General features: G+C 48.8%; 2 protein-coding genes and 1 long non-coding RNA gene across 25 annotated transcripts in view; 2 read left to right on the top strand and 1 right to left on the bottom strand.

The window, feature by feature from the left end:
* Positions 1–34,393: 34,393 nt before the first annotated feature.
* Positions 34,394–71,856, bottom strand: KATNAL1 (katanin catalytic subunit A1 like 1). Of its 7 annotated transcripts, XM_080560677.1 has the most exons (12): positions 64,775–64,904; positions 61,681–61,815; positions 60,745–61,600; positions 56,543–56,703; positions 54,377–54,545; positions 47,488–47,615; positions 46,878–46,983; positions 41,676–41,834; positions 40,674–40,800; positions 39,575–39,709; positions 37,136–37,262; positions 34,394–35,682 (listed from the first exon to the last, which is right to left on the bottom strand). In XM_080560677.1, the coding sequence occupies exons 4-12, from the start codon at positions 56,632–56,634 to the stop codon at positions 35,484–35,486; spliced, it is 1,242 nt and encodes a 413-aa protein (XP_080416803.1). In that variant the 5' UTR covers positions 56,635–56,703; positions 60,745–61,600; positions 61,681–61,815; positions 64,775–64,904; the 3' UTR covers positions 34,394–35,483. The 7 variants fall into 7 exon arrangements, with proteins under 7 accessions (XP_080416803.1, XP_080416798.1, XP_080416799.1 ...); XM_080560672.1 differs by lacking the exons at positions 60,745–61,600; positions 61,681–61,815 and adding an exon at positions 71,760–71,856 and having other exon boundaries at positions 64,775–64,950; XM_080560673.1 differs by lacking the exons at positions 60,745–61,600; positions 61,681–61,815 and adding an exon at positions 70,706–71,404 and having other exon boundaries at positions 64,775–64,950.
* LOC308179904 (uncharacterized protein) lies at positions 71,485–128,268 on the top strand. Of its 17 annotated transcripts, none has more exons than XR_013940660.1 (12): positions 71,485–71,774; positions 75,182–75,263; positions 91,573–91,728; positions 93,966–94,094; positions 99,737–99,803; positions 105,291–105,418; positions 111,596–111,684; positions 113,871–114,022; positions 120,003–120,115; positions 121,738–122,526; positions 124,138–124,238; positions 126,343–128,268. XR_013940660.1 is itself a non-coding variant. In XM_080560732.1 (12 exons), exons 8-12 carry the CDS (start codon positions 89,158–89,160, stop codon positions 106,499–106,501), a joined length of 930 nt encoding a protein of 309 aa, XP_080416858.1. In that variant the 5' UTR covers positions 71,485–71,774; positions 72,520–74,797; positions 75,182–75,263; positions 77,022–77,159; positions 82,142–82,657; positions 84,112–85,947; positions 86,093–88,326; positions 89,104–89,157; the 3' UTR covers positions 106,502–107,243. The 17 variants fall into 17 exon arrangements, 1 of the variants encoding a protein (XP_080416858.1); XR_013940661.1 differs by lacking the exon at positions 105,291–105,418 and adding an exon at positions 101,654–101,817 and having other exon boundaries at positions 93,966–94,225; XR_013940663.1 differs by having other exon boundaries at positions 93,966–94,225; positions 126,343–128,267.
* Positions 128,269–136,749: 8,481 nt separating this feature from the next.
* Positions 136,750–141,843, top strand: part of LOC308179833 — an 8,803-nt gene continuing 3,709 nt past the window's right edge. Inside the window, exons 1-2 of the long non-coding RNA XR_013940612.1 lie at positions 136,750–139,580; positions 139,616–141,843. The exon at positions 139,616–141,843 is cut by the window's right edge and continues 3,709 nt beyond it. This is a non-coding gene — a long non-coding RNA (uncharacterized lncRNA). The remainder of the gene's footprint in view (positions 139,581–139,615) is intronic.

Genomic DNA, 141,843 nt, shown 5'->3' with positions numbered 1-141,843 from the left:
CACTTGTAAAAATATGTGAAAATTGACTTTGTTGGCCTGATTTGTCTCCTCATGGAAATGTACCCAGCAAGTTATTCTAGATCTTCTGCAGGATCAACTCTGTTCAGCTATTGCAAGTATTTCCTTTGGTATAAATATGGGCATGCTTATTTCCAGGTGTAGTGTCTTTTTCTCCCCCTGTTGTAGTTCGATCTGCTTTTTATCTTGTACTCTTTTGGAGAAAGTGTTGAGGCACTACTTAGGTTTCTGGTGAGCCTCTCAGATCACCATGTTCCTGATGTCTCAAGAGGAACCAGATCGAGTTCAGACTAGGGGACGAGGTGACGGGCACCTGCAGCCCAGCTAGCTGTGGAGAAGCTAAGGGATGAAGAGCAGTTGTTAGCTTTGGCACTGGGTATGGTGTGAAGGGGATCACCTCTTATGGAAACACAGTTTGACAACCTTATCTACTGAGAAGGAGTTAAAATAGCCTCTTTTTTGTTATACAGAGATCTCTTCTGATTACTAGTGGGGAAAAAAAAATGATTGCAGGTGAGAAGTCTCTTGGGCTGAATGAAAGAGCAGCAGGTAGAAGTGGGAAAATGTGATTGTTTGAGAGAATTGTCTCAGAAAGAGGCTCGTGAGAGGAGAGGAAAGGGAGTTTAGAAAGAATCAGTGGCTGTGGGGTTTTGTTTGTTTGTCTGTTTGTTTTTAACAGATAAGATCTGTGCCTGATCTACAGCAGCTACGCTCAGAGGGAACTGTGTGAGACCTTCTCCAGTTTCTACTTCTGCTCCTACACCATCTGTGGTGAGAGCTCCTGGGAGAGTTTTACTTCATGTTAGGTGAGTCTGGGACCATCAGTGGTCACTGGACCCTGGGCAGGGGGGTTTCTGGAGGAGCAGACAGAAACCCCGTGCCCAGGACAAGTGCCTGGTAGGCCAAAGTAAGCAGCTGTGCTCTCACTTTTTACACCGAGATGTTTGTGGGAATGTGGATCAGATATCTGGGACTCATATTCAGTCAAGTAAGGATTAAATTCGGCTAGCTTATCTGTTTCAAGGTAACCTTGAGGAAAGGTCGTTTTATTATATTTTATTGAGTGATAGTCAAGAACAGGTTTTTGGTATAATACTTCTGGAACAGCAGCATTCTGTAAATTTTCACATTTGACCAAGTCCTTGCATTATGTTAAATCTGTATTATGCCATTGAACAGAAGAGAGTAAGACTAGATTTCCACTGTAAATTTAGTCAGGATGAGAGCCTTGTCTGCTGATGAGTGTCTTAACTCAACTCAAGAAACTGTGAGGGCACTAGATTTGCGGACAGTGCTGAGTCTCCCTCAAAGGCTGGGCACCTTGACCCCTCTCAGCTTGAGCATCTGAAAACAGAGTGACCTCGGCTGGGATTCACTTTGTGCACCATTACCCCTCCATATGGCAGGCATCTCCTTTTTAAGCAGTTCTGTGCCCGTCCACAGCCAGTTCAGAAAAATGGACATGGAGAGAGCATTGGCTCTCCCGACCTCTACAGGTGTCAGCTTTCAAATGGCCCAAGCTAAATGAACCCAGCCCCAGAAGAGACTGGCAGACAAGCAGCTGGAGTGCAGCCCTGCGGAGAGGGATCTGGGGGTTTTGGTTGATGGTAAGCTCGATGTGAGCCAGCAGTGTGCCCTGGCAGCCAGGAGGGCCAACCGTACCCTGGGGTGCATCAGGCCCAGCACTGCCAGCCGGGCGAGGGAAGGGCTTGTCCTGCTCTGCTCTGCGCTGTGCGGCCTCACCTCGAGTACTGTGTGCAGTTCTGGGTGCCACAATATAAGAAGGACATAAAACTGTTAGAAAGCATCCAAAGGAGGACGACAAAGATGCTGAAGGGTCCAGAGGGGAAGACATATGAGTAGCGGCTGAGGCCCCTTGGTGTGTCCAGCCCAGAGCAGAGCAGGCTGAGGGGAGGCCTCATGGCGGCCTGCAGCTCCCTCACGAGGGGAGCGGAGGGGCAGGCGCTGAGCTCTGCTCTCTGGGGACAGCGACAGGACCCGAGGGGACGGCATGGAGCTGGGACAGGGGAGGGTCAGGCTGGGTGTTAGGGAAAGGTTCTGCACCCAGAGGGTGGTCGGGCACTGGGACAGGCTCCCCAGGGCAGTGGTCATGGCACCGAGCCTGCTGGAGTTCAAGAAGTGTTTGGACAACGCTCTCAGACATGGAGTTTGGTTTTTGGGTGGTCCTGTGTGGAGCTGGGAGTTGGAATTTATGGTCTTTGTAGGCCCCTTCCAAACTGGGATCTTCTAAGACCCTGTAATTCCGTCACAGTGACTGTCAGAGGCTCTATAGGAAGCCTACAGACCTACAGACAACAGATACAAGAAGTAAGAAGAAAGAAACGTGACAAAATACTGCATACACCTGGCCTTGGCTTAGTTCAGCCGTCACCCTGTTGATGTCAGCACGGCCCTGTTGGCCTGCCAGTGTTGGATTCAGAGGGTCCCACGAGCAAGTTGCACTTAATATTTGCTAAACAACCTGGCCAGGAATGCAGGAGCTGTAGGCAGGAGCACTTGGAGATGAAGTGCCTCTTAATGTGTTTTCCTGTTTAAACAGAGCCATGCACTCACAAAGCACAGCCAAGGCAAGAAGCAACAGCCCTTGGCAAGCAAACCTACCTGCAGCATGCTCCTCACGCGTGTTTGCTCAGTGGGTTTGAGAAGTGTACCAAGCATATTGACATTGCAATGCTGTGTTCATCTTGTGTTGTCTGCAACTGGAGGCGAGGATGACAATCTAATCACTGGACCCAGAGCTACTCAAACCCACGACTTAATTTTTTCTTTGCAAATAGCTGGCACTCAGAGGAACTAGATTAATCTCTGGGCAAATTTAGAATGAAATTGAATTGTGGCAGAAATCAAAGCTCCAATCACAAAACAAACCGAGGCAGAAGTACCTGGGGGAGAGGAAGGACCTTAAGTGGCTCAAAAGCCCTGGCTGCATGCAGAGAGGTATCACCAGCACGGCCCAGGAGAGGCACCATTTTCAATGGGCAAACCCCAGACAGCATCCGGATGTCAGTGCGGAGGCAACATTTCGTCCACAGGCTGAAGAGTCCTTCCAACACCTCCATTTTCATCCTGCTTTCGAGAGAAATCCAGGCACCAGCAGGGTGGCCAACCGCCAGCATTTCACCATCTCCTTCCCATCATGAAGTTGACTTAAAATCCTGAAAAAATAGCGTACTCAGGATCCTGTGCTGGGACACAGCAGTCACACCCCTTTCACAGCCTTCTCGGAGTCTGATCTTCAGGGCTTGGGGTTTCAGGCTTTCTCCCTCCACATCTAAGAGAGAAAGAAGAAGCTGGAAAGAAAAATTGTGATGCTGCTAAGGCTGCACAACTGCAGTGTCCCAGTCATTAGCAAAAACTTCAAATGCTAGAATTCAAAAGGAAAAAAAATCAGATTGACAACTTTGTATTAAAAGCACTAAATACATTTTTTTTACTCTTATTATTCTATTTCTCTGTATGTGACCATACTTGTGATGACAAATCCTGCCACTTAGATAAGGCACCGGGCTTTGAAGCCAGGACTTGAATTAGGTTCTGGGTTGGTTTTTTTTTTTGGAGGGAACTCCGCCTGTTTGGTTTGCTTCTTCCCACATTAAAAAGAAATATCCTCAAACCAGCAAAGCTCTGCTCTTCCCTCAGTTCTCTTTCAATTCCAGCTCATTTTGGCTCAGTGCCTCTTTATGTCACCCAACGCATCGCCCACAAAGAAGAGAAAAAGAGAAATCCATTCAATTAAAAAAATAAAATAAAGTGAAATGTGCTTTGGAGGGTAGGTGTCAGAGCCAAGCTCACCCCATGGCTCTTAGGGATTTGTTAACCTTGAGGATTATTAACAGAAAATTCATTTCCTGTTCCTACATAGATTTCATCTGCAATTTGTTGAGTTGTGTAGGGTTTTTTTTAATTTTCTGAAAATGTTTCCTCTTCTCTGCGTACACTGAGAAAATTCCCATTACATCTCCCAAGAAAAAGTAATATCTCAATTAAAAGATAAGATGCAGTGCTTCTTCCCCTCTCAGCGTAGAGTGAAATGTGCGGCCCCACAGTGGGGCCACTCCTTCCAAAACACACATCTTCTTCAGGGCTTTGTAAAAGGGGGGGGTGGCACTGTGTGCAATGTGTGGGTGTTTTTGCTTCTTTCTGGGAAATAATTTACAGGCAGAAAAGGAAAAAAGAAAAAATATAAATAAAAAAATATATAAATCTTCCCTTTTGGTGTTCATCCCCGCAAAAGTGAAGGCTGTGCATGGTTTTACCAGACTAAGGCAGGAAAAAGGCTTTACAATGCTCCACCACTCGCACGGCACCATTGTTCCCATCACAACTTGTGGGGAAATTTGGGGCAGATGGCCCCCATCTCAGGATGCCGCTCTCCATCCAGCATGAGGCCCCCCTGGCTGCTCTGGAGCACATCATTTTTGCTAAGTCTGATAAAATTTGAGGACAGTGTATACATATGGGCATTTTTCCAAAGCTGCCTCCTTCGGCGTGCAGCAAATTAAATTCAGTGTCAGCCCTTGGTCTGCTTCCCTCAGGGTTCTTTGAAAGCCCCAGCTTTTATGTCATGCCTCAAACTTGTAGCGGTTTACTGTAAAACTTAACAAGCTTGATTTCATAGGTTTTCTTTTTGTTTCCCCAACACTCTGTCTCAGAGCAGTCTTTGCCATGTCCCAGAAGGGTCTGTTTTGAGCAAAAATATGGCAATGTGACATATGCACACAAAACTGGCTGAGGTGAAAGTGGAGGGAGGCTGGTCATTCCACCTTCCAGGCCTTTTCCACTGCTTTGGAAATCTCCACCAAAGCCCACCACCGACATGCCGTGAGGTTCCCCTGGCCATCCAGGGCTGCAGAAGATCTCCTGAGGACATGGGGCCACCTGGGGCAGCTCTGCACCTCCCCTGGGAAAGCATCCTCCCATATATTCACTGTGTGAATGGCCGAAGTGCCGTTGCAGGTGATCTTCCCAATGAGGGGAAGTTCGTTTAAGCTTGGAGAGGAGCCAGAGCTCATCTCTGTGTCCGGCGACCGCTCTGCCTCAACTGGAGCTGTGCAGAAAAGCACAAAGAAAGTCAGAAACAATGATGGAGTCAGGGGCTGCAGGTGAAGGAGGGGGATACTGCTGGCTCTCACATGTCCACAACTCTCTCCTCACACAGATCAATAAAAAAGATGTAGAGGAAAATAAAGGAGAGAAAAAAACAGTGTTCTCCACTGAATGCTTCATGGAACACCAGCTCCTGGCTGCATTTCCTTGCACCAGCCCTTGCTGAACTTCCTCCTCCTATTCAGTTCCTTCGACCAAGGCTTCATTTTCCATTATTTCCTGATATTTTAATGCAGTAGCGCAAGGTGAAGCTCTGTGTAGAGAGGCACAGGCCGTGAGGGACCAGGGCAGAGAGGATGCTGAGTGCCCCATCCGCAGGCACTGATTCACAAGCAGACAAAAAGTCTGGGGAAGGCTGAGAAGCTGATGACAGGCTTTCCCACGATGACCCTTGTGCATTTTTGCTTCCCCAGTGAGGGCAGGCCTTTATTTTCTCCATTCTCTCACATCAGCATCACTGCTCGCTTTCTCACAGCCTCATGGCACGGATCCAGCCTGGAGCTGCCTGCCCCTGCCCCGTGCCCCCATCCTCTCCGCTGGGCACTGCGTGTCCGTAGGTGATGCACGACCATCGCACGTGTTTGGCCTCTGTGCATCCCGAGTGAGAAAACCGGCACAACAGACCTGTGCACAACAGTATCTCACAGCATCAAGTCGGCATCAGCCCAGAACTTATCCCCCCAAAAAATCAAGACACGACCATGGATTGGTCCAGGGCCCGAAAATTGGGAAGTGCTCCTGAAGGCAGTCTGGGAAGAGGGCAGGAGCATCCCCACGGTGACACAGGACATCTCTTCCAGCCATGGCCATGGTGAGACCTGGCTCTCGGTGCAGCCGTGGCCCAGCCACCCATGCCCCAAGCAGCTCTGGCTCCAGCTTTTATCTTTATGAGAGGGATTGTGCTAATTTTATAGGCTGTCGAGACTGATGTTTCTCTGACAGCAAAAATAGTACCATTAAAAATGGATCAAGCATGTGACTCCGAACTTGAAGTGGGCTGCCTATAAAATTTTGGATTTACGCTTTAATCTGGCCAGGCTGGTTTATAAAGGAGCTCCGTTTCAGATTCCTGCTTTAATCTCTTTGCACAGCCAGATCTGAATGATTACAAATGCTTTTCTGACGGGCTCTTTGTTTGCACCCTCTCTCCCGCATCCCTTAAAATCACAAAGTGAGTTTTTCGATACCCTCTTAGTCACCTAAAAACACAATTCACACTGAAATTCAATATTTGCAGTTTAAGAAAGAGCTGTGACACATAGTAATTAAAGCTTTATTAAAAATCCTTTATTTTTCCAAGGAAAATTGCATTCCTCTAGTAATATTTATGAATAAGCTCTAACCATCACCAAAGGAAAGTGCTTATTATTATCTAGGCATGCTTAATATCATCTGTGCGTGCTCAGGCTCAGGTATACGCACACATACACACACACAATGAACAGCAGCAGACCATGGCACATGCAGTCGTGACTGCACCAAGACTCTGCACACATACCCAAACAAAACTCTGAGTTTTTATTCCCAGAGGTGTGCTCGTCCATACCCCTCAGAGCTCCTGTCTGACACTCCTTACATCGGACCTTTTCCTAAACTGTTGTGCCCAGCACCAGGTGTCATGGCTTTGTCTGAAAGTGAGGTGTGGTTGTAAAGCTTGGGCTTTTTGAGAGTCTGGCCAGCTGGAAGAAGGTTCAAGCATCACCGCAGCACACATTTCAGCACATTGCGCAAACAGCCAGAGTCTGCCAGATCCTGGCTGGGGTGTCCGGAGTCCTCTCTGGCCAGTAACACGTCCTACTGGAGGAGAATCAGAAAAAGGATGTGCCAGAGAAACCTTGCTTGAACCCTCCAGCCCAAAGTCATTTCGACATCTTGTGAGGCTGGATTTTGAAGCCAAGATCTGGTGTTGAGAAGGGGCTGATGGTTGCTCCCTACCTTAACCTTAAATCCAGTAACGTGCCAAAGAACAAAGCACAAGCACAGGTAAAGTGTCAGCAACGACTCTTAGCAAATACCTGCTGATGAGCAATTTAATTGGAGCTCAATTACACGCTCCAGAAGCCTGGTTCCCTGGGATGCAATTACCCAAATTTCCCCCTCCAAAGGCGCTCCACCTCCCGGCTCGCACGGACACCCCGGGCCGGGCACGGTGCCCACCGTGGAGCTCGGGTGCCCCCAAGCATCACGCCTGCTCGCAGGGCTCAGCCTCCTGGACCCGCCGCCCGCTGACGTTAATGCGAGCTGGCTGGGCCCCGAAGCTACTGCAATTATATTTGGCAGAGACTTTATCTGCCATGTCCGGTTTGTATTTAGGACGGGTTGTGCAACGTGTTCCCATGCTGCTGGGCATGCACTCATTTCCTTTGACATTGATGGCAGGACTCACATGAGTGAGGACCTGCTAAGGTGAGCAGAGCTCTGCTTCTGGTTCCACACCGCAGCCCGCTGTGGGGAGGAGAAAACTTTGAGAGAAGCTGGGAGGTGTGGCAAAGGGCTTCCTCTTCTTGGGGGTTTCCCTCTCAACGGGGTCTCACGTTTCGACATCATGGCCAGGCACAGCCCTGTGCTGGTGCAGCCCCATTTTGGGAGGGCATCTTAAAAACCACAGGTGGATGGTTCTGGCTGTGCAGGAAGCTTTAAGCACTGAACACTTCAGCATTTTCTGAAATGCTTCTGATATGGTTTTTGGCAAAACGTTTCAGCAGCTATTTCCTTGCCGTACAATGATTTGTGCCCTGATCTCGCTCTTTCAAAGCAAAAGAAGCAGGCACATTGTAAATACAACTGCAGCAAGAATAATACCAGCATAATTGGTTAAAAAAGGGTAGTGTTTGGGCATACACCATGAGCAAGCAGTCGGTATTATTGGAGGTGAATAAGGCCTTACATTGCTTTTATCCACACGCTACAGGAAGAACCGAATTGATATACTTACAGATCATGTCACAGCAAGCTATAGAGCACAAACAGTATTTGCTGTGAAAGTACGTGGAAGAAACATTTCTGCTGTTACAAGGTCGTGCATTTTGGGGGCGGAGAGGTGGTGCTTGGTAAGAGCAGGGTCTGCTCTCCCCTCTGCTCTGTGTCACCAGGAGCCTTGCGAGGCCCCAGCTGAGCAAAAGCCTTCTCCACCTTCTCTCCATCACCGGTTCCGTTCTCTGTAAGCACGCCCAAGGCCACTTGCAGCGCCACATCCAAAACCACCGGCTTGACAGCCACAGGTTCGCAGCCCAGCTCCTCAGAAAAGCAGGTCTAGCTCCACAATTAGCCTTATTTAGTGCGAAAGAAAAGAAAGAGAGGGAAAAAAAAAAACCAAAAGCTATCAGTTGCTGAAGTCAGATTTACGTGTCCCCGATTTCTATGGCAACTGTCTGCAGTCCAGCAGTGACACTGATACATCCACAAGCCCTCGTATCAGCATCGACCAAACACCAGCAGCCACGATGGATATGTCTGGCCACCCCGAGAGCATGGGATGGGAAAGAAGGGTTTCCAGCAGTGCCAGAGCAATGCCAGGTAATGGGTCCAACAGTGTTTTTTTCACTTAAGTCTTAGGAGATCCTTGGTGCAACTGCAAACTGAAGTTTCTTGATACCTCCGGTGAATATTTCTCCATACCTTTCCCTGAGGCTGAATATCTTTAATAGCTTATGTCCTCTTCCTTCTTTCTCATTTCCCAAGTCATCCTCTTCATCTTATTCTAAGTAAATGCAGTCTTTAGGCTTCCTGAAAAGCCAAATATTGAAGCAGCTCTACCAGAAATGGCTTTTTCCCTCCAAACTCTGTGGCTAGCACATCACTGTTTGTTAGGAGCTTTGCTGAGGAGACGAGGGCTGGCCACACGTGGGTCACCTTCGGCACGAGCCTACTCGGTGGCTGAAGTACAAAACCCAAGGCCTGGGCTGGACTTTGAAGCTAGCCCCAGATTAAATTATTCTGTGATCTACAGTTTCATTATTCACATGAAAAAAATTACTGCAAAAGCACAAAGAAGAGTAAATGTGTTGCTTCTCTTTCATTTTTGACGGCAATAAAAAGTAAAGCAGCAGTCTTGACTACAGCTCTGAAATGATTCAGTCTGATGAGTCTGCTGCTGGTTTTGCCTGGGAATAACAAAAACTGCAAAATATAGCTGAGTGTTGTTTATTTTAAACCTAACACAAAATTTTCCCTTTTTTTTTACTTAAGAGTTTCCAAGCTCACACACGCAGCTCCTGCCTCCCTCGCTGCACCCATACCAAATTTGCTTTGCCGTACGGAAGCAGAGCCCGTGCAGGAGCTTCTAAAAACCCATTTCCCAGCAGGAGGCTGTGTTTATTCTAGATAAGCTCCTTGTCCCATGGGGCTGTGGCATTTCTGATTCGCTGGAGGAGATCCCAGAGCCCCGTCTGCCTTCCTGCAAGCCGAGGGAATCCTCTCCATCCCACCAGCAGTGGTTTTCCCCACCCCCAGGCGCGGCGGCAGCCACGCCTGGTGTGTGCCATCTGCATGCTGCTCGCATCAGGCTTTTGAGCTGGGAAGGTCGGAGACGCTCAGCTGGTGGTAAGGAGCCCGCCGCTCTCTCTCAACATGGAGCTCTAAAAATACTGCAGACTGTGAGATGCTCGGGACCACATTTTAGGTGTTATAACTGGCGTTCCTAATTGTTTCACCAGGGCTGAGGGTTTCATCAGCACCTGCTGCGACTGTCCCACAGACCAGCTGCCAGCTTCTGCAGCCCCCCAGTGATGCCGGGCACTGAACCTCCTGAAGGGAAGCAGAGAAAGCTGAACGGGGAGCCCGGGCATCTCTTGTGAGTGATGCTGGGGAGCCCACGGGGTGTGACAGGGCTGGTGTAAAAGGGGCGACTCGGGTCTGCCAGGGTGCATCTCCCACGGGATGCCTGAAACTAATCCTTCAGGTATGGCCCTTCTCCATCGCAGGAAGGGAGTCGCTCTCCTGATGTGGCCATCAGCGGTGACGAGAGATTAGGAAGGAAGAGAGCTATCACGGCGACAAGCCGTGTTCATGTGACATCCTGCAGCGCAGATCCAGATAAGGATGCTGCCTCAGTCAGGCAAAAATAGCAACGAGATTGCCTGGCCGGGTCGCAGCACCATCCCAGGTTTGGATGGGTCGCTGTGAGGGCAATTCCAGAAGGATGTCTGTGCCCCGTCCCCATGCTGTGGGCATGGTGCCAGCTCCAGGAGCATTGTCACAGCCACGCGCTGCTCTGCGAGCTGGGCAGGGCTCCTGGGGGGGGATGCTGGAGGGCACAGAAGGACCAAGGGACCCACCGAGGGGACATCTCCCCGAGGAATGGGTCCAGCAACCCATGTTGAAATGGATACGGCCGAGCAGGAGCCCGTGAGTCACAGCAGGGCGGGGAGTGAAGGGTTTCAGCATCTCATCCCTGTAAAGGGGTCACCTCAGACGATGCCTCCTGCACGATGAAGACAAGGAAACCCTGCTGGTGTCCTCACCCCCAGGATGCGCCCATGGGGGCCCTGGGAGCCGCCGGAGGAGCTGTGGGATGCTGCGGGCAGGACCACGGGGTTCGCCTCCAGCCTCTGCGTGAGGGGGATGCGCAGCCAAAGGGAGACAGTTCCCGCACACTCCTTTTCTTTCCCTTTTCCTATTTTTACCCCTGCCAAATCGAGAACAAAGCCAGCACCAAGGGAACGCAGCCCACATCTCTCCAAAGCGATGCGCTGGGGAGAAACCTGTGCAGGATCTACACACCGTGAGGGATACATCTATATCTGTTTATATACCTAAATCTGTATCGACCTGTGCCTGGGAGGTCTCCGTGTGGCACTGGCAGCCCCCAGGAGGAGCCGACCAGCTCCAGCCCAGCCCCTGGCCCCAGCAGCCTGGGCACAGGGACGTGCCTTTGCTCACAGGAGAGCACCGAGTCCCGCTGGCAGGCAGCTCTCCAAAATCCCATTGCAATCGAAAAACCCTCTCAGCCCGCCCACTTGCTCTGTCTGAGCATTGCCTCAGCATCTTACGAGACTTTATTGATCATTAGGCAGGTAATGAGGAGTGAAATTGTCCACCTCTCCCCCTCCCGCACCTGCCTTTCACAGAGTACGCGCGGGGAGCCGACATAATATTTTCATTTATTACCCACTTGTCTCGGACACGTACACTAAGTGATTACGGCACACACAACAACAGCAATCAGAAGAAGCTATATAGTATAGCAAACCTGCAATCTACTTCTTTTTTTTTAGCTGCAGAGTTGTGTTTTAAGCTGGGTGTTATACAGCTTACTCACCGCCTTATTTTAAAACCTAAGGAGAGCAGAGGAGCCCCGTGACTCACCCTGACACACCGCTCCTCCCTCCTGGCCCCAGCTCCCAGTTCAGCTGCCCCCCGGGAGATGATGTGAGACCAGATTCAGGGCACAGAAGTTAATTATTGAGTGCAAGCAAACGTCCGAGCTCAGTAAAACACCAGTGCGTACGGAAAGTGGCAGGAGAAGGAAGGTGCACAGGTACGCATGGCTAAGGCTCAGGGACTTGTTTCTGCAGGCAAAAGGGAAACGTGCTGGGTATCCAGATCCTGGGCCCCCCACGGGAAGCAACAGCAGGAAAAAATTGGATTTATGGAGACCGGTGTTGTGGCTGACGCTGAGATGGGCTCAAAGTAAGATGCCATCTTCCTTCACCAGATCTTGTGTGCAGATCAAAGGACGGGACACCAAGCAGTCTTTTTTGGGTCAAAGATGAAGAGGCTCCACGGCTGGATAACCAGGCTGGGAGCAGAGTCACCGAGGGCTGAAGGGAGGAAGGTAAATTTCGGTCCGCTCGCAGCTGAAAGATTTATCGCTCTGCCTGGCAGCGATGCCCACAGAGAGGGATGATGCACTAGCTCTGGCGAGATGCCTGCCTGCCTGAAGCACAAACTGCACCCCACTCATCCTTCCTGGGTTGTTCCAGATTCACCCGAGGAACCTGCCAGCGAGAAATGAGTTTGCTGCCCAGTGCACCTGCTGAGGTCATTTTTTTTTTTTCCCAGGTGATTTGGCTGCACAGTCCTGGAAGCAAAACCAGCTCTGGGAGTCAGCATCACCCCCTCTGCAGGGCTCACCCGCAGCACATCCCGGAGGGTGCAGGGCACCCACAGCACAGTCTCCGTTTGGAGTGACCCAGGGGACACCGGGACCCTCAGGCATTTTTAATTTCCTGGTTTTGGAAGAGGGCTATCAGCCTTTCCTGACCTTCTCATGCTGAGCAGATGTTTCTGCTCTATCGTTCATGCACCGCAGAGGCTTCAGGTGATGGCCGCCACTGTTTCTTTTAGGTTTTTGGACTCCGGTGCACAGCAGCAGCTCCTGGCTGAGCTAGCCTCTTTAATTAGTTATTAAAACGGAGGCGCTTTCTTCCTCACATCTCCTACCATTCTGGAACGGGTCCACTACAAGTAGACACAACTCAGATTAGCATCTATTACTAGGCTGTGAATAGAGGGAAGAGGCTGGCAAGCCAGACTCTCTCCTTGGAGCCCGCCAGGCATCTGACTTGTGCTAGCATCCACTTTTGGGAGAGTACGGCTGCCGTGTCACTGCACGGTCCCTGTCACCCCAGCATCCCCCGACTCCATCCATTTGGGGCGAGGGCTGTGGCACCCCGGCTGTGAAGGCCTGAGTACGTGCCGGAGGTTGGTGGCAGGGTTTTCACGTCCTCACCATGGCTGGGGAGCAGGGCTGGGGAGCAGGGTGAGTCAGGAGAGTGCTGGGGACGATGTCTCTGGTCCAAATTGGGAAAGAGATGGAAACATCTGGGGGCAGCTGCACCACGCTGTGCAGGGGCAGGCCCCAAAACACCCCCCCTCACCCCCCAAAAAATGGGATTTCAGCATTAGCTTTTCCAAAGCCCCTGGGAAAAGCTGAAAGTTTGCTGCTAAAAAAGAGAAAACTGTCGAGGGGGATGTTTTCTGGTCAGATAGGAGCATTTGTTACCGCTAAGCAAATAAGAAACGCCTCAGGGCTACGCAGAGCACTCGTGACCGCCTGCTTTTAGATATTTGCATGGGTGGCCGAGAGCAGAGACGATCCCAGCAAGCTGCCACGCCTCTGTGGAAGCCAAATGTGCCTCTTATCTGATCTAACTCAGGGCTACGTCCCGCTACGCCGGATGCAGGTCGTGGCACTTTGCATCCCCGGCAGAAGGCGCTGTGCGAGGTTTCCTCCTGGAGGCTGGACGTGGTGCTTGGGGACATGAGTTAGCGGGTGGCATTGGTGGCAGGGGGATGGTTGGACCAGATGGTCTTGGAGGGCTTTTCCAACCTTAATGATGCTATGGTTCTCCTCATCCCCTGTCCCTCTTGTTGGCGTGCTTTGTGCCAAGAAAGAGGAGCCGTGTCCTGGCCAGGCAGGGCTGGGGTGGGCGCAGGGTGCAGGTGTGAGTGCATCCCTGTAGAAAAAGCTTCCCACAGAAGCAGCAGAAGCTCTTTCTCAGCTGGTGATTTCAGAATAGAAGGAGGGCCGGGCTGCTCCTGCAGCGTTTCCGAGGCGTTTGGCCCTGGGGACAACCCGCAGCTGCTCCTGAGAGCGGGGACAGCAGCACCAGCTGCGGCTGCTTCCCCTTTCAGCCCCTGCTCAGACCCGGGGCAGGAAAATCCCTCTAGATTTCATTTCTTGTTTTGATCATCGTTTTGTTTATATTGCAGTTTCCAAGGCTGGCACTGCCCCGGGGTCACCTCCCACCATCACCTCTCTGTTTTCTCACACTGCCATGCAGCCTCGCAGGCTGGCCAAAGCAAAGACCATGGAGGGGATAACTTCATGAAGCACGGCAGCCCCTGACAAGTCCAGCACGGGACACTTGGAGCATCCACGAGCTGTTCATAACACCTGAATTCACCTTTCGTACATTTAAGGCCAGGTGAGATGGCTTCCCATGGCACCCTCTCCCCAGCTCCCGGGGTTTGAGGTCCATCACCCCAAGACTTCTGCCGTCCTGATGTGGGCGATTGCCATCCCAGCTGGTCTCAGGGCAGCCCCAGCAACACCTCGACGTCTGCAAATAGAGAACAGTGCCACTCTTCCTGATGGAGCTGCACCCACACGTGAGAACCGGCCCAGCAAAAGGGTCCTCCAACGCTTCAATGGCAGCTGACTGAGGGAGGCTGCGGTGGATGCTGTGCATCGAGAGGCCACAGCATTTCTGATTGTCTGTGAGGACCCCTCATGTTGGATTAATGTGTTGTTGAACATTTACAGGCTGACATGTGAGTGGGAGACCCTTACCAGAAGATGGTCAGCTGGAGCCCCTGGGTGACGGCAGCTCCTCCAGTCCGATCCAAGTGTAGGCAGGTATCAGCGAGGTTTTCTTTCATTTCCACTCACCTGACCCCATCATAAATAAATTCCACATTTGTCCTGTATATATTTATACCCCTTAACTGCTCTTAAGGGTCTTCTCAAGGCTACTGAGAGACATGAGAGCACTCCGCCCCTAAAGGCACGGGGAGCTTTTGAACCAAGGGGGGTTCACCCAACGTCTCCAGCACCTCAATATGATTCTCAGTACGTGTGCTGGGTGCGTTAGCCAGGAAAACCTCACACCAGGCAGCGGGGTGGTGGGGACGCTCTGGTCATGCAGCAGGACCTGGTGGCGATGGCAGCAGAGGGGCAGCTTGTGTCCCAGCCTGCCCCACAGGATCTCCACCCAGGATCATATCGGGGTCCCCATCCAGGCACTCAATAACAGGTCTGAGGCTCTGGTAAATAAGGTCCACCGGCTTTCAGCAGGGCATCGCCCATTACCTTCGGGAAAGCTGCGTCCCCGCCACCTGCCTGCGGCCGTCTTCCCTCGGCAAGCAAAGTGGCTGTGCAGCAGGACTCCCGTCACCGGGCTGGGAGCTGTCATCACGCAGCCTGTAATCGTCCTGCCAAACTGACGGGCTGCTGAGGCGTGCCACGAAATCACCACCACGGGAGAGCCGGAGGCAGGGCAGAAGCCGCGGTGTTCCTCCCTGCTTCGGAGGGGCCGACGGAGGTGAGCACCACTGCTCGGGTGATGGGGGTCACCCGTAGCCTTTGCCCCCAGCAGGGGGATGGCTTCATTGGTGGCTGCCGATCACTCAGGTCCCACGGTGACAGCATTAAAGAAGCACCCGGGAGGAAAATAATCAATATGACACCTGATCAGGGGTCTCGTGGGATGCCCACGATCAAGCCACACACTGAGGGCAGACAGCAAAAGCGGGAGGTGGGTGCGAGAAGGAGGTGAAGGTCCCAGACACAGCCCCGGGGTGGCTGGGGAGGGGACACCAGGCTGGTGTCTCCTGCCACCTCCCTGCTGCAGGACGTCCTCGCCCGGCCCCGGTGCGTCACGGCGCGATTAGAGGCTGCCGAAACGTGTCAGCGCGGGGTGGGTGGGGACGGGGCTCCGCTCGCTGCTGGCATTTTTCTCATTTTTGGCAGCCTGAGTAATTTCAGACTCATTCGGTGTCTCCTTGTGCTCCGCCACTTGGGTTTGCTCTTTGTCATTATTACTATAATTGCATTTATGATTTTTTTTTTTGATTAAATATCAAATAGTAAATACCCACGTTCAGTCATCACAGTAAGAAACGCTCAGATTTTCTCTCCTGTCTCCAGCCTGCCCCGGAGCACCCAGCACAGGACTCGGGACCTGGGAGCAACATGTGAAATCAGGAAACGAAAATCAGAGCATCGCCTCTGGACAAGCCCAGAGCAAGCCCCAGGAGCCACCGTTTTAGGTCCTCGTCGCTTCCCTCCCTGTAGTCACCTCCTGCTTGTGCCTCCACCTACAGGAGGCATGAATATTCCCTGTGATGTTTACTTCTGCAGTCTCTCATCTCTTAGGCATTTTAGGATGCTCAAAATTATCTTCAGATGCACTGAGATACGAGAGCACCCCCAGCAGCAACATCCACCAAGGCACCTGCAGTTTTCCTTGGCCAGGGCCAGGATTTATCCCCTCGGACACGTTACAATTCCTCATCCTGGGTAAGGATGGCACCTCGACTCGGGAAGTTATTCGTGCCCACCGGTGATGCCAGCGATGGTCACAGCTGCTGGGTCTGCTTAAACCAAAGCCGGGGGCACACGTGTAGGTTAGTGCCACGGCTCAGCCACGGGTTGCGTGCCCCATCTGTGACCACAGCATGCCCGTGGGCATCACGAGCTGGCAATGTGGGCAGGGGACACGAGGCAGGGATGGAGGAAGGAAGGAAGTCATTAAGGACAGGACAGGAGGTGTCCCGTCAACATCGCTGCTGCTGCTGGGCGGAGGTTGCCCTGCAAACGATGAGCACGGGGGACGTCGTGTGCTCGTGAGCTGTCCCACAGCCCCGGGCAGGCAAAGCCCTCCGGTGCTGCTTCATTTTTGGTCGGTTCCCATTCCTTGAAACTGCTGGGATGGCAGAGCCAGGGCTCTCAGAGTGCCTGCCTGTCCCCATGGCAGGAGGGGGCATCTTCGGCCAGCCAAGGAGGAATTCACAACGCGTGGCTGCAACCTGCCACGGAGGAGAAACCTGCCCTGAAAAATGCTGGGGGACTCCAGGGTGTCCGACACTGACAGCACTGAGGAAGGACTGAACCAAACGGGCCTGGTTTGGACGGACGTGATGCCTGCGCTCTTGAGGAGTGCCGTGAGGCCGCTTTACACCTCGCTGCAGCCACCACGCATGGGACCTGGGGAGGACCATGCGTGATCGTCCCCGCCAACGCGCGGGCGGCAGAAATAGCAACTCGCCCACGAGAAGGTGCTCACTCATTTCATTACACCCCGGGGTTTTCATCACCCCGGTCGGGCCAGTCGCAGCCTGACTAATGGGAGGCCAGGCCTATATTTACTGCAATTCATATAAATCAGGAGAGACCTCGTGGAAGACAGACAACCGGCCTAATTGCTCCGGGGACAAATTCCTTCTGACACAAACACACACATCCGATAACATCAATTACCTGGCAAACAGACTGATTCAAGTGTTGTGGGTGTTTCCAGAGGTGATAAACACGACGGGAGGAGGCTGGAAACACGCTGGCAAAGGCAAGGACCTGTAAGGCTCTGCGTCCGTCAGGGGGCACACACTCAGGTGCAACAAAGACGCCGGAAGGGCATGTTCACATGTCCCTGCACAGCACAGGCCCAAAGAAGCTTCCAGCATCTCAGAAATCTCAGACCTCTGTTTAAAAAATTAAAAAGAAAAGAAAAAAATCAAAGCTAGGCTGTGCTAGAGCACACTGCCATGTCAAAATCTCCTGCGATAGCAGGGAATACATTGAATAAAAGACATTTCAGAGTGCTTGGAGCCCCCTCCGCCTCTTCAAAGCCTCTCCAGCCCCATCCCAGTCTCTGTCCGTACCCCATCCCATCCGTAACCCATCTCCATCCCCATACCCTCCCCATGTGCCAGAGCTGGCCTGGGCTTGGGGCCCCACACCGTGGCCCCGCAGCCATTAGATGTAATTGTGCTATGTTTTTTTTTTTCCTGTGGTTTTCCAGTTCAGAGCATCTGAAATAACAAGAGGGCTGTGTCATTGCCTGCCAGCACTGCCTTCTCACAGCATGGCACCGCAGGTGAGTTCTGTGTGCCTTGGGGTGCAATAAAAGGGCTTGATGGCAGAGGGGCCACTGGGGTACAGCACCGGGGGACCATTGAGCCAGACACAACGCAGCAAATAAAGGCTTGTTGGAGAGGCTCAGGGGGCAAATCTCTCCCCTTGGTGCTCCCTTTGTCCTCAAAGAGAGTTTGTTGGCTTGGCAGTGAGGGTGGAAACCAGCGCTGGAGCCACGTGGGCCATCGTGGCAGGCAAGCCAAGCAAATTGTTAGTGCAGAGGAGCAAGCGTTGGCATCCTCCTGAAAGCAAACTCCTTCAACTTTTGTTTGGACTCACATTAGTCCCAGGGGCTCTTCAAAGTTGTTATTACTGTTAGCTTCCAGCTCTTGCTTCCACCACAGAAGTGAGGACATCTCCAGCCCCCAGAGCGATGCAGGGTGGCTCGGGCCAGGCTGGTGCCACCAACCCGCAGGTCGGGCTAGATGTGGGACCGGGTCCTGAGCTCACCCCCAAAACGTGTGAAATGATAGAAAAATGCTTAGTGTTGTGGAAAACGAGGAGCCAGCTCCCACCACCACAGAGCCTTAGGATGTTTCACTGCTGGTGCCACCAGCACAGGGTGGCCCCGAGTCCCCCCCAGTGTTCCTGCACCTGGCTGGCCGTTCCCCACCCTGCGCTATTGGGAATTGCTCTTTGAGTGCACTTTGCGCTAAGGTCAGGATGAACTGGGGCCAGCTGGATACTAGCCCTCTTTTAGGGGTTTATTAGGGTTTTTTAGGGGTTTATTTTGGGGGTCATACCAACACCAAGCCTCTGCAGACCTTCCCAGCAGCCATCCCGTCGAGCGTCTCACTCGCTGCAGGTAGGAAGGGGGAAGGGTGAAAGGAGGAGGAGGAGCCAAGCAGGAATTCGTAGCACTGCAAACTAGGCTAAAAGGAGGGGAAAAATTAAACAAAGTGATTGGGAAGCAGTAACTACAGGGGTCCTAAAGGAATCCTTGGGAAAAAAAAAAGAGGACGGAGCCTCTGTTACAGCAGAAAGTAGGACTGAGCTCTCCGAAAGCACTTCCGTGGCTGTGAGAGCTGGATGCCAAAACGAATACATCATCGCCCACACTCCCACACTCAGAAACGCTGCAGCAAACCACAACACCATGAGGCGCATCCGTAACTGAGGGACGGACGGGCTCGAGCTGGGAAGGACCTAGGGTCTTCGCCTTTTCCTCGGACCTGAAAATCCTACGGCCAGCCCCAGGTGAAATGCAGAAACTGAGAGGCGGGCGTGTGGAGCTAATTGGTCCTGATTGGAAAGAACTAAAAATAAATCCTGGGGGAAGACCTCGGCAGACAGACGGCGCGTCCCAAGGGGATGCTGACTCAGCCAGCAGCAGCACGACGCAGCCCCACGGGGCGGCGAGACTGTCCTGAGCAGAAACCTCATCGTGGCTCCTGGGCCATTCCTGCTAACCTGCCTCCTATTTACTGCCCCCGGGGCTTCGGCAAGGAACGTTAGGGCTGAAATGCAGAAAGGAGAAATGCGGGCTGGATGTCTGAAAAAAATCTCCCTGACACGGCAAGACACGCCAAGCGTGTCCGAGGGGAGATTTTCCGACACCATCAGTCTGGATTGAAACTCCCTGGGGGCTGTCTCCCTCCCTGCCAGGCATCTGGGGGCTCCTGGTACCTGCAGATGGGGGCAGCAGGGGTGCACAATTCCCCCTGAGCATCCTCTGGGCAGCGATGCTCATGATGAGCAGGGGGAGATGGACTTTCAGCCCCCAGATGCGCTGAGCGGAGAGGCGCAGGCCACGTGCAGCGGTGGCCGTGCTGGAGCAATGAAACTCAGGCACGTGCCCACCCAGCACAAACTAACCAAAAAATGAGAAAATTAAAATAACAGCACCACAGACCCAGCCCTGGTGGTGAACAGCACATCCCTTCCCATTCTCCTGTCCCCAGGGCTGTCCTCTCCGGCACCCAGCATGAGAAGCACCCAGCGCAGGCACCCAGGCTGGCGCCGCAATTAGAAGCTGCCATGTGCCGTCTGTCCTCTAATTTCCTACACTGGCGCAGGCGCCCGTGTGGGTAATTAGGCACACAGTGGGCTCTGCAGCATTACGCGGCGCCGCTAGCGTGAGCAAAGAGCCAAAAGAGAGAGGCTTTTGCAAGAGGGCAGCTGGGGGAAAAAGTCGGCGTGGTTAGAAAGCGTGGCACGAGGTGTGCCAGGGCTCCCCGTGGGGGGCTGGTGGGAGATCACTGCCAACATCCACCTTTATGGACAAGAGAGCGATAAAAAAATTTGTGATGATGGCATCCTTGTTTGCTTGTCCATCGCTTCTGCTATCGCAGTGTAGCCGTCCTGGTGGGAATGGTGCCAGAGGCAGGGCTATCTCCGAGACGAGGAGCGTAGCCACCAGGAGGGCTGGTTTCCAAAATGCATGCTAGCACAGCAGCACTCGCTGCCAGTTTGGGTGGATGTACACCCACGTGGATATACATCCTTCAGGAAGTCAGTTTTAATCCCCCGGGTACCTGTAAGCCAGGGAGGGCTGGAGGGCTGGAGGTGAGGGGCGCAGATCTCCGGCTCTCAGGAGGACAGCCCTGCGTTGAAGCCTTCAAGCACGTGCCCAGCTTCAGCGATGGGCTCAGGTCCCAGCAAATCCCAAACACAGGATCATGATCACGCCAAGCCCCGTGCAGGCTCCTGCCTCGTCTCTGCCGCTGGGAACCCACCCCAGAGGCTATAGCAGGAGCTGCTAGGGGCTCATTGGGCAGGTGGTGGCACTAAGTCTTTCTTCTCAAAAGGTTTCTGTCCCGAAGAGCTGCCGCTTGTGGGCTCTGTGCTGGTTGACCCTGGGCGAAACACCAACCTGAGCTATGGCTTCCTCCACCCAAAACAGTGCTTGTGTTCCCCAGAGCAAAACCATCCCAACAAACTCTTCCCATTCCCTTAAACAACACCAAAGTATTCCTGAAACTTGCGGCTGTCCAACCAAACAGCTGTCAATCACAAAGGATTAGAAAGCAGGGTGGGGACAGCTCGGTTTCAAATCATTGGTTTTGTCCCAAGAGGAGCAATGGGAATAAAGTTTTTATTCCCGTTAACACCCCCAGGCTGCCCCCCAGGACCCCCAATTTTTGCTGCTGATGCTCTGCGGGCGGCTCCAGGTGTGGCATTGAGTGGGACAAGAGGAAAGCAGGGTAGGGTGGGTGTGACAAGCAAAAGGACAACCCCAGATGGAGCTGGGACTTCTTCCTCGAGCTTTTTTGGTCATAAGGAACGGAAGGCCAGGTCTTGGGGGCCCAGCATCCAAGTGATGTGTATGAGCAGTCAGGATCCCACACAACGTCTCAGCTGGCTGCCTTGCACGGGGACCGCAGGAGCTGACCACGCTGCTGTCATGTGGTGACACCACTGACCTGTAGCTGTTGTTGTCCTGCTGCATGGAGCCCCCACGCCCCAAAATTGCTAACAGGGATGCAGAGTAAGGATCAGGGAACTTATGCCTTCTCCTTCCTTTTCTGGTCACCTGAAATGCCACATTGCCTGCTAAATGCACCAGCGTGCGACCACCACTCCTCCTTTATGACAAAAGAGATTTGCTTTAAAAGCTACTATTTAAATTCATTTTTAAAATTTTATTCGAGGGATTTATTGCCGATTAAATCACCCCTCAGCCAGCTCTCCCTTGCCAGCAGCAGAAAAGCCCTGGGGGTGACACAGGACCACCAGCAGGACCACCCAAAAGCAGAAGCAGCATCTGGGGACACCCGAGCCAAGCCCCTCCGTCCTCTCCGTGCCATCCAGGTGCAGCAGTGCTTACAGCTCTGATTTAATTTCCTCCTTCATCATACAGCAGTGGTGAGCCTGGGGAAGCTCCAGGCAGCCAAAACACCATTTCTGCACGCTTCCACGAGAAGATGCCGCAACGCAGGGAAGACCGGCTCATTTCCAGAAAGCCCTGTTGGCCGCAGAGGAGCGTGCCCATGCCGGCCCCTTTATATCCTAAATAATAAACAGGCGGGCAGCTGTACGGAGCAGAGACAGCAGAGGGCAGCTCCACCCTGCCTAACGCACGAAATATTGTGTGCAAGCAGCTGCTGTTTGCACGCTGCATGAGAAGGTGAGGCGGACAATTTTGCAGCCAGAAAAGAGCAGGGATGATGCTCCTCATCCCATCCATCCATCCATCCATCCATCCATCCATCCATCCATCCATCCATCCATCCATCCATCCATCCATCCATCCATCCATCCAGAAGTGCTGGGGTCTGTCACATCACTGGGGCTGCGACAGGCTCCCTGCGTGGTCCTGTCTGCTGCTGGGGGCTTAATGTGGCCCTGGGGATGTCCTCCTGAAGCCCTGCATCCACACGAGCAGGTGATGGGGCTGCAGGGATGCTGGCCTTGTCCTGGCCCTGCTGGGTACGGGCTGAGGTCTGCGTGGATAAAGTCTGTGCTGCTCATGCTAAAAATGACCTTTATATCTATATAAATCACCTATATGTACAAAAATCAGCAATAAGCACTCTCTACCTTCCCTTGTGCACTGGGTCCGACCCCCCAGGCAGAGCAGGCTGCCCTATCCCCCCTACACCTCACTGGGCTGAAGCGAAGAAGTGGGATAAAGTAAAATCCGGGACGTGCGTTTCTGTAGCAGTTCCTGAGGTTTGGAAGATGGTGAAACCCGAGGGCTTTCACCGTGGTGTCGCAGGAGGTCTCTGCACATCTCCAGTGGCAGCCCATGTGCCGAGCAGTTGTGGGTGCACTGAGGACCCTCCCGCTGAGCTCAGCTGGGGCATCCTCAGCCCCCCCTTCCTCGTCCTCTGGACGAGGGCAGCGTGTGGGGTGGTCCCACCAGGACTCACTTGGCAATGCCAAGCTGTGGGTGCACGGCCGCCGTGACCCGCACCAGGACCCAGCATCATCCCATCCACCTGACTTCCCTTCCAGCGACTCCTCCAGCTCTTCTCTTCATGCCACGAAGCCCCAAGTTGGAGACCTTCCCATTTTTATAGGGGCTTTATGCACAGGTCCTTAAGCTCCTTCCCCCCGAGCCGCAGCTCGCTCTCGGTTATACGCCTCCAGCAGAAGGTGGGCAGAGGAAGTTTTTTAGCTCTCAAGTGTACAACGAGCGCTCAATAAACAGAAATCGTTTCCCAGACATGAAAACGCGGCGGTGGAGTCACCGGTGCCCCAGGGCTGTTTGCTCGACTGTGCAATTGGCAGTGCATGGATCCGGCTTTGTGGTGCACGCCGCGGGGTTCTGCTCGAGCACTTCTCCTGCCTGTCTGCTCGGCTCTGAAATAACCACGAGGTACAGCCTGCTGCTGGGGGCATGTCTCAAAGGGGGCAGCCCCAGCTCAGCCCTTCTTGGACGGGAGAACGAGAAGACCTGCCGGGGAGGGAGGATCTTGCAGTCTCCCTCTTTTCCCTTCGTCCGTCCATTTTGGCTGCTCTTCCCCGGTGACTGCAGCAGCAGCAGGGGCCTGATCCTGCCGGGTTTGAAGGCAAAGCATTGCTCCTTACCTCGTGCGAGGGCACAGCCCTGCTCCTTCCAGCAGCCCCTCTCAGCACCCGTGATGCTGGGGTAAATCCTGCACCCAGCTCTACAAATATACGTTATCATTCTTCATGGTTGTCTGACATCGTATTTTACAAAAGCAAGTGAAAACACGCTCATGATGGACCAAAAATTGGAATTTCCTGTCAGATACCCTGTCAACAACATCCCCGCTCACACCGCAGGCGTGGCAGGCAGCATTCCCTGGGCTGGGCCTCAGGGCTCCCCTGCGCCTGTCCAGGCCGACCACAACTTCCCCATCCCTCCCTGGGGAGGCTCTGGAGTTATTACGGGACAAGGACCCTTCCCGGTAGGCACCCCAAGTGTAGCCACGCTATTTGGGACTGACACGGCCTGGCTGGGTGGGTGCCAGCACCCTGCTGAGCCCCGTGTTCAGGTTCCCATCACCCACAGCTCACCTCCAGCCCCTTCAGGCCCACCTCTTGCTTTTGTGTGCCACCTGAGACAGCAGGAGCATCAGGGTGGATGTCACCAGGGAATCTTGGCAGGGAAAACGTGGTTATTTGGGGTGTAATTCTGGTGTGCTGGCGCAGCTGTGGGGCAAGCATTGCCCCCCACCCCTGAGCCATGCCTGGCCAGCAGGTCACACCTCCTTCCTTCTTCCCTCCCTCCGCTCCGTGCCCTGATAGCCCATCTCGTTTGAAACCTCATCACCTTCATTTAAGAGGTTATTTTGTGAGGAAGAGCAACCTGTGCTGAAGCTATGCATGACAGGAAGTGTCACCTTTTTACTCTTTAAGAAGTGCTGTTACTGCTAGGAAAACATGCACCCTGCCCCTAACCTTTGCCCACTCAGAAAACCCATCCTGCCTATCGGGGTCACCGAGGACAGCCAAGAAATGAGGGGCCAGGCCTCAGCTCCTGTACGGCCCCAGTGCTTCGTGCCCCGTTATGAGCAGGATGTGTCGGGAGGAAGGAGGGGAGGAACCCCGACCAGCCGCTGTACGCCGTGGGGTTGCGAGATATCATCAGGAAGACATCGGGGCTCGTGGATAATATCTGGCTTCTTGAGCCTGGCAATTAAATGCTGAGCTCCTCATCTAATTTCCTACCACATTAAGCACAGAGAACGACAACTTAGTCTTTTATGATTGCTCCCAGGGGAAGCCGAGCCATTGCAGCAGCCTGCAAGATCTGCAGCGAAGGCTGGAGGTTGCTCCCGCGTCGCCAACAACCTTGCTGGGAGAGCCCAAAATCCAGCAGCACCCACAATTTGGAGCCACCAGGCTTGCGCCTGCACCCTACCAGCCAGCTCCCTGGCCTCATCCACGTGGGGTGGACTGCCCCTGAGATGCCAAACCCTAAATGATGGCGTTTTTTATGGCCATGGGAGAAGGAAATGGTTGTATCTTTAAGAATTACAACAACAGAAAGGCCCTTTGCTAATAGGCAAAAATCATTAAAAATAATAATAATAATTAAAAAAAAGTGTAGGTATTTTCTTCCAGGGCTTTTCTTCCACCTCCCTGGTGAGCTCCTTTTGGCCATCCATCTCTCCTTGCTCTCTCCGACCCTTTGCTTCCCACCCCAGAGCAAAGCCTCCCACCTCTCTGCAGCCTCCTCCTCACCCTACAGCTCTCACAAGAGATTCAGGGCTTTCCTCTTCGTCTTTCTCCTTCAATCTCATTTCTGCAGCTATCAAGTGATGCTTAATGCGAATGTCCTCATAGGTCAAGTCACTTCAGACGCTGAGCCGCCGGAGCTGAGAAAAGCAACAGGTTGCTGTGAAGTCTGCTCAGTTTCTATGGCAGCACCGAGAGAGATTTTCCACAAGGCTCCGCTTTTGAGATGCTGCCTCCGGAGCCGATCCCAGGCCCCGGCAGCGAGCAGTCCCTGTCTGACCCGGGGCATCAGGAGCCGCCAGACCCATGGAGGTGCTGCTGATGGAGCTGGATGGGTCGGGAACGGAGCAGGGGCCACAGGGCTGAAGGGCTATCGGGCAGCAATTCGGGGCAGCAAGTGAAGGAATAGGAAAACTTGGTGAGGGCGGACTGGTAGGTGAACCAGATGAACCAGCACTTGTGCTCCTTCAAGCGGTCTCGTCACCAGAGGACACTGTCTCAACCCCTGAGACCTAACAAGAAAAAAACTGTTTTTACAAAGAGGTGAGATGCTGAACAAGCAACCAAAGGTTTTATCCTACATGACATTACGCTAGGCTGAAAGGGCATAATCAGATACTTAAAGAACAGGGAGGCCTTTGCCTTGCAAGGGTGGAACAAAATCTACACGTTAAATTTGATTTCATGTTTCTTATGGACAACCTCAAGCCCACTTTTCCACTAGTGGTGTTTTGCAGTGAATGAGAGCCTGTGGGTGTCAGTGCTAGGAGCGCTGGGTGAGACAGCGGGGCTTTGTCCATACACTCATAGGGATCCTCCAAGATCTTGTTTTGAGTTTTCCACAAATACAAAACCATATCCAGCAGGTTTATGCTGACAGAACACATTTTTTTTAGCCGTAGCCCAATATTCATGGCTTTATTCTCAGCTCAATTGCACTGATAAGCCAGATTAGTTGTTTTCTTGACCAAAATACATGTTGTCTTTGGGAACTCTTCCCCAAGTTTGTGCTCTTCTCTCTCTGAAGAGCAGGGAAGGCCTTTCTGAAGTCTCATGAGGCTGCCCCCAGAAGATGTGCCATGGTAGATGTGCTTGCAGAAGGGGCAGGAGCCTCCTCTAGCACAGGAGGTAGGACCGGCAAACAAAACGATGGACACCATTTTGGGGAGAGGTCAGAGCATCGGGGAGGTGCCTGCAGTCAGAAAGATCACGGCTGCAGATTACTTCAAACACGTCAGAGAATCACAGAATAGCAGGTTGGAAAGGACCTCTGGACGTGGCGCGGTCCCTTTCCAGCTCAAAGCAGGCCCAGTTTCAGCAAACTGGTCAGGGCCGTGATGACTTTGAAAGCATCCAAGGGCAGAGACACTTCTGTGGGCAACTCATGCCAGTGTCTGACTGCCCTTGTGGTGCCAGCACAATCTGAAGTTTCCTGTGCTGCCTCATCCTTTCACCACACACCTCCAGGAGGGGTCTGGCTTCATCTTCCCTGTTACCTCCCCTTGGGTTGCTGTAGGCAAAATTAGCTATCTCCTTTGCCCTCTCTTCCTCTCTTTCCTTGAACACCCCCAGGGACGGTGACTCCACCACCTCCCTGGGCAACCCGTCCCAGTGCCCGACTGCTCTTTTTGGGAAGAAATGTCTCTGCCAGGCAGTGCAGGAGCACCCCAACCCCGCAGCACTCCCCAGCCCACCCGGCACATCCCACCCTGTGGTGCTGAGCCTGCCCGCCGCAGAGGTGTCCAGAGCAAACAGCCAGGGCACCGGCCTCTACCAGGCTCTGAAGTGGAAGAAAGTGTTTTCTCAGCATTTTATTTCAACTAACGCGGTCAGGCTAGTCTCACGCTGTGCTATTAATGCCGCCCCGGTTTGTAATTCTGCTTTCACGTCGGCTCCATTTTTCTCTTTTAATGCCGCTATCTAGCCTCGCGGGTCTCAAACGTGGGACCTATTTTTCCGGCTGCTGTAGCAGAAAGAACTAATTTGGTCCTTCTGTGTATAAGCAAGAGGACTGTGAAGAGGAATAGCGGGTGATTTTATCTCCGTGTACGTCCTTGGTCAGGCTGACACCATCCTGCTGAGGTGCCCATATTTTAAGGAGGACATCACAAAATTGGAGCGGGTGAAGAAAAGAGCCATAAAAAAACGGCTTGAGAGCTGAGGAAAACCACTTACAGGGGAGACTTCTGGAGGTCAGCCTCTGTAACTCGTCAGAAAGAAACCCGAGGAGTGATTTGATGATGTGCGTAAGTACATGTGAGGAGAGGAAATACGGGATGCTAAGGGGCACCAAAAAGTTTGTCCGAGAAAGGCACACGGCGAGGCAGTAATAGGCAGCCAATGCTCAGAGCTGAATTAGGAATCAGACTCACTTTTTAATCACAGGGGTGTTCACTCTCGGAGCAAAATTGCAAAGTGAATGATGGGTTGGAGGTGAGTTTGGGTGCTAGTGCTGCACGTCGGGACAGAGGTCCCGGGGGAATCACAGTGAGCTTGCCCAGATACAGCCTGGGAAGGCACGGGAGTTTGGGGAAGGGTACTGCCCATCAGTTCACATCTTCAGTTTGGGAGAAGGCAACAAAATGTTGCAGTGCCCAAATCATCACAGAGATCATCAGGAGCAGGTCTGGAAGACGACATAGCACACCCGCAGCTAATATATGTCTGCAGGCAGCACTACGGGTGCTGAAATTGCATCCAGCCCCAAACGCCGGAGCTGCCCCAAGCACAATCTGAAAGTGCTGAGCATGTAGAGCAACTTCTCACCCTTAAAACTTCCTCAAGTGCTTACGAATCTCAAAAGCAGCTAGACTATTTTCTTCCCCTGATGATTTCTTGCTCCTGAAGGACGTGTTTTTGCAGACGGGCACAGTCGGGAGGACGCTATTAGCTTTAGGAGTCAAGTGGTCTTCAAGAATTCAGAGCCCAGTGCAGCTCTGAAACCTTTCCAGCTGAGCTCTCGTGCTCTGCAGCCTCTGTGTCGGGAAAGAAGTGTCAATACCTATGAACATGGCACATCCCGAGGAACCCTAAATCAAAGGGGTTATAAGCTCTGCGAACACGGCCTTAAAAACGGGATCTGTCCATAAACCGCGTGGTTTTGTTTCGTCCCCAGCAGCTCACTCGGCAGCCCGGGTGTCCCTGCTGGCGGCCAGCTTTAATTTCCACCTTGGACTTGCTGAAGAGCGGGGCAGAAAGCCAAAAGGCTGGGATTTGTCGTGCATCAGGGGCTGCCAGTGGGTTAGCCACAGGGCGCTTTCCTCCAGGGTTAACGGAGAACTGCTCACAGCTTTCCATCCCGCGGACATCCAGCTCCAGCAAAGCACAGGGGAGAGGAGGGGTGGGAACAGGCAGCCTGGCAATAAATAAGTCTGGGAGAATGAACCATCTGCTTACTGCTGGCCACAAAACGTGTCCAGCGATCTCCCGAATCAGCATCAAAGCTCTGGTCAGGGACCAAAACCCAGCGGGCTGCAGGGAGATGTGAGGGGACAACCATTGCTCTGCAGCAGCTGGGGGATTTCTTGTTGAATCAGCATGCCCCAGGTGGAGGTCACAACTATTCATCTTGAGTGGCTCTGAGTCCTTCTGCAACCCAAATCTGGGGACTAGTTTCACCACGAGCTAGCAGAACTCACCGGCTGTAAGAAACAAAGGTTCAACCACCAAAGCCATATAAACCGTGAACCCCTTGCAAAGCAGTCGTCTTCCTTTTAGCACATTTGGAGCTCACAACGTTTCCAGTCACCTTCCCCAGGAGGAGATCGAGCTTGTCCCCAGCCTGAAGGACGGGGAGACCTGGCTGTTCTTATTTGCTTGATTACAACATGCCACCGTGGCAACCTCATTTTTCCTTGCCTTGCTGGGTCATTTGCCACGTGTGGCTTACTGTGCACCCTCCTCGTGACTTGTGTTAGAGAAAAACCCAAGCAGGTGCAGTTGGAAAGAAAGGCTGCTGAAGAGAATCTGTCTTACAAAAAAGGGCTGAAAGGGCTCGTGCTAACAAAGCACAAGGTGTCGCTTTACGTGGCGACTCTATAAATACATCCACGGATGTAGGGTAAGTGTAAGCGTCAGGGAGCAGAACTCTTCGTTACGGCATTAGCACAAGATCAGCTGGATACAAGTCAAGCAGGAACAGATTCAGACTGGAAACCAGCAGCAAGTTTCCAAACCACCCGAGAACGCCAAGCCTCTGGATGTGCCACACAGCTGGAGGAGGGTCACTGGCAGTGGCGGGCTCCACTCCACCTTCAAATTGGGTAAGGATTTGGATCCGGGGAGGGGAGCTGACCTGGCAGTGCCTGCACCCTCCGGGCAGCACGAGGATCGCTCGGCTCCTCCTGGTCCCCCCGGCACCACGGCAGAAATGTCTCATTAGGTACAGCAGAGGAATAGATATGCATGCTCAGGGCCCTTCCTACACGGGCATAAATTAAAGAAAGGCAAATATTTGTTTTAAACGGCTGTGCCATATGCTGATGAAATGCTAATCTGCGCAGAAAAGACGCAGTGTAAATAAACTCCCCAGAAGCACCTTGCATTCGCCGAGCTTCGTCTGTCTCAGCAAACTAACAAGAAAATAAACCCGACCGCATCCATCATCCTCCCTTCCGTAGGAAATTCAGGCGAGCTTCGGATGATGTGGGCCAGCGCCTTCAACGCTATCACCTGCCACCCCTGGGAGCAGCACAGCCTGTTCGTAAGGTGCCTGCAGGAGGGACTGAAGAAAAAGAAACTTACTGGGTTCAGCTCACAATATCTTCAGCCTCGGTAGGAAAAACACTAGGGTGCTGCAAATCAAAAGCAACTGGAAAACGCTACTGTGCCATTTAGGAACTGGGAGTCAGAGGGATGGTTTTGGCCCCATGGCCTCAGGTGAGTCACTTCAGCTCTACCTCCTTCCCCAGCACATCTCCCTGCGAGCATTACAGCATCTCTTCTTGTGCACTGGAGCGGTACCCAGCACTACAGAGCCGCAGCACCCTACAGAAACAACTCCTGCCCCGGCACACCCAAAAGCCTGAAGACATTTTGAGGTGGGAAGCGAGCCATTAGGATTTCGAATCCCTTCCCATGCAAGGCAGGTTTTGCCGTGGCTGTAAGAAGCCTGCCCCGGAGGTTGGCAGGTTTTTAAGCAGCAAGGCGGGCGATGCAACCCGTCAGCAGCGTCTGCAGTCGGCTTCCTTTGTTCACCGAGGGCGACTTCCATCCCCTCACGCACGTCCTCCTCCCTGCGAAGGATGCAGAGACCCCCCGCTTTCATCGACATGCACATTGCAGCGCTGTCGGCAGCTCCTTAAGGTTATTCCCTTTTCTTTGGGGCTATATTTATAAACCCAGCGCGGAGTTGCTATGGTTTCTGTTACCGTCAGTCCCATTGGTATTCAGAGCGTTTCCTCTCACCTTCCCCACGCCGGTGACCTTTCCTTCAGGAGGAAGAGCTCTCGTACCATCGGCCCGCTCGGTGAGACGGCACGCAACGCGCCGTGCGAGAACACCCACCGCCGAGCAGGAGAGCGCTCCGTGGAACCAATTCATCTGCAAAACGCCGGCTGCGAGGCGGATAAACAATGGTAATTATTTCCAAACAAATTGGAACCAGAAAGCGCAACCCGGCAGCCTAGCTGCCAGACAACAAGGGAAGCCACAAAAAGAAGAAATCTCAGCCCCTAACATCTCGGATACTCCGCTATCTCCCTTTAGGCAAATGTTTTTCTACCTTTCTTGTTCTCCCAAGCTCAAAAACTTCTTACATCCATGACAGCTTCTTTTACACCAGTCAAACAACTTATGCAAGGGGCTGCTCACAAATGGGAGCTACGGAGATGTGATCCACTGGTGAGAACTTCTCTCTTTGTCAGACCGATATTCTATTTTAAGAAACTTTGCACAATTCTCCGCTAGTTGCTGTACAGCAGGACAGCCAGGCAGGATACACGATGTTTTCCTCCCCAAATAACCGCGCTGGGGATGGTCTCAACAGCTCCAGGTGCCAACCAGATCATTGCATCCCCAAAGCCCAAACATGGAGCAAAAACCCCATGGCTTCCCCTTAACTCAAAGAAAAACGCTCCTCCTACTGCAGTCACAAATGCAGAAAAGCCAGAAAAATGGAGCCTGCCCATAACACAACCCTAACCCTGCCCGTGCAGTAGGGATGGGAACGTCCCAGCACTTTGCCTCTTCATAGCGAAACTTTTCTAGTGGCACTTTCTTAGCTGTTGTCACCCGCCTGGGTGGCTTTATACTGCCCGTTTCTTCCCTCAGAGGGCACTGAGGCTGCTCCCACCTGGCACACCAGCGACACCGGCGCGTCCCTCTCGGTTCCCTCGGCTCACAGCTTCCCCCCTGGCACCACCGTGTCACCCGTGTTTTCATCGCGTTCTTATCTGTAACTGCGGATCGGAAAAAAATCTCAGTCCGTGAGCTGATTCAGGAGAGTCTGTTCCAAAAACAGACATTTTTTTTCACCCTTTCCTCTGCTGCTTTTACCTGCTCACGTCCGGATTGTGGGGCTCACTCTTTACTCACTTGATGTATGCTGTAAAGAAGTCCTACAAGCCCTTTAATCTTCTCCCTGATCAGAACAAGCCAGCGCACCTTTCCTATTGTGCAGTCTTCTTTTAAAGCCGAGCGAGCTGAACTTTCTATGCAAAGATTTGACCTCTCCCCAAATCCCTTGATCAGCAATTTCCCCTGCTCGCTCTTTCATGTCGGAGGCATTATGAAACGCTGGAAACTACACATGCTTCCATGAGGAAGTTAGCGAGAAAATTCAAATAATCGACTCGGCCCCAAGAGACGTGGGGTCTCTTTCCAGCTCTGCAAGCTCTTTCCTAACAGGAGTTTGGCTTTTGAAAGCCTTCTGGTGAGCGAGCAGCTGATGATAGTTTCTCTAGAGCCTGGTTAGACGTTCAGCCCAGGGGCAAGCCATAAAAAAAAAACCTGCCCAGCTCTGTGAGGTCTGAATCAGGTGCTAACACCGAACATCTGCTGGGGCCTCTGCTCTCCTCTCCCCCCTCCTTCCACGTGCTGGACGCTGGAACATTTACCATTTTATAGCCCGGGGCAATGAAAGGCCAATTTAAGAGGGAAAGCATTGCTGACAGTGTTATCCAAAAAAGACCAGGCTCTGCTGTAACTGCTCTCCGCCCAGGACCTTGGTGAATCCAACACCACTGGGACACGCTGAAAAAATCCGCCTTTGGAAACAGTCAGAGACAGGCAGACTCTCCACGTACATTTATTACTCCATACAACCAAACGGCACGTTGTACAGAAATTAACAGTGCCACCCAAGCGGGCGTTTCACAGATGTTTTGAAGGAGACGCGTAAACACAGCTTTGAAACGTGTTTTTCTGTAAGGTAAAGCCCAAGCCACCGAAGCACCACGCGCGTATAGCCACATACACACATCCACGCGTGTGCGTACGCAGCCCCACACACCAACAGGCTGAAGGAACGGTTGCAGCAGGCTGCGATATGCTAGTAAGCTGCTCTCTGATGAATCAAACAGCCCTAAGCAAGGGCTTCCCCCAGAGGGATGGGTGTTGGACTCATGTAGGGTCTTGCCTTGCTACCGCTGTTGGCCCGGCCTTCCTTCCCTGTTCCTCCTTGCTCCCTTTTTGAGACAATCACCCAGCCTCTAAAGGTGGGTGCACCACTGAGACCTGGTGGAGACGTAAGGGTCAGCATACACGGTCTGACACCTACGCTGAGGTCTCGGCCAGGCAGGGGTGGTCTCTGTCTGATCAGCGCCTGATCTAGAGGGGCTCAACTCATGGGTGCAATGCTTGGGCACAGCCAGCGTATGGATAAAGAGCTATGGCCTGGAAACTCTCCTTTCTGCAGAAGTATAAGATGAATGGGCCTGTACAGAAAAGAAAAACACATTTGGAGCAGAAATCAGGACCTTTAGAGAAAGGCTGCAGCACCTGAATAATTGCCACTAGAGGGAACGTCCAGCGTAATGGATTTTGGTTACAATGCAAGGGGATAGCTTAACACCGTAGGGTAGGAGGTTCACCAAAAACGCAAGGAAGGACATTTTTGCTAAACGTTGTGCTTTCAGCAGCACCAAGGGCCCTGCTGCTTGCAGTATGAAGCTGAGAAAAGGGGTAGTTGCACCTTGCTAAGCAAAACACTGCTGAATCCAGCACTGCTCCCGGGCAGCCGAACGGTGTGGGTTATTGGCATCCACGTCTCTTCCCTTCTAGTGCTTGCCTGTGCAGAATAAGCTCCTCGGGCAGCAGTGGTCTGAGACTAGCGAGAGCCTCTGAAGTGCTAATCTGGCACCGGCCACAGAAGAGTCATAGCTTTACCCATTTCTACTGCAGTAAAAGAAAAAAAAAAAAAAAGAAAGAAAGCAAAGCAAAACAGCCGCAGCACACAGCTTTCAGAAGGAAGAACTGACAGGCTGTGGCAAGGCTTTTAAAGCTTTCTCTCTGTAAAGATCCAGTTACTCCCTGGGAGGAACAGCCTGGCACTGGGAGGAATTTATCCTAAAATTATAGAGTCGACACGGCTCTGTGCTTGCTCATCTTCCAGTGCAGAGAGAGCTTCTCCTTCCAGAGCCCGTGAAGCCCAAGGGCTGTTGGTGCAAAGTGGGCAGCCAGGAGGAAAGGGGAGCTTTAATTCTGCCTGGAGGTGAAGAGGGAAAAGCCGATGTTCTCCCTGCACTGACCTCCCTGGCCAAGAGGGTGACTCCAAGATGCGCTGTCCTTGGGCAGACGTGAACAGCAGCTGCGTCTCAGCCAGCCCGGGGGCCACAGAAGGTGGATTTCTGGGGTGCCACATGGAAATGTGCCTCTAAAGCCCCAGCTGACTTTTACGTCAAATGGAAGATTGACAAACTCCAAGGTGTTTCCCCATGGAAATTAGTGGGGCCCTTGAAAATGACAGGATCAGCCCGAGGTGTGGTCTTTACACAGAAAGGAAGAGAGAAGGAACGCTGGCAGACAAACGGAGATGGTAACACGACCACAAATGTTGCTCACGCAGTCAGACAGATGCTGCAGAGTTGTCAAGCACGTATCCTGACAGCCCCTGCTACTGAACAGGAGGCGTGCTCAACAACCATTTGCCTTCGTGGTTCACGTGTCATGCCCTGAGAGACCACTGTGCCGGATTATGGACATTATTTGCAACTTCCAGAACTAGCAAAAAGGAGCAGTAGGGACACACTTCCATCCAACAGGGGGTGAGCAACTGTGAATGCTTGGCCTAATTAAGAGATCCATGTCTTACTCCAGCTCCCCACATCTGGCAGTGCCACCTGACGTCTCAGCAGAAAGCCAGAGGGCACAGTAACCCCCTGAACTGCACAGCAACTCAGATCCAACACAGTGCTTGGCATCCAGCTCACAAAATCACCACGAATCTCAGAGCTTGCATATTCCTCTGTAAATTTGACCTATCCTTCTCATTCCTTCCAAGGGAAACCTTCACGCGTCAGACTTGCAGCCCAGGTCTGTGAAAAGCGTGACAATTACGCTCCAGAGAGGACTTCTCATGCTAGGGTTTGTAACCCAACCCTTCTCATCCTTGCACTTGGGAAGGGAAGAAACAGATAAGAACATAAAGGAGATTGTACAGGTTATTTTCTCCCTAAATCAATTGCATTTATACATTTGTAAGAAATCTTCATTAAAAAAACAAAACAAAACAAAACATTAACAGTTTAACAGTTCTGCAATATAAACAAGTGCAAATTCCATCGCCTAGTAAAGCTAGGAAAGAGTTCAGGCCTAACTGGAAGAATTGGAAGTCCACAGTCATGTATTTTTAGGACAGCCTTGATATTAGTGTCTTTACTGTATTAAAGTCCTACTTAAATAACAACAATAACAATAATACTAATATCTAGAAAGCAAAGTACAGGATTCTACATAAGCATAAAAGTGCACGATATAACTTAAGTCAAAGTGCCTACTGGTCAAACGGGTACAAGTTACGTTCAGAGATCAAGTATGGGCTGAAAGCAGCCGAGGCCCTTTCCTTTTCCTCTCATTTCCATCAGGAGAAGTCAAAAAAAGTAACATCAGTCCAGTCTGAAGTCACATCGATGCCAAACGGGTGTATGAGAGAGGCGAGCCCCCGTCTTGATGGCAAACCGATCCTCGTTTCCTCTGCGTAAATGCCAATTAATCCACAGGCTTTGCTCTGGAAATCTGTGCGGAGAACAGCAGCAAGGAACAGCAGCTTCGATGCCACGTCCAGGGGAGGCAGAGTCGGCGGCTCAACAGAAACGTAGCACTTCGAGCAGGGGGTACAGCGAGCCCTCGTTAGCTCCTCCGGAGTCACGTCCCCCAGCTGATTTACTGATTCTAGCCATGAAAGACGACTATTAGAAGGTAAACAACGCTGCTCGTCATTGGGAAAATGAAAAGGTTATTCTCAGAAGTATTTTTTTCCCTTCCTGTTTGTCTGATTTTACTATTTCAGACATAAAATATATATATATATATTTTACAGTATCAGCTCGTTATTGTGTTCGCTCCCTTTAAAGGCAAATGGAGTTTAAAAGATCTTGTCACCAGAAGGGGGGCAGCACGGGTGGGGGGGAGGCAGACCTTTTATTAAACCTTTAAAAAAAAGATTTCTAACTCATTTTGCAAGTGAAAACAACAAAAGCCATAAAACTCTAGCAACGGAGAGCTGTCGGTGAGATTAAGCAGATCCAAACTCCGCCATCCATTTTTCATACTTCTCCAGGTCCGCAGCAGAAACAGATTTGGAGATTTTCTTCAGAGCCAGCTCAAAGTCCCCCTTGGTAACCGGCATCTGAAGTTCCTCTTTAGAAAGAGCCCGGATCTCTTCTGGAGTTAAGCCGTTAATACGCCGTCTCATTGCCATTAGAGAGGCATCCCTGGAAATACAGGACAAGGTTTGGGAGCTAATTGCTAGCAGCACGTGCCGTAAGCCTATGAATTTCGATTGTGCTCTCTTGCTAGCAACCACTGGCAGGAACACTGAAGAGAGCATTTATTTACCACGGAAGATGCAGTTCGCGTCTTTGTTAGCATCCGCGTTCCCGGATCCCGACATCAATCCAACATAAAGAACGCACTGGCACCAAAACCCATTTAAGCATATGGCAAATGCGCAGAGCTAATTAAAACTATAAAACTGAAAGCCTTTTACAATGATTCATAGAGACGAGATTCTACATCTTCAGCGCAGGGAAGGGCACGGTGGGAGAGGAACTGCACCCAAGGAGATCTATTTACCCTTTTCTTTTTCAAAAGCACTCTGGATCTTGCAGACCCCTCTTTAAGATTTAAGATTTTCCCCTTCTCCCCACCATACAGCCCCAAAGGACAGCCAGCGAGCGTCGTGCTAATGCCACGTGGCCCTGCGGGGCTGAGGCCATCGGTGCCCGTGGCTTCTCGTGCTCTTCCTGCTCCTCCACTCCTCCCAGCTCTGATTCTTGCCAGCGTGGCCCACCGCCATGGAGAACACCGCTCATTTCTCACGCCACGGCCCACCTGCAGCTTGAAATTACCTTTTCTCTTTCCCCATTTTTTTTCCCAGCAGGGGATAACACAGGCCTCGGGGGGGAACAGGTAATTTAACTATTGCACTGTGTGACACACACCGAGTTTCCAAAACCACGGAGTCATTTCAGTTTCAGCAAAGAAGCAAGGGAAAAAAAATAATCCCAAGCCGTGTTCTTAAAGGATCGGTTTCTTTTGGCAGGGACCCTATCTCTGTAAGGGATGGACAGCTCCTACTGGTAAGTTTAATCAAATACCTGTCCTCCCAGAAAAGCCTCATTTGTCAAGAATTGACACAAGTTGTGCAAACGGGATGGAAATGAATTCAATGCTAATGGTATACACTACCTGTTATACTTTGCACCTATAAAATTCCAGCAGAAATCAAGACACTGCTGTGCTGGGGCTGTCCAAACATACACCATTGGGAAGCCCCAAAGAATGCGAAAAATTCTAGGAAAAATTCTTTTCCACTGCACAATTACAGAATTCTAGCTCTTAAACTCACAGGATTTAAGAAAAGAATCCAACCCAGTTTTGCGCTGCATTAATAAACATCAGTAAATGCAGACAAGGGTAACACAAGATTTGCTCAATTTTTTTCCTCTTCAGATCTAAGCAAACTTGATCGCATCTCATGCAAAACACCGCGGTTTTTAGAGTGCTCCACATGACAGCAATGCTCATTTTCAGTAAATAGATTTGGGCCCCAAAAGTAGTCACTGTTAGCTCGGCTTCAGCTGTTGTGGGTATTGCCTTTTATCACATAATGCAAATGATGACCTGCCAGGCAATTTTATTTTCAAATTAAGGGGAAGGAGATACCTGCAGACATTAGTGATGTCAGCACCAGAATAACCTTCAATCTTCTCAGCAATTTCTTCGAGGCTGATATCAGGATCCAGTTCTACTTCCCGAAGATTAATCTTAAGCAGATCTGCTCTGCCTTTTGCTACAACATAAAAAATATTTGTTTGAAGCCTTGCAAGAGTAACATTAAAAAAAAAAAGAAGATACGAGCACAACTTAGATTTTTCAAACAAACAAAAGGCTTTAATATAAGGAAAGGAAAAAGACAGAACAAATCATAAATCTTAGCAAAGTGCACAATCAAATACAGCAGAGTATATGTTTTAAAATTGGATATTAAAACAGCATACTCTAGAGACGTTTTCCAAAGACATACATCATTAAAAATGCCTGTTATGTCTCAGGTGACAAAGCGTTTGGTGACACGCTACCCAAAGGCACTAAAGCACAAGGCTACAAACGTCTGCTGCTTCTCACATCCCTTTGGATTCACTCTCTGCTCGAGTGTTTGATTGCATATTAGTCACACAGTTTCATTAAAAACACAACGAGGATTCTATTAACAGAGCTTTAAACAACACCAAAGCCCTAACAATAGGCTGAACTTTAAGCATGTGTTTAAGCACTTTACCCAGTTGGGACCCAAGAAAGCTGCTGAAGCCTGATAGAAAACAGATACATTAAGAGGGTAAATACATTAATGTATTTACAATCCAAATGTCCTGGCATCCCACTTTCAGACCTGGGTGCAGCGTACATACAGTGATAACCAGCTGTGTAAATGAGTACTTACGCAGCCAATTAACCATTTTGCTTGGGGAGAGCACACAGGCATGTGTGCATTTGGGTACATACGCTAAAGAGCCCAGGCTTCTAACAGGGAATTCGCATTTGACAGCTTGGGCCTCGGTGTTTCTCTGCGTAATGGTGGTAAAGGAGGGACAAATGCTTTCCTGGCTTTCGCTGTGCGGAAACACAAAGCAGCTCGGCACCTCCACATCCACAGTGACCATTTTTTATGGCTTTGAAATGAGGACAGCCATGGCAGAGGAAGTAGCACTAGGAAAAGCTGAAAGTCTGAAGGAAATATCCACACGTTTTTATTCACTGATGCCACAAATTAAAATAAATAAATAAATAAAAGCAGAGGGGAATCAGAAAGCTCATCCAAGGCTGCTGGCTTGGAGCGCTTTGCAGAACTGTCAAGAATACAGGCAGGTATCAATCAGACAGCTGGCACTGGATATAAAATGGGGATTTACTATTTACAGAGCGCAGTGTACACACGGCGTGCCTGGATCAGAGAATATTCTTCTAATTTTTCTACCGGGATGAGCAAGCCCCTGCAGTATTCCAAAAATGAAACACTGTAGAATATATACTTGTGTCAAATTGTACAATATAGAAGCGTATATATGACGTATCTCTTTTTTTTCCAATTAAATTGCCTGACCACATCGAATGCCACAAGGCAGTTATAAATGCATCATTTAGACTTGCACGGAACTGCTCAACTTTCTTATACACAGAATAAACGCAACGGCACAGAAGACCGGAAATAAAACACGAGCCCATCTTGTATGTTGTCCAGGGTGTAATCTACTGTGTCAAAAAACAATCTTGTTTAATTAGAAACAGGAGCAGGAGCTGATAGGATTTTAAACTAATTGGTCATAAAGACAGGCATCCCGTTAGTAGCTGTTGCTGCCTGTAACCTGCACAGACAAGCTGTAGACCTATTAAGTGTCCTTATACCTGCTAAACTCAATCACAACTGCTGTCACCACACACACAGCATCTTGTTATCTTGAGTGCTCATGCAGGGAGACGAGGCGCCCGCTGCACCGCGCAGAAACAAAGCTACGCAAACTTCAAGCGAGAGGGATCTCAAAATTAATAGGACAGCTGAATGACAGCTAGAAAAGACAAGACAAGCTGAGCCGTCTCGGGGCAGGAAAGCAATCAGCCCGCTGCATTCGGAGTGACTCGAAGCCTAGTCGTAAGGCAAGCAAGCGGTGATTTACAGTGAACTAAGCCTGTAAGTGAAAATTCATGGAGTCACTTCTTTGTATTCATCCGCAAGGGCACGGGTGCATTCGCAGTATTTCTTAACATGTCCAAAGGGTGCCTTTGATGATCACTCAAGGACTGACTGTTAAACATTTAAAATAATTCCAGGCTCATTAAAATGAACTCTCTTTCAAAATGTAAGAACCCAGCAATGGGCTTGCAAAGCAATGCAGCAGCTCTTTGTTTTTAAGCCCCCAAGCAAGGGCTTTTTTTTTTTTTCTCACTCTTTTTAAAAATAAAGCAATCCTACCAAACGATTAACTCCTGAATTTCACAGCTCATCACAAAAACATCATAATTCCTCCCAAATCCAACAGTCCCGGAGCAGTCCTAAGGTAGGCTTGTAAAGGCCATTTTAAAGTAAAATGCTTGTACCAAACATACCTGTGGGTAGAGGTATATAAATCCTCTTTTCCAGTCTCCTTCGGAGAGCTTCATCGATATCCCAGGGAAAATTAGTAGCAGCTAACACCATAACCATCTTGGAGGGGTCGTCGTTTTCCAGGGCACCACCTACCCCTGCAAGCACAATGGTTGAGAGAAATTTCTCTTGAGATGCTTGCTAAGAAACATTGCACGAATGTTGCAAAAGCTCAAACAAAGCTCAGCAACTGCTCCTTATGCTCCTAGAGCCACTTTCCAGACTTTCCATGGCTTAGATGTGGCATCATCACTGTCACAGAGAGGGGAACAGTTCATTCTTTTGCTGAGTCAAGAAAGGGCTTTCTTTGCCAGTGCTAATAACACTGTATGTGTGAAATAATGTGTGTGTTAATAAATGTATGTGTTAACTAATATATGCATGCAGCGCTGTTAGCCCCACCAAAAATGCTCTCTCTGTCAAATCTGGCCACAGAAGTAAGAAAATCACTCCCTGGCCTCCCAAATGAGGACTGCAAAGAAATGATGACTTTGAGGCAAAAAGCTGTTTATGCAGGGTGAATATTTGAGGCAATTATAAATGGTGGTTCAACAGCAACTGCAGTACAGAGGTGATTATGAAAGCACTACGCCACAAAATGTTCCTCGGGTGGTGGGGCCTCGGTGCACAGAACTGGTACTAAATGTGACTAAAAGGGTAATATTAGCTGCCACTACAGCACACAGCAAAATGAGATCTGATCACTGGGGCCCTGAGCAGGAGATTCGAGGAAAGAAGGGAAATTTGTTTAAATTGCATCAAAAATGAAGGCCTGCTTTAAACTTCACAAATTTCCATTATCTGCTTCTCCTAGAGCAAGGTGTCTCTTAAAAATGAGTTCTCAATTTTCCATCAAAATTGGTATCTTAGCAAGAAATAAAGCAGAGCACCTTTCTGAGTTATCTGCCTTCAAACACTCAGAAAATGTACTCCTCCCAATTTGTCTTATTTTCCCCCCACCCACAAAGCTAGGTTTTCCAGATGGTTCAAGTTTTTTACATTCCCATCTGTAACGAAACAGCACCCCGGCCCCAAAATTAAAGCTAAGCCTGTAATCCTTACCGTCCATTTGCACCAGCAACTCCGACTTGACTCTGCGACTCGCCTCGTGCTCGTCAGACGTGCCTCTGCGACTGCAGATGGAATCTATTTCATCAATGAAGATTGTTGTTGGAGCGTAAAACCTCGCCTTTATTCAAATGGAAACACCGCTATTAAGACTTGTGCAGCAAGCACAGGCCCTCGTCTGACCACGACACAGTTCAGCCTAAAATACCGCATAGATGTCTTCCCCGCTTGCCACAAGAAAAATAATTCAAAATCTTTGATTTACAAACTGCTTAAGTTTATACACTTCAAATTGTGCCCCTCGAGTCAGAGGTCTTTCAGTGTTGGTTGGTTTTCCTCAGATACCAGTCTTGAAAAGGGGAAAAGGAACACAAGCACTGTACATACAGGCAGTTTTTAATGTCCAGGTTTTTGTGCTGGTGAGGACAAGGCACAGGGGACAGAAAGGAACCTAGTCTACCCCAAAATAGAGAGGTTTCAACTGAGAGCGTGCTAGAAGCGAAATGAAGATCCCAGCGAGGTGAATGACCCTGCAGTGTAGGTCCACATGGGCATGTCTTTCACACAGCCCACATGACGGGCTGTGCTCAAAAATTCACTGAGAAGCTCGTGCCCATCACTCAGAACAGAAACAGATCTAAAATATGTATTGCTCCTAGAATAACAGCTCCCAATCCCTTCTAATTTCAAATTACTTCCTATTACTACGGGTTTGGTATCCCATAACTAAATAACTGAATTTCTGTCAAGATCACCACCCTACTTTTAGCCTGGAAAAAGCTCTCCTGAACACGGGTGACGAACCCTTTCCTTCCTAATCCTCAGTGACATATCTGAACAAGATGGATACAAACAGATTGTCTTTTCCTGCCTGGTTGAGGGGGGTCTCGGAGCAGTGAACTCCATACTTTCAGAGCGCTACAGAAGGGGCAGGGAGCCGAGACGGAGGCCCCTTCTCACCTTAGAGCTCCCCAGACCACGTCATCGAGGACGTACCATTTCAAACAAGAGGCGGACTAGCTTCTCAGACTCGCCCCTGTACTTAGATGTCAGCGTGGAGGAAGACACGTTGAAGAACGTCGTTCCACATTCTGTAGCAACAGCTTTCGCTAGCATTGTTTTGCCAGTGCCGGGAGGGCCAACCATCAGCACACCCTGAAAGGTGAAAACAAAGGGAATGAACAACAAATGAAGGAAATTTGCACTATATTCCTCTATACTATACCTCAATATAATCCAAAATCTGTATTTTAATTGCTTAATGACAATTGTAATCAGCGGAAAACAAAAGAACCCCGTATAATGAGAACAACATGGAAGCGTTCTGCAATTTACTTGCCTTACCACTTCACCCGAGTCAGAATCATAACAGGCAACAGCTGCTGCTGCAGCTCTCACCTGGGAGGCAGGTGACAGATTTACAGCCTTGCTCTGAAACAGACAGAGCCTGGACTCGAACTTGGGCCCTTCCCGTCTCACAAGTGGCTGCACACGTGGATGAAGAGAGTGAAGTCATCATCTTTTTGGAACAAAGGCTCCTTCGTGAAGAAAGTTGCACAGAAACCAAAATACTTTTGCAGAAAGTAGAGCATTTTTCTACAGAACAACATTTTGCCAACAAATCCTAACCAAGTGTGTGTATGAATCTGGTTGATTTTTACAAGTCAGTGTGCTGAAGAGCACTCAGTGAACACAAGGACGTGTCGTACTGTTTAATCTCCCCATCTAAGTAGTTCTGTGGCCGTCAGGTTGGGCAGAGAACAGATTGAGAGCAGCCCTGTGGAGAAGGACTTGGGGGTACTGGCGGATGAAAAATTGGACACGAGCTGGCAGCGTGCACTTGCCGTGCAAGAGAGCCACCCGTATCCTGGGCTGCATCAAAAGCAGCATGGCCAGCAGGTGAGGGAGGGCATTGTCCCCCTCTGCTCTGCTCTGGTGAGACCCCACCTGGAGCCCTGCGTTCAGCTCTGGGGCCCCCAGCACAAGGGCAGAGACCTGTTAGAGCGAGTCCAGAGGAGGGCCAAGAGGATGGTCAGAGGGCTGGAGCACCTCTCCTATGGGGACAGGCTGAGGGAGTTGGGGTTGTTCAGCCTGGAGAGGACAACAGGACAAGGGGTAATGGTTTTAAACTGAAAGAGGATAGGTTTAGATGAGATATTTGGAAGAAATTCTTTGGTCAGAGGGTGGTGAGGCCCTGGCACAGGCTGCCCAGAGGAGCTGTGGATGCCCCATCCCTGGAGGTGCTCAAGGCCAGGCTGGATGGGGCTCTGGGCAACCTGGTCTGGTGGGAGGTGTCCCTGCCCATGGCAGGGGGTTGGAGCTGGGTGGGCTTTAAGCTCTCTTCCAACCCAAACCATTCTGGGATTCCATGATTGTCTCAGCACTATACAAGCAGGTTTTTAGCTGGATACAATGCTCTCAGGACCCATGTTAAGACTGTAGCACGGGGACTGGTTAACCACCCTGACTATAAAGCAAAGACAGGCTCTTTAAGTGAGCCACGACAAAAACAATACAGGTTTCTGAAGACAGGTGACCCTTCCACCATGAGGTTACCGCTCACTCTCAGCACTAAATCGGGATAACGTTTTTAAATAGTCATCTTCATGAATCATCTTTCCAACCCTTTCAGCACCAGAGCTGGGGCAACACATTGTTCCACCCCCTCACGGCACTAGAAAAGGACACTGGCATTTTGAGCATGCTCTGAAAAAGCGGTGCTCCAGCAGCTTTTTTTTCCCCCCAACTGCAAGGTCTGATTACATGCTAACAAGAGTTTCCTAAAGCAAAGTTGCGGTGTGTTGCAGGGGTAATGAAATTAGCTGGAATTAGAATTGCACATCATAATGTGCTTTGCAATTAATATCTTACATAAAACGCCACAGCAATAAAGTATCTGTTAAACGCAAGCCACGGAGCAAATTAGATTTCATCTGTTCCCCACAAAAAATTTACCTCAAAAAGCACAAAGAATGACATGGAAGAGATCTATAAAAACAAATCAACCGGGAATGCAATTATTCAAAAACGCACTATTCAAAAGCAATCGCCTCTCTGTATTCCATTTTCCATTAACTCTTAATACCTTTATTGCCATTTAACACTTAGCTAATGCAAGCTCAACATACATTCATCGGGAAATTAAGTCAGAAATGTTCATACTTCCCCCGTACAGCTGACGGCCCAATGTCACTCTTCAGGCTGCTCAAGGTTCCCTAAATTCCAGGGCAGCGAGCATGAAAAGTAAATTGACTTTTTTTCTCTCCCCATGAACACTCAGACATGTACGGATTTGAGTTGCTGCAGAGTCACACTGACGTTATGATAATATTGCAAGTACAAGCCTGGAGCGCCTGGGTGAAAATTACTCAGCCTGTAACGGGCAGGTCAGAGATGCCTTACCGGCCTCTCGGAGTTTCAAAACGTGCTTATTTAATATTTTAAAACAAGCATCGCCTCACTTCAAATCGCACTCGACCTGTGTTCGATGAACTGCACTTACTGCAGGACCTAGTGACACAAGGGGCTAACATCATTTCTTTGGGGTGTAGTTTTAGTCCTCCATCACTCCGGAAGGTCAAATTCCAGCTTCAGCTACACACCCTGCTCACTGCTGAACCCAAAGCTCATCGCTTCGTACCTCCTGCGCAAGTACTACAGCGAGCATTACCTAGCACAGGATACTGGTGGCATTATCTATGTGCCTGACACAGGTGCAAAGCCAGGGGAACACCATGTTCTACAGGGATTTAAAAAAAAAAAAAAAAGAAAAAAGTCAGTAATAAAAGAAAAAAATCAGAGAAACCTTGAATACTCAGGAAAACAAGGTGTTCACGGCTGCAAAGAGAAACACATCGGATCAAGTTGCTCTTTCTCTTTGCAACTAGGAGGGGCTGCCACTTACTCACTAGTTAAAATCCTTGATGAACACAAAGGCTTCTTTATTCCTCCTCTAAGGCTCTGTTAATCCACAGTATTCCAATAAGAAGCTGAAACACACCACGGGGAGTAAGTGTTTTGATGAAATCACTGCGGGGTTACTTCTTGTTGTTGTAACAATCACTAGCAGAGCAGTGGGAAGCACAGAGAGCCACCGGGCCTTCTTGGAACAAAACAGTTCAGAGGAAAAGAAAAGAGCAAGCCTTTGGACCCTCAGAAACCCATGGCTGCAAGCACACAGCCCAGTGCTGAATCAGGAAGGCAGCTCTGGCTCCTTCATGCAAGGCACTGTCCTGAGCATGAATGCAGGGGCAAACTGCGAGGGCTGCCGTGGGAATTGTTCTCAGGAGCGTCTGAACATCCAAAAACAGATCTGGCTGCCTCTTCCCTGAGTTATTGTCCTGAATGCCCAGGCTCAACAAACGCCTGCTGCTCCACTGATTACCGCGAGAAACAGCCTTCCCTTCAGAACTTCTCATCCTTGTAGCACAGTCAGAGGTCAACAGTAGGGAAAATACATGCTGTTCTACGTGAAAAATAAATTCAGGAGAGTTACAGCTTCACGAGCCCCCAGGGAAAAGGCTAACAATGAAGACTCTTCATGGACTCGTCAGAAATCAATCTGCATTTCAGGCTGAAGGGAGGAAATAATCTTAGCGTTTTTTTCCACGTCTGCAACCACCTAGCTTTCAGAAGTGATACTGGCCAGCAAGAAAGGATAATCTCATGCAAAGAGAAAGAGACTGCAACTCAGAAGATGAGGTTGTTGTTTCTCTATCCGCTGCCACGATATTTGGAGAGACAAGGCCATTGGCACTCTTTACATTCCCTGCAGCCTGTTGAGATACCTGCCTTAAAAGACAGATGGCCACTGCATGCTCTAGGCATGTTAATAGGTGGAAAAGCAGCACAGCAGCTCTTCAATCCCATAAAAAGTTTCTGAAGGCTGGACGGGTGGTGCCCCAGTAGCCTAAGAAGGAATGGATCAAATTCCTCTGTGCCAAGAGGAAGGGAGAGAGATTCAATAGACATTAAAATCTCTCTACACTTGTGACCCACAATATCTAGGCTTCATCCAGCTTGCTTAACCTCGAGCACACTGGCACTGACCACAAACACACTGAACCCCAAAGGCCACGCAGCTCAGGCCCAGAAGGTGTGCTGACCTAGGCTGGGACTCTCTCCCTACAACTAAAACCTCCGTGAGCTTCCCGCAGGCAGCAACCCCACAGCTCCTGCTGCTGCCTCCCACCCTTCCACCCTCCCCTCTTTGCTGCCTGCAGACACAAGCCCCAGGAATGACACGTCTTCCACTCGTCAGTTGCTGCAGCACTTTGTTCCATAAATAAACAGCGCCGGGGGATCTCGGGGTGGCGCAGGCTGGAGGAGGACAGCTTTGGAGGCCAGTCCTAAATGTGAGAGAAGTATGAGGACCAAACAGGAAAAGATGGGGCAAGCGTTAGTAACGTGAGGTCTGATGTATGCTGCTGAGCCAGTGTACTAAAAAACTACTCATGGACACAGCATTCCCTACACATGCCATTTCTTTGGAGACTCCGGATGGCAGACAACTTGCAACAGAGCCTCTTCTCCTCAGTTTATCACCAAATGCTTCCCTGTAACCAGAAGGCCCCTGTGTTGTGACTAGTTATTCCCCAAACAAGTGTCAATCCATCCCACGACAAAAGCAAGATAATTTTATTTTTTGGCTACAGTAACACCCACCAACCTCCTCGCTCCTCTTCATTGTTAGGCCTGAGCAAGGCCCAAGCTGGGCTCATCTCCGGTCCATCAGGAGCCCAGCCCAGCCCCATATCCTTGCTGTTGCCTGCAGTTTGCAGTCAGCGTGAGAGAGAGCTGGCATATGCAGAATAAAACAGTCCAACAACTGCTTTCCTCGGTGAAATGCTGAAGAGCAGCCATTCTATTAGGCAGAGATTTCCATTACGCGTTTCTGCTTCTCTCAGGGTACCCTATATGCTTGCTAATGTGTACAGGCTGACATACAGAAAGTATTAACATCAAGAAGCAATCACGGAGTAAACACAAGAGAATTATTTAGTGTAAAACCCGCATCCATTTCCAGCTGTTTATTTCAGCACATTTTACTTGAATCGTTACGAGAGGATTTCACGAACAAATTCCTGAACTTTCCTGTTTGGCATTTTAGCCATCTACTGCAGCCATCCACACATGCTAAAACAGCAGACGTACGTAACTACAGCTTGCCATTTACCCAGACACCAAATAAATCCCCACCTTCCAAGGTCTTCTGATCCCTTTGAAGAAATCAGGCATCCACATCGGAAGAACGACAGCTTCTCTTAATAACTTCTTGGCTTCTTCCAAATCTGCTATGTCATCCCTGTGCAAGAAGAAATTTTTATGAGATTCCCGTACAGCAATATTCCTCCTGCTTTTACATAAGGACAAACAAAAGCTTTCCACTCGGTGCCATCCCTTTTTAGCATGCCAGTGTATGCCTCGTGAGAGCACTCCTATAATCCCACGACCTAAAACTAAATGCGTTTGTGAAAGGTAGGCAAAAAATGATTTTTGACTCAAGTTACTCTGAGCTGCTTAATTAAAACTTGTTTTGGATAATGTGAGCACCAAAGCAGTATCTTTAGAGATCTCTGGAGTATGCCTTTATTTCGGCAGCACTTGCAATGGATGCGCTGCACCGTAATACCAGTTAGCAGCAAAAGCCTGACTGTAATCAAATTAATAAACTGTTAAAACCAAAAGATCTTGCTTTGCTCATTTGTAGAAGACTGTGATGGCTCCCTGTTTTAAAGGCTTAAGAGAAGAATAATTCCTCCCCTCTGCCATGCTGGCAAAACCACTGCAATTGAGAAAATCCTCATACCAATGAATGCTCGGATTCCTGGACACAATATCCCTTTCAAGAGCTTCAACCAAGTCTTTGTCGTAACCTGCTCCATCAAATTTTGGAATTTCCCCATCACCAACACCTTCCTGGGGTATTTTCTTTCCCTGGAAGTGAAAGTCACACAGGCTCGTAAGGACATTTTTCTTTGCACATACCCTTTACCGTTAAAACATTGCAATAATGTCTGGTTTAGCCTCCGCTCGAGCCACACGGAGACATGAAGCTTTAGTGCAGTACCACGATGGGCAGCAAAACCGATGTTTTCATACCCTGCACGCCACGAAGAGTCCCCAAACACCCGTGGTTGCTGCCACCACAGCTGCACAATGCTTTCTCCAGGGATGCAGCTCACGGTGACAAACCCATGCCAGACCTCATTACCTGCCGCGGTGGGTGGGTTGGTTGGTTAAATCAGTGAACCCGACTCTCTTACCAGTGCTAAACCACTCTTTAGACAACTGACAAACTTCTTGGCTGGCCAAATGCACGAATGTAACTTGTGTAAGAACAGAGACGGCGCTGGGCTTCATGCCGCACTGCAGCCTGGCTGAAGACCGGACCATTTGAAGCCTGTTTGGAAGATGCTACCGCTGCTGCTCCCCCTGCCTGAGCTCAGCCAGGGGCACCCCACCACGACAGAAGAAACACAAAGCTCTTACACCCGATGTCTTTGACAGAGGAAAACCGAGAAGGGTCTCTCCCGGTGTTTAAATAAAGCCTTCTTGCCCAGCAATTTCTCCTGCAAGCTATGCATTTCCTTTCTCTCATTCACAAGCGAGCTCCGTAAAGAGTTAAAAGCTTGCAAAAAGGTCATATTTATTTAAGGACAGCACTGAAAGCCCTAAGCAAGCTCCCCAGTCACCCAGACGTCTTTGAACTCCAGTCATTTCTGCAGCAAGCTGCAACCCATTCAGAGGCCAAGCCCAGCCTTGCCTCTGCCCCCAGCAGCCCCCAGTTTCTGGTTTAATGCCCCCACAACGCCGGCGAGCTTACGGGGTCGAAGCAATATTTTCGCTTTGAAGCATCACAGCTCGTGCTCCTCCTTCTCTTGGGCCTCTGACGACAGCAAGCACTTCGACGGCAGCGTTGGGCCGCGCCTGAAAAGCAGCTGCGCTGTTTTACCCACGGGGGCCGAGCAAGGAGCTGCTTTAGGACTCTCTAACTCAGCCTCTAAATGCCATCAGCGAGCAAGTTAAAGAATCCCAGCTGGCGGCAAAAGAGCAGCCTCAGCGAAGGCCTGAGAGGCAGCTGGAGACACACAAAAAACCTCACAGTGGAGAAAGGAAAAGGTAGCGACTGCACCCCTCCTGCCTGCCGTTTGCCCACGAGGCCGGTGAGGGAGCAGTTTATCTCCCCCCTGTTTTTATTTCTTCCTTCCAAGCGAACGCGGTGTTGTTCAGTGCTCCCAGCTCAGGGTTTCTGCAATGGAAATCAAGCTGAGGGTTGTAGTTAGACAAAAAGGTGGTGTCAAAAACGTAATGGCCTGGCGTAGAAAGGAAAGGGGGAAAAAAAGCCCTGTGGAGTTCGGACGGTTTCAGAAGAGAGAAAATGGAATCCAAATGTAACTATAAAAAATTTAACTATAAAAAAAATCACAGTAAAGCAAAAGGTATTTGCTGTCTGTTTGTTAGAATTTCTCTCATATCCCTCTATAAGGAACTGACTGTCCTAGTGGAAGAATTTCCCTGTGCATCGGCATCCAAAGCGCATCGGCTGCGTTGCTTTTTCAGGGTGAAACTGAGCAAGGGCAGCTCAGAAGGCAGGGCGAGCTGCTCAGCTGCTGCGCCTGGTGGAGGAGGCTGGAGCAGCTCGAACCCGTGGCCCTGAGGCAGGGCTGCCTGCTGGAGAAAAGGGGGGAAAGAAAAAGGGATGAACAAGTAAATCAGCCCAGGTGATGGTGGGCTCTTAGTGTGATATAGCTGAAAGAGGGCCCAGCCCTGGCCCAGGGACTCTTCTCCTGCCTCCTGGGGGACAGCAAGAGGGGACGCCACCGGGAGATGCACTGTCAGTGTCATGCTGCTGCCATTTTGCTGAAATTCAGCGTTTGGGGGGTTTAGTCCTGGAATTAAACCGAGATTTAAAGAATTTAGAGGCCCACGCATAATAAGATTATTAGGGTTGGTCCCAAATTGGCCCAATATTCAGTCCTCTGTCAGCAGGTGAGTGGAGACCCGAAAGAAAGGAAAGCGTGTCGCCTGGGCGCAGGCAGCAGGACTGAGTGACATGTTCTCGTAGTGAGTAAGCACAATTTCCCCAGCCATATCCTCGTCTCTTTCCCAGCTTTAAGTAAGGCTGCAGTGATGGCTTCTCTCTCGGGATGCCTGTCCGCAGACAGAGGCGTACAGGACTGCAAGAGACCGCTCCCACCCAGCCCCCTGGCAATCACATCACCCAAACCTTCTCCTCAGCCAAGTCCTGACCTCAGCGCAGTCAGAAATCCACCAGGAAGGGTCATCAGACTGGAATAAATATCTCATTTCCAACCTCTCTCTGCCCTTGCGCTAGGTTTGTGCATTGCTTGCAGCAGCCGTCTCTTTGCTGTGCCCACCACCCCGCTGTGCTTGCAGCACGCCTGTGCTCTGCCCTCATTTACCAACCCCTTCTCTCTCCCCTCTTGCAACACGAGCACATCTTTGCGGAGCACGGCTGCTGAAATGCACACAGAACAGCCCCACCAGTGCCACCTGTAAGAGCATCAGTATCTCTCCTCTCATCCAGCTGGGCTGAGGACTTCACTCTCGCTCCCATCACACCGCTGCCTTGCAGTCAACCTCCAGCAGATCATTCACGTAGGATAACCATGGGGCTGCGATGACCAGAACGGGGTACGAAGACACCTTTTCTTCCTGCAGGCTCTTCCCACCACGCAGAGGCAGCAACGACTGCCAGATGCCCTCCGCACCCCGTGCTGCCAAAGCTGAAGGTGGCACCTCACTCGGGCAGCCAGCCCTTCCCATCACCGCCAGGGAAACGGTGACGTGCCAAAGTTGGACACGATGATTTCTACTGATACATCCCAGCCTGTCTTCTCCACAGCTGCTGAGCTCCCGTCTTCCAGAAGAAATTGTCCTTACTGTCCCTGAGGGCATGGCCTGCCACTCCGCACCGCTCACCACCGTCCCATTTCCACGACATCCAACTCCTCCTGGCTCGTCCTCCTCCACTGGTGATGGTGCTTCCTAGCTCAGCGACATCAGCAAATTTAATCAGCACTTTTGTGCCGAGGTCATTAACTTAAGGGTAAAATATGAGTCCTGGTCTTGAGGAAATCCACAGGTAATTTGCCAGTTGACTGATATTTTTGGTTTAAACTCTCCTTGCTGCTTAATTCCTCCCCAGCTCTTCTTCTCCACCATACGCCCTCTAGATTAACTAATTAATTCCCATGTGGCACCCCGGTAGATGAATTTCTTTCTCTAAGACATTAACTCAAACTCTGAGTTCTTTCTTTCACAGAAAGTGCTAGTAAAGGCAATACCTGTGCTCAAGCCATTCATTTGCCCTCCGTTCTGCATTTGTTCCACAACTTTGCGTACTGTTTAGATAAAATTAACAACTCCAGTTGCCTGGACCGCTTTTCCTCGTCCCTTCTAAATACAGGCATGGTCAACACAGCTCACCATTCCCCTGAGACAAGAGCAGACCCAGGACGTTTGACTGGAAACCCCTGCTCCCAGCCCTGCCATCTCGCCTACCAGTTCTTTCAGCGTTCTGGGATGGAGATTAAAAAGCCTTCCAGTCCCAGTTCATGGAGGTCTGTACTTCCACCTACGTGCAGCTACCTCATCTCACATCTTCTTTTCCATAATCTGCCTTGCCTATATGCTTCTGATGTTGCATGTTGGAATAATCAAGCAAAAAACCTCTTTTATGGTATTTTAAAATCACATCTTGATCAATTTTAATATTCACTTCACTGACAGAGCAGCACAGCCCTTCGCTATTTCGTATCCTTTGCAGCAACCATCCTTGCTCACTGAGGATCAAAAATAATCTAAAGACCACTCCTAAAAGCATTCGGGTATGGTATTATGCAATTTCTAAAAGACAGACAAGGTAACATTCGTGCCACCTCTTTAAGCTGAACTATCGAACAGAAGCTACGACTCTTGGAAATGATGCAGCAGAAGGTACCTTGAGAACCAGCCTAACAATTTCCCATGGAAATAAGAAGAAAGCAACACTTGAAAGCAGTTATTTTTAGAAAAAGGGATGTGTAAATGTAAGAGCTTAGTGGATAAACACCATCCGTGTGGGTTTCAGTTCAAAATTATTTTACAGAGCACTCCAAAAGGCCATTTTACAGGCATAGTCAGGTTAAAACTCCTAATAGCAGGATGGATACAGCCAGAATGAAAAGATGATATGGCCTGGGAAGGAAAAACAGTGATAAAAGGCTTCACACACATAGGCAAAATACTCTTAAATATACATACTATAGCTGCTTCAAAAATATTAGAAATAAATATGCATATCGCATGGTAATATAGCCAGGAAAGGGTACAACCTATTGTGCTGCAGCGAACATCTTAGGAAATGCTTTAACTGTTGTTTTTAACTGAACATAAAGTGTTAATGAACTTTTTGATTCAACATCCAGGGTGACCTCATTGCAGCTTTTCAATACTTAATATTATAAAAAAGATGGAGAGCAACTTTTTGCTCAGACAGACAATGACAGGACAAGGGGGAATGGTTTTAAATTAAAAGAGGGGAGAGGTAGATGAGATGTTAGGAGGAAATTCTTCCCTCAGAGGGTGGTGAGGCCCTGGGCCAGGCTGCCCAGAGAAGCTGTGGATGCCCCATCCCTGGAGGTGCTCAAGGCCAGGCTGGATGGGGCTTTGGGCAACCTGGTGTGGTGGGAGGTGTCCCTGCACATGGCAGGGGGTTGGAACTGGGTGGGCTTTAAGGTCCCTTCCAACCCAAGCTGTTCTACGATTTTACGAACAATACTAGGCCACAGATGGAAGTTTCTGTTAGCTTTACTCCAGAATGAAAGCCTGCAACAGTTGCAAACCGAGAAAGGATAAATCTGAAAGGGAAGTTAAACCTTTCATGCCTGTGTGTAAAATACGGGAAGTTGCTTTAACTTCTTTCACTTCCCTTGCCTGGCTATTTACTCTTTCATTCAAAATTTTCTTCAAAGGAAAACCATGGGTTCCTTACATAAATCACCAAACAACACAGGAGAAGTTGTAACCTGGTGTGATTTTTGCAAATATACCTCAGACAAAGAAAGTAAAATGACCACCAGGTAGCTAGAAAAATGCAAAAAGAAGAACATTTTTTGAGTAAACATTAGTAGCTATTTTCCTTCTGCCACCTAGTGACCGATTTATTCAGATGAGGGTAGCATTTAAAACATACCATGTTAAGCAGACCTTCGTGACTTCCTCTGTCTGACAGCAGCAGTGTCGCTAATCGTGTTATTCCCAGAGGTATGTATTGTACAAGTCATGGTGGTGTGGGCTCCTTATAGTAAACCCTGGTAATACTCTTCCCAGGAAAGCTGCGAGAGCCCAGTTCACCCTCATTAGAGCCGAGGCTCTGGAGGCCGCCTCACATGAACACAGCTGGTGAACCTGTCACAAACAACGCCTCCAAGCCCCTGTGTAGCTGGCATAACTGTAAACAAGTTCGCAGACCCTTACAAGCTTTTCGGAGCTTGTAGGACATACCCTTGTTATTTTAAATCTTACTGATCCAGAGGCGAGAGATTTCTAAAACGATTACACTTGAACCGTGCAGTCACTCGGTGGCACTGCTGAAGATGTGTGTGGCCCTACCTGCTAGCTGTAACAAGGGCTGATACTACTCAATGCTTTTCTTGAGTATCAGAAAAGCAATTCATGATGGAAAGAGCGCATCTTCTGAGTTTTTCCTGCACTGAGACACAACCTGTAATAGAAGGGCCACAAAGAGACTAACTGAAGTCATCTGGAGGGAAACTGGACTAAATATTTTCTTTTTTGTCTGCCTAGATCCATACAATGCTGACTGTGTGCCCCGTAGGAAGGGGCTTCTTGTATCGCTGTCTGTCAGGAAGGGAAAGCCACTACAGCACACTCTGGACTTGAATCACGTATACCACAGATTCCTCGTGTTCCCAGCACTGACTCCACAGCTGAATTTAAAAATGCAAGCGTCTCAGAAAGCAGTTTGCGCACGCAGGCATTTTTCTCAGCCACAAAACAGTCCTTCCTATATATCAGTTGATTTGACATCATTATTTGACAGTGAGTCACTGTTTCTGCTTTTCTATCACTTCAGCACTGCTTCTTTGTCACGGGCCCACAGAGGAAAGAATCCCCAACTTACTCCAATTCACTGAATTGTTATTTTTTTTCTTAAAAAAAAAAAAAAAAAAAAAGACAAAGCCTTTCCAAGAAGCATCTTCCTAAACACCATAATAATAACAAAAGCTTTTTCATAAACAAAAGAAAATTAAAGTTGCTCAGGGTTTGCTTTCATTGCATCTCCTTCACACCAATTTCAAATATGTAATTTCAGACAATTTGGCACACATTTGCATACCACTTACAAAACCCTACTAGACTTCCATGCACACCCAATTTTACTTTGGCATGGCAGCAGCGACAGCACTGTGGAACTCTTTTTGTAATGACTGAAGTCTACAGAAGGGCTCTGGTCTCACTTCTGTACTTTTTATGCGGAAATCTTTACACACGACATGAATTGGACCCCTTTTTTTTTAAAAAGGGGGGAGAAGGGACTTTACCCTGACAGATTAGAGTCAGGATTATTGTGGTTTCTTTTCCTTTTTTAAAATTTGTATTTAATAAGTGGAAGTATGAATGCTTCCTTAGCCACCTGTGCGTGGCAGCTCCTTCCCCCCACGCCTTACCTTGTCATCCCTCCCTCTAGCCCTCGGCTCCCTGTCGCGGCTGCCTGCGGACTTGTCGCTCCTCGAGGCCGGGTGCGCTCTGCCCGCGGGCCCCCGGGGCTGCAGGCCTGGGGAGTCCTTCCTCAAGGGCTTTGCTTCTCGGTTGGGACGTTTTATCTGAGGCGGGGCCCTAACGATTAAAATAAATAAATAAATAAATAAATAAAAATGCTAGAAACAGAGTAAAGAGAGCAGTGTTAAGGAGGAAGGATTCTAGTAGCTTGTTAATGGCATTTAGTGAATTAACACCAAAGCTGACAAGCCCCTGTGTCTTAGCTCTTGATATCTGAAAATCCTGCAACCTATTTCTGTCTAACACTTAAAGACAGAAAAAAAGACAAAACACAAATTTTCAACAGCAGGGAAAAAAAAAAAAGAAAATTACCAATATTATTTATCAGCCAAAACTATTGTACAAATCTTACAAAAAACCTGTATGCTTGCAACAAGAGAGGAAACAACTTGGTAAAAGAGATGGAATTACAGTTTCCTCTGACTCTTAAATCACAAGAATATACCAGGCTACATTTATATGCACAAGTCCTACACAGCCAGAAGACGCTGCTAGCAAAAAAAAATAAATGCTGGCTAATAACTCTGACAGGCTCCAAAACAGAAAGAGAGAATTTAAAAAAAAAAAATCCTCCTACCTCCAATTTAATTCCCCTGAAAATGTCAAAACGTAGAAATTGCCCAGAAAGCAAAAGCAAGCAGAGCCAAACTGCAAGCACCTGTACTTGCGTGCATCACCCACAATATCAAAGGGAACTCAGCAGTGGCATGAGGAGGCAGAATTTGTTTTTATGACGAGGTGTCACAGTCATTTTGCTCTAGGGATCAAACTTGAACCAGAAAACTGAAATACGTGGCCAGAAATGTCACCCAACTTTAATTAGTGTTCCCTCCTGAATCTTCTACTTCGTCTTGCTCTGAGTAACTCAAAATTTGCTAACTGCAAAAAACATTTTCGTGGAACATGACTTAAAAGGAGTACGTATGGATACGCAGTCTTGCATAAAACTGCTGCATTTTGCTTTGTATACATTTTCACCAAGCTTAACAGCACACGAGAGTGGTTAGTTTTCCTTACTTATTTGCACAAAATTTAAATTTCAGCTTAAAAATGCAGATGAACTATTCGGCCCTTACCTCTACAACAGACACGAGAAGGAATACATCTTGTACTTCCCATGGCATTACCACAAAATTCTGATAATCATTTCTACCACTCACTAAAGGAATCAACGTTAATATTAATTTTACATTTACATTTTTTTTTTTTGGAAAAGTGAAGAACAGCTTGTTTGACAATCATACAGCACATGAATTTACACATAAACTTGGCATTTCCTTCTGCTAACCCAGATCTTTCACTTTCCTTTTTTTCCTTTGAATATACGAGTACACAAACATCAAAATTCTTCGTTATTAAAATACTAGAAGAATGTTGGCATGTTAACCTTTATTCTTGTATTTAAATTAGATTTGTTTTGGTTTTCTTCTTCCAACAACCTGTGTCAAGTTCTATTAGGGTAAAAACAGGAATTTCACAAAACACACATGCAATTTGATTTAAGACAACTATTAGTTAGCTAAAGTTACTTTTAGAGTGGTTACAAAAGGAAAACCAGCATGTATAGCAGAACATGGTTAGCTAACCAAACTAACCAGTTGATTAAATAAAGGTGATATTATCCCTAACTAGGGAGCAGTTTCTAACCACTCTGTCCTTCCAGCTCCTTCAGTTCCAGCTCCTTACAGAGTCCTCAGCCATCAACGAATTCAACTGCTTAAATAAATTGAAGTGGAAAAGTTTTCTCTCTGCATATGACAAAGGCAACTGTCACCAAAAGCTCACTGAGCTCTCCAGCAGACTCTAGCTCCAGGACTTATTTAGTCCCTCCCACCAGAATAAAAGCCTGACTTTCTTTAGAACTCCGGTAATAAATCTGACTGTAATTTATTTACATTTTTCCCCCAACGGATTAAATTTAAGCTTTATTAGAAGTGACTAGTGTATAAACGAAATGTGATTTTCGTGTTACAAATACAATCAGAATGAAGAAAGAACTTGAAATTAAGGCAAACCAGTTTTATTCCATCCACCCTGCCTGAGCCTCTCATTACCTGTGTTCAGCTGGAACAGGAGGGGGCCAAACAGCGGGGTCTCTGTAAGGCTCATCTTGACAGGATACAGGGATATCTGCAGGTCTGTCCATTTTAAAGCTCTCTAAAGTGTTGACAATGCTCTTAACTTGCTCATATTCTTCAACTAATTCTTGTCGGACCTTCAGAAATAGATAATTTAACAATAGTTACAATTCCAACTTCTTTTTCAAACCACAGAAAGCAGTTCAAAACACGCACTGCCCTCAAAAGCTGAACGCTTCCACTCACCAACCCCAGCCCTACCAGGCTGACGACACCATCAAAAATGGAACCTGCTGGGTTCATCTTCCTGCTTGTGAGTGTCACGACCAGACTTGGAGATGTGACTTTTAATGCGGGGACCACTGCTCCGTAACATGTTATTGCCCAGATTTACACGTGCATGTTGACACATATGCACACACACACGTGGTTTTGTAGTGTAAGGGCCCCACTGGCAGATCTTTAACATTTGGCATAAAAGAAGCACTATCTCTAAGGTCCTAGTTATAAAACTGAGTCTGTAAAATAAAAATGCTATAAAATTAACTGTGATGTGCACAGAACTACCATACAATCAAAGCACAAGACCATTCTTTTTTTGGATTAGAAAGATTAGAAGACAAAAACGGGATCGCTAATGCCCTATAGCATCAGTTCAAATGATAAGTAAAGCACGCGAGGCAAGAACAAGAGGAAATTATGTCTCAAAGAAATCTGGTTGCAGAATTCTGCAGCTGAATTACATACTTGACTTTTCCATTGCCACTTAGAACTACCGCAGTAACTTCAAAATTACTTACTCAATATTGGTTCACTTCAAGTTTTCTGTCCATAAAGCCTGGGAAAAATAAAATCTGAAGATATTTCACAAGCTTTAAGTGATACGGCTTGTTACAAGACGAAGTTTTCTATGTTAAGGTCACCAGTTCTTAGCACACAACAGCAGCCAAAAAAAAGGCACCGTGCACCCTTGCTCAGAAACACAAGCTCTCGGTGCATTAGTTTAAGGTGTACTTGGATTCACCTGAGTGCACTTGTACAGCGTTTTACCCATCTTCTACCTATCGTTCAGTGATGCTTTCCATCCTGTGGGATCAACCTCCGCGCTTACTTCATTTCCACCTGCTCAAGGGTCGTAACATCCAGATGTCACCTCTTCACTGAAGGGCTGGTGCGCAGCTAAAACCAACCGAGCTGAGGCCACAACCGAGTGAGGCCACAACTAGCATACCCTGTAGGGCTGAACCTAATGCCAGGAGCAGAAGTCAACCTGTGAGACAGCCAAGGAAAGACACAGACACCCAGCTGTGCTCACGTCGTGCGTCCACATGATAAAGAGCTGGGAAAAACACTGCCTGGGAATGCTACACCGAGGCTTTGCTCTGTGGCAAACAGAGGAAGGCAACCGAGGACATCATCAACAGATGTCAACGATGTTGCCCAAAACCCAGACAATCTTTGCTGTGCGTATCCTGAGCAGATTCCAAGAGGAGAGGAGAAAGGAGGTCTGCACGGCCAGCCTGCCTCCTGAGGTTATAAACATAACAGCAGCAAATCAGGAAACTACTACTGAGCAGCATCACGCTTCATCAACATTGTTCCTGGTGGTGGTTACTGATGAAATGATGTGGCCACTAACCTGAGATCTTCTCTTCTCCATGCGTGCTTAGAAAGGAACCACAATGGGCAAGTGCAGGCGGCTGTGTCTTGTCAGCACATGTGTGCCTGATTTTCACCTGCTTATCCCATTTCTCCCTTACACTCTCATGCCCCCCTCAGGACTGTCAGAACGGCACCTTTCCTCACCCACCCCACTCTCCCTATTTAAAAGGGCAGCAGTGGCCCTCCACTTTCGCTGGGAAAGCTTCAAGACGCAAAGTGCTGTGTCACATAACCACTTGCTGGTGTATAAAAGAATGAACAAAGCGCACTCAGAAACAAGCACACATCACCTCCTCCTGGAAGTTACCGTTCTCCTAAAATACTACCAGGTACCTCCTGTGGTGATGCCTCATTCTGCTCTGTAATATTTTCCAGGAACTTCCCCCCACAAAGAACAAATTAGGACATTTTAGCAGTACAAAGAAATTCTTTGCTAGACAAAAACTTCAGCCCTGCTTAAGAAGAAGAATATATATGACTATCCCCAGCCAGATACCAGCAAGGACAGAGGCAAAAATGAAGGGTTAACCCTTGAGGTCCTGCTCAGCTCTTGCAACACCACACTTACTTCACCAGGATTTCTCCCTGCGTCTGTACCAAAGGTACCCAAGGGCATGGCAGAGCAGCCTTCTTGCTCATTCCCGATGGGACATCTGCGTCTTTCCAAAGATGCAGGACACCCAGCTCAGGCAGGGTTGTTCCACCAACGACAGTCAATGCTCGACGTGCCCCGCTACCCTGCTTTACTCCCTCTGCTTTCCCCTCACACAACCAGCACGCAGCCCCCGGAGCAAGAACTTGCTGCTGGCTTACAAACGTGATTGATTACTGCCTCGGTTCCCTCCGACTGCCTGACACGCATCCCTCCTGTCCAAAAATAAATCCAGCCAAACAGCTGCAGCGAGGTGCAGAGGTACAGATGCTGCAGCAGCCCTCTAGGGCACCGCTCCAGGAGACAGCCGCCGCCTCCTCCGGTGCTCCAGGAACACCGACGGGATTCCTCCTATCGGCCTTCCAACACGTGCAGAAAAAGTTGGTGGAAAAGTAGCAGGAAACAACTTGCCACCACTGAGGACCGGTGCACCGGAGCAGGAAGGAGGTGGTATCTGAAAATGCAGAGAAAGTGAGCTTTTGGTGCCTTGGAAGCTGAAAATTTAACAGCTGGCCGTTTGTTACCGAGACCTGAGCAGCCCGAACTCTGAATTACACAGCCCGTCACTGACTTGGTACCTGGCAAGGCAACTAAAAACCCTCAGCGTACTCAAACAACGTGACCACAAAGGAAAAACAGTTGACAAATTCCCAGAGGCCTTAGAGAGACCGAGTCAGATGAAACAGGTGCAGAGAGAGCTTCTTGCAGCTGGCAAACGAACAGCCCAGACCCAAGGCGAGAAGGGCTGGGCTGTAATTACAGAGGTGACTGAGCACAGCCTCTGAGTGATGAGCACGACTCTGCAGCAGCCTCAGAAAGCTGCAAACAGGGAAATCACTGGGCTGGGCTCACCCAGTCTCTTTGCTCCTTCCCTCCGGTGTAAGGGCTCCCAGACAGCTTCAGCTCAGGTTCCAGAGAACCCCCTGAAAATTTTACATTATTCACGTTAAAGTAGTTTTAGGAGAAAGCATGTGCTGAGTTAACAGCTCACCACTGCCAAGTAGGAAAGGTCTCGCTCTCCTTACTTCTTCTACCTAACCACGCTCTACTGGAACTCCTCTGGATTCAATTCTGGAAGAAAACTACCCTAGAAGAGTAATAAATAAGTATATATGTAAATAAAGGAGAGCTTTGTGAGGTTAGCAAGCTGCACTGGCTCACTACCCTGTGACCAGATGAACACCAGGACAGAGAACGACAGTGTGCAGAGGAGGGAGAGGAGCTGGTGATGCAGGAGGGAAGGCTAGGTGGGAAGAGCTTGGCCTCTGGGCACCAAGCAGAAAGCACATACGGGTATAAAACGGAGCTGGGTTCAGTCCTCCTTGTGATAGTTCCAAAAAAAAAAAACCACCCCGAAAAAAAAACAAACAAAAAAAACCACCACATTTCAGAGTTCCTCCGTATTTCAAAATCTTGCAACTCCAGTAACCTTTGGGATCGACAGCTTTTCTTCATTATATTACAGCCTGTACTTCTACACAACTTTCCACAACATGGGTATTTTATACTCTGGTAAATGCACACACAACACGTGGGGTTATTTTTAACTGCATCGTGCTGGAACTAAGCTAATCAAGTTTCTACAAAAGCGTTTTCCAAACCTGAAATTACTGCCTGCAATTAGCGTTAGTTGTTCAACAATCCCCATCCAAAAAAAAAAAAAGAAAGTAATTTCCCCAACCATACTGTCTGATCCCACAAAGTACAGCTCCGGCATTCGCAGATCTTCACCAGCTGCCTGCTGAATATATCCCTTAATTACTCATGAAGAAATCTGTGAAGTGCTAATAAAATGGGCAAGAGGCAGAAACAGCATAAGCACAGACTGACCAAAACGGGCTGACGATTAAAAACAAAAATTAACCTTTATTCTTTGAGCAAGGCCACAGCGCACCTCATCACCTCCTCCAGCAACCGTGGATGGAAAGGGCGTGTTGTCGGCTGCTCAGAGCTCTCCAAGAGAATCCCTGAATTTCTGCCTCAGCTCCGGCTCCAGCAGCACACAGTTACAACACGCAGCAGGTTTTGCTCAACAGCCTCTGGCCTCCTTGTAAGACGGCGCTCTCTCCCGGGGGCACGCTCAGCTGTCGTTCTGCAGCTGCCGAACTGTCACCGAAGCAGCTCCTTCCTGCAAGCCAGCTGTCTAGTAAAAAGACCACAACAGCCAAGAAACTCTCTCGGAGTAAGCAGGGGGAATGTCAGAACTAGTAAAGCTCACGACGGTGGTCAGGAGAGGAAATCTAGCTTTTATTGTTGGTAAGCATAGAGAGAGATGAGTTGCTTTTGATTTTAAACGGGGCTACTCTCAGCCAATTTTTTTAACCTCAAGCCCTTTGAATTTTCCAAAGGGTTTGAGGAATTCTCGTATCGTCACATTGCTGCTTTGGCGGGCCGCGCACTGACCTCCAGGATGCATCTTTTGTCCTTTTGAAATTCTGCAGACTGTCCCAGACTAATCATCTCTCTCCCCTGCTCAGCACTGGTTCTGATGCCTGGGACGCAGCATTGCTCCAAGTGGAGCTGCACCATTCAGTCGTTCCCAGCGGAGCAGATGATACGCGTCCACATTCCTTCTCCTCCTAATTATCCTCTCCGTGCCAAGCACATGAACTCCTGGAAACCATGGTGCCCAGTTTCAAAGCCGAAGCTGTCTGTGCTGTGTGGAATACAAGCTACCAAATACTCGGATTGTGGCACTGAGTTATTCTGTCCAGACCAACCTGTAGGAATATGAAAACGATGACACCCAGGCAAATAGAGGTGGATCAAGAGTGCTTGGGAGTCTGACCCCAAATCCTACCTAGTTCTGGTTCACCTCTGCTCTACATCCCTCAGAAAACCGCTGGCAAAATCCTCTGTAGCACACAAAGCAATGAGCCAGGTTCACACAGCACGAGGGAGCTGCCCAGGATGGAGCACCCCTACGGAGAAGTGACTGTATGGGGAGAACAGCGCTTCAGATCGGGGTATGAGTTGGTCAGCTGCAGTGGCACGGCTGTAACTGCCCTTTGAGGTGTGTTACCTTTACAGACATTCCTATTTTAGGAGGGAACGTGTACGCAAACACCTGAAACTGAGTTCCCGACCTGAGAAGTGAAAAGAAAAAACACCCTGTTCACAACCACACAGGAAAAAAAGGGCATGCTCCACGCTGCCAGCTTTCTTCAGCGTCCATCTCCCAGGAATCCTTCAGGGGGTTCAAGGAGGAAGGCAGACTGGGAACATGCATACAGACAGCAGATCCCAAAGAAGAACTGGTTTAAGTAATAATCTTTTCTTCTCCTTTAAGCACTTACCTACGTGCACATTCACGCCATGGACCACTCCCAACAGTTAAAGCTCTACCTACCTAGAGAATGCCAAACTCCACCTCCAGCAGGTTCCAGTGGCATTATCCTCCTCAGGTTCACCAGAGGATGAAGAAACCAAAGTGACTAAAGAACAGGTTTGTTCCATATTCCAAGTGAGACAGAATTTAAGGTAAAAACCCATCAGCATTCATCCCCTTAACCACAACCTAAGGTTGCTTTGCTTCTGGTGCTACTTACAAGAGGACGCAAGGGCAGGAGAATATTCTAATTTTGTGCATTATTGGGTTAGACCTTAATTTTGATAAATCTATGTGTACAAATTCTGGTGATGTAAATTTTTCTTTTACTTTTCTCGTAAGAGGCAGTGTGTCTGACAGGTACTGCTGACTGGAAGTTTGGAGGCAGCCACCAGTGGAGCTGGAAAGCAGCGTTAACATCCAGATCATCAGCGTCCCTCTTACTCTGTCTCAGTGAGTGAGAAGGCACTGCAATTATTTATCTAGGGTGGGTTAGAAAGCACGTCTACCCCTCCAGGTCCCAGCAGAAAAGGGGCAGCTATGGAAAAGCTGGCGATTCCAGGGTTATCATTTGCTCCCAGGGCTGCAGGTAGTCCCATCAATTAATGACAAGGCAGACAGCCTGGGGATGAAGAACAATACATTTTTTTCCACCCCATGCTTCTTATTCTTTGGTATTTGTCCCTGAGCCAAGGGTAGCACAAGTAATGGCAAAGCTATACTCTGACCAAGCTTATCTACCATCGCTGCGTTAGGAAGCTTCAGAACCAGCACGAGCACACAGCATGCCAGGCACTACCCCACCTGCTGCTGATCTTCCTGGGGATAGCTCTCTCTATAGTGTAAGGGACACTGTTTTTATATAAAATGGGGTAATTTCTGAGATGGTGCCAATTTCAGATCCTCTGCTAAGGAACCAGCTGCCTTCCCCAAGGAGTAACCCTGCGGACTGTGTTACTGGCCCCTTTTAACACGAGGCTTGTATGCAGTGTACAGCATCCAGTCCACGGAGCACAGGCTTCTCTGAAGCAGTTGAAACAACACAATGTCACGAGACTTGAAGTAATCTTCACGAGACAAGAGCTGTTAAAAGCTTAATGGAAGAATCGATGTAATCAGAGGAAACACGAAATACTAGAAGTGAAGACAATGCAGAGATACAGCTGCAGAACAAGGAACAAACTCGTGCTCTACCTTCATGTCAGCTACAACCTCAGCAGGAACTAAGGACGTGAACATCTCTCTGTACCAGAATGGCCAGGGGCGAGGAGGAGCTTGAATCCATACACCTGAATGCGAACATCTCCTATCGAACCTTCAGCTTGTCACAGCATCAGGACAGCTAGGCACTATCACTGCTGCCTGTCCGCACACGTACTTTGCAGGCAACATCTTAATAAGCAAACAGACTTTTACGGTTTCATGATAAAGACCTATGAGTAGAACGTGATTAGAAAATGATTGCCAACAGTTTTACTGTCGGTATTCAAAAAATGTCAGACACTAAAAAGCACAAAATCATGACCAAAGCACCTGCTGCAATAAACATAAAAATTTGCTTCCATTTTAAGTGACCTTAGTTAAACACTAATATTTGGAAAAACACTCCTTGAAATCTTCTCTTCACCCACTGCAGAATTTTATCTTCTGTAGAGGGATATGTTCTTCTTTCAAAAAATAACTTTTACACAATATGATATTTTCTTTCCTGGAACATACCTTTACATGTTTATCCTCTGAATATTAGTATTATTATTATTTCAGATGGAGTGCATTTTCTACAATGAAAAATATACACATGTAGAAGGATGATGTATGTGATACATGATCCAGACTAAGAGTATTACTTGGGGTTTTAGAAACCTGATCCAAATTTGCACATTGTAGAGTCATAGCTACCTGCTGCTCAGACAACCGCTCTGCTGATGCTAACCCATTCACAGAGTCATAGAATACACCAGGTTGGAAGGGACCGACAAGGATCATCAAGTCCAACTCCTGGCTCCACACAGAACCATGTAAAAATCAGACCATGTGTCTGAGAGCGTTGTCCAAATGCTGCTCGAACTCTGGCAGCTTGGTGCTGTGACCACTGCCCTGGGGAGCCCGTCCCAGTGCCCGACCACCCTCTGGGTGCAGAACCTTTCCCTAACCCCCAGCCTGACCCTCCCCTGTCCCAGCTCCATGCCGTTCCCTCGGGTCCTGTCGCTGTCCCCAGAGAGCAGAGCTCATTCACTCACATCTTAAGTTTACTGCACAAAAGATAAAACAGCAAAGAGAAGTCTTCAGCGAAACAGTTTTGTCAAAGAAAGCAATCACACACAAACAGACCAGTGATTAGCCAAACATCACAAGTGAAAGCAAAAAGATGTTCAATGAGAACAAAATGATTCCTTTTAAGTACACCAAAAGAAATATTTCCCCACAAATATCAACCAAATATTGTGAAGAAAATGTTAAAAACTTGGTTGAAATGTACATCCTCTACAGCACAGAAGTTTTGGGATGTACAGTGGACTTTTCAAATACCAGGTAAGAGTGTCCAGGCAGCCTTATTTCACCTTACCTGTTGCCATTTGCCCTTTATCGCTGGATCTCGGATCGACTGGCAATGTCTCTGGATCTGTTGGATTACACCCTGGTAGTATACCATAGAGGAGTCATAATTCCCAAGGAGCGCGTATTCTCTTCCCTTTTTGGCATTATCGCAGATCTCAGCTAAATTCATCTTCGCTCAGAAGTCTAAAAAAGAACACAATCATCAGAAAAATCGCAGACTGTAGAATAATACAGACCACGAAACTCCGGTTTTGTTATTTCTCACATAGCTGAATGGTGTCTTTTATTTTTTTTCTTTACCAGTCATTTAGCTCTTGGAGTACCTCCTTACCAAATTAAGGTTAGAAGTCATACGTCACGATTCTTTTACAGTGATTAAAAAACAAACACACAAAAAGACTGTACAGCTTCTTCATCGCCTTTGGTCCCAATCCTGTTAAATTAACGTAAGAAAATTAAATGCCCTGCCCACGCTGAACTTCAAGGACTTAACCAGCCAAACTTCCACTCGCAGATCACCACAATATATTAGCCCATGAATCACAGATCACACGAGGCATTAAATTGCTTTTTAAGCTGGTGGATCATATACGTGCCTAAACGCCCCGAGCAGCACCAGGGAAGCCTGCGCTTAGCTCTTTCAAGAGCCCTCACCCTAATGAGACTACAATGCAGTTGAGTGGCAGCTCCGCTACAGGCAAAGCTGAGAACCTCCTTCTGCTTAAATACTCTTGCAAAGTACTCCAACGTCCACGTGTTGACTTGCACCTTTTCATTAAATTTAACGTGTCACTTGGGGGTTTATGGCAGTTCAAGGCTTCTTAAAACAGCAATTCTCAAAGCACCACCTTCCCCTAGTCCCCAGAACAATTTAAGGTTAATATTTTTACTAGCTTTTTCACATATAAGCAGCAAATCACAGCACAACTTGAAGGCAAACCCGTAGTCCAACTTCTCCAGGTTGGAAGAAGGCAGAATTAAACCACGCGCTCTCAGGCAAGGTGTGCTGGACAGAGCGGTTTGTATCTCAGGTTCAGGATGCAAGCGATGCCTGCCCCTTCAGTTTACCTGAATCCCACACAACCCAACACCCAGCGCCTTCCCACCCAAAACGGCATCAGCTCCTGTGCCACGACTCAGAACATGGGGTTCCTCCACATTCACCCAGATGGAAACCTGCGGAAATCCGAAATGAACCTCAGGTTCATAGCTCTGCAAGGCGAAGCCGCCGAAGGCTGCCACCCGTCCCCAGACCCAGGGCCATCTCTGCTTCCCCTTGCTGAAGACCGTCCCGGCAAGAACCCGCTGCTTGCCCGTAAGGAAAACACTCCTCAGACCCGCGGATGTTTTCCATTTCTAAGGAACCGCTGCATTCAATTCCTAGAAATCCACAATATTACGAAAAGAACACGTAGCTCCTTCAGCAGGCTGTTGGCTCTGCTCAGGACAGCCGGTTCCCACCTTGCTGTGTGGGTTTAATTCCCTGCGGCCCTAAGAAGGCTGACCCTCACGTCTGGATCCGCAATCCTGCTCGCAGGAGGAGATGGCCCCATCATTTTGGTGGGAGCTGGGCCACCCTACAGGCACTCGGGAGAGTGGTTGGAAAGCAGGAGCTAGAAAAGCTGTAAAGCAGGAGGTAGACAATTTTACATTTGGAAGGAAACGCCAGAACAATGTCCCGTTTCCTCCAGCAGCTCCGAGTTTGGGGGCTTCTGCCCTCGTGCTTGTGATGCAGAAGCTCAAGCAAGAGCTCGGTGCCCGGTGCACGACACCACAGGGTTCCCACACACCCACAGCACCGAAGCTTGGAGCTTACGGGGAAGTCACTGGATGTACACACGTGCTCCTGAAGACAGGAGAACGCCCATCAACGCCTCCAGAGGCAGAGTGACTAGCTGAATCTCTGGGATTCAGGCACTTTGGTTCTACCCATCACCTTTTCTAGGCACCAGAGCAGATGCTATAGCCCTGAGGTGTCTCTAACATCACCCCTATATACCTGAAACACGTTGGAAACGGCAGCTGTGGAGCTCAGTCCTCAAGCAGCACTCAGGCAGCGCTGAGGAGCTAGTGCAAAAAGACTGCCTCTGTTAAACTAATGGCCCCAAAATAGTTTAAACGAGTTCCAAACCTCTTACACCCATCAGCTACGGCACTCTCAGTTCAGAATAGCCAGCTTCCAAAGCAAGTCAGAACAAATATATCCAAAATTAAGGGGAAAAAGAGTTCTTTTGGGGAAGGCACTTTCCCGGATGGTTTTCTGAACAACCCCCTGCTGCAGCGCCAGGGGTGGGAGGAGGTAACGAGATTTAGGTATGGATTTTTTCCATGCTATATATGTATTTTTTATTATCTGTTCTACATCATAGTATGGAGTTCATACATTGTATACACCGAAGAAAGCAGAAATAGAAAATGCATAGTTTGTGGTTTTTGCTTTGTTTTTAAATATTTGTTTTTCGCAGCCACGTATTTTAAGAAGATGCACAGCGAGGGACGAGCGTTGTCAGGCACCCTCCGACCAACTCACACGTTCCTCGTGACACCAGCTCTCCGCCCGACCGCGGCGTGGCTCCGTCCTGCACCAGACCGTGACAGCTCCACGGCACGCCAAGGTGCCCTCCGAGATCCCTCAGCTCACGGATCATCGGCGAGGAGAGGCGTTACAGGCGGTCACGTCGGCGGAGCGGCCACACGCAGGGTCTTAGCCCACTCGTTAAAAACCCTGCAGCAGCAAGGCTAAAAGGCCGCGGGGGACATTAACCGCTGTGCTTTGGAGCATAAGCCCGGCTGATCCATCCCTAGCCGGGGTCAGGAGAGAGTTTTTCTCACGACTGAGCGAGATCCAAAATTTGGTCTGTAACACAGCCGGTCTTTAACTCAACTCACGTCCTTCTCTCACCAAAATACACCCAAGCAGACCAAAAATTTTCCGCAGCTCCCCGAGACTTGTGGCCACACGGCCTCACGTCGTTGCAGCTGAACTGCCCGACTGGGCAGCTGAACATCTGGAAAAGCCCGGGCAGCCACGGATGAAGAGCTGTTACTAATTCTGCTTTTCGTTTTCAGCACATCAGCCACACAGCGTGGTGCTGGGCGTCCCGAAACCCAACGTGAGAGCACCACCTTGCTGGCATCCAGCACCACCGCTGCGCTCCTTCCCCAGCAGGGGCAGCCCTCAGCACCGGGACGTTTTTCACGTGGAGCAAAGCAAGGAAGGCAGCTCCGTGTTAAGAGGTTTCGATTTTTGGACTTACCCACCTTTCACCTGCACCCATTTCCATCGCCAGAGTCTAAGGAGTGAACTGGTGGTTGCTCCTTTCTTCTTCCTGCTTGGAAGCTTTTCCTTGCGGTTAATCTAAAGCTGCCCTTCTTAGTTTAAGGCCACACTGTTCTTCTAAGTCAGCTCCGACCAGTTGCAAACATACTCCTCTCCTTCAATCACAATTTCATTGAACACAGCCCAACAATCTTATTTTCCATCTTCCCCTTCAAGGTCAAAATTGGTTAAAATAGAGACACGGAACAGTGTGACAACAGGGCCTTACCTGGAGAGGCATAACCTGCAATGATGTCAGAGGAGGAAGAAACATTTTCACCACATCACCCGCAACCCCCCCACCAGAAGCCTGCAGAAGCGTATTTCTATCAGACTGTATTTCTTCATGTGCCTGATTTGTTCTAATTGAGTTTTAAGGATGTTGCTCAAAGACGCAATTCCAAAAGAGATTAAATAAACCTTGCCTGTTCTATTAGAAAGATCACCGCCTTCATTTTGCATGTGGGCGCAGAACCGCTGGTCTTCCCTTCCCATAACTGACCAGCCCTGCTCAGAAGCAATCCCTGATGCCGCAGACAATTATCAGGCGTTACGATGGCACGCCAAAACCAACATTTTAACCCATCACTGTCCGACGAAGCACAAACAAACAGCAGGGCTTGCCAAATCCCGCAGCTGAATTATTTTTTTCTTTCTCCAGTAACTTGGCTTTGCTTAAATTTGCTCCGTGGCCCTGGATGGGGACTAATGATTCTAACCTCACAGCATCCCAACTTCTTTTCGGTTTATATATATATATATGTATGTATGTATGTGGTTCTTTTTGTTTTATATATATATATATATGTATATATATATACCTGTGGTTCAGTTCCAGCAGGTCTGGATTTAAAGGGTGATTCAAGGAGCCATTTAAATAGAGATAAAAAGTGTGCTCTAAGATTTTTTTATGTTCTTTTTTTTTTTTCCTTTTGCTGTGCACGTCAGCAGTGGCAGGTACGGACACAAACACGGCAGCGGCAGCAGCGCTGGGGGCTGCAGCAGTAATGCCATCAGAGCGTTCCCTCCTCCTCAGACGTGTCACTTTGAAGAGCACACACCGAATAAAGTGTGTGCACACCCCGGTCCAGGAATCCCGGCACTGAGGGGACTGTTTTCTGTCAACCAGTGTTCGGCTTCTTTGCACTGAAGCTCTGTTGTGAAATAGAGTTAACAGGGAAATGTGCATGGGAACGGGAGGAAAACGCACGCACGTGGGTGTCAAACAATGTGTGTGTGGATTCTTCTGAGAGCTAACTTAAAATATAAAGGGGAAAAAAATTTTCAAATGAAGTAAAAACAACCACCACAAGTTAATGGAAATCACAAATATACAACAAACCACTGAGCAAGCTGGTCAGTGCTTCAGAGATAACATGCTATTGCACTGAACAGCGAGCATCCTGCAGAACGAAATGACCATGTGCAAAGCCCCTGAACTACAGTTTTCTGAAGAACTAGAAAGAGAAGCACCAGAGACTGCTGTGCTGCTCCTAAGACTGACTTCAAACTATATTCTCCTCCCAGGCACCTTACGTGCCAACTTCAGGTATGCCCACAGCCACATCTGCACTACTTCAGGTGATGAGATGCTCATCACCCAGGCTACGTAACAGAAATGAAAATGGCGAATACAAGCTCTGTGGGGCACTCAAGTGGACATAACTCCACACACACGTGGGTTACCTTGTGAGAAGATGACCATCTTCCTTACTGTCATGGCCCCGCTGGCCCACGCGCCTCTCTTCCCTATGGCACGCTCTCCTGGGCTTCTGGCATTAGCGCCACACCAAACCCAAACCAGCATCAAGCGTCCATGCGGTACCAACCCTGAGGTGGTGGATCCCTTCCCCGACAGGATGCAGGGCTAAGATAACCTGAAGGCTTTTATAGGGCCTGTCCAGAGCTCAGCCCAACTCAGTAATCCCTCTGGCTCCTCGCGGAGCCACCTGCATCTCTGCACAACACACACATAAGCGCTTCTGGCGGAGCAAACGTGCCACCAAAGACTCCCAAGATGGGTCTGTGCAGAGCCAGCTCGGGTTCAAAGCGTTTATTAGGTCAGGCTCTGAGCCAGGGAAGTTAAACTGCTTCTGCACCTGGCCCTGGATACGGCACATCCATGTTCCCACACCGCTGCGGCTCCTCAGCCCTGCCAGCCCGCAGCCAGCTCCGCTCACATTCAGTTCTGGTGCTGCTACATTCCTAGCGCAGCCGATCTGCAAACCAGATAAACTTTCCATGAATAATTGCAGGTTTAATGGACTCGCATGTGTTTATAACCCTGACTCATAAGGTCAGAATTTAGGCCTGGATGCTTTTCCTCCTTTTGAATTCCCATTTGAATGCTGGAGAATTGGCTCCTTAGGACTATGACTGCATATCTTTTGGAATTTTGCTTTTTAAAAATTCTTTTGAAGAACGTATTCGTTAAGTAGAAGAATTTTGAAGAATGTATTCTATGGATGTATTCTTTAAGATGTGTATTTATACACATCCTGCTGTTAGTGCTACAGCCTTCAAGTCATTGGATTCCTCAGCTCATCACCAACAGAATGAGTTGTTTTGCAATTATTTACGTAGAAAGCCACAGATAAAGGCCTATTGTTATTTCCCCACCTTCCAGTTACTTTTCAATCTTGAGATTGTGACTGGCTCAGGGCAGGATCCGTTCCTTCACAAGCAGCTCAAAAGCCAAATCTCTGTGAGCAGAACGCTTCTGTGGGAGCATGCTGCTGCAGAGGCGGTCACTTCTGCAGTACAGCAAGTGCCAAGAGCTGCTGAGAACGTGTCTGACATTGGGGAAAGGGGAGAAGGGGAAGGGGAAGGAGGGAAACACCTTCAGCTGCAATAAAAATCAAGCACCCACTGGACAGAATCCCATCTCTGAGCCAGTTAATGCTGCATATACGTGTGAAACTGTACGGAACTGGAAGAGACGCCCAGTGTTAATACCCAAAGGAGTACTACTGCAGCGACGCTTGCACGACACCGCTCTGCAGGAGAACTAAAAAAAACAAACCACTTCCACACAGCATGCCTGCGATAAACATACATATTTTAAATATCCCCTCGAACGGGAGCTGCGGTTTTATTTCCCTGCCCCTCCCCACGCCTGTTGCAGACCAGAAGGACAACACCAAACCCATCACCAGGGGTAACGGGGGGGGGGGGGGGGCAGGAAACACGCAAAAAAAAACAAGAGGCACGACAAAACCCCGCAATTTTAACAAATAACGAAGAGCCTGAGGGCGTTAATACCCCCTCACGGACCCTCCTAGCCCCAAATTCCTCTCTTCTAGCCCCCAAACCCCCTCCTCTGGCCCCCAAAAACCTTCCCCAAGCCTCCTACCCCTCCATCCCCTCACAGGGGGCTCGCCCCCCCCCCCCCGGCCCCTCACATCCCTCTCAGCGGGGGCAAAGCAGCTGCGCCCATCCCCGCGCATGCCCGCTGGGACTTGTAGTCCCCGCCCGCCTCCTCCGCCCTCAGCGCCCAGCGCGCGGCGGCGGCCGCGGGACTACATTTCCCAGCAGGCTCCGCGGGAAGCTGCCCCCCACCTCCCTATACACCCCCCCCCCCCCCAGTTTCTTCCCTCAGCGGTGCCGCGGGGCCGAGCCGCCCCGGGCGGCGCCTTGAGGGACCGCCGAGGGGCCGCCGGGGCCCCGCCGTTACCTCGGGAGCAGCGGGGTGCGTGGCCGGGCGCCGGCGGAGCGGGGAGGGGGGCGCGGCCCCTTCGGCTCGGCCACACCGGGGGGAAACGGGAGGGGGGGGGGGAGGATGGGCGACGGGCGGTTGCCATGGCGGCGGGGGAGGGGGGCGGGGCTTCCCGCAGGGGGCGGGGCCTCGCCTCACCGGGGCGGGGCCTCGCCTCAGGGGCGGCGGGCGGGCTCGGGGCTGGCTAGAGGGCGGCAGGAGCCGGCCCCTGGGGCGGGGGAAGGCTGAGGGGGCATATTGCCTTTATCCCCCGTATACCCCTTATGGGGGGATTTGGGGTCGTGGTGAGGTGTTTTCGGCCAGCTGGAAGCAAATAAGGAGCCCTCCCGGCTGCTGGAGGGTGGCTGGGGGTGTTGTGTACATCCCCCCCCCACCCGCTGAGAGCCGTTTTTGCGGTCGTTTTTGTGTGGTGATGGAGGAATAAAATTTGGGATTTGCCTGCTCTGGCACCAAAGGTGCACCTGGTGAGGGTGGAAAGCAGACGGGCTGACCCAGGTTGTGGTGTCTGAGGGTGAACATAACCTTACGTTTCTGAGCACCCACCGCACAGCCCCTGCGAGCAGCCTCTGAGCGAGGCAGTGCCCGTACAAACCTCTCCCAGGGCACAAACCCCTCCGAGGGTGAAGCTTCGCTGTTAACGCAAACCAGCCCCTGCCACCAGAAAGGACAGACCTGCCCGCCTCTCATCTTGGCCGGGCTTTCCTGTTTATTTACACAGCAATAACGCTGCTGTTGCCATCTGGCGAGGCGTGCCTGGGCTCCAATGCGGCCGAAAGCCCGTTATGCCCCTCGCAGAAAAGAGCTGCTTTTCAGCGGGGTCAAGCTCCTGACCCTACAGAGCCGCGCCAGGCACGAGGAAGACGAAGATGCGGAGGCAGAAGGAGCCCGTTCGGATCACGGCCGCCCCGAGCTGCCTTTCTGCGTGCAGCTGCTCACTGCCGCAGCTCCCTCGTGACAGCTCCGAGAGCGTCCCACTAACCGTGATCTGGTGATAGCTCCCAACGGCGGCATGTGATTTCTCTGGAAAAATGTAAATTGTTATCTTAAGGTAGCAGCCTGAGGTTGCGTCTCGCAGTAAGAGCCTCAGAAATGTTAGCTGACACGAGTGAAAAGAGCAGGGACTGAAGCTAATGCTCAGGACGCCTCTTAAACAATACAGCATGTGTGGATGTGTCACTCATATATGTACATATCTTGCTTCCCTCAAAATCATGTGGAGATTCTTATGCCTTTGTGAGTATTTTAGAACTGGAGCCAAAATCGTGATGAATTCATAACAGCTGCAGCTCTGGCCTCCCCTTTTTCCAGATTTCTTCAAACTTGCCTGCCCATGACTCCAATTCCTGCTGTTTTTTCACATACCCAAAAGCGTGGATGCTGTGCAGACCTTACAGAGCTCAACGCTTTTTGAAGGGGAAGCAGATCATAAGCAGCCTGCCCCCCTGTACCACCGTAAATATCCATTCCCACAAGGCTCTATACCTCTGATCCCATTAGACGACACATAAACTGCTTTGTCTGAGGATCGTATCCCTCAACTGGGAAACTGTGACACAGAGAAGGTTGGGTAGTTAGTCATAACCTCTCTCTGTTGTTTCTTTTATTTTTTTTCCCTTCAACTTTTTCAGTAATACTTGAATCAAGTTGGGCTGCTTCCTAGTGACATCGGGTACCCTTGCTCCCACTGATTTCCCTCTGAAAAGTAGTTGCTGAATGCCGTAGCAATACCTGAGTCACTCTGGTTGGACCCCTCAGAGGGAAAGTTTGTTTTGGGAAGCATTGGTCTGTGTATTTTGCCAAGATTTGCTAAGCATTGGGACAGCAGGAAGGGAACCACATCTCCAAGCTCCCACCCCTGCACATTAGCTGTACTTCGGGATCATAGGATAATTGAGACTGGAAGGGGCCTCAGGAGGTCGTCTAGTCCAGCCTCCTACTCTTTTTCGTGATCGAGCTTGTAGCCATACTGCTGCGTGGTCTTTGGTACAAGAAATGACGAAAGGAGGGGGAAGGATTAACAGGCCATCGAGAATTCATAAATTTGTTAATAAAGTAAAAGAATGGTAATCATGAGGGTGATATTTCATAGCTTTTACTACTGCCATGATCAGACAAACTCCAGCATATTTGGCTGGAGAGACCCAAGAAATATTGCTCCCCCGACCCTCTGTTCTGCCTCCTTACTGAAGGTTCCTGCCCCCACAACAGTCCCTGGAATGGAAACCACTAATGTTTCTAATCCATTTTAATACAAAATATGGCATTGAACTCATCCTTATCAGCAATTTAAGCTAATTCGCTGGACCTTGTATCGAAACAGCTGGGACTCGTGCACGTATTTCATTTCAGCAACTCTGCTGTCAGGCAGTAATCTCAGGCAGAGGGAAGGTACAAAATTTCTGTGCGGGGGTGACACTCCAAACCACTGAAACTTCTTCTACTATGAGTGTGTTTTCATGGCTTGCGTCCTTTTATTTTTCGATAGAGGCCGTCTACCTAGCAGTTCTGGGTAAGACATGATGTCGGTGGGTGTCAGCAGCTGTGGCTAGATGGGCTCCAGCTGTGCTGGTGGAGAAGGGCATTACTCACAGCCAAGCCCCAGAGACTTATCATGCCCCTTTCAGCGATCTGCAAATCTGCCAGCTGAGCTGATTGCATGCCCTCTCTCTCTGATTTATTCTAGTCAGTTCAATCAGAAGCTGATATAAATTAATGTAGCTCTTTTGCTGCAAATGTTTGATTTGGTTCAAAAGTGTCTCTTGAGCTAGAGTAATGGCAGACTCTGTCAGATCAGTTTAGAGCTATCCACGCTTAGGGTCTGTGTCAGATTAGCAAAACTGGTTTCTACATTGATTTGGTTATTGTTACATAAATTCTGTAGACTGTGTCTAACTCGGATGGCTGGTACAGGCATTTAGGACAAAGTTGCAGGGATCTTCATTTGTAACCTTCTCCCACGCACAAAGTCCTGCAGGAGGAGGTTGAAAGCCTACGAGGTATCTATGAATTATCAACTGCCCTTTGCTTTTGCCTTTCCTTCCCCTCACAATTATATTTAACTAGACAACCAGCATTATTATGCCTTCATAATATTGTTTAATGCTCACGTGCAAATATAACTCTACCAAAGGTCTTACAGGTTGCATTGAGAAATGCTGTAATAATGGGAGGTAAAAAAATGTAGGGAAGCAATAAGGAAAAGAGGGAGCATGTAACATATTCATGGACGTTAACCTTCTAAGGGAAGTTATGTACAACTCAGTAAAGGCACCAGTGGACACCCTCTGTTAATTTCCATGCACACATAGTAATTCTTCTGCCTATGTGTTTTTATTGTATGATATTTATCAGAATGACGCATCCACCAATTTCTCTTCTAGGCAAGAATGTCAGAGCCTGAACCTCCAGAATCTGTGATGGAGTGGCAACACAGAAGGATATAGCCAACATCTTTCACGCAAGGTACGTCTCAAATGCTATGGATTGTTAACAAAGAACAGTTCAAGGGAAAGCAGTTCATTTTCAAATGAGACTTCAATTTAGCCAGAAAATGAGAGTAGACATGGCCACAGTTTATTGTATTTAACTGGTGACATGTGGACGTCTGCCTTGTAGACTTGTGCATCTGAATTAGCCTTCTGCTTGTTTTTTTCATGGTGGAGAGAGAGGGAGGTACTTCCCTCTTTGACCAAGGTGGACTGTGTCCTGACTGTGTTTAATATTTTTTCCAGTGCTATTGAAGAGCTTAGCCAATCACCATAAATGTGGGTGTTTGCAACTGTAGATGCATAAAGTTAGATGAGAGGAGTACTACCTAAGGTGTTTGTTGCATCATTAGAGCCACAGAGAGAGAAAGATGTCATGATAGTTATGACTAGGTTGATTAAAATGATGAAGAACGAGCCAGTGACAAATTAATGAAAAGTACGGGTAGAAAAAATGTACATCTCTGAGATGGGTTGAAATAAGCTCGCAGTAAGTTGGAAAAAAAAAAACAAAAAACAAAAAAAAAAACAGTAATTCTGCTTGGAGTCTTTGGACAGAAATTGAAAGAATTATCAGAAATTAGGATACTGAGTTTCTTTTCTGTGTATACTTAATATGCAGACGCATTTTGCATCTGCTACAGTATTAGTCTTTGGAGAAGGATTAAGAAAGCAGTTTACAGAGGTCAAAAAGAGAGTAAGGCTTGGACAGAAACCTCAGAGAAAGTGGAGCCAGGCCCACGAAGCTGCATGTCAGCAATTGTTACCTGAAAACTGAGGGCAGGAAAAGAAAAATCCGGTCACGTCATCCCAGCCCTGTGACAGGTCACCAGACAGTGTAAGGTGGCAGAGTTGTGCCAATTTCATCCGTGTGCGAGGGTTGACAACTAAGAATAAATCTATGATGCACAATTAAGGAAAAAAATATTTGGTAATATAATTCTTCTGTGGTGGGGTGTGGATTTTAGACTGGTTTGCTAAAGGTACGACATTTTGGAGTTGCACACAGTCTGTCCCACTGCAGTGATTTTGACCCTTGTTGGCCAATTTCTACTACATTTGAGAAAAGGGTGGAAGCCTTAACGATAACTGAGTTCCTTTTAGTTTTCAGTAAGTGGCCTGGTAGAAAGCATGGGCTCAGCTGGTGCCTCTGCTGAGCACAAGGTAGGCAGGACGTAGCTGTTAAATATTTCATCTGGCAACAAGCTGCCCAGTCAGCGTGCATAAAGTGACCGACCGCTCCGCGCTGACTGCTGCTTGCAGCACCCACTTCTGTGCACGGTTGTGGTGTTACGCATGACCTGCAGGCAGCTGTTTTACTGAAGTACGAGGGCTGAGGGGAGACGATCACAGAACCATAGGATGCTAACCTGCCGTAGTGTTAACTCAGACACAGGCATAAATTTAAGTCATGCTGGTATGTATTATTCTCCTTCCCCTGGAAATATGTCTCTGACTTAAACGTGGAAGTTTCAAATAAGGGAGTGGTTGGGCAGCTTTTTATCACGCACTGCTCAGATGTGGAAACCAGTAGAATAAACAAAGCATGGTCTAATACGTATTAGTGCCTTGTCCAGCATCTTCCGTTTCTTAGGCATTTTAGATCCAGTTCTGCAGTGTGGGGTTTTAGAAGACGAATTGGCTTTAACAGTCCATTCCTGTAAACATGTTCATCTAGAGTAGGAGATAGCTACGTCCAAAAAGTGTCCTTTAAAGTATCAGAAGTCCTTTTTAGGATTGTCTTGAACAGTCCTTTGAACAGTGGTGTGAGCAATGGCAGTGAAGGTGGTTATGTACAGAGAAAAATACACTGAAAATTTGTGTTCTGGCGTGTGCCTAAGAATCAAGAATGTGCAAGTCAGGAGTGCAAGAGGTAAGCAAACCAATGCCCATGAATCAAAAACAACTTTTGTCATTTATCCGTAACTTCTTACTTCCAGCAAGTAACGTGTAAAAAGTTCTGAGTGGATAGGAGCAATGTACTAAATGGCAAAATGTAATTACCAGAACGTAATTAGCCAAAATCATCCATGAAAACTTCTAAAAAGTGCTCAAGGAGAACAAAAAAATGAATAAGATATGCTGGTGATCATTTCAATAATCACTTTGTCCCTTTCTGGTCCTCTAATGTGATTGCTATAGGGAACATGCCGTGGTTTCCATGTGAACGACTTAATCTGGTTTGTATTTTGAGAGTAAAATTGGGAATCTTTTTTTAACTTTAAAATTTGGACTGCGTGTGGAAGATGTGCATTTCTTAACTTTGTTCGTTTGTCTAACAAATGAGAAACATTATTGTGTCAGCGGAGGGTCAGTGGCGCAAAGACAGTATCTTGTAAAAGAACAGACATCGTTATCATAGCTTCGGTTAAACATATTTCAAATTATTATAACATCCCATTCACATTCTCGGGGGAAATATTCACTGCATACGTTTAAACATCTAACTTACATGCCTAAATTAGGAGGCTTGTCTCCCTAGATGCCTTGCATAGTTGAAGGAGTGAGAGAGGCTCCTCCAGGGAGCAATTCAGACTATGTTAGCGAGGCTTCTGCTCTGAATTATCATCTGGAGGAGCCTCTTCAACTTTGAGAGCTGTTCTGTGCTATTCTTTGCATCTTTTCCTTGGCAACAAAACCAAGTTAGCTGATCTCCACCCCTCAACACTTGTTCTTGCTTTCGCTTATCACTCTGTTGCTTGTGCTGGTACGGCTGTTTGTGCAGCGGCACTGCTGGATAGGCTGGTGAAATCAGCTGGATTAAAAGGCACCCTGAGAAAGAAGTCGTTGCTTTTCACCCAGACCACATCTCTGATCTGGTGCGTTGTACGATCTTGTAAACAGTTAAACCTACATAGCCGAGGCAGCAAGGAGCTTCAGCAAGAGGCAGCAATTAATCAAGCTCTGGGACCTGTCTGCCAAGCGTCCTACCAAGAAAAAGATCTATTCAGCTTCAGGATTTAAGGAAAGGAGACTACGTCCTTTATCAAAGCATGTCTGTTTGTATATGTGATTTTTATACCATTCGTGTTTCACAAATATCCTGGAGGTCTGTTATAGTTTGCATCACTGTGTGAAAGAGATAAGCTAACCTTATGTCTGTGTTATTCACGTAACAATGGCCATCATTTACAACCAGAGTAGCTTACAGGATTTACAAATGTACCATGAAAAGGTCTGCTGAAGTTTAGAAATTAACGTAAAAGCACGGGGTAGCCGCTAACACAGAGCAACTGCAGTCAGGGTTGAGTAGCAGAAGTTACCTGTCCTTCAGCCAAGAGCTGCTGACGTTTCGTCAGAGACACACTCAATGCAATTTACCTAAATTTAATGATTTACAGTGCAGATACCTGCACACAAGCTAGCCGCCTTAGATTCCTTTCAAGATCGCTGGAAAACCTGACCTTTTGGGTGGTGCTTCAAACAACCTCTGCTAGATACCTGCTGTATGACGAAAACGAAGCAGTTCTGTAAGGCCGTGACTGCGGAGAGAGGCAGGCTGCCTTTGTCAGACGTGAAATAGCGGCGTTGGGCCAGCTGAATCCCACCCACTGGTCCTCGTACACAGCACCACAGACTACACTCACGCTCAGCCGCAAACATGTGACAGACTAAAACTTCATTTTCTGATTATTAAAAGCCCTTCCAGTTCAGAGGGATTTACTGCTGCCGGTGACTACTGCTGGGACACTTTTGCAGTCTCTAGCAGTTAAGAGATTTAACGTTGGTATAGAATTAACTATCGTGTTTTAAAACAGTATGCTTTTAAAACAATTAGGAACGCTGGCCACAGACCCAATGAGCTGAGAGAATGGTTAATGGCTTGTAATGGTTAATAATTTTACATGGTATCTGGGGCGCTGCTTTTTAAAGTTGTGTAGCCATCAGGATAGGCTTCTTAATAACCTGTGAAGAGATTGTTTAGTTACATATTTATCTATGACATTCCATATGCATTTATCTACGACATGACCTGGCTAATTGCTTCTTGTAGCTGAAATCTCACCTCTTTCTGGTCTTTCTCCATGTAAGTAAGACTGAAGGCATTCCTCAAGAATCACTGGCGCACACCCAGCTGCTTAGCACTGCTACAGTGTCCTTTCCATGACACACAGCCCTCTAACCTGGAGCTTGAGGCATCCTCCTAGCCCTGGAGCAGAATTATTATTTTAATGTGTTTTTCAGCTTACATTGTGATATGTCAGGGCTGTACAACAACCTATCAGAGTGATGTTGTTATAGCTTGAAATGAAACGTATGTATTATATGACCTGTGATACAAGTGAGGGCGTCTGGGTAGGGGGTTTGCTGAGTCTGCTAGAATAGTGTTGGACAACAACATGGATCTGAGGGATCCAAATATAAAGTTTGTGGCCTTATTTCTGCTTGGGAGTAATCCCGAGATCCATGCCTTATCCTGAAGGTAGGAGATGTACCTCGACAGATTCCCAAGGAGAACGCAAACAGTTAAGCAGTGGGGACAAGTGGATGCTCAAACTTGTTCCCTCTTATTGCTCTGTAGACTCAGTGTAGATGTCTAAGTGCCCAGTTTAGTCTCGTGGAGGAATGTGTACAATATAACTACATAGGTTCAGACGGATTAACTGTAATTGTAAACAAATTTTGAGAACAGAAGTGGTTAATGCCATGTATCACAAGCATCTGAACATTTCATACATGCTGCTGAAATAAAGCCGCTTGCATCCCTGGTTAATAGCTCTACCTGCAACTCAACAGAGCTTTGGCTGGCTCTTAGATCTAAAAATAAAATTCTCCTCACTGAGATACCATGTAATTCAGTGATATTCTCCGTAGGAAGGGAGTGTAAAAGTGGAGTAGGTTATATTTAATTGTTGTATGGAAGCTTTCATATGTTGCATAGGAAACTTTTATTGTATTCTTGATTGTACCATATGGCATCCAAGTGTAATGTGATAAAATTACTAATACAGGACAATAAATAACATCATGGTTATGTGTTCTGGGTGCCACCTCATCCATGCAAAACAAGTAATTATAGCTGGAGTGAATAATGGAGGTGTGAGTGTTATATCTAGGAATATATTAAAAAGGACACAGTTTGCTATTAAGGGTGGGAATTGTCTCATCTGACTTTATGGATTCAAGAAGTAGGTGTCCGCACTAAGCCAGTCATCTGCAATTGCGTCTGTGATCAGCGGAGAGGAACAGGCACTTCAGAAGATAAATGGCCCCTCCAGTCTTAGACAAATATTTTCAGAGGAATGAATCTCAAAACCTCGCACAAACGGAAAATCTTCAGCAGTATCTTCCAGAGTGAAACAGAGAATACATCCAGGAAAACCCGGTCACACACTGTAACCCTTCTCAAACAAATCACCAAGCCTATTCTCTGCTTCAGTGGACAATCATCAATAGCAAAACTTTTGGTAATGTTTATTTATGTTTTTTTTTTTTTTACACATCCCAGCAATGAAAATTTCACTGTTTCTCTGGACAGTTTATATTTATTTTCCTTAATCCTGGGCAATTGTCTAATGTAAATGTCTTTAACTGCAGTTTAACTCCATTGCTTGTAAGCTAATGGACACAAGTAGCAGTCTGTTTCATTCTTCTTTATGACTACTTTCTGTGTATTTGGAGATTATTATTCCCACTTCCCTCCAGTTTCCTCTATTCTTGACATCGTTTGTATCTTGACACTGAAATAAAGCACTGTTGTGATACTAGCAGGATTTATGCGCAGTTAAGCCTCTCAGATAAAGTGTAAGTGGAGTTAAGGTCTGGAGACTGGGCTGGGGGAGGAGGAAGGTCTTTCTCCATCTCAGCCTTCCCTCAGCCCCCTATCCTGCTGCCAGTTTGACCTGATCCTGGACTGTTCCTGTTCCTGTCCACCACACTCTAATGGATGCTGTAGGACAAGGTGACACTGGGGCCCTGGAGCTTCCTCTTCGTTCCGCATTACTTGAATTTAGAAAATAAACCAAACCAACGCCTGCTCTCACCTGCCCCTTCCCGGCCCCCGGTAATCTCCGTGATCCAGTAACTCCACGGGAGCACTGATATTTCCTGGTACGCTTACAATTGCAATACCATTATGTTGTTAGTCCATCACTCAGCACTAACTCAGGTTGAGCAATCCCAGTTCGTTCTGTCCTTCCTAATACATCGGGGGGAGGAGGGGATTAAGAATTGGATTGTTTCTCTCACTCTTTTCTGGCCTCTGACTGGTTCACCGCTCTCGAAGGCACGATGGCTACACTAAACAGTGAAAATGTTGAGACTTGTTAGGCAGTTTTTACAAGCATAATGTAATTTTTGTATCTTATCTTTCCTTTTTCCCCCCCTTGCTGTTTTCACTGAGTTTCTTCACTTTCTAATTTTAAACACAAATCCAGCCATTTTATTTGTGTGTACAGAAATATGCTCCAGGATCTTGCAAGTTACCTTTAATACAGCACGATTCTCAGGACTATACGGTATACCACAAAAATATCCTTAACATGTTAATTTGAAACATATTTTTCTTTAGATTAGTTCATAAAGAGAGAGGAAGGAAGATATTTAGCTCCAGACAGAATTTGCAATAGAAATTGGTTATTTCTGTACAGCATCTTTCCTTTGAAATATCACTAAATGATTTCCAGAGAGAGGAAGAATGTAATTTAATGATCCCTTGCACAGCTCTAACACCTTTCATCAGAGCATCTCAAAGCACTTCAGGCAAGCCTGAAAGCTTGTCTCCTTTTCCCCAGCTATATCAGTTGGCCTAATAAAAGATATTTTCTCTTCCTACACACCTTGTATTGTTTAGCACTCAAAGTATTATCATGCTTGTTTTACAGATAACTAAAAAGAGACCCCAAATCCTTGTAGTTTTATTTCAGGCAATGAATCCGAGATGAGCTCTGTGGGGTCCCATTTTCACCGAGGCTCCAGGACTTGCAGAATACGCGTTCTCGGATTACAGTCAGACACGTGGAGCGAAGTCTTCGTCCCACTGACATCAGTGGCAAGTTTCCCCTTGATCTGAATAAGGCTGAAATCGTGTCCTAGCTTCCCTGACTGCTGTCTGCCAAAATCAACTTCAGACCTGCACATCCTTCCTGCTTTATGCGTCACTGTTAGTAGTGACGGCTCTGCGGCCCGCATCGTGCCTGCCGCTGTGTTCTCGAGAAGCGATCGAGACGAATCTAACCGAGGAATGAGAGACCCCAGCAACAGGAGGGGTCGTCGCGCAGCGAGTGTGCTGTGTGTAGTTAGCAGTCTCCTTGCAGTCACCGCAGAGGGATCCATCTGCCTTTTATGCACGTACTCTGTGCTGACGAAACGAGCCATACGAGAGCCCTTTGAATCAGCTCATCCTGATGTGGATGTGTGCTCTCCTCACTCGTGAGTGTCCCAGGTTACAGGTGTGCTGCCAAGACCACTGCAACAACTTGTCACGTCCCCTCTATCTTTGTCCTTTTCTGTTTAAAGGCCAGCCTAACCTTTTGGAGAAAATGGAGAGATCTCTTCCAGCTTCATTTTTTGCCTAGTTAAGGCTGTGGATTTGGGTCTACAGCACCCAGTGCACCTAAAGACAAGTGTTGTCTTGAGAAATTGCAGTCTCAGAGAATAATCGAGAAGTCTTTCTGCTGTATTGTCCTTGGAGTATGCGCTATCATTAGAAGCTATATTCTACAACATAAACACTTTAAAATACAGATTAAAAAAAGAACACAAAGGGAGAAAATGCCTGTGTATGCAGTGTACAGCTGTCATCTTTTGCTCTTGAGGATGGCTGAATATGGTCCTGGTGAGGAAAAGGGGATTCGTTCATTCTCTCTCCCTATATTGTCCACTTTCCCCTTGCTGCAGGAGTCTTCTCAAGCTTAATGGAGATGTGGCCACCCAGTCTTAGTATGTTCTTGATGATTTTCTTGCTGGATGTTCAGTGAGTGCTCCGGCTGTTGTGCTAGCCTGAGAAAAGAAAGCTCTTGCTCATCTGGCATTTGTTATCCACAGCTGCCTTTCCCTCTTTCATAGCATTTCAGGTTATGGATAAGCTAGAGGAAAAGAAAAGGGAGTTTTTTTAATACCACCAGTTTCAATTTGAAGCTAAAGAGCACCAAACAGCTGAGGTCTGAGAGTAACTGCTAGTCTCACGGAAACGCTCTCGTGTCTTTTTGGCTGAATTAAACGTTGGTCTTTCTACGTCTCGTATTACGGGCTGCTTGCAGATCTTTCTATCTGATCGTTCTCTCATCCTGTTGGAAAACAATATGTGGGAGTTTCTTTCCATACCAGATCTTTGCGGGTTACTTGCTAGTAAACTAATTTTACATGACTCAGATTTAAATAATAAAAAGGCTTAACTCCAGTCTGAGAAGAGTTTATTGTCCACAACTGTAGCCTAGAGACAAACCCCAGCACCTTTGGGACTCAGCTGAGGCAGCAATTAGGCAGCATTTTATTGTGATGCAGTGAGTGCGCAAAAGATGAAGCTGGACTACTCTCAAGAGCTTAGAAACAAAATTGGCTTCCTGGAGAGAGAACATAAGAAATCTGGCAACCTAAAAATATTTAAAGAGCTTAGGGTTCCCAGGGGAGAATTTCAAGCTATTGAAGTGGAAAAGACTGAGCATTTGCTAAGATTGGAAAAAAAAAAAAGGGGGGGGGAGGGGGCTACATGAAAAACGACAAAGTGTACAGACTTTTTTTTTTACTGTAGCATGTTTCAAAGGGGAAAATATAATAAACCTGAAATCAATCAGTAGCACAGACTTCAATGCAGCCTTCCAAATCAAACGGCCTCAGTTTGAAAACCGGAGTCGAAACAAGATTTTTTTTTTCTCTCATTTCAGAATTATGAGTGATCGAGGCCAAGAAAACATTAAATGAGGTGAAAGGTCTAGGCTAGAGGGCATCTTGAGCAAGTCTAATGAAGTCATGGTTGCTTCAGTGGCCGCGTTCCCAAAGGGTTTTGCTGTGTCTGTCACCGCGTCTCTCTGTTCCTCCACGCCAGGCACCCGCCGTAGCCCTGCTCCTGGCAGCAGCCCCGTAGCGTGTAGCATCCCCGTGTCAAAACAAAGACGTGTGAAAGGGGATTTATCTCACCCAGCGCTCCTAACAGACATTTACCTGTGGGCTGGTCGTGCCTGACTGCCTTTATTGTCAGCAGAGAGCAGCGGGAGCTTGCGAGGCATGATTTAGCCCAACTGAGTGTGAATTCCTAATGCCTGCTAAAAATGCCAATTTCTCTGTGACTTAAAAAGGGGTCCTAAGGTGGTTAACTCACAAGTGGACACCCCCAAGTTAAATATCCCCGTTTGATCAATGAGCTCTACCCACACAGCTCCCATTCCTTTGGTGCAGGCTGTACATTAGAGGTTTCTCTGCTGGCTTTGGGCTATCCCTTCACGCAGCCTCTAATTAGGCCTGTATCTAGGGCTACGACAAATTACCCGAAGTGGTTTAGCTTATCCCAAGACTGACAACCACCCAGGCCCTGCTGCAGGAGCACCTGGGGCTGCACCGCAGGTAGGAAGCATGCCACCCCGCAGCTCTGGCATGAAATAAACCCTGCCAGGAGACACACATCCCATTTCGCGTGTCAGCTGTCTGTCAAACGAAAAAAGGAACCCCAAAAGATCTCTGAAGGATTTCTGCGCCGAGGGTCAGAGCCGGATGACTGATCCACGTGGGAGGTCTTCTCTGCTCTTCTGTACCTGAGGAAACTTCGTCTGCGCGAAGTCTCGATGTCTGTGTTGTGTTGACTTTGACAGAACTACACTGGTAGGCAAAAGTTGTCCATGTTTTTTTTTTAAATAGTCCCATAAGGAGTACCCACTCTGTGCTAAACGTACCCTAAGGCTTCCCTTTCAAGTGTTTTATGTCATAGGCTTCCCGTTCTGTTGTTCCACTACCAGTTGGGAGGTTTCTACACGCTGTGATTTGCAGGGCAGACAAAGTTTGTTGCCATTATCATTAGCGGGGCGCTGTAAGGGCTCAGCTTCTGCGAGCCCAAGGCTTGCTGCAAGCTGCCTGGTGTTCCAGGCTTTCGTGGAGCCCTACGCACTGTGCTGTGCGTATTGTAAAGCCATCCTGCTCTTGATTATTGCTAAATTGCCCAGAATCCATCCCTTTTGTTTGTCAGAAAGGAGGCACCTCCGGTAAACAATCAACAGCAGGAAAAAGGACGGCGTTATCCCTTCCGAAGCGTACCAGCAGAGCATGCCAGTTGCATTCACAGAGCAGAAAGCAAGCTGCTGGCTGGTGTGCAAATGTAGCAGCAAACACAGCGTTCCCCGGGGAGGCCGAGCTGCAAGGCGCACAGACGACGTGGGAGCAGCTCTGGATGAGCAGAGGACATGCGTATCGCAGTGCCTTGCGTGAGGCTGGGGTTCTGGTATTCCCTGCTGCAAGGCCAGATATATATTTAAGGCATTTCCTGCTTCAGCATCGTCTGCTAGGAATATGAGCCACGTTTCCTAGGTTGGGTTTCTGTGCTTCCCAAAGACCCAGCGTAAACGCAGCCGCGGCTGTAGGAGGGAAGGAACCAGGCCCCATGCCCAGAAGTGCTCCCCGGCCCCTGCCAGGTCAGTGCTGAGGAGCCACGCACACCGCACAGCTCCCCGTGGTGCTGAAGAGGGGACAGTGCCAAGGAGCTGCTCAAACACGCCAGTCCCTGACTTCACCAGGTAACCCGCTTCACGCTCGAGATCCTGCTCTTTGCCAGAGCCACCTGGAGGAGGAACAGTGTTCGGGTTCAGTGGGATGTGGAAGCGCTCAGCACGGGCTATGAAGGGAGATGGGTATACCTTAAATGTGTTTTACTGCTGACAGCAGCAACCTGCAGCCCCAGAGCCAGGGCCTCACGCTAGGAAGAGCCGCCTGTCCTACAGCACACCATTTCGTGCTGAAGAGCCCCTCCAGAAAAGGCACGTTTTGCAGCAAGACTCGAAAGAGGCAGGTATAATCAGTTGTCGTATCTCTGGGTGACAAGAAAAGAAATGTTTTTATGCCTACCGAGATGTGACTAGCCCGTCAGTTATGAAACCTGCTCGTTCATGCTGTTGTCATGATCTATGAGTAGTTTTTATGGCAACAGACCTTAGACAGCTTCTTGGCCTTAGAGATCTGGGCCATATTGCACTAAGCATTATGTGTAGATATAGAAAGGTCTCAGAGTCTTCCGTGAGCTCTGCTTGTGGCCATACATTTGGTGTTCTCACATTAACCCAAATTTGAGATATAGAAACAAGCAGACTCTTTTGAAAGAGTTGTGTTTTTGTTGTTGTTGTTTATCCGTTTGTTAATTAATTTATTTAATTTATGCTTCTGTAATAAATAGTTCAGCCAAATCAGGGCTTATTTTTTGGTAGACCAGACTGGAGACCAGCTGTGCAGTGTCAGGTCAGAAAGTGCTTGTTTAGGGCCCTTTAGCAGTGCTTCGTACTTTTGTTGAGATGTTCTTTGACCATTTCAAACCATCCTACAAACTGAAGCATTAATCCTGACTCCACTGTAAGAGATCTCAGCGTTGCTCCCATTACAGACAGGAAAATGAAAAAAACAAAAGGGGCAGGGATTCATCTCTTGTCAGTGGCTGGGACTGGATTTGCTTGTCCTGATTTTTGGCTCTAAGCACGAGACGCGTTATTTCTTAGGTGTTATCACAGCCATCCTTTAGCTGATGAACGGTGGGGCAGGAAACAAACTAAAGCCTAATGAGGCCAATGTTCTTCTCAAGGTAGATTGATACTAATGGAGCTGGAGAAGCTGCCTTGAAATTACTACAGGCTGACACCTCATTAAAGTCAGGAAGATCAAGAACAGCGCATTTTGGGGAGGAAAGAAGTCCTATGGGCAGAGCTCACAGAAGACTGAAAGTAGCTGGAGGGCTAGCTTCTGATTATGGTATCAATTTCTCTCTTCTTCGTGGTATAACTGAGTTTGATAAATGGCTTTACTCTCCTTGTTTTACTGTCATTTTGTACTTGGAAACTCAAGCTCGAAGGAATTGTTCACCAGGTGCTCTGAAAGCACAGTGACACCAGGACACCATCACCCTGTGCTGTTCCTGATCAGGATGTGAAATAAAGCTGGCAGGGGAAATGGAAGAGGCAAGGCAGCGTGCGTCAGGACACCGAAATGAGATGGCGCCTTGATCTCCTGAACACCAGGACACCGCCTGCCTCTCCGCAGGCGTCCACATGAGCAGACTCAGCTTTTAGAATTACAGGTTCCTGGGCACGGAGGAGAGGGAGCAGAAACCAAGATAAGATCCTTTCCCAGGCAGAGAGGAGCCCAGGCAAAGTGCTGTGCATGCCATGCAGAGGGGGAACAGCTTTTTTTTGGTTTCTGTCATGTGGTCCACTTGCAGGAGTGACTTCCCCTGAGCGTTCCTCTCGGCTCCCTGCTCTGCCATGCTCCTTGCCCTCTGCTCCCCGCACTCCTGTCCGGTGGCAGACGCAGCGTGGACATGCCTCGGAGAAATCAGCTCCTCTGCAGGACTGCATGCTCCTTTTGGAGAAGAAAAGGACTGTGATTATTGCTCCCAGAAGAACCGTAATAGCTATTTACCCATGGCAAGAAAATGTTATTTCTGGGCAAAAGGGAGCTGTAGTGTTTTCCTGTTACAGTAGTTGGCAGCATTTCTCTATAGCCCAAACCTATCTTTCTTAATGGGATCTCTACTCGTTGCTGTAAGTTTACTAGAGGGAGAGAAGCGTATGAACAGTTTTGGAATTCAAACAGAATATAATGAAAGTAAGGGAGCTTTAAACCCTGGGAGCCCAATAGCAATTGAATGAAAGAACGGCAGAATAGGACCCAGACCCAGGAGCCTAAGCTGAGAGGGCACTGGTGGCTAAGTGCAGTGTTGTATGTGCAGTGACTGTCAGAGCACAGGCTGTTTGGAATACAGACGGCAAGGACATCGCTTCTCTGGGTTCATCCAGATGTTTCAGCTTACTAACTGTGAGTGATGGCACGGGGAAATGGGAACCAAATGGATTAGCTGGGACAACCGCGTTCAGAGGCCAGCTTTGCTGAGCGAGCTGATCAAAGACACCAAGGTGAATTTAATGGAATTAGAATAAGAAGAAATAAGAAAGATAGGTGGTGACCTACCTCTCCTACAGAACTGATTATAAACCATCCTGTGACCCCGATTTTCTCTCCCATTATCGTCTTGTCTCTAATCCGCCTTGGCTTCAGGGCAAGGTTACTGGAGGGGCTGCTGTGGGTAAGCCCTGGTAGAACTCGTCCTGCCGTGCAGCTTCCTCTTACAGTGCCTACACAAACCTGACACAGCAAGGGAGGAACGAGCTCCCGCTTCAGGGAATGCCTGGGGGGCCTTGTTCAGCCAGGTGCCAGTGCTTGCCCCAGTTTTCCTTTATCACAGTGTGAGCACTGCGATAAGGGAAAGTGAGCTCTGCATGGCTCCCCGTGCAGCTGCATCACTGGCACGTCACCAGATGCCCTCCCCAGGCACCCATCACAATACATCTCCCATCCTAAACCACCATCAGCCTTAAACAACATGGGAAGCCACTCGATTTTGGCTGTCACTTTGTTCCCTGGAGAGTGCGTTGCCCATGTTATGGCGCTGCTGACCGATAAGAGCCAGACTGCGAAGTGCTGTTGTAGCTACAACCGTGGTGTGTCGGGTGTTAAATCTAGTGCTTGCCTTGCTGGAGCTGGAGAGGAAGGTTGGTGCATGGCTGGATAATAAAACCGTAAGCACCTTAGGCCCAAATACCACAGGAAAACCCCTCGGTTACGTGTATATCAGATGCATGGCACTGTTCTTTAACAGATGGCTGTTAACCCCCTTCTCTCTATGTTCAAAGGCACGGAGGAATGTTTGCATCCCATCCCAAGGCAGCTGCCGGCCCTGACCCCCCATGGCTTTGGGGGTTTGCGAGGTGCCTCAGAAACCCATTTCGGGTTCACAGCCCCAGCGGTGCCCAGCGGCTGAAGTCGACGCTGCTGCCAGAAGGGCCGGTCTCGCGCCCACCACATCTCCTTGGGCCAGCCCTGGCATCCACACGGCCACTCAGCCAGCCAGCACGCTGAACGTCCTGCAGATTAACCCTACGGAAGGGAGAACAAGGAGGGAGGATTGCTCCGAGACCAAGCGGCCCCTGGTGCCACGGGCCGCGCAGCCAAAGAAGCACAAGTGTCAGCGCAGGGGAGAGAGCGAGGGCGTGCGGCCGGCTGGGGGAGCTGCCTTCTGGCAGGAGCCCAGGGTAGGTCAGCTTAGGCCAGTTGTGAAACTGCACATTCACGCAGTTTCGCTCTCAGGAAGCAGCCTGAGAGCTTCCCAGGGGCCCGTGGTCCAGTGTGGGTTCAGGAACCAGCAGCATCTTCACTGGATCCAGTTACTTCTGCAGTTCATCTCGAGACCTTGAAGGTTTAATGCCTGTTTTCCCGAGCAGAAAGGAGCAGATTCATGCTGCACGTGAGGGTGATCCGGCGTTATCCCGAGAGACTAAGTGCCTCGGGGCAGAGCTAGGGTCTTGTTCTCCTCCAAAGCGGCTGGCATAAATAGTTAATTCAAGAACAAAAGAGGGCAGCCACACCGGGGTTTGCACCAGAGAGAGAGGGAGAGCGCAAATTAACCTTTATGGCTTGCCTTTAAAATAATGGTACAAAGTTTTGGATATTGTTTCAGTGGTGCTGCAGCAGTAATGATGTCAGGCTATAAGCAAGGCAGGATTTATAGGAAGAGATAAGGCCTTTTATTAGACCAGCTGGCCGAGCTGTAGAAAGCAGACACATAAGCCCTCCTTCAGGCGCCTGTTTCAGATTGGTAGAGCTCGTGTCTCGGGAAGCATGTTTTCCCTTTGAGACGGGTTGGGTCCATAAACCTCTTTTCTACCAGCCTCGCTCCACTCCTGGTTCATGTGGGCTCTTCAGGCCAAAGTTTCAGCTCGTTGAATACAAAGCTCATTTAAGTGGGCATCCCTGATCTTGGAAATTCAGTTCTCACCCCTGAAATGTTAACTTGTAGGTCCACATTTTTAAATACACAGCAGAGGCAGGACCATGCTGAAGCCAGGTACGCAATGAATCAAGTCTTCCCTCGTCTCCCCTTGTGCCAGGCGTAGCCACACGCCATCTAGTGAGGTGACACAGACCGCTGGGTTATGTATCCTGCACATGGAGCTTGCATTTATCCTATAAGCCCTGCAAGGACGCCTACTGGAGAGCAGGCAATTTTTTTCCAAAGTCACACAAGTTATTTGTTTTAAGGTAGCTCTCCGAAGGAAAGGGCCTGTCCAAGCCATTGCTGCTCAGTAAACTGAGGCGCTTGCCGACCACCACCACAATGGGATAGACACATGGAAAATAAACTAGGTTTTCAGAAAAAAATGCTTAGCACAAGACCAGTAACCTGGAAGGGGCCCATAAGGTAGCTGTTGCCTACGGTGCTCTCTGGCTACGGTAGCTGTTGTTGTAGAAGTAACTTTATCACCATGTAACCGAAGTGAAATGCAAACTTTGCGACTGAAAAGCTGAATTCCTTCCTCTAACCAGGCTGCAGCCGCCGAGGAGCTGAGGAATCCCCTCGCTTCTTCCTGCTTCGTGCTTCCTCGCTGTAGCTGCAGTCGGCGTTACAGGAAGCAATGCAGAACACACACCCTCCTTTTGTGCTTTATGAACCCTGCACTGGCAGCAAACACTTGTCTTTTGTCAGCGAGTAAAGCAGCTAGCGTAAGACACAGAAGATTTATAGGTGCAACATCCCAGCGCCGCGCACTTGGATTTACCCTCACTCCAATCCCATTTACTTTAATAGGAACGTTGCTGCTAAACCCCGATGCGATGCCGAGGATATTTACCCCATAGGGAGCAGATAATCTGGGAAGTAACAAGGTGCCATTTCCTCCTGGATGTGTTGTCTGACTGCAACCACATGTTAGTGGTACAATTTAGGGCCACGCTGGAACGAGGCGTCTATTCACCGCTTACCGGCGCGGTTAGGCTGTGCTGCCACGTGAGCTGGGAAGGCTCAGTTTGCTGTCATGCTGAAAGTTTTCAAATTAAAAAAATAAAATATATATATATTAAAAAAAAAGGATAAAGGAAAAAAATTAAGATACCAAAAAAATTTAAAAATTAAGATACCAAAACTGGAATGCCAGGCTTCATTGTGGGGCTTTCTTTTCGTATTTTTATTTATTTATAGTATACATTATAATTAAGATTATATATATTGTAAATTATAAATAAATATTTATTTTTATTTTGCATATTTTGGAGTCAAACTCCAAAGGTTATTAGATTTCTACTAGATTTCTACCTGCTCCTCACAGGTGACAGGGTGGCTCCAGAGACCACAGGACAGCCGGTCGCCTCGTGTCAGAAATCCTGTCTTCCAAGAACGACAAAACGTTGCCTCGCCCTTCACTTCTCCGGTATTTTGTTTATCCTGCTGTGGACACCAGCAGATCTTATCCCGTCCTTTGCAGGTGAGCAGCCAGGAGCTGAGCTATGCCACCACGTCCCCAGTACTCTGAGCCAGCACGATGCTGTGAAACCTCAGGACACACCAGCACACACAGCAGCTCCCGTGAATTTCTACTCAGATAATGACAGGACAAGGGGGAATGGTTTTAAATTAAAAGAGGGGAGAGGTAGATGAGATGTTAGGAGGAAATTCTTCCCTCAGAGAGTGGTGAGGTCCTGGCACAGGCTGCCCAGAGAAGCTGTGGATGCCCCATCCCTGGAGGTGTTCAGGGCCAGGCTGGATGGGGCTTTGGGCAACCTGGGCTGGTGGGAGGTGTCCCTGCCCATGGCAGGGGGTGGAACTGGGTGGGCTTTAAGGTCCCTTCCAACCCAACCCATCCTATAATTCCATGATACTCTGAAGCCCATGGCGTAGCTGTAGTTCTGCTCTTCCCCAAGCTGCGGCTGTACTTGGCCGACTCTCCTTGTCAGTGGACAAGGAGACGAGTTTGGGGATGTATGAATGAGTTTGTCAGGGGTGATTAACCACAGTCCCTCACCTTGAAATGGCTTCAGCTTGATTTCTTATGGAAATGAGGCTTCTGTGGTCGCATGGCAGCTGTATCCAAGTGTTTCGGTGTGTGCCTTCCCCTGCGGCTGCCCTTCCCCTGGTAACTTTTAAATTCACTGACCAATTCCAGCAATCTTTAACAGAGCAGTAGCAGTTTTAAAGATAATTAAGTTGCTAAGCGTTCATTAAAGTCGGCAGTGAGCTGCAGGAGAAAGAGCCTATTGTCATTTAGAATAACAATGTGGCTCAAGGCTGCTTGCCCCAGAGAATCCCCGCTGGAGAGGATATTATGCAAAGCCCCTTTTCCTCCCCACACGTGTTGTAGCAGAGCAGGATCCAGCCCTAAAAACTGCGGTTCTTTTCCAGATTGTTTATCAGGTGGGGGATCACAGATATGTTATTCAGCGAGTAAAAACTGCCAAAGACTAATGAATTCCTCCAAGCTCGGTGCAAGACTTAGCAGAGTGTGTCTTAGCACCCTGCCAAAGGAAGCAGTTCATTCAGAACTGTAAAAGGATTACCAGCAGCGTTACCCAAACCACTAGAAATGATCTCGTGGGATTAGAAAAGTTAATTTTGATGTGGTATGTGTGGCAGCATCCAAACTGTTTTCAGCAGGTCTCTGCGTGGAGCTGAGCGTTCTGCCTTCTCCTTCACCCATTTTGTGCTCGCCCTCATCCATTTTGTGAGTGCCAATGCAGCAGCACGAACCTCTGCCTAATGCATCAGAGGAACAGCTGCATCAGCCAGTTGTCGCTTTGCAGGGAGGAATTCTCTCCCTTTACAGCCCTACCGTACAAACACGACAGGGCAGGGTCCAGAAGCACAGCTCGAGCAAGCGGGTGGCATGGAGGCATTGCTTCTTCGGGAGCCCGAAACCCCTCGTGCCACCGCGCAGTGCAGGGGTGGGGATGACAGGCGTTCCCTGCTCATCCCCGAGCCCAGAGCTACCACTTAAAACAGATGTCTGTGTAAAAAAAGGCCTCACACCTGCCAAACCACCAGCCTCAAGCTTCCTTCCTTGTTTCTTCAGGCCTCAGAATAACAAGAGCGTTTGTGCAATCTGCAGCGCGCCCTGCGGTTTTCTCCTCTCCCCGAAGACATGCTATCTAATCTCCTCAGAGCAAAAAAAAATCAGGCAAAGAGAGAGGAGAAAAGAGGTTAACAGAGAAGCACTCGGCTCGGCTGGCTTCGCTTTTCGCCACCCTTGTTCAAAAAGGGTGGCATGGACCTTGCAGGAGGGGCGCGCTTGGGCGGATTGCACCGTGCAGCGCACGAGGCGCTGAACGAGACGAATCCGTTAGCTGAAAAGTCATCTCGAATCGGAAACTTTCCAGGGTTCGATTTTAAGCTGTGGCGCGAGTTTAGTGTGCTGCTGCTGCTTTGCTTTTGGTTCCTGTTTTTTTTTCTTTTTTCGCTAGCATTGAGAAACGAGGTGCCTTAGGAAGCGGCGCGGCGCGTAACACACGGCTTCAGCCTGTATACAAAGGAAGGAAGATGATGTGGCAGAACATTGTTGAGGAAAGATCCTGTTTGTACAGGGAGCTGGAGAATAGTAAACCAGAACAGAACGGGGATGCAGAAATGAAAGGAAATAAGCCCCGAACGCTTGTGAACGCTGTTTGTGTGCAAGAGCCTGCGAGAGGCGCTGAAATGGTTTTAAAACCTGGCTTATTTGTCTTTTCTCAGATTTCCTATCGTTTAATGGAGGGGAGGAGAGAGAAGAGAGAGGAGACACACTTGGCTGCGTTCCTCCGCCCGTCTTTTCTTCTGTGTCAGTCCGGCAGCAGTTAGGCATGTGACTCCTGCAACAGTGAGGTTTGCATGAAAACTGCCAGAGCTGACTAAAAGTTTCTGCACAGTAATTCCTCGCTCTGCTTTATCCCAGCAGCGCTCGGCTGCAGGAACGACTTCTGAAAAGGGCCCATCTACATCCGTGATTTCGGGAGGTATACAGAAAGCCTTCCCTTCGTTCAGCTCCACGAAATAATTAACTGATTTGATGAGCTTCGGTTCCCGATAAACATTTGCCTGTTCCACAGATGCTGTATGTGTAACAGAGGGAAATTACTTCCCTGCAATGTGTGCCCATTTGAGCTCATGTACTCTTTTGTTAGCCTTTTTAAAGCACAGCCACTTAAGGTCATTACATTCTCTGAATAAGCCTCTAATGCAATTTTAGATAAACCCATCTTTTCAGAGTCGTATCAAACATCTTGATAATGGAGCGTCTTGTCTCTGCAACAGGAGAATTAGTCTGTGAGTAAGCTGGGTGGTACTGCAGCAAGTGTTTTCTTCTGAATTGATTCAAGCGGTTTATGGTCAAATTTAGAGACCGATACGTGCACAGCAGCAAAACCTTGCATCCAAATACAAGCATCTGTAGTTCCTTTCTGCTTGTGCATAACCTTCCTGTGATGGTGCGAGCAACTTTGATCTTTGATACAGTGACCAGCTTCCTGCAGCAGGCGGAAGATAGAGTCTCAGCGGTGCCTGCAAGCCGTGTCAAGAATTTGTCAAAGTTGCTGACTCCTAAAACGCAGGCAAAGCTTGTTATAAATGACCCTTTTCTCCTGGCCCACAGACTGTAAACAAATCTGATGCAAACTCAGGCAAGGAAAGCACCATGCCAAGGTGTTTATTGATTTCTTTGTGTTGTGACTCTGGTGGCCAGGGTGGACCCCGCTAAAGCCGTCTGTAAAAACGCAATGCCTGAAAATGCCTTCCGCATGAAATTAGCAATCATTTTAATTGCAACAACCCCGAGACATGCCAACGTACCGCAGAGCCTTCCTGGATCAGAGCAACAAGTAACACAATTCTTATCCCAAAGCTCCCATAATGTGGTTAGCCAGTGGGCCTGGAAGAGAAGCAACTGCTCAGGGATGTTCCTCTAAGCATGGAGACAAGCTCACTGCTCGGGTGATTTCCACAGGGAATTTGCCTGTTACGAGCTTTTTTGCGGCTGTTGCGTGACATCGCTGGATAGTTTGGGTCATTCTCATGGCAGGTGCAATATGGTGGGCAGGGGGAAAGCAAAGGAGGGTAAAATCCCTGCCTTGTTTAGGTGCCTGCACCGCTGCGATGGTGGTGGCACCAAGTCCTCTGTGCTGATGGAGTGGGGTGAGAGGAGCCACTGGAGATGTCGGTGGCTCCTGTGCACAGCTGCAGCCAGGCAGGACGGAGCCACAGGCTCCACTGGCACTCTACCAGATATGGCTGGGAGCCATATGGGTTGGAGATCTCAAGGCCGAGTCCTGAGGAGCTCCCGGAGGGGTCGGGGCTGTGCACACACACCTCAGGTAGCCAGCAGCTACCCGCGCGGTGCAGACATCACGGAGCGCTTGGCCCAGGTGTGCCTCGTTCTGCTTCCGTGCTGACCGTGTACGGTAAAAGCTTCGCTGTGGTAAGGGTGTCATCTCTTGTCACCGTTCTGGTAAGTTTGTGCAGCCTCTCTGGGTATTACGCGTGTCTAAAAAGGAAATAGGAAGGAGCTTCGAAGGGAAATTGTGAGCAATCAGCGATGGAGCAGAACCCAGCCGACTTCCCATAGCTCAGGCGGAGAATCCAGGCTGTGTGCTTCAGCGTGGAATGCTCAGAGACCCTGAACTCTACCTGGAGTCTTCCGAAATCAGCAGGTGCTGGAGATGCTTTGTGCTGGCCATACGTATCCTGGGTTCAAGCGGGGCAGCCACGCTGTTTTGCTGCTCACACATCCCCTGGCAAGGCTTGGCCTTTGCCTCTGAGCTCTCCCGAGATGCTGTTCCTCCAGGCCTGGACAAAACCAGCCTTTTTTGTCTGGGGGGTGGCTGCGGGAGGGGAGCTTGCCCTGCAGAGGAGCTCCGCTGTGCCACTTGCCAAAGGGCAAGAGAACACACCCTGGTCTGTTTTGTTTACAACATAAATCACGGTGCCAAATTTGTCTTTAGCTTCACCAGGGATGTACCAGAGAGAGTTTTGGCCCGGAACAGCATGACGTATGTAGAGCTGCCATGAAAACACATATGAATAGAGCGGGGAAAAAGATCTGGGATCTGAGATCTTAATATCTGTTTTGTCTAATTTTTCTTTACAACACCCCCCAGTCAAGAAGTGGTTACCATGAACAGATAATGCACGGAGGAGTATTGTTACAGCACCTACATTCGTCTTCAGTTAATTAGCTTCTCATCCAAGGACTGCTGAGCGTGTTGTCTCGTCCCAGGGAAGAGCCACTCCCACCAGCAATGCAATTTGACAAAGCTCCGAACCAAAGGAATTGCCAGGCTGCAACACCCCCTTAACAATGGGATCCTCTCCTCGCTCCCTGCGAGGTGTGGTTTTCAGGCAGGCACTTTCAGGCTCTTGGATTCCTTTGCTAGGCTGAAGGAGCTCATGCCACATGTGTAAGTTGGTACAAACCCTTCTGAGATCTACCAGAATCGAAAGGTTTGGTTCTCCACTGAATGTACGCAGGTCTTGGGGACTTGCCGTGTCCCACCCAGGTGGTCGCAGTGCTGGACTGCGTTAATGCAGGTAAAGGCTTCCCTCTGTGCGTGTGTAAAGAGTGAAAATGCGATCGGGTCACACTGTTGCAGGTTTGTAAATACAATTTCTAGAGCAGTGAACTTCAGCGCTAGGTTTGGTGGAAGGGAAGGACGGGGAGGATGATTTCCCTTGGCAAGATGGGATAGCTGAACAGATGTTCACCTGAAAATGCTGAAAATAAGAGAGCTAGGGGTGCTGATCGTCATAGTGCTTCACGGTTACAAAAAGAGAGCAAGCATCCTCAGCTCATGGGGAGATGGATGGAGAGAGAAGGCAGGTCTGGAATATGTGAAGATCGGAGCTTCATATGGCCTTGCTGCTGGGTTTGTTTTCTGTGCCAGTAGCCCGTGGAAATAGTAAAATTAGGCTGGGCTAGTAAAGGCTCTAATCCCAGCTCATCGCTTAGACCCTGCTCGTATCCAGGCCTTCTCAGCTGCAGCAGGCTGCCGCATTTCACAACCCTGGGAAGGGCTCCCCAGCTGCACGATCCCAACGTTTTGAAGTGAAACATGGTGCATTATATTAACTCGGCTCAGACAATCGGCTTTAAACATCTGAATCTCATTTCTTGATGTTAATTCCCCTTGCTCAATCTTTATTTCAGCTGTGTGGAATTCTCAGACCTTTCTGACCCTGACTTATCGTTTCCTGATGTTTCCCTGCGAGCTCACCGAGGTTTCAGGGAGGCTGATGTTTCTAAAACGTGCACACCTTTGATTGCATGCGTGGCCGGCCCGTCAGACCCGATCTCTCATGTGCTGTGCATATATCATCGTCTCCACTGCTGTGTCCTCTGCAGCTTTCCCGTTCGGCGCGCTTATCTGCGTGCCCCACTGATGCAGTCCTCCTTAAAATGTGGTTATTATTTCAGGCTTTTCAAGCTCAGCCTCTGCATACTGCAAAACTTGATCTGAGCTTACGTCCGCTCTTGTCACTCATATACAGGTTCCATCTGTTCCCCTTTTCCTCTCCCGTCGCTGCTTGCCACATCCAGGCCACATGCTGCTTATACATTGTACCAGAGACATTTCTGCACACACACTTCTGAAAATGTGGCTCTTAGTGCTTTATTGTTCACATGTGTCTTGTTGCTTAGGGCAAGTTTTATCAGTAATGATTTTGTTGTTTACTGACACGTAGAATAAAATAGGGTACTGTTAAAATGCGGACGGGGGAGAGAAAGAGGGCCTTTGATACACCAGTTACGCTGCTTCTGCCAGCTTTCTGATCGTGCCCCCCTGCCACCACTTCCCCAAATTCGGTAGTTGCCTGAGGATAACACCAGATCCTACCATCACAGCAATGTATGGACAGCTTCTCTCTGTGGTAAGGGCTCCCAAGCACCTCCTATACCCCTGCGCCTGGTGAGGAGAAGGGATGGGATCTTCTGTCACCGAAGGACTCCCTCCCAGCCCTCCAGCCCTAGCTTCTGCGTTAGGGCTGCTTCACGTTGCACCTCAGCACCTCTACACAGCAGCTATACTCTTCCATTTGAAGGGGGAAAAAAAATCCCTGCAGAACCTAGTTCAGGAAGTGAAATCAGTGCTAGGAGCTGTGTGTGAAGCCCCTCCTCTCGCAGGAGCTGAGCTGACCCCCAGCACGGGGACTGGAGCGGACCCACGGGCGCGCGGCGGCGGTGAGTTGCTGCGGGCAGATCCACCGGGAGCCATTTCAGATCTCCCCCATCACGCCTGTCTCCGTGCCTGCGGTGAGGCCAAAGTACCCGCACACAGATCGCGCTGAGTGCAGCTCCCAGAAACGTTCCTGGGTGTCTGCAGCGGCGATGGCGCAGAGCCCATGAGGCTGGATTATTGCCACCCGGGGATTTCCCGCAGCAGGAAATCCCCAGCTGCCCCGAACCCCTGCTTTCCCACCTGCGGAAGCCCAAGACCTGCCTGTGGTGATGACAATTCCCACTGCTGGGGAAAGCGAAGGCTTATAGGAACCCACACATGATGGGAACAGACCCAGTTTCCATCGGCGACTGTCGGCTGCTCCCTTCCCAAGAAGAGGGGCAAGCAGCCACCCGGCTCCGTTCGCATGCCCACTGCGCAGCCACACGTCTGTTATGTACCGCTCTGCACCCAAGTTTGAGGCCGTGGATCAGCCAGAGTGGATGCAGGAAGAGTATGAAAAAAAAAAGAGAAAGGAGCGGAGCTCTTGGCAAGCTGTCGTAGATTAAAAAGGAGGCAGGTAGGAGCAGAGCTGAAGCAAGTGCCTAAAACAGTTGTTCAGGAGAAACAAGGGCTTCGAGTGACATTTGAGTATGGGAAAGAAATCAGCATCCGTGGTTTTCATTGGTGTTCGGAGCGCTAAAAGCAGAAGTGGTTGCTGGAGTCTGAACAGGAGTCCGAGGCTGAGCTCGCAGCTTCCTCCCAAACTGGGGGAGAAACTGCTCACTTGATTTACAGGCTCAGTGGCAAAAGAGTTCTTGGTTGTAGAAGTTTACTTTTTTTTGGGAAACAAATCACTTTGTGAGCAGTGGAACTAGTGACACCTGGTTTCCCATGGGTCCGTGACCCTTGCTCCTTGCTCCTCCTGCACACAGCAACAAGCCCAGCGCTCCCCTGCCTCTGCGTGCTCAGATTTCGCAGGGCAGCAGGCAGGTACGTGTGTTCAGGCTGACCAGCTAACGCCGGCACGGTCAGCCAGCGTGCAGGCAACCACTAGCCAAGTTGGCTGCTGGCCCCATTTCTCTAACCGAGGTCTCTATCCTGTGCCCAGCCAACCGTTTTCACAAAGTTTAGCAGGGAAATCAGTAACCTTTGAAACTTCTACCTCTCTGTCCTGTACAAAAGCAAGGTAAAAGTTACTAATGGGGCTGGATAGATTGAATCTGAGGTAAAATGTTCTGGTGTATTGTCTTTGGATGTATATTTAGGATGTCAGTCCAGGTTCTGGAAATCATTTCTCTCCCTCTCTCTCTTTTTCAGCTATTTTTAACCTGGACGTGTTCTGTGATTTGTTTCACGCACAGCACTGAAATGGCACAGCTGAGGGGTGAGTGGCTGGTGGGAGAGGGGAAGGGGGAATCAGGGGCTGCTGATGTTGGCAGTGCTGCTAGAAGTGCTCGTGAAACGATAGCCTCGGCCTCTGCCTCTCAGGCCTGGATAAAGTGGAGTCTCACACTGTTGTGAAGCCCAACAGATTCACAGTCCTGAACTGCCCAGATATAAGGAGACAGAGAAATCAAGGCATCCTGTGAAAAAGCACCAGAGAAAACGGCCAGTTTTGAAAAGTAATGTTTTCTGTCACAGCTCAACATGTCAATACTGCCCACGCTTCTGCGTGTGCCTCCCTCTGTGCAGGGTCTCCCCAGAGAAATCCTTTTTGTGGAAGCCCTGTCACTGTACGGCGTGTGCATCGATTCACGGGATCAAGCCCTAACAACCCTTTATCTGAGCTACCACCAATACAAACTGGGGGCTTGGAAGAAGGGAGGTTTTATCTGGAAAACGCATAGGAAAAAAGCTTCTTGAGCATTAATTTACAAAACGAGAGCTCTAATTGCAAAGCATTTCTTTTCTTCAGTTAAATATAGCTGATTATAATGTGTGAGATCTGTCTTTTCCCCTTGTGTTCTGTTTAACGCTGTTTGTTCGACATGAAAGGAAAAGAGGATTAAAAGGGAGAGATTGTATCGTAAACAGCCCTTCAGGGTAGGTGGGAAAACAACAGTAACTCTCTGAAACAGAACACAGGGATGCCCTTAGGAAAAGGTTTTGAAAGTGTCCTGCATTTGAAAGTTAATGAGTAAATAGATCTCAAACATTACTTTAAAGACTGACAGTGCCAGCTTTAACATCTCAAGCATGCACCACAACTGAGAAGAGACAAAGGGAATTTTTAATGGGCAATAAGTGGACTAATATTTTTGGATGCAAAGCTAAAAGCGGGTTAGTTCTGATGGGATGTGGGTTTCTTCTCTGCTTCCTGACACAGCAGCTTTACTGGGTTTGTTTGCCTTACAGTATCTTTGGATGAGACACCACTTTTTCCTTTAAAAAAAGAAAAGAAAAGAATAGCTGGTGTTAATAATCTCCTTTGGGCTACGGTAGATCTGTTGAGTATAGAGTTTGTAGGCCTTGGGGGTCCCTCGTTACTGCTCGCACACTGCCAGCAGTGGGAGCACGATTTCTCCCCACGAGTTTCTGTCCCACCCTGTTGCACTTCAAACAAACAGACTCCGGTTATCGTGCTCCTGGATGTGAGGCGTTTCGGAGGAGTGATATTGCTGGGCAACAGGGATGGGAGGGACGTGTAGGTTGGGATGGAAATCCTGTATTAAGGGAATTGCCATCAAGTGAGGGTTGGGAGTCAAGGAGAGAAACAGAGACCAAGAATCCCCATTTCCAGCCCAACATCAAGGCTGACAAAGTCCCCGTAGACCTGGGTATGCCTTTACCTGCCTAGAATCATTCAAAACCCCACTGATGTTCTCTAGACCCTTTACCCACTCAGAGCCCCCCAACCCATATCACCTATTGCCAGCCAACCCCCATTTATTCTGATATCTCAGAAATTCATGGATTGTTTCACAAACCCTCTTCCTAACCCCATTTTTCCCCAAACTCCTCTGCTGTTACCACAATATTGAGACAATCTGCCTACACTAGCTCTAGTCACCAGCCTATAAAAAGAAGAATGAGCTCCCTAAGCCTCAGACGTCCAAACACGGGGGAGCCAGCCCTTGACAGAACACATTAATAGCGTCTCCAGTCCCTTATCACAGCTGCTTTCTGACTCACGCTTTTGCCAAGGGCCAGCCACCACCTTCCAGTGCTTTCTCGATTGATAAAAAATACTTGGTGTAATTTTCCTGCTCTGTCATTACGCTGTGCCTCTTCTAGAGCAAGTAAACCCTCGATCTGTCTGCTCACACCTTCATGCCAGACCAGCCTCTCAGAGCCAAGGATCTGCACTGCTCCCAGAAACCTTCCAGCCTTCTCCCTGCACTCAGCTCTCACCGTGTTGCGTGTTGACCAAGGACATCATCTGCCTTTCTGCAGCAGAGGTACCTACAGAAGATCACATTCCTGCACAGATCACTTGACCCCCTGTCCGTGTGAACTTGAATATTTCAACAACTGGACAGAGGGACGGGCTGTGCGCTCTTCTTCCCCTTCTCAGGGCCTCTTTCAGTACATTCCCAGTCTCTTTCTTCTCACTAGCTCCTTCTGGGATAGTCTTGAGCATCTCCCTGGCCAAGTGACAGGCTGCCAGGCAGGCACAGAGCCTTTCACTTGACTTTCTCCAGGGAATGGAGCTTTGACCTGATGCAGGTATGGCTGAGACTAGTTCTCCTGCCCCGTTAGGGATGATGCCATGTGGAGTCAGCTCTTCTGTGCCTTCTCTTTACGCTGTGGAAATTAGCAGCAAAATCTCTAGATTTCTTCTACCCAAAAGCAAGAACACTATTTAGTCCACCTTCCATCCACAGACACATAGGTACCTACATACATAGAGACACATATATATGTAAGCTTTACCAAGTCCCGTGCAATTCCTGGCATCCTTCTGAGCTCCTGGAGCATGAAAGTCCAAAAGGAAGAGGAGGCCGAGCTGCTCTGTTTATGTTTGAGAGAGACTGCTTGCACAAGTGGCCGTGTCCTTCGGTGCAGTCCCAGCCCCAGGCACTCAGGACACAGCTGATCGGTGTGAGGCTCCAGCCAAGCCTGTTGTGACCCTCTTTGGAAAAAAACTCAAGAGTTCAGCTTTCTTCTGGCTGATAAAGCCGGTATTGTGAAGAAACCAGAAATACTAGTCCTGCTCGAGAGCTGTGCTGTGCCCCAGGCAAGAATACTAACGCAGGATTCTCCCTTCAAATAAAAGTGAAACAATCGGGTATTCTTAACGCAGTCCCAGGTGGAAGGCCCTGCTAGCTGGGAATATGCAGTTGTGTGGCTCCAAGGGTGAAGATGTGAGGCTGGGGACAGGTGGAGCACGGGAACACAAACCCAACAGGAAAAAGGGGTTGCTCGTGGTGCAGAACCGAAGAATCTCATCACCTGCCTTCGCTAGGTGAAAGCTGGGTGATCTCGATGCCTCTTTGGATTTGGCTCGCTGGGAACAGCATCACATTCAGCAAAAGGTGAAGCACAGGGGAGAGGAACCGCATGGGCAAGTGTATGCAGAAGAGCAGATGGAAGAGGTGGGTGCTCTGATGCTGTTAAGGCAAGCACTGCAGAAAGAGGGAGAGTTCAAAGAAGGATGGGGGAAAAAAAAATCTCCTTACAGCGCATGATATCAAATATCATAGAGCAAGGGTAGGTCTGGGACTTTTCAATGGGAGGAGGAAGCCTTGAGCTAAAAACTATGCTCCCATTTCCTAGCCCACTGCCCAAAGACTCTTGGCAAGAAGCAGTACCAAGTGTGAAACACTGGCCTTAGTGAATATCAGTTCAGCAAACCCCAAATTCAAATGACCACCAAATCACAGCCCATGAGATGGCCAGTTTCCCTGCTTGTTTCCTACTCCTTCTGTGCGTTGCCTCATGCTAAACATGGGTTTATTCTTTAGAAAAAGACACTCTGACTAAACAAGCACTCCTCTTACCTGCTCTGACATCCCTTCCCTTCAGTCCCCTCACTTGAGTGCCGCACGGGGCATAAGTCATCTCTCCAAATCCAGGTGTGAAGCTCAGATGAATGCTCTCAGGACCCCAGTAACTGCAGTGACTAGATTTCCACTGCCTGTAATGGGCGAGCTGTGCTCCAGGACTCGCTAATACTCCCCGAAAGCCCTGTGGATGCACAGTCAGAGACCTAAAGACAGACCTATAATGTGCTACAGAAAAATAACAGGCGTTGCAAGTGTCTCATGTCCTGCCATAACAGGACTCTTTGGCAAGTATTTTAGAGTGAATGAGTCTCTCTGTTGCATCTAGACCCCTAACTCTGTTCCTGTCCAAAACTGCTGTGTACTTTTTCCTTGGACAGTGCCCAATCTGAAGAGTTAGTGTTTTCCACACAAAAATGCCTGGTTGGTAAACTTCCAAGAAGTTCTATTTTTGATTCAATGAAGAATGGCAGCTTTCCATGGAATTTACTTTTCTTCCCCCCCCTGCCCCTAGTTCCCCACCCCCAACAAGATTGCTCAAAAATCTGTAAATTTTCATTTGGAAATACTACCAGGGGGCCTTATGGATGTCAGAGTTCAATTGTCTTGGTCTGCAGGAGGCTGGATGGTTTCTGTAGTCATCATTTCTGACTTGAAAAACTACAGTTGTTGGTTTTTTTCCTTTTTTACCTTTTCATTGCTCTGTTTTTTCCTTCTCTTGAAGACAGTACAGCGGAGGCTCTCCCGTAGACTTCTGAAAACTCTCACATTTTTTTTTAACACCGTGCTCCCGAGACCATATGGTCACTTGTGACCATGAAAGATTAGGACAGGAGTCAGAGCTGTGAGGAAAGTGAAGGAACCCACTCCGTGTCAGAGGAAAGATCTGCTGACATGTGGTTGCCCGAGAGCTAGAGATACAGAACTTGCAGGATGGCTTTTATTCTCCTGCATCCAAGGTTCACCTACTTCTGTATACAAGCTGTTCCACAGTCTGCAAACCATGTCCTAAATAGCTGAGATTTGCAAGAGCATGCTGGCTCCTCACTGGCTCCCACGTTCTGATTCATTTCTTGTCCCATTCTCTGTCTCCAGAGTCCTCAGTGAACAAGAACTGAGCTTCTTCCAAGTCGTAATGATCCTCACTTGTTCGCTCTCTCACAAACAGAATCCCTTTGGCCAGCAGCCAGGACTGCAATAAGGGCCAGGCACATACAAGGGCAGCTTAAAAGTACCTCAGCTTTGGGAAATCCTGCTGGGCTGTAAAAGCTGCCCACAAACCCAAATCATATCAAGCAAGGCCTGTCTGATAATTCTTTGGCATAATCCCTGAACTCGCTGAACAGCTTTTCCATACTAAGTATTTCCAGGTGGGTTATTAGGTCCTGTATCCCTTCCATCTTGTATCCTCTTGTGGTTGAAAAAGGCATTCCTTAGAGCAAGCTATTTTTTTTTAAAGGAAAACAAATATCTTCCTTTACGTTTCTGGTTCCTGCAAACCAGAAGAATACTTTGCAAGACACAAACTCTTCCTGCCCTAACACATAGCATAGAGGTCTTATCTCTCCCCAATGCCTGTAAAAAACTTTCAGTTAGGGCGATAATTGCTATTTTCACAAGGAGGTTGATACTGGTGCAACTACCAGTGTGCACACTGATATTAACACAAGGCATGCACTGTTAAAACTGGCTTTCTTTCCTGTATTTTTATAGCGGTATCACTGTAGCCACATTTGGGGCTGTACTTCTTTAATTGTGCCAGAGTAGTTAAAAGGAAACAGCTGAGCAGAGCACGTCCTGCAGTGCCTGCTGGCAGAGCCCTGTGGCTCAGGGGTACGAGGAGGTAGGATCCTGGACCTGAGCAGCCCTTCCAGCTCGGGGTGCGCACACTTCTGTTGGTTTACTAGTGTTTCCATGTGTGCACGCAGGATTCATCAGCAAAGCCCAGCTTTGCCAGGAAAAGCTGCATCCCCGTGAGGACCTCTCTGCTGCTGTAATGCGGCAAAGCTTTGATCACTTTCTGCTGGGGAAGGCTGCTTTGCAAGGAGAGAGGCAGGTAGGGGGTTTGCTGACCTGCTGTTATTTTTGTTCACTGTGGAAATCTATGTCTACTGTGAATGGGATTATTGAAAATGGACCCCCAGTGTAAGACTCGCAGATCTCTAGGTACTGCATGAGAGAACTGGGTAAAGAAATGATAAAGGTTTTCATTTGGAAATTGTCAATGCAACAAACTGATTGCTTTGCTGATCTGAGCCTTTGGGGTCTCCGCTACCACAGAAAACGAAGAGCGGTGGAAACAGAACGGTGCAAAACCCATAAGGTTTCTGTGAGTTAAAACGTGCTGTTTCACTTTGAGAAACTTTCAGGCAAGATGATTTTGAAAGTACACGTGTCTCTGGAAAAAAAAAAAAATAACCAACTGTGACCGGTAAGATCTGACCAGGCAGCGTGTGGTTGGTTTGGAAGCAGCCCTGCCAGTGAGGCCTTACTCCCCAGGGAGGCCTGCCTCACCACGGGGTGAAGGACACGAGTGCTGGCTAGGATTTTTTCTACACCACCTCTTGAAAGAGGTAGGTACCGATGGGAGCCCAGTCCCACCTCGGCCAGCCCGTACTCATGGTTGCAGTGAGGTCAAACAGGCCGCAGCCCTGCGCAGGCGCAGCGTGTTGGCGTGACTCACGGTCCTCCCCGCGCAGACTTCCTGCCAGCATCCCCTCCCCGTGCCGGGATCTTGACACCTCCCATTCCTGAGATCTTCTTCTTTATTCCCCCCACAGACGTCCTGGCCTGTTCCTGTTGGTTTCTGGCCAGCCGTGACTAGCTGCACCGAGCACCATGGCCTGCCGCCATGTCAGGTGCTGGGCCAGCGCTCCTGCTTTTAACCTGCTCCATCTCCCCTCAGGTGGTGAGACCTGGTGAGACCATACCAAAGCCGGTCTGGGTGACAGAACAACCCGGGGTCTCTGAGGTCCTGGAAAAACTGCAGCTCCAACAGCCCTGGCAGGGTCTGGAGAGCCCCATGCTGCTGCTGGAGAGCAAAAACAAGGCAGGAGGTGTTGCAAAGACGTTATTTTCCCTCCCAGTGAGCAGCAGAAAGCTCCGCCCAAGTTTCACTCCTCACTCCCATTTTAAATAGAAAAAAAAAAGTTAAAATCAACACTTGCTGCTGTGCATTGCCTGTGCTGTCATGTGATCCAGGCATGTGATTAAGTTGTTGATACTTGTTTTTTTTAATTATTATTTTTTATAGGATCAAATTTGTACCTGCTGTAGAAGCCTGTGTAACTTGTCAGAGCAATTCTCTACCCTGGCAAGTTACACAAGCTGTGGAGCTTCTCCCTGCCCCAGGGTATCCTACCGATCTCTGCCTTCTCCCTTCACGGATGACTCCTCCTCGGTGTCCTTTTTGCAAAGGCATCAGCTATAGCCATTTTTAGGAAAACGGGCAGAATTTCTCTTAGCTGCACTGTGGAACATGGTGAGACGCCTCGATGATGAGGCAGTAGTTTCTTCCAGCCTTTCCTCCCGTTGGAAGTAAATAAAAAGGGAGGATGAGTTTCAGCTGGAGGAAAAAAAAATAAAAATCAAAAAGAGACTGTGCTTGCCAGCCTGTAACATGCTCTGTGCGTTTGATTTCCTCTCGCAGTCTGCACAGATCTGCCTGTGCAGATCTGTTTAGTCATGTTGCGTGGACTGGATGGGGCTGTTTGGCGGTGTTTGTTCCCAGCTCTCCTGAATGATCAGATGTTACCCGTGCTGGGTTGCCATCACCTCTGAACCGGGCCCCTTCCCTCCCTCCCGGTTTGCTTATTATCAACCTGGTCTGCAGCCAGAGCTCCAGAGGATGAAGAGGGGCGTGCAGAGGTGTTTTTTTTTTTTTTCAGCAGGTTTTAGCAAGAGGATGTCCTTTTACTGCAGGACTAGAAACAGCCGTGGGCCTGTGCCTGGAGTCTTTCCGTGACCAGTCTACATGCAGCGGGCCAAATCCCAGTCTGATTCTCAGGTCTCAATGGTTCCAGTGACAAAATGGGGGAGCCTCTTCTTGAGTGAGTGCCGTTTTTTATGAGAGAAGGGGCAAGCCTTTGAGATAGCTTCATAATCCTTTGCTGGTAGAGCTGGCCTGGGACCAGGCCAGCACCTGATCTCTGATGAAGCATTTACAATCCTGGAGCCCAGCCATGGCCTCATGGTTACACGGAGGCATGAATGGGAAGCAGTCCCGTGCTGTTTGTCCTCCTCACGTGGGTGAGGAAGCACGGGCAGTGTGAAATGCCGGTGCTTACCTTTGTGGTGGTCATCACCCACCGCCTCTGTGGGTTATTGAGGCAGAAGATGAAAGGTATGGTGTGAACACTACTGATCTCCCCAGTGTGCGCCGCATGCTTCCAAAGATGCACCACACGCTCTTCCCGGGATTTGATTTTAATTACAAATGAGCTTTTTGTTCATGGGAATAGATGCCAATCCTTCTTATGGGCTTTAACTGCTCATACGGCTGATCCTAGCAGCCTGGGGAGGCCTCTCCGCTCTTTCTCCAGGGCTCACTGTTGTTAGCTTGCTGTTGGTGCTTGTACCTGCCGACACCACCTCCCTATGGAGATGCTGCCTTGTTGTTTTAACTAGAAATCGGGTGTAACGGTTGTACAGCGATCGTGATCTCTATCTCCCCTGTACTGGAAATGTACATCCAAAGCTGCCCTGCAGGAAGCAAATGCTCACCTGAGCCTCCCACTGCTGCATGGTTTTCACTAGGGTATTAAGGTATGTGTTTCTCACTAGAAATAAACGTACTGTTTTCCTGAAGATGGTTTGTATTGTTTCTGTCGAAGTCTAGAGGCAACAGTGGGCAAAGTGCTAGCTTTTCCTCTTCCCCTGTTTCCCATTTTCTTTATTTTGCTACAATATCTTCTCCCTGCTTAGAAAGGTATCTTTTTGATCTCAACCACCCATCATCACCTCTTTTCATACTACCTGGATTTGAACCAGACAGTCACGGGCTCTCCAACTCATTGCAAACTCCCTGAGTTGCCCCAATCTTTGTTTAAAAAAATAAAAATCTGATCTGGTGTTAGTGCTGTTCTCTTAAAAACAAACAAAAAACAAAGATGATACTTAGAAAAGCCATGTGATTTTTAGCAGTAGTTTGAACTGTTAAACCAGCAAATTTCAGGCTTCTTATTTCTATGCTTAAGTAGGACTTGAGGTGGATCACTCAAAATACCTCTATTTCTTGATTGACTAGTTTTGCTGTGTTTTGCCCCATCTTTTCTCCGTGGCCTGTTTGAGGATCCAGTTGTTTCTCTGGGCTCTAGAGTTTTCCTATGTCATGTCTTCCTGAAACTTCTCCTTTCCCAAGGATCTCAGGCAGCTCGTGCCTGTTTTGTATCTGAGACCTCATGTCTTTGACAAATAACGGACTCTCTGCCCCATTGGTTTTGTTTTGCTGAACAGGAGCCTGCTAATTTTTTAAATCTTATTCCCATGTTTGTAGAAGGTTCTGTTTTGCCAGATCACCAAACCTTCAGCCTGGAAATGCTGATTATCTGTATGTCACTAAACAATTATCCAGATAGCATTCATTGTGTCATTCTCAGCAGCAGTCAGCATCATTCCTTGGTTTTCTCGGATCAGTATAGCTTCTCGTTCTGTGCTGAAAATGACTTTCTGCTCTTAACAACTATCTTTCTACTCAAAGCTCTTCTTTTTCCTTAGTGATACCAGCAGGAAACACATTTATGATGGCAGATATATTCATATATATATGAATAATAGACCATCAGCTTTCTAAATTTCAACTTTTCTACTTTTCATATTAAAAAAAAAACTAAAATATTTTGAGAAGGCCTGTCACTTTCTGAGAAGCTCTGTTAAAAAATGTTTTTAAGTTCCTTTCTTTTCTCCCTGCCAGTATTCTCCACTCAGAAAAAAAAAATATATATTTCCCTGTGAAAACTTATTCAGGCTCCTGAGCTAGCAAAGGGAGAAGAACCTAAGATGTTGTGGCCATCACGGCCGACCCAAAGCTGTTAGCAGAGGTTGCGGTTTCGCTAGCCCAGAGCTTTGCTGCATGGAGGCTTCAGCTGCACTGAGACGAGCTGCTGCTTTAGAGACAAGCTTCCAGAGGCTAAACAGCAAGTCTGTTGCAATAACTCTGTTGATCAAATAAAATTTCTGTTCGTGGTGCAGAGCCAAAAACAGTTTTTGATTGCAGCCTTGAGGGGTATTTCTTGGCTCATGCTCGATGTTTTAAGCAATGTGCAGCTCTACAAGTCATTACCAATGTTTAAGATCTCTTCTTTCTTATTAATATCCTCAGAGATGTGGAATGAAGACTATTTACCTTCCCCTCATAGTTCATTAAGATTATTAAACCATAAGAATGAGGACATGTGCATGAGAGTTGGATATATCAGGCCTTTTCTGGCTCTGTCAACATTATTTCCCCTAAAAAGAGAGTATATTTAGAAATATGGCTGAGTTTTCCTTTTATCATTTTACTCTTGTAACTATGTTTGTATACAAAGATTTCACAATGCCATGTTATATATGCGGTGTTTGCTGAAGCAGTAATACACGGTTTCTCATTACCACGTTACCAAGACACTCAAACAAGTCCCTTCATTAATAATCCGTTGCCTTATACCTTCAGAATCCACGGTCTGATCTCACCTCTGCTTGCTATCTCATCTGCCCTCCCCCCTGCGTTAGATATGAAGCTATTTTAATTTTCCCACCTGCCCCCCATGCCCTACCAGCTCATTTAAAATGGGTCATAATACCCCAGTGCAGCAAGGAGCTGCTGAGACCCCAGAGAGATGGGATGGTATAGGCACTGCAGTGGCATACAGAGGTACTAAAGAGGAAGGGGAGTTAGGAAGGGGAGTATATTTGCATTAACACTGGATTACACGGCAGCAAAAAGGCCAAAGCTTGTTGAGCCAGGCCTTGACCAATCTGGCTACAGTGATTGTGGCTACAGGCAGCTCAGGCTTTGCAGACCATGTTCACTTGATGCAGTGTAGGTACGTCTTGAAGTCCTTCGTGGCTTTCTAGTTAAACCAAATATTAATAAGACATCTACATAGCCTGTTTGCACTGTCATGCTATACAATTTTTCTCCTGAAAAGCAAGATTTTGTCTACTCTGAAGAATGTGCTTGTTTGCCAGACACACCAGTTTGTACCTTCTCCCCATTCTACATGTCTTTTATCCTTCGCCAGAGAGCAGCCTTCCAGTACCTAAAAGGGGTACTGCAAGAAAACTGGAGAGGGACTTTCTGGAGGGGCATATAGTGATAGGACAAGGGATAACAGTCCTAAACTAAAAGAGGGTGGATTTAGACTCAGTTTAAGAAAGAAAATCTTCCCTCAGAGGGTGGTGAGGCCCTGGCACAGGCTGCCCAGAGAAGCTGTGGATGCCCCTTCCCTGGAGGTGCTCAAGGCCAGGCTGGATGGGGCTTTGGGCAACCTGGTCTGGTGGGAGGTGTCCCTGCCCATGGCAGGGGGTTGGAATTAGATGATCTTTCAGGTCCCTTCCAACCCAAATTCTTCTGTGATTCTGTGCTTCCATGATTCCCTGCTTCTAGATCATTGTGACACTACATTGGAGCCTGCAGGACCAGGGATCGTCTCATGACTTGCTCATGCAGCACCTACGAAAATGAGGTTTTAATCTAGACACGTATCCCTAGTGCATACTATGTAATAAATTGGTGAATGAAAATGGATAAACCATGAACACAGCTCATTATGGAAATAATACCTAATATGGGAACAATTCCTAACTCCTCAAGATTCCAGTACTCCTTTCTGCTTTGCTCTAAGCATTTGAAAACATGCTCGCTGCAAGATGGTTTGTGTTAGAAATGATGACATTTGCTTAATTAAATTTCAGAAATATCGAAGTGGCAGCCCTACTGCGCTGGAGTCAAGAACGTTTGCTTCCATATTTTATGGGGCTTACACTATGTTGCTAATTGGTGGCTAGTAAGTTTTCAGTTAATATACTCAACATCACATTGCTGATGGCAAATAAAATTTAATTCTTCATTTGAGAACACTTATCAGCACAAATACACTGTTATATCCTAGTTATGCTATGCTAGTGAAAGAGAAAGCAGCATTAACTAATAGTTCTGTGGAAATATGGATGGCTTAATAACAACATATTTTGTTTTAGTGATTCTACTAACTAGGTTAATGTTGAAATATTATAATTTTCACCATTCCAGGGCACAGGAGTCAACGCTTATAACCAGGATCGTGCTGCATTGGACTCTGAACAAGGAACAAAACATGCATGCTCCAAGGAGTTTTGACTGTAAGAAATAACGGGCGGATATAGGCAGGCAGTGGTACTAGGAGCAGGTAGAGCCAAATGTAATATTTATATGCTCACTCGAGCTTTTCCTAGTAGCATTTGCATTCTGACCTATCCACTGCTTTTAAAAACAATATCCAAGGTCTTCTCTGTAGGTAGGTCACGACTGAGTTGCCTTTTAAGCAGTAGCAGATGTTCAGATACCACTAAGACCATGTAAAGCTGCATGTACATATAAAATGTTGTCGGTTCCCAGCAGTGGGTCCTAAAAGCGTGCATGCAACCCAGTCCATGTAGAAGCTGTCCCCAGCTCTTTCTCTGGTCACCCTGCCAGCTGAAAATGCAGTACATGCAGGTATTGTGGCCGCTCCGTGTCATCCTTCTCCTGCTGAGCTCTAGTTTGGGGTGACAAGAGTAGCACAGGCACCCAGACTGCTGGGATGCTCTCGGGAAGCCCTGAAGCAACACTTTTGTGACAAGGTCTTCCCTTTGAGGTTTGAATCTGGCCTAGAGGGCACCTCGGAGCCCTGGGAGGCATATTGAGGGCAATACTGGGGCAGCATGTATGTGTGCTTTCAATTCAATACGGAAAAGTAAAGCTTTTGGTCAAGGAAACAGCAATTAGTGGGCAAATACTTAAAACCGGAGAGGACAGATAGGCAAGTAACCCAGATGCATAAAACCAGACAAAGCAAGTTGTGCATAAATGGTCTATGTAACTGTTTATAAAGTCCAAAAGAAAGAGTATATATTATATATATATTATATATAGTATATATATTATATATACTATATTATATATAGTATATATTATATATATAAGAGAAATATATTTTTTTTCCTGCCTGAAAACAGAGGACACAGGCACTATCTTTTGTCCTTTCCATCAGTGTTGTGCAGTCTGCTGCTGGTGGTGACACGGCCTGTGCCTGTGGTGCTTTGGGGTGTAGGGCTCCTCACATTATACAAGCACTTCCAGCAGCCATCTAGCCATTTCTGGAGTCTCTGTCAGGTGCATCAGGAGAAGCGTAACAACCACAGGCACCCGCTCATTTGCCTTCTTTCTCTTCTGCCCTTCTCCCTGTATCAAAAGCGCCGACTCCTCCACTGCCCTGGAGCAGTCAGTCATTAACAAACTCGCTCCTGCCAGGGTGCTTCTCAAGCCAGTGCAGTCAAAGATATTTCTGGGAAGGAGAGAAAACAAGTTGGATTTTCAGCTGCTGCAGAAAAGGAAAGAATAACCATTAAAAAATATATATTTTTTTCTTTTTACTCACAAGGGGTAGCACTGTAGGGCTGTAGCACTGCAGATGGATGGCTTGTCAGAAGCTTTGGCCAGTGTTGTCGTGGTGAGTTTACACTGCACATAGGTTCTCCTTGGCTTGGCAAGGGACATCTAGAGGATGCAAGGAGCTAGCAAACTTTACAAATTTTGGAGCGTGGAGTTGCTAATCTCTGGCTCAGGATACCCAAGGGCCGGAGAGAGCAATTGTTTCAGACAGCCAGAGGATGCTTCATGGTCCCACTGTTAGCAGAAAGGGAGGTTGCTGAAGTGCCTGTGGAGTGGTGTGCATGGGTACGCTGTGGTGGAAGCAGCGATCCCTACAGCCAGGAACCTCAAACGAACAGAAGCTGCTCCAAGGAGGCAAGGTCTGGGTTAGCTGACGACAAGCAGAAATACCTGACGCTGCAGCAATTGCCTCCTGCCCTGGGATCTCGCTTCTTCTACCATTTACCTCTGAGTGAAGGAACTAGACTGTCAACACTCATGGCCAGACCGTGTTCACAGGACTGCCAGACACGTTTCCCAGGCAGAGGGGGTGTCGGAGGAGAGCACAACATGCTGCTTCTGGCCGTGGAAGGGGGAAGCAACATGCAGGAGGGGCTCAGATTTCTTAACCTTTACTGTTAGTTTCTTGGCAGCCATCAGCTTAATAAACCAGCAGAGGAAACCTTGCTTGCTTTTTTTTTTTTCCCCTCTATGCATGGATAATGACACCCATTTTAAATTACCCTCCTTAGAAAGGTAAAGGAGTATGCCAAGAAAAAAAAAAAAAAAAGAAAAAAAAGAAAAAAAACACGTGGTGGAAGAGCAGGAGCTGATGAACACAGCACTCAGTAGAGTGGCTTTGCCTTGCCTTGCTACCCCTGATTCAGTGGAATCAACTTCAACTTTGTCTTTCCAGGTTTCAAAGGCAGCTTTTATGAGCTCCCAAGTTTCCCAAGGATAGTGTAAGGCCAGCAGAGCCTTCATCTTACTTCTCACTTGTGTCCTGATGTCCTCCTCAGCGTGGAGCTCAGAGATGCTATTTTGGGGATTCCATCATGTACTTTGCAGGTACAGTATTAGGATGGGATGGGTGATCATCGCCACCCCTTATAGCACATTCCCTCCTAGAGGAGGAACAGAAGAAGTTGGAGAATATTGGTTTTACTGGATGGTGTAGTGATACAACTGCCAAAAGTCCATTGCTTTGACTTGGTGCTGCTTTTCACCCAGCTTGTACCCCTTAGCTTTTGTTACAGGCTGGTTATCACAGAGCTCTGCATAGAGTCATTTCTCCTCTTGAGGTTAGGAGATCCTCTTGTTCTAGACGAAAACATGGGATTTCAGCTAGTGCATGTACACATCCCCTGTGTAACTACGTTTGTCCTGCTGGAGCTCAAACTAACTTGGTGGAGTCCAAAATTGTGGCCACCCTGGCACCATGAAAATGTGGGATCTCCCTCAGAACTGGTACTTCCATTTCTCCAAAATGTTTTCTAAATAGTGTTTCAGGATTTTCAGATCCTTAGCTAGCATAAAAGGATATGGATCCACATAGCTGAACAGCACTCGGCTTCTTCAAACTAGAAAAACCACAAAATCACAGAAATGTTGGTTGGAAGGGACCTCTTACGGTCCCAAGCTTGTTCAGGCTCCTACTCAGCACAGGACCGCCGCACTAGGTCAGGTCAGCCTTGGCCTTGTCTAACCAGGTCTTGGGAGCCACCAAGGATGGAGAGTCCCCCTCTCTGGGAGATGTTTTTCCTAATGTCCAACCCTCCAAGCTCCATCCTGGTTTTGTTGCCCTTCATATCACCATCTGCCACTCGCATGCGGTGTCAGTCTGTGTCACTCGTGTGGCTCCATGAGGCAGGTGGGATTTACGAGAGGCGATCACCCATTCGTCTCCCCATCTTTGGATTAAACCCAACCTTCAGCCTCTGATCCTGGCTTGTGAGGCCTATGCTTCAACCACCTTGATACCCCTCTTCCTCGCTCTGAGGGGCCCAGAGGAGCCCAGTGTGTCACCCGTGGCCTCCCTGGCACGAAGCTGAGGGGAATTAATAGCTCCCCTCACCCTCCTGGTGCGGCCCACCAGGCTCTTTGGCCTAGTTGCGATCGAGCGCACCCTGGGCTCATACAAGGTGTGACCCGCAGTTTGTAGCAACATGAACGGGAGCAGTGTTTTGTTCACTGCACTTGAGATAGTACAGTGAGCAAGCAGTTTCAAAATCCAATTTCATAGACAGAGAGATTACATTAATCTTCCTTAATAGCTAAACAATTCAGTTTTCAAGATAGGACAAAGCATGGGATATTCTTGACAAAACTGGCGCTTCAAAGCTGCCTACATCAGATTTAAACTCCTAACTCCTAAGCTCCAAACGATAGAACCGATTGTATCTTTTCAGAGAGTAGCACCGAAAACTTGTGTTTAATCTCCCCTTTTTAAAACACGCTGTAGCTGCCTGGGCTTGCCTGTTGGGAAGCAAATGTAGATTGACTTTGCCTTCAAATACCATATGAGGAAACTCACTCAGCCCTCACCAAGTGATCTCTGGGGCCTGTGGAATGATAAAAGCCCAAGTTATCAAAGTATCTGTAAACTGCCTTCTGATTTCTAGCTCGAGCACCTCCCTGAATCTGGACCCTTTGATTTAAGGTGGCTGCTTTCCTTCACCGTGTCTCAACAGGCAGAAAAGGGCATAGCATTAATTCCTGTTGGCTCAGTTGCATTAGCTCAACGCGGTGGAAAAGCCCTCCTCAGCTCCAAAAACGGAGGACTGAATGCGGATCTGCATTACAAACTTCTGTCCGTGTAGTAACTACCTTACAATCTCCAGGGACGTTCCCATACCACCAGAAATATCGGTGTCAAAGTGCTTTCGTTGCTGGCGCTATTCAGATCGGAGAACAAACATCAGCTGTCCTGGAGAAGATGTTTTTTGGGACAGACTTCATGTTTGCAGAGAATTTGCAGGTTTTGTGGTCTAGGCATATCCATTTCAGGCTGTTTTCCAGTGTTTGTGCTGTGATTTAGGGCTCTGACAAATGAGCTCTAGCAAATCATAGCGAGGTGACTGAAGAGGCAACCAGGCCAGCTGTTTATGACTGTTCCGCTGGCAAGGATTTCTGTCCCTGCAGCAGACTTGGCAGAAGGCAACATATGTCCAGGGCAGAGCTGCTCCAAATTGTGTTTTAGCTGAAATCTCCAAGGAGGTGAGATTAGACCATCCAGAAGTCTGTGAACTGGAGATACTGAGATGTCCCTAATGCTCTATGCCCATCAAGGCCAGCACCACTGCCACGCCGTCTGTCCTCACAGCTTCTGTCCCGTGTTTCTGTCCCCTCCATGCACCAGAACTGGCAGTCGGCTGACCCTTTCGGGAGGTGATTCGGGGATTTCAGCCAGCCAAATGAACTCCTCACTCACCTAGCAGGAGAGTGTGGGGCTAAAACACCACCAGCTCCTAGCAGCTGAAACAATCGCGATGCCTCTCTCCCGGGCAATGCTACAAGTGTCCTGGTAGAATGGCATTGAGCAACAGCAGGTGATAACATGTTCATCTGCAACCAAATGCTAATCAGAGGCCAGAGGCTTCCCCTCGTGCTCCTGTACAGCCTGCTAGGACCTCTGATGTCAGGGAAATCACCCCTTACCCCTTAGCTGCAATTGCGGCAGGTGGTCTGGCCATCACAGAATCACAGAATCATTAGGGTTGGACAAGACCTCCAAGATCATCTGGTCCAACCATCCCCCTACCACCAATGTCACCCACTAAACCATGTCCCTAAGCACCATGTCCAACCTTTCCTTGAACACCCCCAGGGACGGTGACGCCACCACCTCCCTGGGCAACCCGTCCCAGTGCCTGACTGCTCTTTCTGAGAAGAAATGTCTCCTCATTTCCAACCTGAACCTCCCCTGGCACAACTTGAGGCCATTCCCTCTAGTCCCATCACTAGTTATCTGTGAGAAGAGGCTGACCCCCAGCTCCCCACTCCTTCCTTTCAGGTAGTTGCAGAGAGCAATGAGGTCTCCCCTGAGCCTCCTCTTCTCCAGACTAAACAACCCCAGTGCCCTCAGCTGCTCCCCAAAGGACTTGTGCTTCAGGCCCTTCACCAGCTCCGTAGCCCTGCTCTGGACATCAACAACCATTAGAGGTCCTCTCCATCCTCGGGTGACCCAGAGGGCAGCTGGCCAGAGCCTGCCCTTGCACCCCGGGCAGCAGCAGACAGGAGCCGCTGCAGCAGCGAGTCAGGACCAGCTCTGATCTGAGCGTTATTCCCAGGCTGAAACACACGAGAGTTTTTCTCTCCAGATCCCACGACTAACATGGAAATAAACTGGGAAAAGGACTGGGCCTTAAATATACAACGAGCTCTTCCCCACCCATTACCACCTAACCGATAAGCTATTCCAGGCTATCTTGTTTATGTTTAAGAGCGTTTAATACCTCTTAGCATTCGTGTTTGCCTTGAAGCTACAGGCAGCTATGTGCTGTAGTGTGCTAAATATTTGTGCAGTAAGTACAAACAGATGTTTGAAGATCTGCTTTGAAGCAAATCTTTGCCCTCTAGATTCTCTCCCAAGACTTTTCAGGAACAGTACACATCGATATATTCAGAGCAAAGCCTTGAAGGGCAGGGAGAGAGGAAATACACAGGAATAGCCAGTAGTGGAGGAGGAACACACACTCACATCTCTACACATAAATCCTCCACAGCAACAGTTTGGACATCAGAGCTTTCATAAACAATTCATTTGCAGGGCCTCATTCCTATAAAGCAATCTCTGCTGTGTGCAGGGCTTCCAGGCTTGTTTTGACTCACTAGCCAGATCCTTGTCACCCTCAAGAGCTATTGCCTGCAACCTAAATAATCTCACTGAAGTCAAAAATCCCAGAGCGAACAGAGAAAGCAAAACCTGGCCGCTTTGCCCCGACGGCTCTTGCTCGCATGTATTGCTTCTGTGGGCTGCTCAAAGGGAGGGAAAGCCTTCCCCAGGCAGACACGGGTGGCATTAAATAATTTGGTTCTCGGTCCCTCTGCAAGATACCCCAAGCGAAGCAGTGGGGAAGGCTGAACAGCCTCTGCCTCGGGCAGCTCCCAGCTCGTGTCAGGATGCAACAGAGAAGCTGAGAGGGGAAAGGTAACGCGGCAGCGCTGAAACCAGCCAGGATTGTGCGGTGGTTGCTGCGTGGGAGGTTGTGCTGAGGACTCTCAAATGACTTTAACCACTGTTTTATGGCTTTGCTTTTGTTTCTCCTTTTCTCACGTTTTCAGGGAGAAGAGGGTGTGTCTGGAGGTTCAGGTGTTAGCCTGGGACTTAGATGAGCTACGGCCAGGTTTCTGCTTTGCCAGCGACTCCCTTGGGCAAGCTGCTCAAATTGCCTCAGCCTTTTGCCCCTTATTCTTGAAGTAAGAATAACGCTTCCATACCCCCAGGGCACAGGAGATTAATACTTCAAAGCCTGGGAGGCATTCAGATATGGCACTGGAGAGAGCCATACGAGGCCCCAAGTAGGTTCACTCTGCGCTGTCTTTTGACTGTGTGCTTTGGACAGCAGAGGGGATCCTTCAGGGCACTTAGAGTAGCTGACTTTCAGATGCAAAGAAATGTTTGACTGGAGCTGTATAGAGCCAACGATTTGCTGTAAGGCTCGCTAATTTGCTCTGTGGGGTGCTTTGACTTCACTCTTCTTTGTTTCACATGTTCTTGTATTTCTTGGTTAAAACGTGAAAATGATTCGTAACTATACCATTCATTTTCTTTTCCTAGTAACCACTCTTTTTTGTCTTGCCTAATTCTACTTCATCTGAAACTGCTCTTCCTACACTTCCCTTCCCTTCCTCCTCCTCTTCTTCTTCCTCCTCCTCCTTCTCCTCCTCCTCCTGCTGCTCTCCCAAGGGCTCAGGCAGGAGCCACCCATCTCTCAGCTCCCCGCTAGGGCCGAGCAGGCAGCGAGTGGTGCTGCCAGCATCTAGAGACCCTTTGCTGGCAGAGCCCTGGGTATATTGCAACAGAGGGGAATGCTTCCCAGCTCCTGCGTCCCCGCTGCATGTCAGGGTGAGGCCAAGGTGAGTGGTTCTTCCTCTCGTCCCATGCTAGCCATGCGTAGGAAAGGCAGGTGAGTGCTTGGAGAGGAGCTGTGCTGCCTGATGGTGAGGAGCTGGCCTGGCTCATCCACGGACAGGCTTGCTGGAGCGATAATCGGGGAGAGAAAAGGGGGAAAAATAGGAGTGTGGCATCACGGGGATGTAAGCCTGTAAAGGTGCTGTCTCTCCCCTCTCCTTACCTTTGCTCTGTTCTTTTTTTCTAGTTGCCTACTTGCAAAGAAAGGAGGGCTAGCGGCTAAGCTATTACTCAGGAGGCTGTCTTGGTTTGCAGAGAGAGTGTTCTTTGGTTTATATCCCTGAAAGAGACTCCTTGGGGTGGGAGGCAGCAAAGTGCAAAGGCAGGAACAGGAGCAGAGCACCAGAGCTGGCGAGGAGCCCACCCTCATCTGCAGCACGATGCTGTCAGACTGACTCAGCTGTAAGGTGAAGCTGCATCTTCCAGCCGCCTGGGCCGGTCATTTTGTCATCTTGTGCCCCTGTATAAGAGAGCAGCTTTTTCTTCCATTGTAAGGATGAAGCCTGGAACAGCAAAAGCGTCCTGTAAGGGCTGTAGCAATGACCACAAGCATTGGGCCAGGAGTCTTGCAGCTGCTTGCTGTACCTGCCTTTGCTCAGCACCGCCTGCAGTGGCCTGCGTGGGAGAAAGATGCCCTTCTGGGGGACAGCTCCTTGACTTTGCTCTCAGCTGACTTCTTTGAGGTAGCAATGAAATCCATCGTGCTTTGTTTTCCCTTGTCTTCTGGCATCTGCAGCCCCAGTGGTCTTGGGATCGAGGATGAGTTTTTTCATTTTGAAAGGGGACGGGTGTGCTCACCTCTTTATTTGTGGGTTGGGGAAAGAAAACCATGTGCCTGTTTTCATGGATTTGCAGCTGAAACCTTATCAAGGACAGGAGAGCAAACAACTCTCTGTTTCTTTTTCTCTTGTGCAGGTTCCCTTCACAAACAGTGTTTTGCTGGTGTAAAACAGAGAGGAGGAAGGCTCTGTGGTGGTGATCTACTTCTGTGAATCTGCTTCAGACAGCTGTGAACAGCCGAGTAAAAGGTAGGGGAAAAGAGCAACAGCCCCAATCCTCTGAATAAAGGAAAAGAGGGAAGGAACTAAGCAAAATGAATCCTCACATCCAATCTCCTGTTTCACCAGGAGAATGGAAACCTTTCTGAGGGAGCTGATACCTACTGCCAGCGTTAGCCGTTTTGCGCTTTGTTTTGGAAAGAAAAGCCAAGCTGTACTAGGAATTATCACCTGCTCAATCTCAAGTTGAAACAAATAAATAGTACTGTTTTCTTTCCCTTGATTTCCTGCTTGGTGCCAGTTTTTCTGGGCCAAGAAAAGTCTTTTCTTTTGTGAGAAGCTCTGCGAGTGGCTGTGTCTGGGGAGGCAGCTTCCTCCCCTGCCCACCTCCACAGCGACTAGCGAAGCAAGGCAAAGATCCCTCAGCCAGCAGGCCCAGATCCCAACAGGTTGTCCCTCCGGCTCTGCCTTCAGAGGGCCAAATGCTCTCTGGCATGTGCTGTGCTAATGCCTCGAGGCTTGGCCACGAGACCAGCAAGTTTGGCTCATTTCTTTGCCATAACTGCTAGCCCAGTACACACGGTATTTTTTTGTGATGCTCCAGCTTCCTCCCAGGCTGGTGCCAGCAATTTGGTCCTGTTTGATAAACCATCATTCAGCCGTGGCGTGGAGCTGTGGTCCTAATGGCCTGTGTTAATTAAAAATCTAATGGCCCTTTCTCGGGAGAAAGTTCGTTAGTTCCAGTGTTTTCCTAAGGTAATTATATCGAGCCAGCCTATCGCCCTCCCCCGCAGTTTCGCTTATTGCTCGCTTTCTCTAAGCTCCTGCACGCCACATGCAAACTGCATTGGTGTGTCGTGTTCCACCCCATCACCTCAAACCGGGCTGCACATTTGCTTCAGAGCATGGGAAAGGTCTGTAGGAGAGAGATGCCCCGTCTTTACTGGGATGGTGTGCACCATTTGCAGCTCCGATTGTGCTGCCCTGCAGCGCCAAATTGCGAATGAGAAACTCTTTGACGCTTCATCTCCCCTGCGTTCCGAAATAGCAAGAGATAAACAGGAAAAAGGGGAGACACGTTCTGCTTTATATTGTTCGGCTCTCCAGTCAGCTCCGTCTCTGATATTAATAACTTCCTGTTTTGTTTTAAGTCTTCTGACAAGCGAGGAGCCTTCATTTCAGGCTGAGCTTAGGCAACTGAATGACTAGCATGCTTCCAGGCTCTGGGGTACAAATTCCAGTTTTCTTCTTACCTCTAGGCCAAAATTTTAGAGCTGGAAGTCAAACCGATGAAAATTGGGTGCTTAAATCAGCAATTAGTTGCCAAAGCACTAATGACCTGACTTTCACAATGGTTGAACACCTGCAAACCCTGTAGTAGAAGTCATGGGACTCAAGAGAGCAGGATCTGCAGAAATCAGACTGGTTTTGTGTAGGAGCTCAAACAAGGATCCAAATTTAAAACTCCGGAGTTCTGCTCATATCGAAGGATGTGCTCAGAAACAAGAAACAGAAAAGAGGATCTGGAAAAAATGTGGAGAAAGGTGCATTTGTGTAATATCACTTTTGTAAGACGCTTGTGAAATGTTCTGCACGTTGCATTGAGTCATTTTTCACATATGCTTAAATTAGTAAGACTCTTTCTTTTCCAGGTCTCCAATAACTTCCCCTGTGAACTGAACCATTTCCTCTGGATAGCATGCTGGAGAAGTACAGTCCCTCTGCATGCTTACTTCATGTGTACTGCCCACGGCTACTGCTCTGCCTAACTGGGAACCATCTCCCAATTGTGGTGTGTGACAGTTCAGCTTGGACTTACCAATTCCACGAGAGTTAAAAATTAAACCAGCTAATCAAGATCTGAAGCAGCACTGGATTTAAGAGACTAGCAAGTGGTCCAGCCTTGAGTTAATTCATTATAAATATCTCTAGAAGAGCTTGTCAAAAGGAAACATGAAGCAGCTGGAAAGAGCCATCCTTACAGTGAATGCCAAAGTCATTTGCATCCAGCGGACTGGGAGACTCAAGGCTTTGGACAGACAATGTGGGTGAAAGAAATAAAAATCTGAATACAGAGGAGAAAGCACCAGTTCCCACTGAGTGATTACAGAGGAAACAATCTTACCACTATAGGGACCTAATTAGAGACTCAGTCTCACAACAGTCTAATAACTCCTCCAGGACAGTGAGAAACCCAAACTAGCTACAACGGTCTGTTCAGGCCTGCAGAGTTTGGAAGCTCTGACGCATCGGAGGTATGCTGAAATGCCAGGTTTAAGTAGAAGAGGTAATTTCCAGCGTTCTTGAATCCCATAGTGTGTTCAGTGCCCTCTTAGGGTAAGGGGAGCAAACTCATCGCCTGCATACGTGGTCTGATCTACAGAGTGCAGCCCTGGGCTCCCACTGGCTTGCACTGCAGCCTCCTGAAGGAATTGCTTCCGGTACATGTATTCCCCTGCAAATATAATAATTAATTATCAACATTAACAAGTAAGATTTTCACATTTCTGTGCCTGATGTACAAATGTCTCAGGTAGTCTCTGAAGCGTCTTCTGCAGCTGGGGTGTGGATCCTCAGCCCTCACTCAAGACATCAGGTTTTTATAAGCAGCGGTGAGGCTTTGCTGGATTTTAATTTAATTAATTAATTTAGCTGGCGTCACCATCAAAGGCCCTTTTTATGCGCCCCCATCCCTGCGGAGTGGCTCTGTACAGGAGCTGCTTCAGGGGAGCTCAGGGATCTCTCCATGCTGCCGCAGGCGGCCCCGTCTGATCTCCGTGCCCCCAGGGGAGCTGGAAGGAGCAGGGCTGTCCGGGGGCATCGCGTATGGGGCAGTGGTTTCGGGTCTCCTCCGGAGCCGGGAGATGGTGCAACCTGCCCACAGAGCTCTCAGCACTGCTGACATTGGACAAGGGCATTTCCATAACCAGGATAAATAAACAGATGCCTTTTCTTGCTCTAGGGAGATTATTTCTTCTGTGCCACTAGCCCGAGACTGTTTGCTTGGCTTAGCCCGTATTTTTACCATATGCAACAAGCCTTAACCACTTCATTTGAGGCTGTTATTCATTTGCAGCCAATATGAAACATTTCTGGTGTTTCTTTTTCTTTTTTTTTCTGGCTCTTGCACGTTGCTAATCTCTCCCCTTCTCTACATACGCTCTCTTCTCTAACATTTCAGGTCTCCTCTCCTGTAATATTTTAAATCCTTTATTGCCTGATGCTGCAGATGGAGTATTAGTTACCTTCCATCACCAGTCTGGCCGCGAGGACTTCCTTTGCTTGACAGGTTGATTACTTTGTCAAGGTGAATGTTAAGTCGAGCCTGTCTGGAGCACCTCCGTGTGTTTGCTGCCAGGCTCCAGTTGCAAGCTGGTTTCTTACCAGACATGCTGCTTCACCAGACACAGAAAAAAATTAGGAGTAAAACTGGGATTTTGAGAGGCTTTTCTCCCCAGCTCCTTCCAAGGTTGACGTTGCTCCAGTTTATACCAATGGGGTTTAGATGGCTCTCTAAATACAATAAGCTAATATATGGAAAGCAAACCCAACTGATGAAATCCCATTGATAAAAGAGATTCCCAATCCCAGCAACGGCTCAGCAAAGCCCACAGGTAGCAATTAGGAGTTAATAAAAATTGTATCAATTAAAACTAGGAAAGCTAATCAAGGTGGGAAAGAAACTTTCTCTCCGTCGCATAGGGCTTGGTGTCCTGGATAGCTCCCCTTACCAAATGCGGTGCACAGGGCTGGACCCAGTTATCTCCCTGCTCGCCAAATGGGCTACACACCGCACCAAACCTTGCCTCCATGTGCCAGGCACGTGCTGCCCGGTTCTCCACAGACCCTCATTTTGTTCTCATGTTCTGCTTGACCCCTGAACACCACAAATCAGTGGGAGTTTGTCCTTCATAGGTGGTTTTCCCTCATCTTTAGTAACACCTAAAAGAGGGTAGCTGTAGCATTACCAGTGCTTTCAGGTGGCCCGGTGGATGTCACCAAGAAAAAACAATAAAAAAAAAAACAAGTAAATTAAATGCATTTCCTTGCAGTTCCTGAGGGAGAGCAGGTTTGTGAGCTGCAAGCCAGGTCAAGAGGATTGGATCTTCCACGGAGGAACTGTTGACATTGGTCCAGAAATGTCATTGGTAAGGTAAGGAAAAGCATCGAAATCTCTCTTAATTGTTCTTAGTTGATACTTTATAGGAAGTGGCATCCAGAACACTTAAGAAATTGGGAAATAACAGTAAATAGCACAAAGAAAACGGGGGGGGTGCTTTTTGTGAAGGTAAGGAAACTGAGTCACGGTGCTGAGTGCTCCAGGAAAGTCCCAGTAACTGCCGGAGCCACCCATCACCTGTGACCAGAGTGCAAACAACTCCTTGCTGCTACTGCAGAGATAGTGTTGCAACTTCGTGGGCAAGATACAAAAATAAAAGAGAAGGTTGGCCGGCGTTATTATCTGGTGGTAGGGGAGCGTTTATTTCTCTAACCACATGTGGCTGTGCCTGACCAATTTGGACATCAGAGCAGGCAGTTCCGAGGAAAGCTGCATAGGCTTGGTTTTCAAAGGGACCCGTTTCCAGTATGTGCAAACTTCATTTCTCCTAGATAGGAGAAATCCTTGCTTGTACTTTTAGGAATTCATTTCTGGCATATTGTAGCAGAAATTGTAAACAAAGTCACGGTGGACTGGTAAGATGAACCTAGGGAGCACAGCATCTACAGCCAAAGCAGCACTGCAGCCAGCACAGCCCCTGGTGCAGAGCGAGTGCCAAGGGCAGGCATCGGGCTGCCGTTCTCCCTCGCAGACGTGGTCCTGGGGTTGTTCTCCTCAGTGGGTCCCGTATTGAGGCCTTAGTGAAGAGGAGAGATGGAGCTGTTCTTGTGTCCCACCATACCTGACAAGGCAGGGGTGCGTTGCGTTCCCTATATATTGAGCTAGCTCAGACCAGCCTTGTACAATCACAGAATCATTAAGGTTGGACAAGACCTCCAAGATCATCTGGTCCAACCATCCCCCTGCCACCAATGTCACCCACTAAGATGAGAAGAAGAGCAATACACAGCCACTTTTCGTTTTCCCCACTGATGTTAGTGGGAGGGAAGAAAAGCACCTTTTCCTGCCTGGGTCCGTGCATCCCTGCTTCCCCTTGGGTGGAGAGGGATGGGGCCCTCTTCTCTTCCCATCTACGAGGGAAGAGCTGAGTGCTGGTGTGAGTGATGGGCGAGAAGCTCTCAGTGCAGACCTCGTTCTCCCCATGGACCACCTCTGCCCTGGGCAGGTGTGCTGGGGTCCCATCATGGGCTTCCCCTTGTCCCGTAGCTCACAGCCCTGCCATTTTCCACCCTTGGAAATGCCAAGCAGGAAAGCAGGCTCCCAAGGGTCCGGAGGAGCAAGGGGTCTCCATCAGGGCATCTCCTAGCAGGAGGTGAGGAGAGCATCTCTGCCATGGGGGCTGCAGCACCTGCACAAACCCTCCACAGCGAGCAGCACGGCTGCGTTTCCCTGTCACTTGTCACCTGAAAACTGTTTCCTTGTGCTTCCCTCCAGGCCCTTGGCCAGGAGGGCTGGCGCTGGGGACACCTCCTCCTGGTGTTCAGCCAAGGACCGCAGCAGTGTCCTCCCGTGGAGGGCTGTGGCCACCGGGGCTGGGCGTGCAGCATCCGTCCCTCCCCTGGGGACCGACTTTTGCTGGGCGATGCAAGGTAACCTCACCACTGAGAACAGCCGGGACGACGGCCAACCAAGATTAATGGCATCATTAACGTCCCCAGTTTATTTATAGGTTTAAAAACATCTCGGACCTGCAAACTGAGCAGCGTTACGCTGTGTAACGCAGGAACACGCAGGTCTCCTGCTTCTGTCCCGTTCCTGTCGTTTCACCCTGATTGCTGAGACTGCAAAAACCCCGTGGCAGAGACAGGCTCTCATTGCAAACCTACACTAAAAACCTTCTCAACCAGGGGGATGCACACTGATTTTTTTCTTCCATGAATGCTATGTTTGTCCAGTCTCCTTTTTCCACCTAACTCTTTCTGTGACCCCTATTTGGGAAAATTCTCTTTTTGAAGAATTCCTGAGGCCCAGGCTGGGCAGTCATCACTGGAATTAGAGATTTTCTGCCTCGGTTTCTAAGCAGCAAGCTCTGTGGGAGGAGGATTGAAAGTCTCGTAGCTGCGGAGAGCACCTAGGTTGTGTGGGGCCCCAGTGAAACACGCAGATGTAATTAATGACCGTGGAGGTCTTCCCACAGGTGCCGAGAGCCAGAAGAGCCAGCTCAGCTCCCAGGTCCTCGAGGAAACGCGCAGGACTGTCAAGAAAAGAAAAAGCACTCCAAGGATTTTGGCCCCGGAGTGGGAGTTTTCAGCACATGGCCTGCCTCCAGGAGCTCAGGAGAAGGTGGGTTAGAGAGGAGGCTCCTTGTCAGCAGGCAGGAACCCAAGGGATCTGCTGTGCCACCGGCAGAGCTGCAGGGGCTCGCGGGGTGGGATGAGAATGTGCAAATGTCAGGAGGGACCCCTGACCTCCAGAAACACCAGTAACCGGTGTGTCACCTCGTGAAGACATGGTTTTGGAGGGCAACCACCCTTCACCCTACTGTTTGTGATGTATTCATCTGAGTTATACTCCTGTGTCAGACTCTCCTTGGCCCTCTGTCTTCTGTGGGGTAAAATAAAGAACTGGCAGAGAACTGCTCAAGCCAATTTGTCTGTTTCTTTGGGAAACGAAACCATGTCAGGGGTGAGTAAAGGAGTCCAAGATACAAAAAGGGGCTGAAGGAGGATTTCTCTGCCATGAGCACGGCAGATGAAGCCACAACCCTAGGATCATCTCACCACCACTATCTGGTGGGCTCAAAGCATCTCAGCACCTTACTTTCCCCTTCCCCTCTTTCCCTCTTGGGTTCTGGGCTCCAGGTCCTCTCCATCCCTACCTGGACAGGACCCAGCTCTCTGCTGTGACGGGGAAGTTCGTGCTGGCTCTGCGCCTCAGTTTCCCTGTCTGACCATGACACTTAACGAGTTTTGCACAGTCCTGTGAAGGACAAAAGCATAATTATTTCAGTCATCAAAAGACCATGACTGGGAGAGTGTTTATTTCCTTGTCTGATATCCGTGAGATCCCATATAATATAAAAGGCTTCAAGGAAATGCAGGTCATATGCAGCATCTGAGATAAAAGGGGAAAAAAGGTAACATTTTAACTGTGCTCCATTTATCCCAGGAAAGAGACACCTCTCACATAGTTGTTTCTCATCTAAATTCCTGAACATCTAACTCATGTTAGCTTAGAGGAGTGAGTCTCATGGTGTAAGAGGCCATCTACATCTCTCTCAGACTGATTATATGCTTTGAAATGTGAATATAAAAGGTGCAAGGTGTGTTTTTTTTTAACATCTAAGCCACAGAGGGACAGCTGTCTCCCAGACTTCAGTGCTAAATGGCTTCTGTGCAATTGCTCACCTCTGATACAGAAAGCAAGAGCTGGGATTTTTTTTTTTTTTCCTGTTTCACTAGGCTACACCCTGTTGTAACCATATTTAACCTTTCTTTTTCTAGCTGCCAACACTGGGTGGCACTAGGTAACTCCTTCTGACATTATACAAAATTGACTCTCAAACTTGAATCACACTAACTTGGCTCCACTCTGTCCTGACAGCAAATGGTTTTGTTTGAGAAACTTAGGATCATATGGCATGATGCAGTAGACACATCTGACTCACATGGCACATTTTGTACTTCCTTGGTTTGTTAGACTGCTAAAGCACTCCTGAAACTCTGGCATCGCAGGTTTGGTAAAGGCTCAATGTGCTCTTGGGCTTTAAAGCCAAGTTTCTTACTTACTGAGGTACAAATGGCTGGAATACTTTAAAATAACTGTGCTGTACGCTGGGGATTTAAACAAATTTCAGAGAATCACAGAATAGTTGAGGTTGGAAGGTACCTCTGGAAAGCATCTAATCCAAGACCCCTGCTCAAGCAGGGTCAGCCAGAGCAGGCCGTCCAGAACCGTGTCCAGTCAGGTTTTGAGTACCTCCAGGGATAGAGACTCCACAACCTCTCTGGGGAGCATCCTGAGTGTTCAACCACCTTCAGTGTAAAAGAGTATTTCAGTTGGCCTATTGCCTCTTGTCCTGAGCTGGGTACCACTTAGAAGAGTTTGGCCCTGTCTTCTTTACTCTACCCCAACATCAGGTACTTTAACACATTGATGTGGACACTGATAAGATCCTGAGCCTTCTCTTCGCCAAGGTCAACAGCCCCAGCACTCTCAGCCTCTCCTCCTACATCAACTGCCCCAATCCCTGGATCATCCTCATGGCCCTTCAAGGGGCTCACTCTGGTATGTCAAAGTCTCTCTTGTTGTGGGGAGCTCAGACCTGGACACAGCACCCCATATGTTTCTCACCAATGCTGAGCAGACGGGAGGGATCGCTTCCCTTGATCTTCTAGTGATACTATTCTTAATGCAGCACAAAAAACCATTGGCCTTCTTCACCACGAGGGCACGTTGCTGGTTTGTGGTCAACTTGGTGTCCACCAGGAGCCCCAGGTCCTTCTCTAGAAAGCTGCTTGTCAGTCAGCTCCCAGTGTGCATGGGTGTGTGGGGTCATTGCTCTCCAGGGGCAGGATTTGGCATTTTCCTCTGTTGAATTTGATGAGATTCCTGGCATAGAATCATAGAAACATTTAGGTTGGAAAAGACCTTCAAGATCATCTGCTCCAACTAGCCCATTTCTTGAGCCAGTTGAGGTCTTACTGAATGGCACCACAACCAGCTGGCACATAACTGCTCCTTCCCATTTGTCTCCTCTGCAAATGTACTGAGGGCACACTCTGTCCCACCATCCAGGTCATTAATGAAGTTAAACAATACTGGACGCAGCATTCACCCCATGGTACTCCACTAGTGCCTGGCCTCCAGCCGGACTTCATGCACCTGGTAACGATCCTTTCGGGCTGGCAGTTCAGCCAATTTTCTATCAACATCACTGTCTATATATCTACCCTGTACTTCACCAACTTGTCTGTGACGATGTCATGGAAGGCAATGTTGAAAACCATGCTAAAGTGGAGGCATACGACATCCACTGCTCTTCCTTCATCCACCAAGACATTCATCCCATCATAGCTGTCTGTCTGGTTGGTTGAGTATGCATCCCCCTTCACAAAAACATGCTGACTTCTCCCCACCATCTGGGTCCCCTCTCCCCCAGGCAGCAGCAAGCTGTTACCTTCCCTAGCCTCCCTTTTCCTGCTCATATATCTGTAGAAGCACTTCTTGTTGTTTATGTCCCTCACCAGATTCAGCTCCAGGTAGGTTTTACCTTTCCTAACCCCATAGTCTCTACATTATTTCCAGGGTGACCTGCCCCTGCTTCCACATCCTGTGCATTTCTTTTTTGTGTTTGACCTTTTTCAGGAGCTCTTTGTTCGTCCGTGCAGGCCTCCTGCTGCCTTTGCTTGACATCCTGCACACGGTGATGGACTATTCTTGAGCTTGCAGGAGGTGAGCGTTGAAAATCAAGCAGCCTTCTTCTTTCCGGGGCCATATCCCATGGGATTCTTCCAAGCAGCAATCCAAAGGGATTGAAGCCTGCTCTCCGGAAGTCCAGGGCTGTGGTCCTGCCCTGTGCCCTGCTCCCTCCTCTCAGGATCCATCATCTGGTTGTCACCACAGCCAAGGCTGCCTCTGACCTTCACATGCCTGCCCTTGTCTTCCTTGTTTGTGATTCTGAGGTCCAGCAGCGAGTCTCTCCTCACCATCTCCTCAATCCTCCTCCTTGGCCCTTCCCACCAGAGCCATGAGGCCATGCTGGATGTGCTCCAGGTTCCCCCCCGGCTGCATCATTGCTGACCTCGTGGAAGAGTTGGACCAGAGCCCCTGGCAAGCAGCAAACCTCCCCAAATGCCGGGTTGGGTCAGCACGTGGGGGCCTCCATCCCAGCAGCAGGGTGCTGCCACTCGCTGCCTCCCCCTGTGCCCTGCCCCGTATCTGCTGGGAGGGTCTCTTTCTTCAGGGTTCTCCTTTCTTCAGGGGTCCCCTTCCTTCAGGACCACGCTGGACCCCATTTGAGGCTGTGGCGTCCCCCCCTGCAGCAACACCCCATCGCTCTGGCAGCCCCCGACCAGCCCCAAAGTCTTCTTGAAGATCTCGGAGCAGAGCCTGGAAGCAGCCGTGTCTGTTGGCTGCCGCTGCCAGCTGCGTGCTGTGAAAGTCCTGTTAAAATAAATCAACTTTTAAAAGAACACAACCACAAATGCGTGCCTTCCCCCCCCCGCAGTCGGTGCTTACTCTACAAACGCTGAGGTTGCCGTTTTAAAGACCTGTAATGGCTCCGCTGTGCTTTGTGTGACCCCAGTGACGGATGCTGGTGCGCACGGTGATGGAGGCAGCAAAAAATCGGGGCCAAGAAATGTGTCCTCGGAGGACATGTGGCTAAGCCACCCACGGAGACCCATTACCGTGTCCTGGAAATAAAAGTGCGTTGGTACCTGTCCCTAAGAAGGTGTTTAAAATATAACAGTGGACGGAATAACCTAGCGGGATCATAAAAAGTTTTGTCCTGAGAGCAAGGACATAGAAACATCGATGGTATTCAGTAAAAATCTGTAACGTGGAAATAAAGGTCAGTACCAAACCTCTACGTGGCCGTTCTTAAGGTGACTGGGGGAAAAGAAGCAGAAGAAACCTTCTCATTAACTCTTCTACAGGACAAACAGAAGGGTTTTGAGCTTTAAGGGTTTCTTTTTCGTTGACTGAATTGTTGGCTACTGGCAGCTCTGCTTTGTCAAACACACAAGGACTCTGAAGAGGCAGAAGCCTTTCGGAGAGAGGCCCTGGCTTTGCGGGGATCATGGGGCTTTTGGCCACGTTCAGGCCGAGGATAAACCCCGCTGTCCAAGGGGATAACTTGGGGAAAGGCACTCTCACGGGGTTTTTCCATTGCTGTAGGAACCTTTGCTGCAATTCAGCTCATGTTGATTGACCCTGAACGCTAGATTCTTAAAAAGTGATTAGTGAGATCATACTGGAAACAGAAACAGATGCACCATCTGTTACGCAGTGTATGGCTTTCAGAGGGAGGTTTTGCTGAAACACAGTTGTTGCAGAGACTGACGTGAGACTTCACTGCTGCCACCTTCCCGTTACCTCCCTAGAAGCTGAAAACCCCTCTGGAGACGCACATTGAACCGGCGGGCTTTGCTTTTAGCGGAGTGGTGGTGCAGCTCTGGCCAGCAACTGGGCTGAGAGCTGAGCTATGCTGGGATTTCAGCCTTTGGGGTATGCCCTGGTATAGGTTTTTGCAGCAGAGATGCTTTCCAAGTGGCTGAAATCCCAGAGCTAAGTCTGAGCTTTGGTCTGGACTTGTGCCCGTGCCCCAGAGCATCTCCTCCTCGAGTGAAATGAAAACACCAAGAGGTTAGAGGTGGGTTTTCTCACTCCTCCTGTGGAGCTGTTTCGTGCAGTGCATCCCTGCCCCCGAATGCTCCCAGTCTGCACCGTAGTTGCTCGCTGCGGGTCCTGGGGATTACCAGAAGCCCTAAGCAGCTCTCAGACAGCAATTGCAATTACAGTCCTGCGGCAGTGATTGTCCGCAGCCCTGCTCCGCGTCCCCGGCCAGAGCAGCAGGGGATTCGAAGGAGCGGTGCGAGGCCGGAGAAAGCAGCACACGCCAATGTGCTTCCCTCGATCTAATCTGGCATCCTTCTGGCTTTCATATCTCCCGAAGAGCAAAGGGCACGTTTGTGCTTTTCATAGCGCTGCTGCCTGATAACTAATATCTGCTCTAATATCTGCTCTGGGCGAAGTGTCGGGGAGCAGCAGCGGCTTCCCTTTGATCCCGAGCTCACCTTTGTCAGCGCAGCTGCACAACCGGGTCAAAAGCTTCCAGGATTCTTGCTTTCTTCTTCTTTTTTCACTGCACAAATCTCATGCCTCCTATCCAAAGAGCCTGGCAGGCCTCCGTTTGCAAACATAACTTCTATTTATTATTTACACAGAACCAGAGAGGGACCGCTGCTTTTTGAGCTCGTGGCAAAATGGCTCGCTGCTTCCAGCGTGCTTCGAAGCCGGGGACAGGATCCAGTGGAGATGGAAAGCACGGGAAGGGGACCGCTGTCATTGCAAGGACCAGATCTCATTACACACCATGCCTACAAAGCCCAGGCGTGGCTTTGCAGGGGGAAGGCCCAAACCCCAGCACATCCCTTGAGCAGCAGTGGGACAAGGGAAGCTGAGCACCGTGCTCCAGCATCACCCGTGGGCATCTTCTGAGCACGGGACCGGCTGCATGGCGCTGGCTTTACCCAGCTTAGGCCAGACGCCCTTAAATGCAATCCCTCTCCACCCCCAGGCTCCAACGGTGGGCAAGGCGGGCTCTGTTTCGCTGCCCCCACGAGCCCCGCTCCCCCACACGGACAACACGGCTCTCCTGGCCTCTCGCTTGTTCCCCCAGGGCTGATTCAAAAAAGATGTTGGCAGAAGATGTTAGGGAGCTCTCCGACAAAACCTCTTCTCATGCTCCGGCACTTCCTTCTCTCCTTCCCCAAGCAGGTCTGGTCTGCACGCACCCATCCCCACTGATGCCTCACCGCAGGTCCTCCTGGTTAATTAAGAGCGCTTAATTAGAGAGCTGATCAGCCCTCTGCCCTGCAAAGTGTCACAGAGGGGTGAGGCTGGCAGGGCCCCCTGGAGGCACCTGGTCCAACCCTGCCCAAGCAGGGACACCCAGAGCAGGCTGCCCAGGACCGCGTCCAGGTGGCACTTTAACAGAAAAAAATGGAAAGTATGGGGGAAAAAAGAAGGGATTTGGGGTTTTCCTGCATTTTTTTGATATCTCAGAGCATCCCTGCCTGGCCATGCCGGTGGTGCTACCTGGTTCCCATGGGATTCAGGTCCCCGGGGCTCAGCGATGCTCAGGGTCCCTGCACAGAAACCCCGGTGACGAGAGCTGAGCCCTGTGCCCGAGGACATGGGGGGACCACAGTTTGATGGGACGTTAGATCCTCCTCAGGGACAGAAACCCCTCTGATGGCCAGACCTGCACCAGCCCGCCGCCCTAATAATCCGGTAATAACTTGCCCCTGCACCCAAAAACAGTCCCGTTTTTTTTTTTTTTTCCCAAGTGTTTAGCAAATGTAACCTCTGTGTTTTATAACTTTTATTCATTGATCAAACTGATGTGTTTCTCCTTCGGACAAATAGTCATTACATCTGAAAGTTTACAGCCCGGCTTTGAAGTTAATGTTCGCTGAGATGAAGGAGAAAGTTCACACTTCTTCTATTGTTTCCATGCCTTTTGGCTCCCGACCAGATAGGACAGCGATGCCTTCAATTTACAAGTGATGACTATTTTTGCAGCCAGAAAAGCCAAAAAAACCTTCCTAAAATAATAATGGCTTGAATCCCGTAGTGCTCAGCAAAATGCTGGGAAAGGAGGGAAGTGGATCCAGGAAATCTACGAACGTTTCAGAACTGCTAATTTCTGTGTTTACTATTTTCGCTTCGTCTGTCTCCCACGCAGGCTGCGTCTCCCTTCCTCGCTTTTTGCTGTTCCCTTCGAATAGGTAAAGGAAATGCTGAATTCACAGCATACCCTGTCGGCAGCCCAGCCCGAAGTTTTAAGCTGTGATGACTGGGGGGAATTTTTGGGGGAAAACTCCAATTTAGCATCCTTCTATGCTGGAAAAATCTCTTTGCTTAGGAGGAGCCCACGGGTGCCCAGCACCGTGATGCCTCACTGGAGCCAACACCGCATCCCGCCTCGGAGGCAGCGAGCAGCCCCTCTAAAAAGACATTTGTGCTCCGTTATTTTTTTGTGCTGCCTGCTTTCTCCCATTTCCAGAGGTCTGCAAAGCTGGAAGCTCTTCCCGAGCTGTGCCACGGCACGGTGGGTTTATTTCACCACCAAATTCCCCCTGTGCCCAACGCCGAGCAGGTTGGCAGCAGCCCCGAGAGGTGCGGGGCTCTGCATCCCATTAGGTCTCCCCGGAGGAAGCTGGGCGGGTTTTTTTTTTTTTATTAAACCAAGCTCGTAGTCGATTCCTGAAGAAGGGCTTTTTGAACTAGGAGCCGAACCTTATGTTTGGTTCCCTGCCAAGCGCGGGATAGCGCGAGGAGGAGAGGAGATGTATTTTTGGGCTGCGTGTCTGCGCACGGGCTGCTCGCTCGCATTAAAGGAGCTGTTTGTAAAGGATCCTCTGGTGGCGAAACAGATGTGGAGGCCCGGCCCTGTGACAAGATATATTCCCGGGGCTTCGCGTGAATAATCGTTCTCGTCCGGGACCTTCCTCGCGCTGCAATAACTTCTTCTCGCTGTTGTTTAATTTTAACTGGGACTGGCGCGACGCCCCGCTGCCTGGTGATAAACGTGTTTGTTTGCTTATTTCGTGGCAAGCGGAGGGCCGGACGGGGGCTCTGCTTCCTCTCATGCTGCTCGCTCCCCATCGGAGCGCTCGGGGTGGTTTGGGACGCGGGTACCCGGGCGCTAACAGCGCGCAGAGTTATTTTCTGTTCTCCTCTTCTGCTTTGCGAGCTGAATTTTGTTCCGGACCGACTCTGCTCTTAACAGGGCTGTGTTCAGTGCCCAAGAAAACGCTTTGGGTTGTGCTTATGAAATATATAATACATGGAGTGTACTTCATAGACACCCCCGCGGCTCCATGGATTGAAAATGCGCCGCGCTCAGGGGGCTGCCGTGGGGAGCGAGGGCTGTGCCTTCGCGAGAAAACTCTGGGGCGCAAGTGCACGTTTGTGAGAGAATGCACGGCCTCGTTAATTATCCATGCTCCGAGGTTTTGCTGACTCGTTCTTCACCGAGTCCTGGCTCTATTACGGCACCGATAATAATTTTTCAAAGAAACAAGGCCGGCACATCTCCCGCGACGAGCCTCTGTCTGCAGCAGGGCACGGCATATGGAAGGCATAACAGGAGATGGTAAATTTTTTGCTTTGACATTACCGTGTAAGTTAAGCGAAAAGGTGTCAGCCTTGGCTTGGGCTTTCACGAGTGCCACGGGCAGGCTGCGGCTATCTGGGGCTCTTTCAAACAACCCCATCCTCTTCCAAAAGGAGAAACTCACAATCTGGACTCAATTGAACCTTAAAGCCATAAAGTCCCAGGTTCCAATAAATTGTTGTTTTATAAAAACACATCCAGTGTAGAGCAAAACAGAGACCGTAAAAGAAATTAAAACACGTGTGGGTCGCATACGCTGCTGGGTGCCCCTTAACAGCGTTGCAAAACCAGTGACTTAAAGAGGAGGCAACGAGGCGAGACTTTGCCGTGAATTTTGGCATCTCCTTGGGGTGCTCCCCTCAGGGGGCGCCCACCCATGTCCCCACTGACCCATGGCTGGTGTGTCCCCTCCATCCTGCCCCTTTGCGCTCTTGCCTGGCTCTAGGGAGCATCCCGATGGCCCCAGTGTGAGGCCAAGGCCAAAGAGAAGGGCAGCGCCGAGAGCCAAGGCTGGTGGCAGCCCTGGGAGCTGGAGGGGGAGGAAAGCAACGGGGTATTTTTGGGGGAGGCTTCGCTTGCCTGCTCCGGTAAAGTCGAAGCTCAAAGCAAAAATGAAAGCAGCTGGGATCACGCCGCTGAGAAACGGGCTTTAACAAGCTCCTTTGCAGGGCTTTAAAGAATTTCTGCCTGTGATGTCATCCTGACATTTCCTGGCTCACTGGCGATTTCCTCGGATCAAGAGCCCAGGATCCCGGGGAGTTGTCACCGATTGCTCAGCACGGCCCAGGCAGTGCGCTAAGTGCCCCACACAGGTACCAGGAGTGGCCGGGGAGCAGAAAGCGCCCCCTCGTTCACCTTCCTCCTTCCCAGCCCCACCATGAGAGGCTTCCCCACCAACCTGCAGCTCTGGCCATAATGGTGGTGCTGGTGATTTTCATTTTTCTGATTTTTTTTAAAAAGTGTTTTGGAAGCAGCTCTGAAAATCTGGCCATTTTCCAGTGGGAGCTGCACCATTTGGAAGCTCAGACTTCATATCAAGGTATAATCTATTTTTTTTGTATCTGTTGTGTTATGGCAATTGCATTAACCTCCAGGTGACTTCCTGGAGCTGTAACAACCCAGCCCAAAACCAAGCAAAGCCCTACAGACTCTGGGAGTGCTCCTGAAGGTTCATTGAATTTCTACTGAAGATATTCTGAACTGGAAAATTAGGGAAGAAAAAAAAAAAAAGGGCAAGGAAAAAACAATCCACCATCCTTTGCTTTTCAGCGTTTCAGAAGGAGCCCTGTGGATGCCAGGAGCCCCCATACCTGCCTGCCACATATGGGGACAAGGGGACAATGGGGTCAATGAGGATGAATCAATGGAGATGATGGAGAAGATGGGAACAATGGGGACAATGAGGACGATGGGGACAGCAGGGATGCAGGGTCCAAGGCCCAAGGGGCGAGGACAGCTCACATCAATCTCATGGCACAGTCGCCTCTTTGCAGTTTGGCACACACGAATCCTGCTGCTGTTTACATCAACCCTTGGAGAAGCAACTCGTTAAATCTGGAGGCTCAATTAAAAAATAAAAGCAGGATTTTCATCACGCTTTTCCGTCTACTGCAGGGAGTGAGATGCTTGAAACCAGGCTCTGCCCAAATTTTGTTACCTGTACCCCTGAAGATGGTTGGCTCAGGAGCTCCCCAGTACTTATCACCCCAGAAAAATCACCCCCTAGAAAAGGGGTCAGTGGAGAGGGGCCCGGAGGAAGGCGCGTGGGCTGCACCACAGGGAAAAGGCTCCAGGAGCCTGGTACGCCTTTATGGTCGGGCATTATAAATTAAAAAGTAATTACATTAAAAATTAAAAATCTTAACGAGGTGACATCCTGTGCCAGACAGACAACACGCCGGGCAGAGTGGATCCCCGACCCTGAGGGTGGATTTTGCCAACTAAGCCATCACAGTTCAGAATGAATCCAGTCCAAGGCAGGCAACCAAGGATGCTTGTGGGAAGCAGTCATACTGCAGCCAGGGCTCTGGGCAGTGCTCCTCCGCCTCTTCTTCCTCACTGCGGGAGGAAGGAGCTCCTGTGTTTAGGGATGTGAGCTGAGTTTAATGCGTGCTCTTACAAACAAAACACCTGGAAAGTGCATTTAGAATATATCACCAGCTAACCGTGCAGCCCGAGCATGGCTTTAGAGGCAGTATTGAAAACTTCATTATTAAAAAACTTCTTTTATTTTTACGATTTCCGTGCAAACTGTAAATAATCAACCAAGGCAATCGCAGCCCCATCCAGCACAGCCCTGAGCGAGCAGAGCAGAAAGAGAAAGCGAAACGAAGCCGCCCGGGTGAGCCGGCCAAGCGAAGCCACAGCCCCGTGGCTCCCAGTGTCCCTGTGGCCCCCGGGGGCTGCCACCAGCATGGCTGGGCCAGCTTCTTGCCCTGATAGTATGTCTTTAAGTCCACTTACAGACCTATCACAGGATTTTCTGACTCGGGTCATTTCAGTTTTATTGTTGCAGGTGGCCCAAATAAACTTTCATTCGCTTTTGTTCAGGTTTCTTTTATATATATATATATATATATATTTTGTTCGCGTTTCTTTTGTATACATGAGCTGTTAAATGAATATTTTAGAGTTTTGAGCATTTCACATAAAAATCATCGTCGACTTTGCTATCTGCTTTACAATTACAGTTCTTGTTTTGTATCAGCCACTCATCAAGTGCAGGGTGCCCAGAAAACAAGATGGACATGGCAGGCCCAGCTAGTCAAGCCCACAGAACAACTTTTCCTTATAAAAAGCACATTTGAGAATAACATTATGCATCCACACTTTCTACATTTTGCTTCACCAAAGTCCTTCAAAAAAAAATAATAATAAAAACATGTATGAAAAACTCTGCCTCACACGAGCAGGCTGACTGAATCCTGGCTTGTCTACAGCCTTCACCGGAGTTAACTCATCACCGATTAACCCGAGGTACTCAACACCTCTGCAAAAACTGGTGCAAATATTCCAAATCTACAGCCATAAAGCAAATACGGGTGTGTAATTTATATATATATATATTTTATTTTTTATATAAAGGACACAAATAGTCACTGCTTGGTTTCCAAAACCAAAAGCAAGAGAAAAAGAGGGGTCTAATGTGGGCAGCCCACTTTGGGAGCAAAGCTACCCATGCTCTTGGAACACCGTGCGGCATGGAAATCTCTTTCTAAAGCACTTGTAAAGCAGCCTTCCATGGAATGGCTGAGTTGTCCCAAACTTTTATAGTTTTAAAGTTACCAGAGAAAAGGGAAAATAGGGAGTTTCCTCTGCAAAAGCTGCAGGGTGATGATTAAGCACTGGGGATATCAACTCGGTCTCAAGTTGTACAGAAAGAGAAAAATCCATGTAAAATTCACATTTTGCACATTTTCCTTTGGAAAAACCTCTGTCTTGCTTCCTCTGCCCTTTGCATGTGCTCACTAAAGCCAGGACGTCTGGGTGCCGGGAGGTTTTTATAAGCAGCGGGTGAGAGCCATCGACGTGAGCGGTGCCCTGGGACCTGTAGCCTCCGTGTTTATATTTCGGAGCTACGCGTGGTTAATTCTCCGTTTCATTCACTGCAGCCTTACTTCTCTGCTGCTGGGAACAGTAAATAAGAGGGAAGTTGTAACCAGAGCCTCCCTTTTATTCAGGGACCTTCTGTTTCCTGCAGGCTGGCGGCTCCGAAGCAAATCACAGCTCTATTGTGCTCCCAGAGCCGTGTTAAATGATTCAGATGGAAAAAAAAAAAAAAAAAGTAGCATGTGAGTAGAAGCAAGGGACTCGGGGACAGCGGTGAGAGTGGCTGAGGGACCTCCAGGCCTCCAGGCCATTGGCCTCTCCACCCGGTGCCTTGGGATGCTGCACTCCCACTTGGTGCACAGCAGCACCAAAATGAGGGGTTTCTCCCCATTTCATGGGTCCCGTGAAGCAGGACACGAGCAATTCAGGAGGTTCCTGGAGCACACTGGTGATAGTTTCCTTCTCCAAGGGATAAAGGAGCCAACAAGGAGAGGGGCTCTGCCCGACCCCATGCTCGCCAGCAATGAGGAGCTGGTGGGGATGTGGAGGTTGAAGGCGGCCTTGGCTGCTGTCACCACAAAATGGGGGAGTTTGGGATCCTGAGGGCAGGGAGCAGCGTTAAAACTCACAGCCCTGAACTTTGGGAGAGCAGAATTTGGCCTCTTCAAGGATCTGCCTGGTAAGGTCCTGTGTGATAAGGCCCTGTGGAGAGGAGGGGCCCAAGAGAGCTGGTTAATATTCAAGGGTCACCTCCTCCGAGCTCAGGAGCCATCCTTCCCAACAGAGAGGAAGTCAGGAAACAACGCCACGAGGCATGCACGGAGGAGCAAGGAGGTCCTGGCCAAACTCACAAACTGCACAAAAAGGAAGCCTGCAGGGGGTGGAAGTGAGGACGGGTGACCTGGGAGGAATCCAGGGATACTGTCAGAGCTTCTAGGGGTAGAGCTACAAAAGCCCAAATGGAACTGAATCTGGCCAAGGTCATCAAGGATGACAAGAATGGTTTCTACAAAAGGACAACAAGGACAACAAGAATGGTTTCTACAAGGACATCAGAGACAACAGGAAGACCAGGGACAATGTGGGCCCTCTGCTGAAGGAAAAAGGAGACCTGGCTACCCGGGACAGTGAAAAGGATGAGGTGCTGAATGCCTTCTTTGCCTTCATCTTTGCTAGCAGGACTGACCAGGAAGGCAGAGGCCAGGCTGAAAGGCTGGAGCGAGGAAGATACACTTAGGTGGAAGAGGATCAGGTCGGAATGCTTGAGCAAACCAGACACTCACAAGTCCACAGGCCCTGGTGGGATGCAGCCACGAGCACTGAGGGAGCTGGCAGACGTGATTGTGAGGCCACTCTATAACCTGTGGTCAATCACAGCAACTGGGAGAAGTGCCTGAAGACTGGAGGAAATCAAATATCACTCCTAGCTTCAGGAAGAGCAAGAAGGACCCTCAGCACTGGTGAGGCCATATCCAGAGTACTGGGCTCAGTTCTGGGCCTCCCGAGCACGAGAGACCCGGGCATACTGGAGAGAGTCTAACGCAGGGCCATGAAGCTGACGAAGGCACTGAAGCATCTCCTGTGAAGAGAGGCTGGGAGAGCTGGGGCTGCTCAGCCTGGAGAAGAGGAGGCTCAGGGGGATCCCATCCATGTCCATAAATCCCTGAAGGGAGAGTGCAGAGGACGGAGCCAGGCTCTGCTCAGAGGTACCCAGCCTGAGCAAGAGTTGGACGCCGTGACCTTCAGAGGTCCCTTCCAAACTCAGTCGTTTCAGGATTCTGTGACCCAAACCTGGTCAACGCAGGGGCAGGAGCAACTGGACTCACTCCTGCCCACCCAGCGGCAGGGGACTGCACGACCACATGTACACACGCAGCCCAGCCCCACGCGCCCCCCCTGCCCCCCCCTCACAGAGCTAAACCCAACCCTTCCGTCCTCCAACTCCTCACCTCCATTTTCCAGTATCGGTTTTACGAACACAATGCCTGTACGTGGCATCATCCTTACGTGAAGGTACCGCTAGAAACACGCGTCAACAAAACTAAAACGGGTGTAAACACTGCTAGTCAGGTCTGATAATAAAACATGAGTCACCGTTGTTCAATCATTTGCTAACCCACATTTTACAAGTTATCTCTTCTGGGAATCATCACCGCGTAAATTTTAGATTTTTATTTTTATTTTAGAGAACCGTGATCTAGCTTTTTACTCATTCTTCGCAGCACTGGTGCCAGCGATCCTTATCTCCAGCCTGCCACCTGGCTCCCTCTGCGTGTCTGGTTCAAGCCCACATAGGAGCCTCTCTCCAGCCTGAGCCCTCACCCTCGATTCCACGCTGCAGAAAACGTGGCTGGCTCCTGCAGGGAAAAGGTGGAAAAAAAGCAAGGTTTTGCTGCCCTTCTCACCCCGAGTGGGCAGGGTGATGCTCTCGCTTCTTGTTCTCCAGGAGTGCAGGTGGGCATCGGTCCCATTTCCTTCATGCACTTTGGTTTCAAGAGCAACGCAAGGGGTTTGTGTGTGTGCATTGTGTTCCTACACGTTTCTTAGCTGTTATTTTTACTCCCCCTAGCAAACTCGCTCCCCAGACGTCGCAGCACGAGCCCTCGGTGTCTCCTCAGTAAGCGTGACTTTCTGGAAGGCGGCTTCAAGGAGCAGTTGAACCGTGACCTCTCGCTGCTTTAAGGCGTGCAGGCAGCTGGGTCTTTTCCAGTCATTCAAGCCATCGAGTTTGGTCTTTCCTGTTTTTCTTGAAGAACTTTTGGGAGGTCAGAAACGTGTTATTTGAGCTTCTGCCACTTTCATAGATGAAGGGCTGCTGGAATCATTAAGATGAACTTCCTTTGTGCCAAGTGCTCGCCATTTAAGTTAAACGCGCTTTAACGATATAAGTGAAATTTTAAAAGGTGTAACTAAGAATCCACACTTCCCTTGCTCGCTCGCTCCTTGCTGCTCTGTGGTCTCGCCGTGCAGCTTTATCCCGAGCACTTCTCCTGAAGGGCAGGAGCTTCTGGTGCAGAAAACAAGTAGACTGAGCTCATTTATAGCCGAAGTCTTTCATTCCGCTGTGAAGTAGCAAAAGGGAAGTCTTGTCTCTCTCGCAGGTCACCTCTAACAGCAATCACTTCAGCAAGATGGATTTCAAAATGAGGTACTCTCGGAACAGAACCCGTGCTGTATTTTTCAATAGCAGAAAGCAGCCGTAAGAGCAATCTGACCTTCATTCTTAATAGCAAATCCATTGGG

The sequence above is a fragment of the Anser brachyrhynchus genome (assembly GCF_964034855.1).
Source record: "Anser brachyrhynchus genome assembly, chromosome: 1".
Taxonomy (NCBI): domain Eukaryota; kingdom Metazoa; phylum Chordata; class Aves; order Anseriformes; family Anatidae; genus Anser; species Anser brachyrhynchus.
This window is presented reverse-complemented; position numbering and strand designations above follow the sequence as displayed.

What these genes read in the sequence shown, in the direction of transcription:
- KATNAL1 (XM_080560672.1), bottom strand. Translation starts at nt 64,936, where the DNA reads ATGAATTTAGCTGAGATCTGCGATAATGCCAAAAAGGGAAGAGAATAC. An exon ending in CTAGAGGGAGGGATGACAAG is followed by an intron (nt 47,616 to 54,376) that starts GTAAGGCGTGGG and finishes TTTCACTTCCAG; the next exon opens with GGAAAGAAAATACCCCAGGA. An exon ending in GACATCACTAATGTCTGCAG is followed by an intron (nt 35,683 to 37,135) that starts GTATCTCCTTCC and finishes CTGTATTTCCAG; the next exon opens with GGATGCCTCTCTAATGGCAA.
- LOC308179904 (XM_080560732.1), top strand. Translation starts at nt 89,158, where the DNA reads ATGGCTTTGGGGGTTTGCGAGGTGCCTCAGAAACCCATTTCGGGTTCA. An exon ending in TCTTATCCCGTCCTTTGCAG is followed by an intron (nt 91,729 to 99,736) that starts GTGAGCAGCCAG and finishes TCTCTTTTTCAG; the next exon opens with CTATTTTTAACCTGGACGTG. An exon ending in TGAAATGGCACAGCTGAGGG is followed by an intron (nt 99,804 to 105,290) that starts GTGAGTGGCTGG and finishes GTGTGCACGCAG; the next exon opens with GATTCATCAGCAAAGCCCAG.